Source organism: Neofelis nebulosa, chromosome 6, assembly GCF_028018385.1.
Source record: "Neofelis nebulosa isolate mNeoNeb1 chromosome 6, mNeoNeb1.pri, whole genome shotgun sequence".
NCBI classification, from domain to species: domain Eukaryota; kingdom Metazoa; phylum Chordata; class Mammalia; order Carnivora; family Felidae; genus Neofelis; species Neofelis nebulosa.
The window spans coordinates 27844209-27963001 of record NC_080787.1 but is presented as its reverse complement, the minus strand read 5'-3'; the positions used below and the strand labels follow the sequence as shown (position 1 = coordinate 27963001).

Sequence of the window (118793 nt, the reverse complement as noted above, 5' to 3'; positions counted from 1 at the left end):
ATTCTGTGTCTCCCTCTCTCTCTCTGCTCCTAGCTCACTCACATTCTGTCTCTGTCTCTCTCAAAAATAAATAAACATTAAAAAAATATTTTTTAAATAAAAAAAATAAAGGTTTCTTGTAGGTAGAATATAGTTAGTTTTTAAATTTAGATCCAATCTGACAATCTTTGTTTTTTTTAATGGTGTATTTAAATCATTTACAGTTAATGTGATAACCAATATGGTTGAATTAGGCCTACCATTTTGTTATTTTTCTATTTGTCTCCTGGTTTTTTTGTTCTTCTGTTACCTCTTCCTGCCTTCCTTTGCATATTTTTTGATGTTCCATTTTAAATTATCTGCTAGCTTTTGGCTGTATCTGCTTGTATTATTTTTCAGCAGTTGCTATAGGGATTATGCTATACATGACTAAGTTTTCAGTCTACTTAGAGATGATGTTTTGTAGCTTGAGATAAAATGCAGGGCTTGTAACCATATAGATCACTTTACTGCCCCCTTTATCTTATAGTTGTCATATGTATCACATTTACACCTTCCCAGACAATCTTGAATTTTTGCTTTCAACACTTATACGTATTTTAGAGAACTTAAAATAGAAAAATATCATTTAATCAGACATTTATCATTTCTATTGTTTTTGTTTTTTTCATTCCAGGTTTCCCTTTGGGAACATTTTCCTTCAGCCTTAATTCCTTTAGCAATTTCTCTTACAGTGGATATCATTGGCAATGAATTCTCTGTTTTTCTTCATCAAGAATAACCTTATGTTACTTTAATTCCTGGAGGGTATTATCCCTGATTATAGAATTTTTAGTTGACATTTCTTTTAGCACTTTAAAGATTTTGCTCCACGGCCTTTATAATTTCTGATGAGGAACTTTAGTATTCTCTAGTAACTGTACTATTTGAATTGTTGTTCCCCTTTATGTAATGTATCATTTTGTTGTGGCTGCTTTCAAGACTTTTCTTTATCTTTGTTCTTCTTTATCTTTGTTCTTTAGCAGTTTGGTTTTGATGTGTATAAGCATGGTGTTCTTTGAGTTTATTTTGTTTGGGGCTGACCAGACTTTTTAAATTTATAAATATATGTCTTTATTTTTAGTCCTTATTTCTTCAGATATTTTGTCTGTGACAATATCTTCCTCCTCTTCTTTAGGGACTCCAGTGAGATTGATATTGTCCCATAGGTCTCTGTGACTGTTTATGTTTTAATCCTTTTTCTGTCTATTCTTCAGATTGGATCATTTCTATTAATCTATTTTCAAATTAACTGATTCTTCTCTCTGTCATCTACATGGTTATTGAGGCTTTTTCTGTCTATTCTTCAGATTGGATCATTTCTATTAATCTATTTTCAAATTAACTGATTCTTCTCTCTGTCATCTACATGGTTATTGAGGCTACCTAGTAGATTTTTTTCTTTTAGACATTCTATTTTTTTTTTCTTTCTCAAATTTCTATTTGACTTGTTTTATGAGTTTCTCTTTGCTGGCAACACTTATCTTTATTTTCATTCCAGAAGTATTCACTTTTACCTGAAGGAAGATTATAATGAAGGCTTTAAGTTATTGGTTCCTGTTGGCTTTGTTTCACACTGCCTCATGGGTTTGTTCTTTTGCATTTGACCACTTGGATTTTCTGTCTCTGATGCTTTGGCCCTCCGACTTGTCTGATGGGCAACCCCACTTTCATTGCCCAGTCCTACGCTGGGCAGTCCTGCATTTGACAGTTCCAGTGTCAAAGGTATGTCTTGGGCCCTCAGCTAGGCTATTTTAGGTCTTTGAAGATTTGATTAGGACCATTAATTCCTTTTCTCTCTCCTCCTTCAACAGCGTCTTCAATTTGCTGGACAATTTGAATTAAGTTGAGCTAAGTGGATTCATTGATAGAAAATTCACAGGTCCAGTCTAGCCAATGTAATACATCATTACAAGGCGACTGTTATCTTTGAATAATGCTCTTCATTCCAAGCTTCTGTGGAATTTCATGGACCAGAAATGTAGTGCGTATTTCATACTTCTCAACATTTTCAGCCTGATTATAATTGCAGGCAACCCTCATAAATCAAATTCTCTATTTTACAGAGACTTCATAGGTACCCAGGCCAGATGGAATTCATGTCTTAGAGTGTTACTGTCAATCACAGGAAGTTGAGACAAAGCATTTATTAGCATGATTGATATAAAATGAATGATCTGCCATTCATCTGCCTTGCTCACCTCCTTCATAAAGATATTGGCAGCATTTAGCAAGGCTGGAAAATTGATTGATTGATTGATTGATTGATTTATTCATTCATTCATTCTTCAATCATTCCTCAGCAGATATTTATTGATAATTTATTATGTGTGAGGCAGTAGCAGACAACTCTGTTGGAGTGAGGTTGAGGTTTTCATGTAGAACCCTGGGTCCCTATGGAGTGACAAATTTGTTGAGGAGAAGTTATGCAATGGTGGGAATCTTTTTGGGAATGAAGGGACCATAAAAGCCCTTTGGACCAGTCTCTGACCACTAATATCCTGTGATTTCCATCTCTTTTAAATGAAAAAAAGAAAAAAAAAAAAACTTTGGTCTGAGAGGAGAGACCACGTCCTTGTTCTACAGGTCTTAGGAGAGTTGAAGAATTTTGTTCTTAAGAAGATGATCAAGGTCAGCATTAATCCACATGGCACATTTTTTTTTTTTTTTAAAGTAGGCTTCATGCCTGGGGTAGAGCCCAATGCAGGGCTTAAACTCACAACCCCAAGATGAAGACCTGAGATGAAATCAAGAGTAGGACACTTAACTGACTGAGACACCCGTACACCCCACATGGTACATTTTTACTTGAATTAGAAAGTAACTCAGTTGTACATATGCAGCCCCATGAACACATGGTTTAGGAAGCACCTAATTGGCAAATTGAGCTGGATGAACTTCAGCCCCTATTTGTCCTTTTGCCTAGGCAATACAGATAATAAACATTCTTGCACAACTGTGCTTGTTCCAAGCTTTTTCTGATGACCCCATTGCGAGACTGAATAAATGTTTGTTTACCCAAAGTGCTTGTTATATTTGGCTCAGCAAGTGGTAAGGAACAATTTTGAACCAGCCGAGTCAGGAGAGTTGGAGGTGGGAGCTGCCACTGTGGATGGGTGTGTTCAGGGGAGGCCTTCGGAATGTGGAAAGAATGTGGATACATGGAAACTGGGAAAAGATGCTCTATGGTCAGAAGATTTTTATCAACTTTCATTTAGGAGCCAAAGCCCATACTACATGGCAAATAGGCTTTTAGATCAGTAATATGCACTGTTGTAGGATATACATTATGGTATGTACTGTTGATCTTCTTTAAGAACTCCATACAAGGTAGAGAGTTCTAAAGTTATGCATCTTTCAGGGAATTCTACTATATAACATATATAAAGGGAACAAGGATTCAGTAAAAGGGTATATTTTTTAAAGAGAAATAGAAGATACGAGATGATCCCTGGGCTGTTTCACCTTTTCTGTTGCTAATGCTGTGTGTTTAATGGCAATAAATTCCTTCTTAACTGGAATGTCTTAATGGCAGATAGACCAAAAGCCACAAATCTTTTTAATTGTACCTGGGGTTAATTTGCTTAATTGCGGCTTTCAAGGCAATGATTCTTTTTTTTTTTTTTAATTTTTTTTTCAACGTTTTTTATTTATTTTTGGGACAGAGAGAGACAAGAGCATGAACGGGGGAGGGGCAGAGAGAGAGGGAGACACAGAATCGGAAACAGGCTCCAGGCTCCGAGCCATCAGCCCAGAGCCTGACGCGGGGCTCGAACCCACAGACTGCGAGATAGTGACCTGGCTGAAGTCGGACGCTTAACCAACTGCGCCACCCAGGCGCCCCTCAAGGCAATGATTCTTAAACTTCATACTCACCTTTATTGATTTTCAGAAGCCAGGATCAACTTGTCTCTTGCTACTGTGCTTTTTTGAATTCATATTAAGTTCTAACTGCTGATCTCAAGCCCATTTAAAAACATATATTCTGGATATATTCTGATATTCTGGATAACTTCATTCCTTTTCATTGAAAATTTCCACAGAAATATGTGAACTTTTTTTGATAAATTACAGATATTTAAAATTGGAGTTCATTCCTTTATGTCTTCAAGAGATGCTTATTAAAGAGTTATCATGTACCAGGCCTATCCTAAGATCCAGGGAGATGGTGGTAAACCAGCCAGAAAGGGTCTTGCTTTCATGAAGCTCATATTCTTTTTTTTTTTTTTAATTTTTTAAATGTTTTTATTTACTTTTGAGAGAGAGAGAACAAATGGGGGAGGCACAGAGAGAGAGGGAGACAGAATCTGAAGCAGGCTCCAGGCTCTGAGCTGTCAGCACAGAGCCCGACATGGGGCTGGAACCCATGAACACAGATCATGACCTGAGCTGAAGTTGGACGCTTAACTGACTGAGTCACCCAGGCACCCCAATAGAGCTCATATTCTAATGGAGGGAAGCAAAAGACAACAGGAAGACAAAACAATTTCAGGTATTTAAACATTGTATAGGAAATAAAACAGGGTACTATTATTTTTTAAAGTAATTTCTACTTAAATCTCTACTTAAATCTCACCCAATGTGGGTGAGACAGAGAGTTACATGTTCTATTGACTGAGCCAGCCAGGTGCCTCAAATAGGGTACTGATTTTAAAAAGTGCTAGGAGGGAGGTTGCCAAAAAAGACTTCTCAGAGGAGGGCAGGTTTGAGTTGAAATCCTGACAAGAAGAAGCTGCACATGTGAATATCTGAGAGACGAATGTCCCAAGCAGAGGAAACAAGTGCCAAGGCCCTGGGGCAGGAAGAAACTTGGTAAATTCAAGGAATAGAAGAAAGACTAATGTATCATGAATCCATCGAGTGGTTGGAGAATGGACAAAGTCAAGGAGGAAGAGTAGGAAATGACCAGATCACTTAGGACCTTGTAGCTTATGTTCAGAGTTTGGAATTTATCCTAAAATTAAAGAGAAGTCACTGGAAGATTTTAAGTAGGAAGAGGTCTCATAAAGACCAATCTGGCTACAGTGTTGGAAAATGGGTTGAAGAGGGAAAGAGTAGTTAGGGGGTCAGTGTAGTAGTTCAGATAAGAGATGAACAGGAACCAGATGGAGCAGTGAAGATGAAGAGAAATAGTTTGATTTGGTATGTATTTTGGAGGGAGAAGTCTACAAGGACTTAGGATGAATGGATGGATATAGGATATGAAGGAAAGATAAGCATTATGGATAAATTCTAGGCATTTGGCTTGATATGGTGGTACTGTTTAGATAAAACTAAATCCTAGGACAGAAGCAGTCTAATGCAATGGAAATTAAGAGCCTGTTTTGTCATGGATAGTGTAGTAATTACATAAAAATATAATGTGATGCCACTGTCATAAAAAAATGCATGCTAGATTTCCAAATGGAGGTGTTAAGTTGCAGTTAAGACAATTCAGTCAGCCACAGTTCTTGAGCACCCATTCGTGCATCGTACTAAGAGAGACCAAAGAGAACAACACAGTACCTCTGCCCTCAGCAGCTTCCTGTCTACTGTGAGATTCAGATAACTAGGTAAGTTGACTTGGGAAGTTACATGGTATATTCATGGATTTAACTACTGGTAAGCAGCCCTGAAATCCTCATGTCTTATAGGAATGGACCAGAGAGGAAACATTTCCTTTCCAGGGCTGCTTTATAGCCATGGCTGACTTTGGGTCCCAGGACTGCAGGCCTGAGCTGCAGTAGGGAGTCCCTCATGTTGGCTTTGCCAAGGAGCCACCTGCTTCAGATCTCATCCATATCTTGGCAGTGTTTCTGGTTTTAAGGTTTCCACTGAGCTCAGATGGATTTCTATCTAAGGTCCAGGCAGTTATTTGTATTATCCCTGTGGTGCAATCAAGGAGAAGCAGGAAAGAAACAATGCCCTTGAAACTGACAAAGAAGTTCTGAGAAGCTCAGAGAGCAGAGCAGAGTTGAGCAGATTTTCACAGGTGGAGATGGTAAGGCACCATCGTGGTGGAGGTAAATGCTCAACCAAACTCCAGCTGAAGGAGAGTAGGATGTATTGCGGTGATTGTATAATCTTTGTCAAATTAGAAGAAAACATTATTACTACAAATATAATCCGAGGGCAAAACTGTTAGACTTAAAAAACCCTTGTTTGATTCAGCTCTTTGCAAAATATTAAAGTGACTTTTAAAATTATCCTTGTATCAGAGAAGAGAGAATTGGTGAGACCTGACATAATCAAGATGGAGGTCTTCGGGAAGGACATTGGCAGTCTGTCACTTACACTGCAGAGTTCAAGGCCTATGGTTTTGGAAAGCCCAGAAACAACTGCAGTTGTTTGTTTTCGAATACCCTAGTCAACTTGCTCAAGGACGGATTACTAAAACTATTTGTTATTTTCTAACTAATCAATTTATTTGGAAAGTGTAAAGTATGATTCATCTTGTCCACTGCAGTTACCTTCTGTCCTGTCTCTCCCCTCTCCTATAAATCTTGTCTTTGCCTTTGTCTGATGACCACAGACTATGGATGGTGTTTCCCTCGTATGAATGAATTGCATGCAGATAACTACGTCTCTAAATTTTTTCTTGGCACATGTCAGGTGCCTAGGGTTGCAGGAGACTGGAATCCAATGCATGTTTGTCTAGTGAGGGGTAGTGTGGTGGCAAGAATAGTCTCAATATTTCGGGTATTCTAGAAAGCACCCAAATAAGATTGAACGTATTTTCTCTGAAAAAAAAAAAAGATAGCTTTTGACCTATTTAAAAATGGTACAACTTCCTGTGTCTTCATTTATTATTATTAATAAATGAAAACAACCTGATTCACTTCGTGTGTTACAAAGATCACTTTGTTGTAAAGGATGGATTGGAGAGATAGAAAGAGTAGGGGCACCTGGGTGGCTCAGTTGGTTAAGCGGCCAACTTCGGCTCAGGTCATGATCTATCTCGTGGTTCATGGGTTCAAACCCTGTGTCCGGCTCTGTACTGACAGCTCAGAGCCTGGAGCCTGCCTTGGATTCCGTGTCTCCTTCTCTGCCCCTTTCCTGCTTGTGCTCTCTCTCTTTTTCTCAAAAATAAATAAATAAAAAACTTAAAAAAAAGAGTAGAGGTGGAGAGCCAGTGTGGCCACCATTTTGGTGTTCATGGAGATGGTGGAGATGGTGGAGCCATTTGGATGGTTCATGGATGATGGTAGTAGAATAGTTGGTGGGGGGGGGGGGGAGAGAAGTGGGCAGATTTGCAGTGTATTTGGGGAGTAAAATGTTCCTGATGGGCTATTGGGGGAATTTAAGAAAGGGGAAGAATTAAGGATGGCTTTGAGAGTTTCTGGGCCGAGGTGGGGAGCATTCTGAGAGAACAGAAAACATGTATGTTGCATTATAAATCAAAAGTTTAGTTTTGCATGTATTAAGTGTGAAATGATTGTAAGAAATACAGATTGCTATATTAAGTAGGCAGTTGGTAAAATGGGTTTGGAGTTCAAAAGTCAGACATGAATTAGAATTGTTTTCTGGGGCGCCTGGGTGGCGCAGTCGGTTAAGCGTCCGACTTCAGCCAGGTCACGATCTCGCGGTCCGTGAGTTCGAGCCCCGCGTCGGGCTCTGGTCTGATGGCTCGGAGCCTGGAGCCTGTTTCTGATTCTGTGTCTCCCTCTCTCTCTGCCCCTCCCCTGTTCGTGCTCTGTCTCTCTCTGTCCCAAAAATAAATAAAAAACGTTGAAAAAAAAATTTTAAAGAATTGTTTTCTGATTTTTGCTGATATTTAGGAAAGGCACCAATATTTACACATAATGACTCCCATTTTAATATTTATTATGTATTTCCAAGAACATTACAAATATCATAAATTGTGTTATAAAACAATATTTCAGGGGCGCCTGGGTGGCGCAGTCGGTTAAGCGTCCGACTTCAGCCAGGTCACGATCTCGCGGTCCGTGAGTTCGAGCCCCACGTCGGGCTCTGGGCTGATGGCTCGGAGCCTGGAGCCTGTTTCCGATTCTGTGTCTCCCTCTCTCTCTGACCCTCCCCCATTCATGCTCTGTCTCTCTCTGTCCCAAAAAATAAATGAAAAACGTTGAAAAAAAATTTAAAAAAAAAAACCAAAAAACAAACAAAAAAACCCCAATATTTCAGTGAGAAAAATATCAGAGCAGAAAGTTTTTGACATGTAATAGCATTTTTTTTTTTTCTGGTAGCCATCTCTATGAAATTTGTACTTGCAAATTGTATTCCCTAATGGTAAATCACATGCCATTAAAAACTCAAACACAAAAGTCTCATTTATCTTGCATCCAGATACATTTTTAATATTTAAAAAAAATAATAGTTCTTACTCTTCTGTTGCTGAAAACTTCTATCTTAAAGCCACTAGGCTGATAGAGCAAGGTCAGTGTCTATATAGAGGGGTGGTGGAGGCTTTCACAGTTATATTGTTTTTATGTTAGAAAATGTCCTTGCTTAGAAAAAATATTTGCCAGAGTATTCAGGGGTGGGGATTATCATAATAACAACTGTTCTCAAATAGCTTTAGCTTACAAAAGAAACTTACAAAAAAAACTTACAAAAAGCTTTTTTTGTACTATGGTCTCAACCTTTTTGTAAGTTTGATATTATTTCAAAATTTAAAAAATGGTTTTCAGCAATTAAACTTTCTAGGTGCAAAAATTAAAACATTTTCTGATGCAAATAACAGAAATAAGAACTTGAATTAACATAAACAAAAGGGAAATTTATTATAAGGTTTAAAAAATGCTTCATGGAGTCTAAGAACATGAAAGAGTCTCAGGTATGCACTGGAACCAGGGGCTGAATGTGATCAGGATACTGTTTTCCATGTCTTGTCTGCACTTCTCTCTGTATATCCTCTTTGTCCTTCTCTCTGCATACCATTCTTTCCTGCTTCTCAGTAAAGCATGGCTACCAACTACTCCAAGGGTTCACTAACACAGTTTAGGTATTCAGAGAAAGATGAAGGCAGGGTCAAGTCCAAATAGCTAGGGAAGGGGCTTTGCTTAGCCCAGCTCAGGCTAAGAGTTTGCCTCCATCAGTCAGCTATTGTCAGAGGGTAGAGTCCTATTGTACTAACCTGAACACTCTTTTAATGACCACTGGGACAAAATGGTAGAGCACAGGGTCATTTTCCAGAAAAAAGGGAGAAGTTTCCAAAAATGAAGGGAACTCTATAGACTCTAAAATAAACTGTTAGATAACTAGGGATATCACTATATTGTCCACAAATATAATGTGGGCATAATATTTATGTGTCCATAAATATAATATAATGACATGTTTTCTTTTCCCTACTATTAATATAATTCTTATTTCTGTTTCATCTTTCTTTTTGTATTTGTTACAATTTTCAAATATTATAAAATGGTAATGGTTGTAGAGAACATCCTCTAGCATTTTATGTATGATGTTGGCTTTTGATTTAGGGGAGGAAATCTTTCTCATATTAATGAATTATCATTCTGGTTCTAGTTTCTGAAGAATTCTCAACAGGAATGGATGATGGATTTCATTGGATACATTCATGGTCTTAAAGAATTCTCTTTTTTGCTGATGCCTTGCATAAAACGAACATATTTCTTAATATTCAACCATTCTTGAATTAATAGGCCAAATAGGGATTGGCAAACTGTAGGTCCTGGGCCAATCCAGTGGGCCTGTTTTTGTACTGCCCTTTAGCTAATAATGGTTTTACACATTTTTAAAAGGTTGTTTAAAAAAGAAAGAAAGATGGGGCCGCCTGGGTGGCTCAGTCGGTTGGGCGTCCAACTTTGGCCTAGGTCATGATCTTGCGATTTGTGAGTTCGAGCCTCACATCAGGCTCTGTGCTGACAGCTCAGAGTCTGGAGCCTGCTTCAGATTCTGTGTCTCTCTCTATCTCTGCTCCTCCCCTGCTCATGCTCTGTCTCTCAAAAATAAATAAATGTTTAAAAAATTCAAAAAAAAAGAAAGAAGAAAAATATACAACAGAAACTTATATCCTTCTTCACATTTCCCCCTCATTTTAGCTTTTTGTTTATTTTCCTCTTACAACACGAATCACTAGGACATATTTGGATATATGTTGTTAATTCTACAAACACTGTTTTCTAATTCATTAACTTCAGTTTTGGCCTTTTTTTTTTCTTGTGGTTTTCTAGAAGATCCTCTTTGTTTTCTTTTGTGTTTCTTGCCTTTTTGAGTTATTATTTATTTACTTTCTTTTAAACTAATGAAAGTGTTTAAGTGTAAGAGTTCCCTTTTGAGTACAGTTTTGATCAGGTTCCATATGTTTTTAATGTAGTTTGTAAATAGTAACTTTAAATTCCCTTTTGTCCCAAGAGGAGAGTTCTTTTAATCTTCATGTGATTGTTTTGGGGTGTGTGTGTGTGTGTGTGTGTGTGTGTGTGTGTGTGTGTGTGTAAACTCGGCCTTTCTTATTTCCTTTGTTCTCTTTTTTTCTGGTCTCCCCCTGCTTTCCTCCTTCTCTTTTGAATGCACACTATATTTTGTGGGGGGGTTTTTTTTTTTCATCTTGTGTGGTGATTTCAATAATAGACATTTATTTTTGCTTGTTAAATATATACTTAAACATGCATTTCTTGATTTATAAAGTCAACAATAAAATCACCCTTTAAACTCATTCCTATGTATAGGAACACATCTATCATGCTTTTATTTGTCTAATCCTTTTGTTTTCAATTTCTAGTCTTATTATTCAGGAACTGGTTTCTCTTTCTGTCTGGATGTATGTTTTTTTAAAAAAGCATTTTTGAGGGGGTGAAATATACCATAATTATAGAAAAGTACATAAAATATATGTACAACCTGTTAAATAATTATTACCAGGTTTTTTTATTAAAAATTTTTTTAAGAACAGTTTTGTCTTTTGTGGTCACTTTAGTATCCTCTCTATGATGACTATTTTAACTTAATGTTACATCTAAATTAGTTTTAATGCTCAATGTAATTATTTTTATATTAAGCCAGTAATTTTCAATCCATGTGGAGTAGTAGAATGAGAACCTAAAAAGATCGTAAAGGCTATGATACATCTTCCAAGTACAATGCATGCATTCACATGTACATGGTTTGCATGCACTTTTCATGGGATTTAAGCATACCATTCAGCAGAGGTAGGAAATAGGGACTTTGGTATCTTTTGTTTATTTCATTCCTATTTTTTTAATTTATCTTGCAGTCTGTTGGAATACAACTTAAGCCATGTAAAGCTATATTCATGGTGAAATCCAAGGTCTTGGATCCTTGTGTATTAGCACAAAGTTAGTCCAGAAAAAAAAGCTTGATGATTTGGCTGGGACTTTTGTTCACTTTTTTTTTTCCTTTTTTGCTTGGATTAGGGAGAAAAATTTGAATGCTTTATTTCTTATTGTGTGTGTGTGTGTGTGTGTGTGTGTGTGTGTGTGTGTAAATAAATATATGACTTCCTTGGTGAGATCATTCTTGTTAGATAAATTCTAGTTACCAGTGTACTTTCAGTAAATAAGTTTGCAGCATAGGCTAGGACAGATCATTGATACTCCTGCTAATTTTAATTGGCAAGATGTTGTGACCAGCACAACAAACACCGAGATCAGGGTCCTGAGGGTAGGGGAATGTGAGGAAAAAAAAGAGAAGAGAAGACAGTTTGGGAACAGGAGAGTCCCCTGGGCTGATGGCCCAAGTGATGGCTTTATGTTGCTGTACACAATCTTTTATAATATAAGACTCTTATGGATCAGGTAATTCTAAGAATAAACAGGTTTCACATGATCACTGCCAGCCAAAACATTTAGTTCTGTGTACCTTGTGAACTTTCTAAACGGGTCACAGCAAGACCTTGTTGATAGATTGCTAGCAAAACACAGTTCCCATGTTTGTTTCTATTTGACCCGGGGTAGAAAAGGGGGATAACATTACTGCCAACACCCACAGACCACAGGCTTCAGGAATTAACTTTCTCAGCCTTGACAAGGCTTTCGTATGCCTTTGCCAGTGGGGGAATGGGAGGGGGAACCACCGGGTTGGCTGAGTCAACAGGGAGCCGTTGCTCGACCCGGTCTCAGCCTGGCACTGGGGTCCGGCCTCCCACAGCAAGAAAGGAGCCTATACATTTACAGAGAGATGCTCAGGAGGCAGAAAGATAGTAAGAGAGAAAGGTACACAATGCAGGCAATGAAAAATAAGCTATTATATATTTTTTTTCTCTTAAAAGGGTGTGTGCACAAATTATAGTAGGGAGATTAATTTAGGGAGAAAAAATTTAATGTTCTGAAGAATGAGCCTGAATGAGGTAAATTTTTAACTGAAATATGATTGACTTTCATGTTAGATAGAACAGAACATGGGGAAAACACAAAGGTTGAATATGGAGAGATGATTTATAAATGTGACAAGAATAGGGATAAGTAGCTGTAAATTATAAGGAGAACAAAAACTGGTAATTCGTGTGAAATTGATCATTTTCATGCATCAGTTGCACAGGCTGACTTGGCAAAGTGGTCCAGCCCTCCTCCTTACCTTCAGCCTCCTGCTACCCCTCCCCTCTACCTTCTCTTCCCTGTTAGTGCATCCTTACATTTGGTTACCAGAGTATTCCCCAACAGGTGGTAACGGCTTGTTTTTAAAGGATTTTTTTTCTTAAATTTTTAAAAATATTTTATTCTTGAGAGAGAGAGAGAGAAAGAGAGAGACAGAGCATGAGCAAGGGAGGGGCCGAGAGAGAGAGGGACACAGAATCTGAAGCAGACTCCAGGCTCTGAGCTGTCAACACAGGCCTGACATGGGGCTTGAACTCACAAGTGGAGGATGGTGACTGGAGCCAAAGTCAGATGCTCAACCTACTGAGCCATCCAGGTGCCGCCCCTCTTTTCTTTTTTATGTTTATTTATTTTGAGAGTGAGCCGAGAGCATGAATGTAAGTGGGGGAGGAGCAGAGAGAGAGAGGGAGAGAGAGAATCCCCAGCAGGCTCCACGCTGTCAGTGCAGAGCCCGATGCAGGGCTCAATCTCATGAACACTGAAATCATGACCTGAGCCAAGATCAAAAGTCTGGCACTTAACCAATTGAGCTACCCAGGTTCCCTAACAGGGTTTTTAAATGACGACATATGGTAGGAAATATCTAGTAAATCTAATAAAAGAGCTGATAATGTTGTGAGATTAAGATATTTTACATTGCTGTAGTTACATTATGTATGACTTAATAACATAGGCTATTGGTCAATATGTGGCAATTTAAAAAGTTAGCTAAAATCAGCGTGGACCCTCAAAATTATTGATTAGCTAAGTTATTGAAGGTCTGTGCTGGAATTTTAATACATATAAAAACTGTATTTAAGGTGAATACATAAAAGATGTATATGAAAGATATGTATATTCAAGGTGAATACATAAAAGATGTATGTGAAAGATATATATATCATAAAAGATATATATGAAAGCAAACCCTATGTGGGTGACCTATCATTGAAAGTTGCTAGCTTGCTGGTGCCACCCTTGTAGCAAGAATTCCACAAAGGGAATCTATTTCACAAAATATTCACGAGAAATGTATGTTATACTGATCTTTTTTTTTTTTTTTTTGGAGTGGTAGATGAGGTTTACCTTAACATTATAAAGCAGGCAAACAAAAATCCTCAGAACTTTTTAAATGTTAAGTTTTCGTTAAAGTGTTACATGCGTAGGCTTTCAGGCACCAGATTATAAGATTTGTCAAGGCAAAGAACAGTCTTTAACATATCTCCCCCACCATGTGAACTCTCTTAGCTGATTTCAGGACTGCCTTCAGGACTGTTTCCATATTTCTAAGTAGTATACTTTATTTTTGTTTTTTAATTTTTGAGTTTTAGGTATTTGCCTGGTGACTTCCCACTCTTAAAGATGAGGTAATTTATCTCACTTCCTTCCCCACTGCCTTCCCCTCCATCCAACTTTTCCTGTCCTTTCATCCTAATATAGTCATGCTGTAATTCTAATTAGATTAATATTCAGAGTTTCATTATTCTTACTCTTTTTACTATTAAGTAATTGTAATTACTTTTCTTTCTTGTACAGTTTCTGTTTTTCCTGGAGATTATGAGGTTCTTTTTCACTTGATAAGTTTTCCACGTACTTATTACTAAACCCTAAAGTCTTCACCATTTGTCTAAATCTCCTCTCAATATATTTGTTTGAATGAGGTAGTTTACCCAAAAGCAGTCTCTCCTTATTCTTTTACCTGTTTTAGTCTTGAATTGTTCCTTCTGTTGGTGCCACTTGATATCCAAATTCTCCCTTCACCCTTAAGGTAGGTATTCCTTGTACCTCTCTCCAGTATTGGGAATCTTGTTTCCTGTGTTATATGTCATTCTCCTTCTTGATTTACTTACTTTGTTTTAGTAGAATGTATCTTCCAGTGGATTTCTAAACATTGTGTATAAATAGTAAGTTTTTCAGATGGTGTGCATGTCAGTTATCTTCTGGCTATTAAGAAAGCAAGAATATTCTTATAACTGACCTTTTCAAATGAGACCTGTTTGCTTTGTCTTGTTTTTCCCTCTATGTCCAGTGTTCTGAAACTTAACAATGAATCATCACCATTATGCTGGGTAAATCTTCACTATTATGTTGGGCCTCAATAAAGGACACCCGTGGTGGACCAACTGAACACTTTCCCCAGTCCAGATTTTCCTTAGAAAACAGTTCTGGGCCCATCTAACATGAGGCCCTGAAGATCAATTTCATGCATAATAGAACATGCATAATAGAACATGCATAATGCAACCTATCCCAAAACTTTAGTCATGAATGTCTGCTACCAGCTATGTATAACATATAAAGGGACGTTTCTCTAAACTCAGGGACTCAAAGGAAAATGAGAACAGCAGCTTGCGTGTATATTGGCACAATTGAATATTTGCAAAATTGAGTCCCATGAAGTAATTATGATACTGCAGTGGTTCTTAAATTTTGCTATGCATTGGAATCACCTGGGGGTATTTATTTATCTATCTATATATTTATTTATTATTTATTTAATATAATTTATTGTCAAATTGGCTTCCATACAAGACCCAGTGCTCATCCCAACAGGTGTCCTCAATGCTCATCACCCACTTTCCCCTTTCCCCCACCCGACATCAACCCTCAGTTTGTTCTCTGTATTGAGGAGTCTCTTATGGTTTGCCTCCCTCCCTCTCTGTTTGTAACTTTTTCTTCCCCTTCCCCTCCCCCATGGTATTCTGTTAAGTTTCTCAAGATTCACATATGAGTGAAAACGTATGGTATCTTTCTCTGACTTATTTCACTTAGCATAATACCCTCCAGTTCCATCCACATTGCTACAAATGGCCAGATTTCATTCTTTCTCATTGCCACGTAGTATTCCATTGTGTATATAAACCACAACTTCTTTATCCATTTGTCAGTTGATGGACATTTAGGCTCTTTCCATAATTTGGCTATTGTTGAGAGTGCTGCCATAAACATTGGGGTACAAGTGCCCCTATGCATCAGCACTCCTGTATCCCTTGGGTAAATTCCTAGCAGTGCTATTGCTGGGTAGTTCTATTTTTAATTTTTTGAGGAACCTCAATATTGTTTTCCAGAGAGGCTCCACCAGTTTTCATGCCCACCAACAGTGCAAGAGGGTTCTGTTTCTCCACATCCTTGCCAATGTGTATAGTGTCCTGATTTGTTCATTTTAGCCACTCTGACTGGCATGAGGTGGTATCTCAGTGTGGCTTTGGTTTGTATTTCCCTGATGATGAGTGATGTTGAGCAGCATTTCATGTGTCTGTTGGCCATCTGGGTGTCTTCTTTGGAAAAGTGTCTATTCATGCCTTCTGCCTATTTCTTCACTGGATTATTTGTTTTTTGGGTATGCAGTTTGGTGAATCTTTATAGATTTTGGATACTAGCCCTTTATCCAATATGTCATTTGCAAATATCTTTTCCCATTCCATCGGTTGCCTTTTAGTTTTGTTGATTGTTTCCTTTGCAGTGCAGAAGTTTTTATCTTTATGAGGTCCTAATAGTTCATTTTTGCTTTTAATTCCCTTGCCTTTGGAGATGTGTTGAGTAGGAAATTGCTGTTGCTGAGGTGAAAGAGGTTGTTTCCTGCTTTCTCCTCTAGGGTTTTGATGGTTTCCTGTCTCACATTCAGGTCTTTTATCCATTTTGAGTTTATTTTTGTATATGGTGCAATAAAGTGGTCTAATTTCATTCTTCTGTATGTTGCTGTCCAGTTCTCCCAGCACCATTTGTTAAAGAGACTGTCTTTTTTCCATTGGATACTGCTTCCTACTTGTCAAAGATTAGTTGGCCACACATTTGTGGATCCAATTCTGGGTTCTCTATTCTATTCCATTGGTCTCTGTGTCTGTTTTTGTGCCAATACCATACTGTCTTGTTGATTATAGCTTTGTAGTAGAGGCTAAAGTCTGGGATTGTGATGCCTCCTGCTTTGGTTTTCTTCTTCAATGTTACTTTGGCTATTCAGGGTCTTTTGTGGTTCCATACAAATTTTAGGATTGTTTGCTCTAGCTTTGAGAAGAGTGCTGGTGCAATTTTGATTGGGATTGCATTGAATGTGTAGATTGCTTTGGATAGGATTGACATTTTAACAATATTTATTCTTCCAATCCCTGAGCATGGAATGGTTTTCCATTTCTTTGTGTCTTCATCAATTTCCTTCATAAGCTTTCTATAGTTTTATTTTACATCTTTGGTTGGGTTTATTCCTAGGTGTTTTATGGTTCTTGGTGCAATTGTGAATGGGGTCAATTTCTTTATTTCTCTTTCTGTTGCTTCATTATTGGTGTATAAAACTGCAACCAATTTCTGTACATTGATTTTGTACCCTGCAACTTTGCTGAATTCATGTATCAGTTCTAGCAGACTTTTGGTGGAGTCTGTCAGGTTTTCCACGTAGAGTATCATGTTGTCTGCGAAATGTGTAAGTTTGACTTTCTTCTTTGCTAATTTTGATGCATTTAATTTCATTTTGTTGTCTGATTGCTGATGCTAGGACTTCCAACACTATGATAAACAATAGTGGTGAGAGTGGACATCCCTGTCATGTTCCTGATCTCAGGGAGAAAGCTCTCAGTTTTTCCCCATTGAGGATGATATTAGCTATGGGATTTTCATAAATGGCTTTTATGATGTTTAATTACATTCTTTCTATCCCAACTTTCTTAAGGGTTTTTATTAAGAAAGGATGCTGTATTTTGTCAAATGCTCTTTCTTCATCGATTGACAGGATTATATGGTTCTTATCCTTTCTTTTATTAATGTGATGTATTACATTGATTGATTTGCGAATATTGAACCAGTCCTGCAGCCCAGGAATGAATCCCACTTGATCATGGTGAATAATTCTTTTTATATGCTGTTGAATTTGATTTGCTACTATCTTGCTGAGAATTTTTGCATCCATATTCATCAGCAATATTGGCCTGTAGTTCTCTTTTTTTATTAGATCTCTGTCTGGTTTGGGAATCAAAGTAATGCTGGCTTCATAGAATAAGTCTGGAAGTTTTCCTTCCTTTTCTATTTTTTGGAACAGCTTGAGAAGGATAGGTATTAACTCTGCTTTAAATGTCTGGTAGAATTCCCCAGGGAAGCCATCTGGTCCTGGACTCTTATTTTTTGGGAGATTTTTGATAACTGATTAATTTCTTCACTAGTTATGGGTCTGTTCAAATTTTCTATTTCTTCCCATTTGAGTTTTGGTAGTGTATGGGTGTTTAGGAATTTGTCCATTTCTTCCAGGTTGTCCAGTTTGTTGGCATATAACTTTTCATAGTGTTCCCTGATGATTGCTTGTATTTCTGAAGGATTGGTTGTAATCCATTTTCATTCGTGATTTTATCTATTTGGGTCCTCTCTCTTTTCTTTTTGAGAAGCCTGGCTAGAGGTTTATCAATTTTGTTTATTTTTTCAAAAAACCAACTCTTAATTTCATTGATATGTTCACTGTTTTTGTTTTGATTCTATATTATTTATATCTGCTCTGATCTTTATTATTTCTCTTCTTCTGCTGGTTTTGGGGTGTCTTTGTTGTTCTGCTTCTGGTTCCTTTAGGTGTGCTTTTAGATTTTGTATTTGGGATTTTTCTTGTTTCTTGAGGTAGGCCTGGATTGCAATGTATTTTCCTCTTAGGACTGCCTTTGCTGCATCCCCAAGGGTTTGGATTGTTGTGTTTTTGTTTTCATTTGTTTCCTTGTTTTTTGTTTTTTAATTTCCTCTAATTATCTGGTTGACCCATTTGTTCTTTATTAGGATGTTCTTTAATCTCCAGGCTTTTGGAGGTTTACAGACTTTTTCCTGTGGTTAATTTCAAGTTTCATAGCATTGTGATCTGAAAGTGTGCATGGTATGATTTCAATTATTTTATATTTATTGAGGGCTGTTTTTTGACCCAGTATGTGATCTTGGAGAATGTTCCATGTGCACTCAAGAAGAAAGTATATTCTGCTGCTTTAGGATGTAGAGTTCTAAATATATCTTCAAGTCCATCTGGTCCAATGTATCATTCAGGGCCATTGTTTCTTTACTGATTTTCTGTCTAGATGATCTGTCCATTGTTGTACGTGGAGTATTAAAGTCCCCTGCAATTACTACATTCTTATCAATAAGATTACTTATGTTTGTGATTGTTTTATATATTTGGGTGCCTCCGAATTTGGTGCATTGACCTTTATAATTGTTAACTCTTCCTGATGGATAGACCCTGTAATTAGTATATAATGCCCTTCTCCATCTCTTGTTACAATCTTTAATTTAAAGTCTAGTTTGTCTGATATAAGTATGGCTGTTCCAGCTTTCTTTTGACTTCCAGTAGCATGATAGATAGTTCTCTATTTCCTCACTTTCAATCTGAAGGTGTCCTCAGGTCTAAAATGGGTCTCTCATAGACAGCAAATAGATGGATCTTTTTTTTTTTTTTAAATCTATTCTGATACCCTATGTCTTTTGATTGGAGCATTTAGTCCATTTACATTCAATGTTATTATTGAAAGATATGGGTTTAGAGTCATTGTGTTATCTGTAGGTTTCATGGTTGTAGTGATGTCTCTGGTACTTTGTGGTCCTCGCAACATTTCACTCACAGAGTCCCCCTTAGAATCTCTTGTAGGACTGGTTTAGTGGTGGTTAATGCCTTCAGTTTTTGTTTGTTTGGGAAAACCTTTATCTCTCCTTATATTCTGAATGACAGGCTTGCTGGATAAAGGATTCTTGGCTGCATATTTTTCCTGTTCATCACATTGAAGATTTCCTGCCATTCCTCTATGGCCTGCCAAGTTTCAGTAGATAGGTCTGCTACTACCCTTATGTGTCTACCTTTGTATGTTAAGGCCCAATTATCCCTAGCTGCTTTCAGAATTCTCTCTTTATCCTTGTATTTTGCCAGTTTCACTACGATATGTCATGCAGATCAATTCAAGTTACATCTGAAGGGAATTCTCTGTGCTTCCTGGCTTTCAGAATCTGTTTCCTTCCCCACACTGGGGAAGTTCTCAGCTATGATTTGTTCAAGTACACCTTCAGCCCCTTTCTCTCTCTCTTCTGGAATTCCTATGATATGGCTGTTGTTCCATTTGATTGCATCACTTAGTTCTCTAATTCTCCCCTGTGATCCTGGATTTTTTTATCTTTTTTTCAGCTTCCTCTTTTTCCATAATTTTATCTTCTAATTCACCTATTCTCCCCTCTGCCTCTTCAGTCCATGCTGTGGCTGCCTCTGTTTTATTTTGCACCTCATTTATAGCATTTTTCAACTCATCAGGACTATTTTTCACTTCCTTGATCTCTGCAGCAGTATATTCTCTGCTGTCTTTTATGCTTTTTTCCAGCCCAGTGATTAATCTTATGACTATTATTCTAAATTGTTGTTCAGTTATATTGCTTATATCTGTTTTGATCAATTCTTTAGCTCTCACTTCTTCCTGTAATTTCTTTTGAGGATAATTCTTCTGTTTCTTCATTTTGGCTAGTTTTCTGTCCCTTATGAGTTAAAAGCTTGTTATGTGCTCTGTACCTGTAAGCACTGCTATATTAAAGGGTGGGTCATACACTGTCCACTGCCTGGCCCTTCAGGAGGTGTTTTTTGGAGAGTGTTACTTGCTCTTTATTGGTGTGACTTTGGTTATTTTATTTCCCTACTTGTAGTGATGTTCTGCACCCTCTACCAGGTGTACTTTGATTTGTTCCTTGAAGTAGCCTTGGAAAGGAAAACAAACAGACAAACAGAAAACAAAAACACACAAACACACAAACAAAACAAACACACAAATGAACAAGCAAACAAAAAAACAATCCAAAGGCGAAAAAAAACCCAGAAACACCAGCTACAAGTAAAGAACAGGGTGCAGGCAGTGCTGATGGAAGAGCACATACAAAGACAGAAACGACAGGGGCAGGGGTAGAAAAAGAAAAAAATAAACATTGACCAGGCGGAGAGACTAAACACCTTAATCCAGAGAGAGAGAGAGAAAGGAAAACAAAGAAGGAGACAGGGAAAAAGAAATGAATATAAAGTTACCCAGACAGAGAAACTATAAGGCTTGATTATTCCAGAGAGAAAGGAAAGTAAAGAAGAAGGTGTAGAACATGTATCAAGAGAATGGATTAAATATGTCTGCTTAAACAAACCAACAACCAGAGTAACCAGCATAGAGGAGGGAAGAGATAAGAAGGAGAAAAGTAAGAAAGAATATATCTAAATAACAAGAATTGTCCTAGAATTAATCCAGGTAATGCAGCCATCCTGGTCTGGAAGAGGGCGCTGTCTGGTTCCTCAGTGTCTATCCTGCTCTAGTAGATACCCAGTTACCAGGCCCAGAGAGGAGTGGTTTGGTGTAGGCTGGTCCCTCCTCCACTGTGGACCCCGTATAGGTCGGGGGGAGGGGAAATGGCGACCCCCAGTCTCTTCTCCACGACCCGGTGTCCCAAGTCACTCTGTTCGAGCTATCCTCACTGTGTTGGGCACGCAGACAAGGCAGTCTGTCTCGCTCTGCTGACTCCTGTGCCCAGGCGTTTGGCTGGGATTCAAACTCCCACTCTGTGTGCCCCGGCACTTGGGAGGCATCTCTCTATGTGGCCTGATATGTGGTCCCGGCTGGTTTTGTTCTGTGCAGAAGCACTCCAGGGAGGGAGGGGACCACTTTCTCCTACTATGGACTCCACCCCTGACCTACCACCGAACCCAGGAGTGGCTCCCCGCCTCCCCAGGTTCACGAACAGGGCAGCCAGCCCCAGTACAGAGAAAGCCCCTCAGTTAGAGATGGGATCCCTCTCTGTCCCAGTCCGAGGTTTTTCTCTTGTCCAGATATAGTCCTATGCTTCTCCAGCTGCTCCTTCTCTTCCCTTTGTCTCTCCTCAGAAGGGGATCCCTCCCCTCTGTACCTACACAGCCCGTTTTATCTCCCCCAGTTCATAATCTCCCACCTATGGTCCATCAGGTTGTCCCAGTATCTCCCTGGTAGACTCAGTCTCTTTTCCTCCCAGACTCTTGCGGTTCAAAGTCTGCTGGCTTCAACCCTTCTTTGTCTGAGAGACACGGGAAGTACAAATACCCCTGCTTCTCCACCATGGTGGCCCCTCCTCCCCTGGGGATCTTTAAAATGTACCAATGCTTAACCTTTTGGGATGAGCACTGGGTGTTGTATGGAAACCAAGTTGACAATAAATTTCACATTTATAAAAAAAATAGTTCTTCAAAAAAAAAAATGTACCAATGCCTAGCTCCCACCCCCAACATCCTTATTTAATTGGTGAAGTGTGAAATCTGGGCATTGGGATCATTTAAAACTCTAATGTACAGCAAAGTTTGGAAGCCTATAAATGTACAGCAAAGTTTGTGATTCTAATGTACAGCAAAGTTTGGAAGCCTATAAAGGGAATGGCCAACTGGGAATCCTGGAGTGTGGTCCATATAGTTGTAGGGGCAAACATAGCTAACTCAAGGTAGAGTTGAGGGAGGGTAATTAAAGGTAAGTGCTTCAGAAGAATGCAAAAGATCATACTTGAAGTACAGCAAGTGATGTAATGAAAGTGAGCTTCACTGCTAGACCAAACACCACTTTTAATTAGCTTTTTTGACATGAAATTTTGTGTTTCTGCAGATATCTATTAGGTAATGATTCTGCAAATAATGGCTTTCAGTGATATTTTGTTGACACCTAGCAAAATACTTCTAAAGCCTCAGAAACTATCAGTGACTTCAGTAGTTCTCAGACACCTACCAATTGTAATATATCATGGACAAAACTGGTGCTCTCCCCGCCACCTTACATAGTTCACAGTGGAGACAAGGGCCAGAGGATTTCTGGGAGCAGAGCTGTTGTTGATTGCTGTGACACTGAGAAAACTTTTCAGTTAGGGAAGCATTATTGAAAAAGAACTCTTCCCAAGTTTCATTGTACAAAGTGGTGTGATCAGCCAAGACTGGGTAGTTTTCTTTTTTTTTTTAATTTTTATTTCCTTTACCTAAAATATTTATATTTTTTATTAAACTAATACTTAGGCACAGTTTAGAAAGTCAATAGTAAATACTAAAAAAATTATAAGGAAAACTAGCTGTCCCCTGATAGATCTCTCATCATACCTAAGGCTAGTTTCCCAAAGGTCCTGCTTTTAGCAACTTTAGCTGTTAACTCATTTATTTCTCTTTTTTTTTTTTTTTTTTTTTTTTTTTAAACGTTTATTTATTTTTGAGACAGAGAGAGACACAGCATGAACGGGGGAGGGGCAGAGAGAGAGGGAGACACAGAATCGGAAACAGGCTCCAGGCTCCGAGCCATCGGCCCAGAGCCCGACGCGGGGCTCGAACTCACGGACCGCGAGATCGCGACCTGGCTGAAGTCGGACGCTCAACCGACTGCGCCACCCAGGCGCCCCTCATTTATTTCTAAATAATACTCTTATTTTTAATTTTCTTGATATCTGCATTTTAGTGGTTAGTGATTTATTTTGTTCTGGCAGAACCTTTTCTCTCCTTTCCCTTCATTTTCCCTTTTTTCCATCCTCCCAATGGAATTCTATCACATTTTTAGTTAAGTAATATTCAGCCACAGTTGTAATTATGTAAAAATTATTCAAAGCTGAACGACCCTATGTACTATGATGATATTTCTGTGTCTTTTCAATATGTGAGCAATTAGGTAGGGAAAGAAAGGCCCTGACTTCCCATCACTGCAAACAAGGATGCCTTTTGTGATTGGTTCAAATGCAGGTATGAGTGAGAAAAAAATCTCTTGTGATGAAAAAGACTTTAAGTTCCTTAACCTCCTTTTAAGGCATACTCTTCCTGAAGTTTTGTTTTAACATTACTTTAGGGGAAAACCATCTTTAAATTGTAATTAAAGTGGGATCTGAAAATTTTTCATTGGGGTCTAAAAATCTTCACCTGTGCCAATTTTTGACTCAGCTAAACAAGTTCTGATTTAGTTCAGGAATTGAAGTATCACCCCACCACGACCACCAGCAAAACAGAAGAACAGAGCCTATAGTGAGTAATTTCATGTTGAGTCATTTAAACTTTTAAATAATTTGTGCTCATCACTGTACTGGGCACTAGAGAGATTGAAATCTCAAGCTTAATTTCTGTTCCTGATGGTATTATTGCTGTAATTTCTTTCAATCCTAAGTACCTAGTGTTCCTGTAGTATCCTATAGCATACTTATGTTGCCATAACACTAATTGCATCATTTTAAATTTTCTTAATTACCTGATTACACCCATTACCTCATAAGCAGCCAGAGGTCAGAGGCTGTGGGCCTGTTCAGTTTGAATTCTCAGTGCCTAGTACAGGGCTCACTCAGCACATGGGAAATGGTCAGTACGTTTTTGTTAAATAAATAACACAAAGACAGATCCCTGAACAATGGGATTTTTGGTTTTGCTCTCACACAAGACACCAGTGTTTTTAGCCCTGGACATGAACACCGATTTCTGCTTATGGCCGTGGCCCTATGAAGAATAAAGCGATAAAAACACCTTTGCTCTTATTCCTGATAAAGCTACTTGTGGTCAGGACCACTAGTCGGTTTTATTTTAGGTTAATATTTGGTAGTAACAGCTCTGTTGAAAAGAGATAAAACGAGAAACACAGACTACCTTTCTGAATGTGATGTCTCCAGCAGGAGGCCACCCTTGACAGGAAACTGCTCTCCTTCCTTCAAAAAGCACACACTTCCTTGGGGGTGAACACAAATGGAGTGTGAGGGCCGAGTGGGCCTCTGTACTTTTAGCCAGATTAGCTGCTTCTCAGTGATTAATAAGATATTGAATATTGATGACAACTACTTTCCCAGGTACTTTGGGGAAATATACTGATTTAAAGAAGGTACAAGTTATCAATTACTGTTACACTTTTAAAATGGGAGTAGAAGTATATCATTTAGTTTCCAAATATTTGAGGATTTTTTTTTCAAATATCTTTCCACTGTTGATTTTTAATTGTGGTCAGAGAGTGTACTTTGCATGACTTAAATCCTTTAAAATGTGTTGAGACCTGTTTTATGTGCCCAGGATATGGTATGTTTGGTACGTACACTTAAAAAAAAATGTGTATTTTACCATTGTGGCATGAAGTTTTCTACAAATGAATTCAGTTAGGTCGATTTGGCTGATAGTATTGTTCAGCTCTTCCATAGCCTTACTGATTTTATGTTTATTTGTTCTGTCACTTATGGAGAGAAGGATACTGAAATCTCTCACTATTGCTGGCAATTTTCTACTTCTATTTGTAGTTCTGTCAGCTGTTGCTTCTGTACTTGGAAGCTCCAGTATTACATGCATAAATATTCAAGATTCTTATATTCTCTTAATCATTATCTTGACCCCTTTATCATTATAAAGTAATGCTCTTTATCTCCAATAATATTGTTCTGAAATCTACCTTCTCTGATGTAAATCTAGGCACTCCAGCTTTCTTTTGATTAGTATTAGCATGCTATATCTTCTTTCCATCCTTTTAACTTACTTGTATCTTTTTACTTACAGTGAGTTTCTTGAAGGCAGCATATAGTTGGGTATTATTTATCTTTAATCCAACCTCTGCCATTTAATGTGATTATTGAAATCTGTGGGTATAAATCTACCACCTAGATATTTTTTGCCTCTTTTAAAAATCTGTTATTGTCCATTTGTTACCTTCTTACTCTTTTTTTCTTCATTTTTGGGTTATGACTGTATTTTATCTCATCTTTTGCTACATTTTATCCCTTTAATTGGATTATTGGCTTTTATTAGCTATAACTTTTTGTTGCATTATTTTAGTGGTTGCTTTAGAGTTGATCGTATGCCTCTTTACCTTCTATCACTGTCTGCATTCAAATGATATTGTACCACTTCACATAAACCATCAGAACCTTGCGACCATAACCTTCCATTTCTCTTCACCCCTCTGACTTTTGTGCTATTGTCCTATCTTCTACTTCTACATGTGTTATAAAGTCCACAATATGTAGTTATTGTTAATTATCCCTTAAAAAGATATAAATAATAGGAAAGGAGTCGTTATATTTACTCATATAGTTACCATTTGTGGTGCATTTAGCTCCTTTGTTGAGCCCCAGGTGTCCATGTGGCATCATTTGCCTTCTGGCTGAAGGTCTTCCTTGAAAACATCTTGTAGTGCAGGTCTGCTGGGGATGTATTCTTTCAGCTCCCGTATGTTTGAAAAGTCTTCATTTCACTTGAATTTTTAAATTTTAGAATACTTTTACATTTGCAGAAAAGTGATAAAAATAGTAGAGAGAGCTCCTTTATGCCACTTGACAGTTTCCCCTGATGTTCATATATTACATCGTCAGGGTACACTTGTCAAATTAATGGACTAACATTGATGCATTACTAATAACTAGACTCTAGATTTTATCCCGACTTCACTTGTTTTCCACTGACAGTTTTTTCCTATTCCAGGATCCCATCCAGGATACCATATAGCAGTTAGTCCTTATGTATCCTTAGTCTCCTCTGGTCTGAGACAATTTCTCAGTCTGTCTTTGTTTTTTTATGACCTTAATAGTTTTGAGGAGTACTGGTTAGGTATTTCATAGAATGTCGCTCAGTTTGAGATTGTCTGATTTTTTTTTCTTCACAATTAGACTGGAGTTATGAGTTTCTGGGAAGAATACCACACAGAGGAAGTACCCTTCTTGACATGATATTGGGTGCATTCTACCATCATACATTCTCACTAGTGATATTAACTCTCATCGCTTTGTTAAAGTAGTGTTTGTTGCCAGGTTTCTGGACTATGAAGTTACTGTTTTTTCCTTTTCATACTGTACCCTTTGAAGCAAGTCACTAAGTTCAGCCCTTACTCAAGAAAGTAGGAGGTTATGCTCCACATCCTGGAGAAAGAGCATCTACTTAGATTACTTAAAATTCTACTATAAAGATTTGTCTCTTCTCCTCAATTTAAAAATTTATGCTATTATTTATTTATATCAGTGTGTAGGCTGAAAGCAGCCTCCCAAAGATGTCCATGTCCTAACCCCTAAAGCCTATAACTATGTTACTTTATATGGCAAAAGCGATTTTGCAAATATGACTTGGGGACCTTGAAATGAAAGATTATCCCCAGATTATCTGGGTAGGTCCAATGTGATCATAAGAGATCACTCAATGTGATCTAAAGAGATCTCTCTTTAAGAGAGAGGCAGGAGGGTCAGAGTCAGAGCAAGAGACAAAGGAAGCTGAGACTGGAGTGACATAGGCAGCTTCTAGAAACTGAAAAAGCCAAAGATTTTCCCCTGTCGTCCAGAGGGAACACAGCCCTACCAACACCTTGATTTTAGGCCAGTAAAACTGATTTTAGACTCCCGACATCCAGAACTATATAATAATAACTTTTTGTCATTTTAACCACTAAATGTATGGTAATTGTTACAAAAGCAATAGTAAACTGATACAATTAGTATGGATTCATGCATACTTACTTTATACTTTGGGTCACTATTTTTGAAAAATATTTTTCCTGGGCAAAGAATTCTAGATTGACAATTGTTTTCTTTCACCACCTCAAAGGTATAATTTCACTGTCTTCTAGCCTACATTGTTTCAGGTGAGAAATCTGCCATTACCTCATCTTTGTTCTTCTGTATGTATTGTGTCTTTTTCCCTCTAGCCACTTTTAATATATTGACCTTATCTCTAGTATTAGACAATCTGATTATGATGTCCTATGGTATAATTTTCTCATGCTTGAAGTTTATTGAGCTGCTTGGATGTATACATTTATAGTGTTCAACACATTTTAAAAATTTTCAGTATATTTTTGAAAAACTTTTTCCCTGTCAGTCCCTCTTTTCCCCATTGCAGACTGAAATTTCATAAACATTAATCTCTTGAAGTTGTCCCGCAACCTACTGGTACTCTGTACATTTTTTTCAACCTCTTTCCTCTCTATGTGTTTTATTTTTGGTAGTTTATATAATTTTGTCTTCAATTTTACTTATCTTTTCTTCTGCAGTGTCTAAATTGTTGTTAGTTCCATCCAGTGAATTTTTCATCTTGGACACTGTATTGTTATCTCTAGAAGTTTGATTTGTGTCTTACCATGTTCAGTTTTTTCTCTAGTCCCATAACATATGGCATACAATAATAATTACTGTTTTAATATCTTTGTCTACAAGTTTATTGTATTATTTTTTTTCTGGGTCACTTTGGATGGATTGCTTTTTCTCTTCATAATGAGTTGTATTTTCTTGCCTCTTTGCATGCCTAGTAATTATTAGTGGGATGCTAGACCTTATGAATTTTATCTTGATGGGTGCTAGCTATATCTTTATATTCCATAAATTTTCTTGAGCTTTATTCTGGAATGTGGTTAAGTTATCAAATAAACAGTTTGCTTCTTTTAGATCTTGTTTCCAGGCTTTGTTGGAGATGACCAGAATAGGGCTTAGTCTAGTGTTGATTTTCCCCACTATTAAGGCAAAACTGTTCTGAGTACTATACTTATTTCCTGTGAATTATAATGTTCTTCACTCTGACTAGTGACAGCAGGCACTAATCCTGACCAAGTGTGATCTCTGATGATGGTTTCTTCTAATCCTTTTAGGTAGTTGTCTCCTTGCCCTTGGGCAATCTTCTTATGATCAGTTACCTTGGCAGGACCATCTGCGAGTTCCTGCAATTGTCCCATTGTTCAGCTCTCTCTTCTAATATTCAGCCCTGTGAATGTTAGCTGCCTTGACCTCCCTGGACTCCCACCTCTGTCTCCCCAACTCAGAGAGATCAATGAGCTCTGACCGAGCTCCTCCTTTCTGTGCCATGGCCTGGAATATGTCTCAAGGGAGTAAGTTGGAGGTGACTGTAGGCATCACTTTATTTGTTTTCCTTTTTTCTGAGATGACTAGCTTGTGCTGTTATCCACTGTCTGAAAACCATTGTTTCATGTATGTTGTCTGTTTTTTCCACTTGTTTCAGATGAGAGAGTAAATCTGGTCTCCTTTACGTCATCTTGTCTGAAAGTAGAAGACTTCTTATTCTTCCCACAAATCATTTTTTATTTGGATGGCTGAACTGTAATTTATTTAAGAAGGCTTTGTTGCTTATTTGTAATTGCTAAATAATATTTTATTATATTGATGTGCTATCACCAATAAGCAACCTATTATTTGACATTTGGGCTGAGATTTAGCTTTTCTTTTTATAAACAGCTACATATTTGTGACTTGCATCTTTATTTAACTACAATATATTTCTAGATATGGATGACTGGCTGCATGGTAAGGGCCAGATGGCTGGTTTGTACAAGCATACCCTGAATGCCCCTATTAATCATTATCTTGAGAGTGTATAGCTCCTGTCTTTCTTCTGTCACTTCCCACAAGCAAGATATGTGGAAATGTTGTTCAGCATTCCAAGTCAGAGGTTCCAGGGTGGCCAACTCAGGCCATCTCCTTGGTAATGCAGGATGTCCAGGCTCTGATCTCCTTGGAACATTGGCCACCCAAGGAAGGGCAAAGCTATGGAGAACTGTGAGGCTAGTTGCTACACTACAAAAGCTTGTTGCATGTAGATCCCAGCAGTGGGTACTTTGTCCAGTATGCTGCTCCTAGAATCCCTGTGCATCAGTTCCCCCAATAAGACATAGGCTGGCTCTATGATTGCTGGCTCTGGGTTGTTTCTTGAGTCTCACAAAGTCATCACCCACCCTTGGCTTAGAGTCTGCCTGGATGTGGCGACCTTATATTAGTCATTATGTATTGCCAAGTTGTGCTCCAGAGAGATGGAGCCAACTGACATGTTGCCTACATGTAACTTTTTGGATGTTGAATCTTCCTCAAAATCAGCTATTCTCTTGACTCATTTATGTCATCTTCTTTGGTATATATTGCCTAATTTTGATGAGAAGCTCTGTCATTCCAAGTTCCAGAATTTATCAGCACATCTGACACTCTGAGAAGATTAATATTTAGGCCATTCTGTGGGCCAATCTAGTCTTGATTAATATTGTCTTCTTCCAGCTTTAAAAACATTCCTCATACTATTTAATGTAATAACATTCTTCTCCTTCAATTAATTTGGTTTATATGCACTCATTTTCTCACACCAAAAATATTAATTTTTCTACTGAAACCCACAAAGCTTTGCATTAATCTTACATATAGTAATCATAGCACTCAGAAATCACCTTTAGCTCAGTTCTACCATGGGTAAGCCCAGAGAAAGATCTAGCAATAGACAAAACAGTATACTTGATTAATGAGGCATTGTTATTGGAATAAGATTTTAGAACTCTCCTCTTCCTTTAGGATGAGTTATTTCTCTCAGTCTCCTCAGCCTGTATGGACCTGTTTCACCAATACTAGGGATTCCTTTTCAGTAGAAATAAGCCAAGCTGGGACTCATGACTACACATACAGCATAATCTTTCATAAGAGGAAACCCCTTGTATTCAGTGTTATCTATACATAAGTCTAGCATAAAGGGTCACAATTAATGAGGCAGAAGGACTTTTTATTTATGTGCTTTTAGCTATGGAGACTCCAGATTTGATATAAAATTTTCAGAACAGTGAAAATTGTTTTAGGAAGTTTCATTTTTTATTTTTCACTCATAAGTTTATCTCTAGAGGCACACACACAGTATAAATAATCAGGTAGGAAGTCCAAAAGCATCAAGAGTCGGATGTGGTAGAGTCAGAGCCCTATCACAGGCCTTTTGACTTTTGACATTATATTTCCATATGAACTGGTTAGCCTGTTCAGAACAATTAATGATAGCTCTAATGTCCAATGTTGTTATAAGTCATTCTTTCTAAAATGCTTATTACCTTTGCCTTGAATAAGTTCTTTGCTCATTGCACATGTTGAAGAACATTAAATCATCATGGTGATAGAAGAAATCTAAGTAAGCACTTAATTCTTTTAAACATGAGAAATTTAGAGCCAGAAGAGGAGGAAAGGCCTTGCCCAGGGACACACAGCAGGAACTCATCAAGTAGACAGACCGCTCAGCCAATGACTTATTTCCTCAATTAAATAAAAAAAAAAAAAAAAAAGGAACAAAACTTCTAGGCAGCTGAGGCTGTGGCTTTGGCATTGGACAAGTGGAGAAATTGTGTTGTTGACCTTGTTTTGGGGTTTAGGTGGCAGTACTATGCTGTTTCCTATAACAAAGATATCATGTGTAAACTTTGCAGGACTCAATACTAAACTAGTGACAAAAACAGCAGACTGCCTTTCTAGGCAGTACCAAGTACTACTGCTCATCACCAGTAATGTTACTTTCATCTAGCAAAGATTGTGGAGAATTCAATTTTCCTTGAAGAAATTTTTCAGGGTCAAAATCTGTCTCCTAATCAATTCCAGTCATCGGTCTGAGTTTGACCCATGTGGCAGGTAGTCCTCCCAGTATTTAATGATAGCTTCATTTGTCTAAAACTTGCTTTTCTAGCCATTTCCTCAATTAGCAGTTTTTGAATATCATCAGAATCTTGGCTGCTCTCAGGTTTTGCCTCTGTGGTCAGACAGAGCTCTTAAGCCCTTAGAGCTATTAACCATATTGGTTAAATTTGTAACCAACCATATTGGTTAAATTGGTTTCTAAATTTGTAAGATGGCATTAAGATAATGTAATGTAAGGTAAGGCAATAGAAGATAATGGCATAAGTGCTTAAGAGAGTGCCTAGCACATGGTAAATGGTAGCTACTACTATAATCATTACAACGGTTATTTTTACTTGTGTTTGTCACTCCAGATGTGACCCTACAGCTCGAAATAAAGACGAACTATTAGTTCCATTATCTTGTTCTGTGCAGGGTGCTTCTATTAATGCAGTCTACCTGGGTGTGTACTAAGAAGACTCACATTTCATAATCTTTAAATATCAACTTAAATTCAACTAAAATTCCATTCAAAGCTCCCAACCTGCCTAGTGCAAAGTTTTAACACTATCTCCCTCTCTAGGGTGACAAGCTTCTGTGATAGTGAGAAGATGATAGTGGATCCCCTGATCCACAAGATAACACGATTTCTGCTGGCAGCTGTATTAATTGAGCCTACATGATGTCCAAGGTCCTTAGTTGTTATTGCAGGGGTGGGACCATCTCTCAGTGCCTTGGAGATCTGCCATCTTCCCAGAGATACCACCAAGGAATATAGTCTGGCTATCCTTGGATCCAAAGTCTCCTGTTTCCATTTAGCCTAAGGGAAGATATCTTTTGCATGTTTCCAGCCACCCCCAAACTTTGTCTTCAATTCTTCCTCTTACTCATCAACACTTGAAATGGCCATTGCAAATTTCTTGGACTTTTACAGAGGACTTTAACTTTAAGCCTCAAACTTAAATATGAGGTAAGAGAGACAAAGCCAGTCTCTCTGATATGGGAGAGTGGAAACAGAAACATATGGAGAAAACCAACAGCTCAGGACCATAGTGCAATGTTGGCAGTCAAACCATATATCTAAGCTGGTTCTCATCATGTACTCTTACTAAGAAGGGCTTCTATATATTTTTTAATTCTTATTTTTTTTTATTGAGGTGAAATTTGCAAAATATAAAACTAGCCATTTTAAAGTATACAGTTCAGTGGCATTTGGTGTGTTCACAATGTTGTGCAACCATCACCACTATCTAGTTCTAAAACATCTGATTACCTTGAAAGAAAACCCTATTAGGCAACTACCAATTTGCTTTTGATCTCTATGGATTTACATATTCTGAGTATTTCATGTAACTGTGAACATAGTGGCTTCCTTCACTTAGCATATGTTTTCAAGGTTTATCCACATTGTAGCAGATATCAATATTTGCTTCCTCTTACGGCTGAATAATATTCCATTTATGTATATACCACAATTTGTTTATCCATTCATTTGATGATAGGCATTTGAGTTGTTTCTACCTTTTGGTTATTGTGAATAGTGCTTCTTTGTACATTCATGTGTAAGTATTTGTTTGAGAATTAGTCTCTTTTTAACTCAACTAGGGACATTATATTTGCCATGATTATTTCCTACACTGTAGATTTGGCTCAACTATTTTGCTCAGAGGTTCTCAATCCTGTATGCACATCATATGGGGATCTTTTTAAAAAACATGCTGGGGCGCCTGGGTGGCTCAGTCGGTTAAGCGGCTGACTTCGGCCCAGGTCATGATCTCACGTTTCGTGAGTTCGAGCCCCGCGTCGGGCTCTGTGCTGACCGCCCGGAGCCTGTTTCGGATTCAGTGTCTCCCTCTCTCTCTGACCCTCCCCCGTTCATGCATTGTCTCTGTCTCAAAAATAAATAAATGTTAAAAAAAAATTTAAAAACAAAAAACACATGCTGATTATCAACAATACCCAAACTATGGAAAAAACCCAAATGTCTATACACACACACACACACACACACACACGGACGCATGCGCCTGCGTGCAATGGAATGCTACTCAACCATCAAAAAGAATGAAATCTTGCCATTTGCAACAACATGGATGGAGCTAGAGTGTATTTTGCTAAGTGAAATAAGTCAGTAAGAGAAAGACAAATATCATATGATTTCACTCATCTGTGGAATTTATGAAATAAACAGATGAACATATGGGAAGAAGGAGAAAAAGAGAGAGGGAAACAAACCATAAGAGACTCTTAACGATAGAGAACAATCTGAGGGTTGACAGAGGGAGGTGAGTAGGGGATGGGCTAAATGAGTGATGGGTATTAAGGACAGGCACTTGTTATGATGAGCACTGGGTGTTGTATGTAAGTGATGAATCACTAAATTCTACCCCTGAAACCAATATTACACTATGTTAACTAGCTAGAATTTAAATAAAAATTTAAAAAAAGGAAAATATAAAAACAAATAAATAAAATGGGGTAAATAAAAATACATGCTGAGATCCCTCCCCAGAGCAATTAAATTGTTTAAAGCTCCCCAAGTGACATACTGTTCAGCCAGAGTGGAAAAGCACTGGCTTCCTGCCCGGGTTCTCAGATTTTACCATGCATCAGATGCACTCAGACATCTTGTTAAAACACAGATTCCTGAGTTTCTGTCTCAGTTTGTTGGAGGTGAGGCATGCACATTTGTGTTTCCAGTAAGTTACCAGGTGATGCTGATGCATTGGGGCCACACTTTGAAAATCACGGACCTCTCACCCACAAGAATGGGGCATCAGAATCACCTGGGAAGGCCTATCAAATCATACCCATCTCCTTATGTTGTGCCCTGGTTGGAGGAGATAGCGTCTGTAGTTTAGAAAACTTCCCAGCTCATTTTACTCACACTCCTCTTCTCCCACTTGCAACTGAGAAATACTGTTTTAGCTTCCGTGTCCTTCTGGGTACAGCTTCTGCCACTCAACCTGTTTCCTATCTCTACAAGCCTTCATCCTTGTACTCACATCATTTCTCACATCTAAAATGTCTTTCTCCATATGCTGCCAAAGCCCCAGCCATCTTTCACTAACTAAACCCTCATATTTTCTCTGATGTGGTCTCCAATCTTTTAATCTATCCTCTCTCTGAATTCTCATTGTATCTACAAAGATGTAAGGAACTAGGGTATAGAACATAGTGCCTAATGATGTACTGTTTTTAATTATTCACGGATTGTTTTATCTAAGTTATGAGTAGCCAAGTTTGTGTTTCTTTCATATTTTTCTTGGAGACTTTTGTTGTGCTATATTTTGATTAGGAGCTCAGTAAGAACAATCATAAAATGTTAGAGTATTTATCTAGGAGAGCATTTGCCCCAGTCAGCCTATTGTACAGACAAAGATTGCTGAGTCAAGGATCTTGAAATTTACCCAAGGGAAATTCCACAGCAGAAGGCCTAGCAGGCAGTGATTTTGTGATGGTAGGCTATGGTACTTGGTCTGCTTTTCTTCCTTTCTTTCTTTTTTAAATTTTATTATTATTTTTTAATTTACATCCATATTGGTTAGCATATAGTGCAACAATGATTTCAGGAATAGATTCCTTAATGCCCCTTACCCACTTAGCCCATCCCCCCTCCCACAAGTCCTCCAGTAACCCTCTGTTTGTTCTCCGTATTTAAGAGTCTCTTATGTTTTATCCCCCTCCCTGTTTCTATATTATTTTTGTTTCCCTTCCCTTATGTTCATTTGTTTTGTCTCTTAAAAGTCCTCATCTGAGTGAAGTCATATGATATTTGGCTTTCTCTGACTGACTAATTTCACTTAGCATAATACCCTCCAGTTCCATCCACGTAGTTGCAAATGGCAAGATTTCATTCTTTTTGATTGCTGAGTAATACTCCATTGAATATATATACCACATCTTTATCCATTCATCCATCGATGGACATTTGGGCTCTTTCCATACTTTGGCTATTGTTGATAGTGCTGTTATAAACATTGAGGTGCATATGTCCCTTTGAAACAGCACACCTATATCCCTTGGATAAATACCTAGTAGTGCAATTGCTGGCTCATAGGGTAGTTCTATTCTTAATTTTTTGATGAACCTCCATACTGTTTTCCAGATTGGCTGCACCAGCTTGCATTCCCACCAGCAACGCAAAAGAATTCCTCTTTCTCCACATCCTCGCCAACATTTGTTGTTGCCTGAGTTGTTAATGTTAGCCATTCTGACAGGTGTGAGGTGGTATCTCATTGTGGTTTTGATTTGTATTTCCCTGATGATGAGTGATGTTGAGCATTTTTTCATGTGTCGGTTGGCCATCTGGATGTCTTCTTTGGAGAAGGAGAAGTGTCTATTCATGTCTTTTGCCCATTTCTTCGCTGGATTATTTGGTTTTTGGGTGTTCAGTTTGATAAGTTCTTTATAGATTTTGGATACTAACCCTTTATCTGATATGTCATTTGCAAATATCTTCTCCCATTCTGTCGGTTGCCTTTTAGTTTTGCTGGGTCTGCTTTTCTATGCACAAACGGTTCTCATTACTAATTAGAAAATGAAACAGCTTAGAATTATTATTTTCCATGCAAACCATACAATGTCTCCTCAAGTAAAATTAGGAGAAAAAATTTGTTTTACCTAGAAGGAAATTATACAGAATAGAGTGAGGTATCAGGTGTCATGATACCCAAAGCCTTGAACTTGTTCTGATTTGTGTTTTAGTCCACTTGCTGGGCCTTTCATTCTCATTTCTAGTTTTACATTATGCATAATTAATGATGCTCACAAGGGATACCATGAAATAAGCTAGATCAGAGGTTGGCAAACTATGGTGCCTGGGTCAAATCTGGCTTCCACCATTTTTGTAAAGGCAGTTTTATTGGAGCACAGTAACATCCATTTGTTTGTGTGGTGGCTTTCACTCTGCCATGGCAGAATTGAGTAGTTGCAGTGAGACTGTGCATTAGTCTAGTAGACCAAGCAGGGCTGCCATAACAAAGACCACAGACTGGGTGGATTAACAGTAGAAATGTATTTTCTCACAGTTTTGGAGGCTGGAAGTCCAAGATCAAGATGTCAGCAGGGCTGGTTTCCACTGAGACCTCTTTCCTTGGCTTGCAGATAGTGGTCTTCTGCTTGTGTCTTCATGTGGCTTCCCTTTGGTCTATGTCTGCCTGTGTCCTAATCTCTTCTTATAAGGACACCACTCAGATTGGATTAGGGTCCATCTGAATGACCTTATTTTAACTGAATCGCCTCTTTTAAGACCCTGTCACCAAATACAGTCACACTCTCAGAGGTTCAGGACTTCTACATGTGAATTTGGTAGTGGTAGGGGCGGGGGAGAGGTGGATTTCAACTCATAATAAACCAAATGGCCACAAAGCCTAAAATACAGACTATCTTGTTCTTTATAAAAAAAATCTTGTTGACCTCTGTTATATACTGTAGTTTCTCCTATAAGATAGAACAAAATACAACTCCAAAATGGAACCACCAAAGTTTTACTCCTCTCTCTATGAGCAGCTTTCACCCTGGCTGGAGCTCTCATTTCAGGAGGGTCACACTTCCAAGCAGGACTTTTCGTGGGTCCATTCCCTTCAGAAACCACAGCCACGACCATTCCATAAGTAACTAAAACTTCTACTTTCTGGAAGAATCACTATTTTCTCACACCTATACCCTCTTTTTTTCAACTTCCATCACCAGTGTAAGCACCTGGCCCTCTTTTGAGGCTGTTTGGATCAAGGAAGCAAACTTTTTATCACTTTGTGATGGTTGCTGAGTATGTTAAGGGAAGCAGGGAAACCAAACCACCACTTCCTATGGAGGCAGAGGCAGGCTGGCCCATTCACTGGCCAACTGGCTTGCTTTGTAGCAGCTGCTACTCAAATGGGGCCCAGAAAAACTGCCCATGGTTCCATGTTGTGTAGACCTTTGGGAGTGCTTGAGAAAATTCAAAATGCAAATGGGAAATTAAAAAATGACAAGGGTCCACTTGATTGTTATCATTTGGAGAAGTAATTCAACTCATGGTCAACATATGTCCATGAGACTCAGTCATGGCATTTTATTTATTTATTATTATTTTTTAATTTTATTTTTTTAAAGTTTATTTATTTTTGAAAGAGAGAGAGAGAGAGCAAGAGACAGAGCATGAGTGAGAAGGGGCAGAGAAAGAGGGAGACACAGAATCTGAAGCAGATGCCAAGCTCTGAGCTGTCAGCACAGAGCCAGACGTGGGGCTTGAATCCACAAACCGCAAGATCATGACCTGAGACGAAGTTGGACACTTAACTGACTAAGCCACCCTGGCGCCTCCTCAGCCATGGCATTTTAAGGAGAACTTTAAGAATCCAGGCAAAAGCCCTTATGATTTGGAGATTGAGATATATCTACTAAAGTAGGTCTCTAACTGGTATTTCTAAAAATGAGCTCAGCAAGTAACTCATCTGGAATGGGGATGTCCTCAGAGCATATGGCCTTGGCATAATTGGAGATTTACAGGAGTAGTAGATATACTATCTGTCCAAACCTTCTCTGTTTCCTGTCAAGGAAACTAAAGCCAACAAATGAAGAAGGAACCAGTTGAAGGTCATGTTAGGTCATGTCCTAACTCTGAGCTGGTATCCTCCCCTCTGCACTTGTCCAGTGTTCTAGTAAATGTTTTCCATCTTGTTGTCCCCTGGAGCTCTAAGGGTAAATGCAGTTCCTCAGGGAAAAGTACCCACTTCAGGAATTTGGGAGTATTAGTTGAATGGCAGTGCTGTGGTGGATTTTGATAAAAGACGGAGAGGTTTGTGTTTATTGCAGACATAAAGATTCCCCTCCTGAATGCAGGTGGCAGTCTGGGGCACTGCAGTCACAGTGTGGTGGAGCAGGCCCAAGGGAAGTCTTTTGTTCTGACGGGTCAAAAAGTCTGAACTTGCTCAAAGGAAGTTTGCTCAAGGAGATTATGGCCACTGCAGAGATCCCAGAAAGCTGGGACCCCAGCTCACTGAACTGAGAAATGGGCACAAACAAATGACTTTCACTTGCAGATGGCTTTCACCCATGAAAAGTGATGAGGCCAAGATGGACATTCATGTGGTCATTCATTGAACCATTGAGCTCTTACTGTATGCAAAATCCTGGGGATATAATGCTGAGCACAGCCAGACCTGGTCTCAGCCCTTTGTAGCTTTCAGGAAAGGGAAGGAGGCAGATATTATGAAATACACAAATAAACATAAAATTATGGCAGTGATAAAGGCATTGGAGGAAGGGTGGGTACACGGAGAAATGGGCCTGCTGAAGCAGCAACTCTAGTCTAAGGCGAGTGGTATAAACTGTAGTTACTGCTTGGCCTGAGCCTTCCCTAAGGGCGTGTATCCCCAGGAAACACTGTGGTGAGGCACTAGAGGGGCACTGGTTCTTACCATTGCCAAGTGTTTGTATGAATTATGGACTGCTAGACTTATCCTCCTCCACCCTGGACTTATCTCTACAGCATCCCTACTGGGGGGTTATCCAGTCACCTGAAGGTCTAGGGAACAGAATGCTGTGTTGCTGTTCTTTTAGTAAGACTTCTTGGGACACAGGTCAGGAAATTGGACACAATATACTTGGCCGTACAAAGGCAGTCTCAGAAGAAAGAAGCAGATACTCTTGAACCTAGGGGCACCAGGGACAATGAGCTATGGAAAATGCCACCTTCAGAAAACCAACAGCTCTACAACTGGGATGTCACTACTATTCAAGAATGCCAAGGAAATGCCACATGAGTGAGACAAAGTGCATGTGGGATCGATTACCCTGCTCCCCACCCCAACCCCAGCCCACGTATTAAATTGATAATGCTGGATTCAAATCAGTTCTACACCGTGGGGGTACTTGTTTCTGATATAAATAGACACTATGGTGGTTTGGCATTTTTGATGCCAACAGGAAAAGACCACAATCACCTACACCAATACAAAGGTCTATGATTCCTTTCACTTCCTCTTCTCTTGTAAGTGAATGGATAGAAGCCTCTCTGCTGCCACCTACTGACAACAGTGAGTACAACTACATATTTGTACAGTGTCCTCTGGGAACAAAAAGTTTTCAACCACAGTTACCTCTCCAAAATGAAGCCTGCATTCCCTCCTAATGTTATATTTTGACTAAAATTAAAAATATATTTTTTTAAGTTCAAAAAGTCTTATACATGTTTAAAAAAATCTGCACCATAAGGGATTAATCCTCACTTTCAAGAACCTAAAATTTTTGTCAGCAATTCAGGGAATAGACAAAGATGCATTTAACAGCAGTCTCTAAATATACTGCTAGGGCACCTGGGTGGCTCCATTAGTTGAGAATCCAACTTCTGCTCAGATCATGATCTCACAGCTTGTGGGTTCTAGCCCAACATGGGACTTTACATTGACAGTGTGGAGCCTGCTTCAGATTCTCTGTCTCCCTCTCTGTCTGACCTACTCTCTCTCTCTCTCGAAAATAAACTTTAAATTAAAAAAAAATACACTTCTATATTTATCTAAAAATAAGTGCCTCTGGTTCTTCAACACTTAAATTCCTTTATATCCTGAGTATAGTCACCTGAAGTCTATGGGATGTCAAAATGTGGTCCCCAGTTGGTGATCTATGGCTTTTCCTTCTATAGCTTCTTTAAGTGGTTTCTGAAAGGATTAAAAAGATAGTTGTAATTCTGATGTCTGGATAATTTTTTCTGTTATGGGAAAAAATAAAAGGAACAGGATATGAGATCCGGTCCCCTGGGGGACAGGCTGTGTTTTATTACTGTTTGTGTCCCTTGTTCCAACACCATCTGGGTAACAGTAGGGCTCAATAAATGTCGTAAATGTGGAAGGGGCCAAGGGGATGATGCATTCATTGGCCCCTTAGAAATGGCCTGGGATGGACTGGAACTTTTTGGTAGGGTCCCTTCCTGCCACTGTCATATGAAATTCAGCATGGCTGGAAGCCCTCGATTCTCAGAGGTGCATTGAGATGGGCACTGAGGCTACAAAAAGTCACAGAATGCCTGAGAGAGGGGCTTGCTATTGCCACCTGACTGCTTCCCACCTTTCCTTCTGCTCCACAAAATGGCAGGTTCCAGAAACCATGTGGGATTTAGGGCAGTAGGCACTGACTGTCAGTTCTGGGGGGCCAAGTGTCCAGACAACACTGCTGAAGAGAAGCCAAGTGTATTAGTCAGGGTTCTCTAGAGAAATAGAACCAACAGGGTGTGTGTGTGTGTGTGTGTGTGTGTGTGTGTGTCTAAGAGAGAGAGAGAGAGAGAGAGATTTTGAAGAATTGGCTCATGTGATTATAGAGGCTTGGTTAAATCTAATATATATAGGGAGAACCAGAAGTAGGTGCCCTAGGGAAGAGTTGCAGTCCAAATCCAAAGGCGTTCTGTGGGAAGAATTCCTTTGGGAGAGATTAATCTTTGTTCTATTAAGGCCCTCAACTGATTGGATGAGGCCCACCCACATTATGGAGAATAATCTGTTTTACCTCAGAATCTATGATTTACATGTTAATCTCATTTGAAAAACCCCTTCACAGAAACATCCAGAATAATGTTTGACCAAACATCTGGGCACCATGGCCCAGACAAGTTTACCTAAAATTAGCCATGATAGTAAGGCACCTGGGAAACGTTTAACAGTTGTGTTTAGTGGCCACCGGTTGGATGCCAGTTAGACAGTTGTGTGCCTCCTGTTAGAGAGCAGCAAGCTGCCAACCAAAAGCATTTACAGTTCCTGAATCCAGGGCACCTAGAAAGGTTTTTGCCTCACCTCTGCTTTCTACTCTTCACGACACACCTCCTATTTTAAAAGACACTTTCAGAGTACAATTTTCAGGATGAGTTTGGCACGTTTTGAAAATGGGTGACTGAGGAGATCTGTGTGTCTATGAAGAGGCAATAAATTATCCTCTGGGTCCAGGATTGGACATAGCAAGGGGCAAGAGTTTCCAGATTTCCTGTTTAGAAACATACTCCCAGGGCTGCTCTGGTGTCAGGGCATACGGTGGTTGTGGGAGTGACTGGGGTTCATTTCACAGCTTGGCTTTCTACCAAGTTATGTTTTCATCAATTTGTTGTTTATTGTAGCCGTTTGCAAACTCCCTTCAGTTACTGTGTGTTCAGCAATGTGATACATGGTCATGTGTGAAAATAAATATACCTCTTTAATTAAAAAAAAACAAGCTAGAATATATTATGGAGGAATTTTTATTTTTTGGTAATTTTATGTTTTAGTGTGAAAATGGAAGACCTTTGGAGAGTTGAAAATATAAACTTTGGGGATCACAAGGAAATGACATCAGGAATATATCACAAATCATCTCTAATCTTTCTTCCATTTAGGTCTGGCTTTAGGCCAAATTGTAATAGTAAATGAGGAAATTTACTATAGTTCTCTTACTCTACTTAAATAATAACACATTATCTCACTATGTTGTATTCCTTTGTTGCTCATCTCTAGTAGATGGTGAGTCCTTAAAGATAGGGGTTAAGTGCCATATTCCAAACACCTGCACATTGCAAGTGGTCAGTAAGTGTTTGATGAAGTAATGAAGGAATATTGTTGCCATTCTGGCTTTTGTTTATTTATACTTGGATAGATTTGTGGTTTTAAGACCCTGGGAAGCCTCATAAGAACCTCAGACTGCTAAGGGGATGAGTAGCTGCTACTCTACTCCATCTCTGTGGTTCTCCTGAGAGCTGCCATTATTCATGGAGTACTCTACCCTACCTCCCCCTCCCCTCAGTTAATTGGTATTATGGGTGAGCTAAGTGGACCCCTCACATCCCTTTGACCAGAAGTGATTGCTCAGTTGGGCACTGCCTCACTGAGTCTTTGAGAGTCCTCCCCCAGAATGCTTTGAATTGTCAGTGAAACACAGAGTCTTTGTGGAGGTAAGAGCAGCAAGATATGGGACTCAGGAATTGGCCTTTTGTTTCTCACCCCGTGGAGAGAGCTATTGAAGGGTGGAGGCAACTGAAAGGAGGCACAGAAACAAATAAAGAGTCCTGGGAAATCCAGACTCTGACCCTAATTATTCCGGAGGCCCAAATACATCCCCACTTTACTTGTGGCTTGCTGATTGACACTTCCCTAGATCCCATGATGTATTCTAGTACCTTCCAATAAGTTCTTAATTATTTAATAAATAATTTATGATAAATAACTAAATTGCCAAGGAAAAGCTTTACTGAAAAAAGTTCTGGGATAAAAATTTTTTTTAAAGTTCTGAAAAATGCAATGTCCCAATCTTTGGGGCCTTCAGTATCCACGAGTCAGTAAGAACTATAACACAAACTCTCTTGTTTAGAAAACTGGTCTGCATTATGGAGGAATGGATTCATGTGCATAGTAGGTATTGTCCCTCAACAGTGCCTGATGTTTCTAAGCAGATGGCTTTATAAATCTGACTTATTGGAACCATGTTGGAGGCTTCAGTCACATACAGGCTAGGTTACTCAGAGACCAGGAGGGACTGCAGATGCTTAGTTCAGAGGCCTGTGCCTTTTGTACAGGTGCAAACCCCCCTTTCCTTCTCTGCCTCTTCTTGAGGCTGTTACTTGTTCTTGGCCTTAATGATCACATCATGCAGATTAGAGCTGTCTGCTATTAACTCAGTCTTTCATGGCAATCCATCTCTTTAGAGCATAGCCTTTGATGTTGTACTTATTGTTTTTGTTTGTTTGTTTGTTTGTTTGTTTGTTTGTTTGTTTGTTTTAGCTTATGACCACTCTCTGAGTCTGTTCTTGGTTTTGGCTTTTTATGTCCAAGCTGAAAACTTGAATCAGCAAGGGGCCCAACCTATGCAGTGTCTGCTCAAAGGCCAGCCAGATGTTAATTGGCTAAAAAAGATCCATAATAATTTAAGGCAATCCTTCTTGAAATTTAGGAAGAGAACAGCACAAGGGATTATAAAGAAACCTCTGAGAAGAGAAAAGCAAAAATAGTTAAAAGGAGAAACATCTGGGGTCTACAGGGAGAGGGTGGGGAGGATAACTAGGGGAGTGAGGGTAGCTACTAGTCCCTAGTGGGACTGTCATCCAAGTCCTTGATTATCCCAAAACCTGTGTGGTCTGGGGAAAATTGAACTTACATTAATCCTTATTTTGAGATTTTCCCAGGCATCTCTGGAGGAGAATTTATTCCCAAATTCAGGAGCTCAGCCCTGAGTCTCAGCTGTTGACATAGAAGTTCCACAAAGGCATTGACTTCACTCCTTGTGGTGGGAATGAAGTTCAGTCTAATTTTCAATACCAATATTGATTCTGTTTGTCTTTGAATTTTGCTCTGCCACTCCACATCCCTCTGAGACTCTAAGAAGATCAGAAAACAGCAGGTCTTTGGAGATACTTACATCTCAAAGCAGCAAGTTGAATAGGTTTTCCATGGTCAAATTCACCTAGACAGAAGTACTGCCACCATGGACAAGCTTTTTTAGGCCCTCATCCTAAGATATAAAGAGTTTTCTTACTGCTCCGGAAAGGTACCTTAGTGGAGAAAGTGAGGAATGACAGACTGATCCAACAACATGCCCTCCATCACAGGCACTCTTACCTGATTCCAGGACACCACCATGGTCATCGACTTCCTGCCATACATGGGATATTTGGAGGACAGATCAGATACGAGATAGTTTGATGAAACAGCTTTTAAATATAGAGTCAGCTCTTCTTTCTCTGAAGTGAGGGGAGGGTGGTGGTAACAGGGACAGCTGCATGGCCTCAATGCAGGTGACAGCCTTCAGGGGCACTGGGTGGAGGGAGACAGCCGCCATGAAGAACAGGAGGGAAGCAGAGCACCTTGGGAAGTTCGCAAACTGAATAAAATAATAAAGCATTGGTATTAGGTAAGTTGTAAAATGTCTGGGGAAATGCTGAATAATGAACGACCCGCCATGAAAGAAGTCTATAAAACAGGTGCTAAAAGTCTCCACAGAAGCTCGGAGAGGCTGGCACAGGCAGTGTGAGCTGCCCTCACCAGTGGGCTGACACCTGCACCAGGTCACGTGGAATCCACCTCCCCACAGCTCAGATGGCAGGAAGCCTTAGCTTTGCATTTGTCAAATCCAGCTAGGGTGGCTCCCAGCGACAAACCCCTTCTAAGTTCTGAAGGAAAGGACAGCGTTCTAAGCAGGCCATGAGAAAATCTGCAGAATCTATTTCCCATGCAAGTAAAAGCATATTTCAAAAATATTTAAGTTATCTACAGGCTTATCTCTTGCAATGTTCAGATTAGGTAAAGGAGAGGAAAGTGGAGGATAGTAGCAATATGGGGATGAGATATCCAGCCAAGGGGAACCCTAATCAGGGGGCACATCTCCAGGGCTAGAGTCTGAGAGAACGATAGCGGAAACCTAGGATCCCCAAATCCTTGGACTCACAGCCAACGGTGCCTGCAGGCTTTGGGAACAGCTGTGAAAGGCAGATGAAGGGACATCAAGCAAAATCTGTTACTCCACAGCTCTGGCTCCTGGCCCAGGGGAGAAACCCCCAGCCTGGATCGTTGGGCCCCAATCAATAATTTGTGAGCCTCAATCAATAACTCAGTAGATTGGCTTTTGGTGAAGCAGCCCTTTAGCAAATTTGGTCATTTGGTGAATTGGTTTTTTGAAGAATTGATTTTTGGAGAAATGAACGAGAACCCTCCAGGGCCTGTCTCACAGTCTGGTAGAGACACAGTTAGGTCAGGAGGTTTAAATAGAAGAGTTCAGCTCAGCTTCTAGGTTGAGTTGGAACTTAAAAGGGATATGTTTGTTGCAGGTGGGGCAGAATTATCCAGGAGTCTCTGTGCCTCCAGTCCTCTAGATCTGGGCTTCTATGGCACTAGGTGCTGCAGAATTGGCAGGTAAAACATGCAGGGGAGAATTATCTCTGGGAAATGACATGAAATGAGGGTTTGGGGAACAAGAAGAAAGGAAAGGACGGCTTTGAACCACTGTTGTGGGTGGCAGGGATCAGACAGAACATTCTGTGTCTTGGCTGTGGTGGTAGGTATGTGGGTGTAGCTTGCTCATTTCCATGCACCTGCTGTCTTCTGCTTATCAAGAACATCATTATCAGAGACGGTGTGGCTGCCCAAACCTCCCCCCGAAAGCTAAGGCTCCTTTGGTCAGGCGGGCCTGTCAGGTGTCCCCGGCTCCCACGGCTGCCTGCGCCCATCAGCCGCCTCTCGTTGGCCTCCGTATGGAGTCTGCTCACAGCCTGTCAGGCTGCTATTTCTTCATTCCCCCTTCCCAGACATCTCTGCTCTGCCCTGCCAGTTCCATTCTATTTGCTCTGGGTTTTGTGCTGTTATTTCTTCCCAAAGGGACGCCTCTCCACTCTTGAGATGCCTACACTTTTCTATTCACCCCTTTTGCCATTAAATGAAGTTCAGAGACTTCCAGTTAAAATTCTTGCATTTACACAGCTGTTGAGTGGGCTCAGAGGCTTGCCTCCACACCCCAACCTGTCCCACCACACCTGGGGGTGTGTGGCAGGGAGAGAGAAGATGGCTTTCTCCTTTTCTTGACCTTCTCTTCTGTAAAATGATGGGGATGGATTTAAATATCTTTATTTTTTTTTCAAAATTTATTTATTTGAGAGGGAGAGAGAGGAAGAGAGAGTGAGCACATGCCAGAGAGAGGGAGAGGGCCAGAGAGAGGGAGAGAGAGAATCCCAAGCAGGCTCCACACTGTCAGCATGGAGCCTAATGCGGGGCTTGATCTCACGAACCACAAAATCCTGACCTGAACTGAAATCAAGAGTCAAATGCTTAACTGACTGAGCCACCCAGGTGCCCCTAAATATCTTAATATTCTCCCTCTTTTTGTTTTTAAACACCTTTATTGAGGTAAATTGGACGGTTAACCATATTAACCTTGAGTAATATGGGGAGACCAGATGCAGATCAAGAGAAAGAAATCAGAAAGCTTTACTGTTTTGTTGCATCACAGCTCCCTGGGGAGAACACACCACACCATGCAGGCCCACACAGGAAGCACTGGGGTCACTCAGGAGAAGAGGGGGAGGGGAAACCATGAGCAAGAGTCTTTTTTTAAATTTTAGAGAGAGAGAGCAGGGGAGAGGGGCAGAGAGAGAGAGAGTGAGAGAGAGAGAGAGAGAAGGAGAAGGAGAGAGAGAGAGAGAGAGAGAGAGAATCTTAAGCAGGCTTCATGCCAAGTGTGGGTGGGTAAGTCTTTATTGTGGCTTCTGCAGGAAGGAACAGGTAAGGCAGGGTAAGCAGGCTTAGGAGTGGCCAGTCTGGATAATTCAGTGGTCTCTGGGGTACAGGGGCCGCCCCTAGTTGTCTGGTACCTGGCACTGGGCTGATAAGGCACACAGATGTGGCTTGGAGTGTGAGAGACTGATAAGGGAGGAGGTGGTCGTCATGAGCTCAATCAGCTGCTCACTAAGGAACCCACCAGCCTCTAGTCAGGATCTCTACTGGGTCAAGACAGCATTTAAGTAAATATATATTATGTTGACATAAAATAAATTGCACATACTTAAAGTATACAGTTGGATGATTTTGGATATCTGTAAACATCAGTGAAACCATCACCACAATCAACGTAGTGAATGTATCCATTCCGCCCCCCATAGATTTCCCTCTGACCTTTGGGAATCTTCTCTCCCCAAGCAACCATTGATCTTTCTGTCTCTAGATGAATTTGCATTTTCTAGAATATTACATAAATGGAATCATACAGTATGTACCCTCTCATCTGATTTTTTCACCCAGCATTATCATTTTGAGATTCAGCCATATTTTTGCATGTGTCAATAGTTTATTCCTTTTATTGGTGGGTGGTATTCGTTGTATGAATGTACCATTCATCTGTTAGTGAACATTTGGGTTATTTTTGGTTTGGGCTATTATTACAAATAAAGCTGCTATGTTTGTGCACATACATTTGTAATGTATATATAGTTTCATTTCTCCTAAGTACCTAGGAGTTCAATGGCTGGGTTGTATGGTACATGTATACTTGGTCTTTTAAGATAAAGCTGTTTTCCAAAGTGGCTGTACCATTTTACATTCTCTCCAACAGGGTACAAGATCTCCAGCTGCAGGGTGCCTGGGTGGCTCAGTTGGTTACACTCCCGACTCTTGGCTTCAGCTCAGGTCATGATATCATGGTTCATGACATTGAGCCCTGCATTGGGCTCTGCACTGACAGTGTGAAGCCTGCCTGGGATTTTCTTTCTCCTTCTCTCTTTGCCCCTTCCTGACTCATGCACATGCACAGGTGTACATGCACATGCTCTCTCTCTCACAAAATAAAAAAATAAATAAAAAAAACCCCAACAACAGTTCTGGTAACACCACATGGTATGCCAGCAGGTGGTATGGTCAGTGTTTTACATTTATTCATTGTAGGGGGAGTGTGGTAGTATCTTATTGTGGTTCTGATATGCGTTTGTCCAATGACTTTTGATGGCAAGCATCTTTGCCTATGCTTATTTGGCTGTCAGTGTATCTTCTCTTGTAAACTGTGTGTTCAGGTCTCATGGGTATTGTTATAATTGGTTTCATTGAATTCTTATTGTTGAGTGGTAAGAGTTCTTTATATAATGTCTATATGAGTCTTTGGTTGCATGTAAGTTTTGTATATTTTCTCACAATCCATGTCTTACCTTTTATTTTTATATTCATTTCCTTTTGAAAGGCAAAATTTAGATTTTGAAAATGTTAAATTTATTTATATATTTTTTCTTTTAAAGCATGTGCTTTTTCTTTTTTTAAAAAAAAATTTTTTTAATGTTTATTCATTTTTGAGACAGAGAGAGACAGAGCATGAATGGGGGAGGGGCAGAGAGAGAGGGAGACACAGAATCGGAAGCAGGCTCCAGGCTCTGAGCCATCAGCCCAGAGCCTGACGGGGGGCTCGAACTCACAAACCGCGAGATCGTGACCTGAGGTGAAGTCAGACGCTCAGCCGACTGAGCCACCCAGGCCCCCCAAGCATGTGCTTTTTCAATTTGTATTTAAGAAACCTTTCCAAAATAAAAGTCAGTAAGATTTTCTTTTCTGTTTTTTTTTTTTTCCTGGAAATTTTATAGTTTCGACTCTTACATTTAGGTTTATATCCATTTCAGTTATTTTTGTATATGGTGTCAACTAAGGGTTCAGGTTGATTCTTTTGCATACAGATACCTTCTTGTTCTAGGATCATTTGTTGAAAAGATCATGTTTTCCCCATTGAGTTGCCTTGGTACTGTTGTCAAAAATCAACTGACCATATAAATGTGGCTCCATTTTGGAGCTCTTCTGTCCCATTCATCAGTTTGTCTACCTTCACACTAAAGCTGCAGGATTTTGTTTATTGCAGATTTATAATAAGTCTTGAAATCAGGTAGAGTTAGTCCTCGAACTTTGTTCTTCCTTTTTAGGGTTGTTGTTTTGGCCATTCTGTATCATGTTCCTTTGGCCGATATGCACTGTTTGAATTACTGAGGGGGCGTGATATGTCCTGATGTTTATCTGGGCTAGTTCCTTCTAAGGGTGTGTTCTTAACCACTCAGAATCAGATGCAGAGCCTTAGGGGCAGATCCCCTGCCCCCACCTCTGTCTCCCTGCTCACAAATTCTCCTGCCTCCTAGGAGGATCTTAGCAGAGCAGCCTTTAGTATAGAGTAGAGCCTGTGGTAAAGGGGAGGACAAAAGCAGCCTGCCCTTCGCTCATGGGGAGTTTTTGACCAAAGGGTGGCTGCTGTGGAGTGGAGGAGTCCACTTCCAAATGGACAGATACGGTCAGATTCTGCCTAGAGTTCTCAAGGTCTGAATAGTTCAGACATAAAGACACATTTGTTTTGAGAATTATGGTGAATCACAGGGAGAAAGGATGGGAGAAGTTCCCATGGCTTTTCTTTTAAATTCTTTCACAGCAGGCTGACAGGATTTGTACAGAGAGAGAGAGTATTTTGGCAAGTTCTGAAGGAGAGAGAGAGATGAGGTTGTTGTTTCGGGCTGCCAATGACCTTACATGTATGTGGTGCCTTTTCTCCAAGGATTACAAAAATGCTTTACAGACATTAAATTGCCAGACAGTCATTAATCCTCCTAGCACTCCCAAGAAGTGAAGAATACAGTTGAATAGTTGAGATGAATGCCAATGACCTCCCACCTGTGGTCACCCATCCCCAAACTGAACGATGACCAATGGAGGAACCCCTTCTTATGTACCAGTGGGGTGTTGATGGGGGCCCCCAGAGTTCCTACCTAAGGAACATCCACTATTTACATTATCCTGAACGCTACTTACCCAAGAGGCCCTTGCTAAAAACCAAACAGATGGTTTCTCTGACGAACTTACTCATCTTTTGAGTAAGAAACCCTGTAATCTTGCTAGGCAATCCTTATTCAGATAGAAATAGGTATTCTTTTTTCTATAAAATCTTTACATTTTATGTACAAATAGGCACATATATGTAAATTTACACATTTACAAACTGTTCTTCAAGAGACAGGAAGAGTGAATGAATCTTTTTCTTTATAGAAACCATAGAATTTTAGGATATGTAAGGACGTTTTAAATCATCTCATTGTTTTTGTTTTATGGGTGAGGCCATTGATACACAGAAAGCTGAGGGACACCTGCAGCCCATGGAGCAGAACCAAGCCTAGAACCCAGCTCTCTGGACTCCCTGTTTAGTGCTTTTTCCACTGGGTGGAATATAACACAGCACATACACAGCACATGTGCCCTAACTCCCCACTCCCAAGCCCATGGCAGACATTGACAGTCAATTGCCAGTATGATCCCCACTGAACCTCACCATCTTCTTGGACCCAAGACCCAGGCAGGGGGTGATAAAGGTGAGCACAAACTTTAGAGTCGGGCAGACCAAGAATGAATCCTGTGTCATTTCATTAATTGCTGAGAGCTTAGACAATATGAGTTAATCTTTCTGAGCCTTGGTTTCCTTATTTATAAAATGGGGAGAACAGTCACATCTACCCCATTGGTCCGAGTTGAGGATTAACTGTGTGAAGTCCTGTAAAACAGCACACTTCTGTAAGAGCTCAGTGCTTGTTGGCTGTGATTTTTCATGATATGACCACAATAGTGATGGTAATGATGACTTCTTTCTATCATCCTGCTGGGCCATATTTCTCATGTCACATCTGAAATCAAATGGGTAAGGCCATTCCCTCATCCATCCTCATATGTGCATCAAAGAGAGGTGTGGCTCTGCTCTTTCATCTTGCCTCAGATCCTTGACATTGGATCCACTCATGTGCTCTGCTGCTGGTTGAGGCTGAATCCAGACCCTACCATCCATGTCAACCTGGGGCTGTGTAGTGGGTCGCATGGTGTCTTCCCTGTCCCAAATTCATATGTTGGAGTCCTAAGTTCCATGACCTCAGAATGTGGCCTTATTTAGAAGCTGACTCCTTGAAAATGTAATTGGTTATGATGAGATTATACTGGAGTAGAGTGGGTCCCAAAACCAATATGACTGGTGTCTGTATAAAAAGACCAAATGCCATGTGAAGATTGAAATTATGCTTTCAACACCAAGGACCACCAGAGCCAGGAGAGAGGCCTGGAACAGGTCCTTCTGCAGCACCTTCAGTAGGAACTTGACCCTGCTGATACCATGTTGTTGGACTTCTGGCCTCCAGAACTGTGAGACAAAAATCTCTGTGGCCTAAGCTACTCAATTTGTGGCACATTGTTATGGTAGCCTGAGGACACTAACACGGGATGTAAATAAATTTACTCCCTCTTAGAGGCTCAGTCACAATGATTCGGTACCCTGAGCTGCCCCCAAGTGTCTCCCACTGTCAGGGAGTCAGGGTTTGGAGACTGGGGAAAGCCCTCAGCTCTCCATGTTGGCTTTTTCTGAACTCATTGAGTATAGAATGCTTGCTTGCCTAATTCTCTAGGTTTCCCTTTTAAGATTGAGGCCTCACCTATTCCTAGCTTAGCTGACTCCCCCTAAAACACAGATCCTACTTGGGGATCTGAAGTTCAGAAGACAGGTTGTTGGACTTCTGCTCTCTCCTGGCTAGTGGTATCACCTCTGCCAGGCCTCAACTGGCCTCCTGAGCTCTGATTCTATTGCCAAGCAACCTGTATTGGCTCCCTTGGGAGTTTCTGGAGGTAGGACAATTATGACCTCTGATAAATCAAATATTCTGCCTGAGAATTCATTGTATCTTTTTATGGTTAAAAATGTCCATTGTCAAAAAATGAAAGGAACAAAAAGAAAAAATAACCTAGAAGCACAAGACTTAAAGATTCACACTATTAATATTTGGGTTTATGTTCTTTGGGACTTTTTTTTATTATTTCACTTTATCTTTGTTTAATTACTCAATTTCTATTTTATCAAAGGTATATGAGCACAGAAGTCTGAAAGAATCAAATAGTTCTAAAAGGTTTATAAAAATTCACTGAGTGCCTGTCTCCTCCCAGATCCTTGATCCAGAGATGATCACTTTGGATTTCTTCATCTGTGTCTTCTGCTCCTTGCACATCTTAATTACTTCCAGATTTAGACCTGATCTCTTTAGTACCTACTGTGGCAACTAAGGGTTTATCTTTCTTACCATGCCATTATCTCTGAATTCCTCTTTCTTATGCCCATATGGTCACTCCAATTTTGTGAAAACAATATTCAGAATATTAACATATGTGTTCAGATAATGTTCACAGCTGAAAATTGTCATGTGCCACCATCATTTCCTTTTTTTTCCCCCCTGAAAGTAACAGTGACCTGTGTCTTATTTGCTCAGTGTTCTTTGTCTTCATTGCTAATTCTTTGCATACATCTCATCATCTCACAGCCTCCCCGTACATTTTTTCTCAGGGTGATTAACATCAAATAATCCATAGGTTCCATTTTTCCTCCCAAAGACTCCCTGCTCTGGAGACTTCCCTTTTCCTTCTCCTCTGCTGGTTGCCTCCTGGGCCTATTGTGTGATGTTACCCTGGAATTTTTCTTTGTGTCACTCTTGGGATTCCCTTTATCTTTTTCCTGCACCATATTCCTGCTTTCCTTCATGTCATGCCTTTCTCCTTCTCGTTGTACAAGTAACGCTGTTGTGCACACTAATGTGTTTGGTCTACGTTTGTGTGCAATTCCTTTAGGAAGATATGTAAGAATGGGATTAGAGAATTTTTTTTGTTTTTTCAGCTTTCCTGGATACTGCCAGTTCTCCACAATAAACGCACCAACTTACACCCTCACTAACAATTTCAGTTCCACATACCAGTACTGGATGTGGTCAGTTTTAAGATTGGAGCAATTTTGATATTTCATTGTGATTTTAACCTGCATATGCTTCATGACTAACATAATGATGTTCAACATCTTTGGGTCATTTACATATTTTCTTTCACTGAATGCCTATTTGAGTTTTTGCCCATTTTTCTGTGGGGTTATCTGCCTTTTTCTCATTGATTTGTAATAGTTCATTTTATTCCAGATGTGAATCTTGTATCAGATATATGGTTGCAAATATTTTCTGTCTTTTTATGACTTACTTTAACTTTTCTAATTCATCAATACTCTCCTTTTAGGGTTGATTTTGAGAGAGAGAGAAAGAGAGAGAGACAGAGACAGAGACAGAGAGAGAGAGTGATCAGGGGAGAGGAGCAGAGGGAGAGAGATAAAATCTTGTAGGGCTCAATCCCATGATCCTGGGATCATGACGTGACCCCAAATTAAGAGTTCAGATGCTTAAACAACTGTGCCACCCAGGTGCCCCTAAAATGTACTATTTAAGAAATCTCTGCCTACTCAAGAGTTATGAAGTTACTTTCCTATTTTGTTTTTAAGAAGTTTTATTATGTTACCTTTTACATTTATTGAGATTTCTAAGAAATCCTCCTCGACCAGATTTTTGCATATAGTGTGAAGTAGGGGTCAAGATTTATTTTTTCCATAAAAATAGCCAAATGTCCCAGAACCATTTATTGAAAAGACCATTCTTTCTCTGTTGCAATATATACGTGTGGGTCTATTCCTGAACTCTCTATACTATCCCATTGGCCTATTTGTCTAGCCTTCCCTCAATAGCATGTGATTTTAATTATTGTAATAGGCCTTGATATATATTGGTACATGTCTTCTGTTTTTAAGATTGTCTTGGGAATTATAGGTGCTGACATTTCCATATATATTTAGAATCAGTTTAAATCTTTACGTACTAAACCAAACCAAACCCCAAACAAAACAAAACAACAACATTCTGCTGGGATTTTGATTTGGATCTCATTGAATCTATAGTTCAATTTGGTGAGAATGACATATTTGCAATATTTTTCTTTTAGTCTGTGAACATGAAAATTCTATTTCTTCAGGCTTTTACAATTTTATCTCTATAGTTTTTATTTGATCTTATAAATCTTGTTAGATTTACTTACATATTAATTTTTTTCTAATGCTATTTATATGGTATTTCTAAAATGTCATTTTTTATTGAGGTATAATGGGTATATAACATTATACTAGTTTCAGGTGTACAACCTAACAATTCGATATTTGTATATATTGTGAAAAGATCACCACAATAAATGTGCTTAACATATGTCCTTATACATAGTTACAAAAAATGTGATAAGAACTTTGAAGATCTGTTTTCTTAGAAACTTTTAAATATGCAATACAGTATTATTTAGTCACTATGTATTTAGTCACATTACATCCCCATGACTTAATTATTTTATAACTGGAAGTTTGTACTTTTTGACCCTCTTCAGCCATTTCTCCTACTTCCATACCCCCCTGTCTCTGGAAACCACCAGTCTGTTCTCTGTATCTATGGGCTCATTGTTTTTTGTTTTATTTTCGTTTTTAGATCACACATATAAGTGAGATAATATGGTATTTGTCTTTTTCTCTCTGACTTATTTCACTTAGCAAAATGCTCTCAAGGTCCATCCATGTTGTCTCAAATGGAAAGATTTCTTTCTTTTTTATGACTGAATAATGTTCCATGATCTATCTGTCTGTTGCTATCTATTGATCCCCCTGTGAATTGATAGATATTATTGTCTTTATTCATTGATCTATGGACATGTAAATTGCTGCCATATCTTGGCTATTGTAAATAATGCCACGATGAACATGGAGGTGCAGATATCTTTTCAAGTTAATGTTTTTGTTTTCTTCAGACAGATACCCAGAAGTGGAAATACTGGCTCATGTGCCATTTCTATTTTTACTTTTTGAGGAAACTCCATGCTGTGTTCCACAGTGGCTGCACCAATTTACATTCTTACCAACAATGCACAAGGGTCCCTTTCTCTCCAAATCATCACTAACACTTGTTGTTACTTGTCGTTTTGATGATGGCCATTCTGACAGATGTGAGTTGATATCTCACTTTGATTTGCATTTCCCCGATGATGAATGATGTTGAGCATCTTTTCATGTACCTATTGGCTATTTGGATGTCTTCTTTGAAAAAAATGTCTATTCAGATTAAAATGTCATTTTCCACTATTTGACTAGTAGTATGTAGAAATTAAGTTAATTTTTGCATATTGACCTTATAGTCTACAGCATTTACTTCTTTTTAATAATAAATTTTAAAATAGTCACTTAGTAATATCAATAGTAAATAAAAATTGTAATTTTTTTTTCTTTTTGGCTTTTATATATATCCAAATTTGTTGGCAAATAATAATAGCTTTACCTCTTCCATTTCAACCTTACACCCTCCACCCCCACCTTCTTGCCTATTGCAAGACCTTCTTGCAAGCCAAGACCTCTAGCACAGTGTTGAACAACAGTGATAAGAGCAGACATCTGCCAAATGTTGATAGCATCAAGGTTGAGCAACCCTGATCACTCCCCAGCCTTTGCAGTTAAGTGCCGTGTTAGACATGACATCTCTAAAACTTGGGGGCTTGGTTTCTGCGGCATCTTATCTCACTAACTTTGAAATCCCTGAGGCATTATTCACAGAACACCAACAGCCTGCTGTCATTTTCATCATATGTTAAAGCAAGGTCCAGCTTGGATATCTGTCTAACTGCAGGGGTACAATGACCAGGAGTGTCTGGAATCCAGGATTTGGTTCTGTCTTTGCCCTCTGGGGTATTGCAGGCACTGAGGGGACATAAGTGGCCCTGGAAGATAATCCAACTGTAGAAACAAGACATAATTAAAGGGTGTAGAGACAGATAAGTGTCCTGAAGGCCTCCCAGGTGGTAGAAGGGCCTTCGAGTTGGATAGGACAGGGCATTTGGGAATCTGGGAGAAGGTGCTAAGCAGAAGTCTGAGGGCATCTCGGAGAGAAACCCGGCACTCCCCACAGCTTGAGTCTAGCAATGGTAACACTGAGTGTGCCCTTCAGTAGCAGGCAATGTGCTAATATGCACTTTTCATGTCTTATCTATTTGCTTCTCACAATAGCTCTATGAAATAACTATTGTTGTCATCTCTATCCCTGAATGAGGAAACAGGCCCGCAAAAGTGAAATAACCTGTTAGAAGCCACAGAACTCATATGTAGGAAGAGGAGCTGAGAGTAAATAAAACCTAGAGTGTTTCTCTCCCAAGCCTGGGTCTGTGACATCCAGTGGGACCTATGACTTGGGGACCCCCAACTGCAGGAGGGTGGCCTCAGGTACCAGGAAGGTGTTCCAGCACAAAAAAGACAGATTTTAGGTTTGGAGTATGAAGGTAGGGTCATGGAAACATCAACGCGGACTTGATGTTGATACCATGGTGTTCGGCCAGTTGGGGGTGAGAATTGTCTCAGAGTGTGGAGGAGTCCTGAGCTGTTAGGGGAACAAAAATGGGGCAACATAGGGAAAGGAGGGAATATTAGGGCACAATGTGACTTTCCTCATCTTGAGAGTTGGGACAACTCTAACTCCTAGGCAAGAGCAGCCCCGTTTGATTGCCATCTGCTTTATAGAGGATGCTGCCTACTGGAAAGACACCGATTGACACCCATGATACTCCCAACTGAGACTGGGACACCCCTCTGTGATCTCTTCATCTTTCTTTCAAGGATTCTTTTATTTCCTCTCCAGTACACAATGCCCAAATAAAACACATAAAGTGATAAAAACTTAGGGTCTTAGGTTGGAACTTTGAGCTTCTCTGCAAATGCTCTTTCCTATAGAGAAAATGGAAATCTGGCTTCAGAGAAAGACAGGCTTCAGTCTACAGTGCAGCTCTGCTCCCAAGTACTCATGAGAACCTAACTCACAGACTGTGAGACCATGACCTGAGCCAAAGTCAGACGCTCAGCTGACTGAGCCACCCAGGCGCCCCTCATTTGGTTATTTGTTAATGAAATAAGATTATAAGCCTGAGTTTAGCAAATCAATCTGATTCCAACTGATGACTTTTTGGGGAAAAAGAATGCTCTGTGGTGAAGGGTGGGAGATGCAGATCGGGGACTCTTGCAGATGATAGTGATGTTCTGGAGAGTAATGACTAACTGAGTGTAGGAAGATCCTGGGAGGTGGGGTGCTCTAGTGTGACTGCAGCTTCTTCTGACTTAGTAATATTTTCACATTTTAAATTAGGAAATATTTCCAACCTCCCCCAAAGTACAAAAGTCATAACAAGGACTTCTATACCCTCCACTGATGTTAATGTAAGCTAAGATTTTGCCATATCTGCTTAGATCATTTTAAGAAGCATGAAAACATGCCTTCCTCCTTGGAACCTCCCCCCCACCAACCCCTTTCCAGAGGTCACTGACATTCCATCACATGGTTTGGCTCTTTTGTATCCAGAAACAATTACACCACTTTTTGTTTGAAAACTTTACATAGGTGGTATCATGGTATAATTTAAGTATTCTTTTCAAATTCCCTCCCGCCACCTACCAACAGTATGCTTTTTGAGACTTAACCGTGTTCAAATGCATGTACTTACCTCAGTCATTTTAACTGCTGAACAGTATTTCATATACAACTTAACATGGTTCATATATATACATTCCTCCTACTCAGGAACATTTAGATCCTTCCTTCTGCCCTCCTTCCCTCCCTTTCTTTCTTCTTTCCTTTTTCTATTTTTTGTTACAAATAGCAGCACACACCCTTTTGGATGTGTCCTGGGTTGTGTGTGGGAGAGTTTTTCTAGGGTGCATCCTTAGAGGTGGAATTATTCATCTGTGGAACTTACGCATCCTTCCCTCACTATTGCAAATTGCTGTCTCTCTCCTGCCAGCGATATATGGAAGTTCCTGCTTCTCCGCATCCTTGCTAATACGTAGTATTACCAGACAGGAATTTCTGATGTGTTTTCATTTGCATTTCCCTGAGTTTTATTGAGATTGAAAATTTTTTTCATATGATTATTAGACACTAGTTTCCTTCTCTGTGAATCCTGTTTATAGCTTTTGTTCATTTATCAACTAGGGCTGCCTTTTCCTTATCAGTGGAAAGGATAACTTTGTATATTGTAGATATTAATTGTTTATCAGGTTTGTTGTCTGACAATAAGTTCTTTAAATCTTTAAATTCCTTTTTTGTGTTGTTTGTGGTTCTTTTGTTTTTTTTTTAATTTTGTTAATGTTTGTTTATTTTTGAGAGAGAGAGACAGAGTGCAAGCAGGGGAGGGGCAGAGAGAGAGGGAGACACAGAATCTGAAGCAGGCTCCAGGCTCAGAGCTGTCAGCACAGAGCCTGACGTGGGGCTCGAACCCACAAACCATGAGATCATGACCTGAGCCGAAGTCTGGCGCTTAACCAACTGAGCCACCCAGGTGCCCCTGTGGTTCTTTTGTGATACAGATGTTTTAGTTTTAAGAAAGTAATATATATATACACACACACATATACTTAATAATTCATGATTTTCACATCTTAACGAATCTTTCCATTCCTGGATGTCATAAAGATATTTGCCCATGATTTTTTTACATATTTTTTTCTTTTTTTAACATCTAGGTCTTTAATCCATCTGGACTTTATTTTTGTGTATAGCCTGAGATAGGGAACTAACTTTATCTGTGCCATATGGATAGTCATTAGTCCCAACGTCATTTATTGAACAGTCCATTTTTTTTCCCCTCACTCACATGTATAGTTACTTCTTTGATGTACCAAATGTATCACCTATGTTTGGACTTTTACAAAACCACAGAGGCCTGAAAGTGCTGGGGAATTAACATCCTGTGGAAGCGGTTCACAACCAGAGTCTGAAAGGACTTATCTCAGTTCCCTCCCTCACTCTTAAGGTGGAATAATCCTGAGACATGTTTTAGACCTTTTCCCAGAGTTTTTCCAGGGAAATAGTTCCATAACCCACTGTTGTATCTGGCTTAGCTCCCCCTGTAGAGACTGCCTCTCTCCCTATCTCACTGTTCCATGCCTCCCAAATAAACATCGTGCACTCAAATTCTTGTCTCAGAGCTTGCTTCTAGAGGAGCTAACCTGACACACGTGGCACGTGGACATACTTTCAGGCTCTCTGTTTTGTCCCACTTTCTGTTTATCTGTCATTGCCCCACAACTTCTTAAGACTGTTAAACACACCCCCAGGTCACACAGCATGTGGAAATAAGAATAGGTCTCCAAAATCCTCCTGTTGGCCTTGGCAGTCTGCATTGATTTTGTTTCTCCTGGCTGTTGCTCTGTGACTTACCCTACCTGGCTCCTTACCCTGTTAACTCAGCACAGTGCTATTTCTCTGCTGTGACTTTAGACTTGCTTCACTGAAAATGATTTAGATTTTCCTTCAGGCGATGGTCTTTGACTTAGGTAAATATTCCACGGCCTTTCATGAAAAAATAAAACAAAGCTAGAGAAAGAGAAGGGTGCAGATAATTGGTAGTTAGAAATATGTTGCCCCTTGGGGTTCTTCTTGGGTCTTTATATTCTATATGGAAGAAAAAAGTTACAACTTCACTGCACAAGAATGAGTAGAATCATGTGCCAAATTCACAATTTACTTTGTTAATCTTATGCATTTTTAGTTTTTCTATCAGACTTTGAAAGATTATTTGTACTTTTCCCCTTCCACTCCTGTACCTCACTGAAGCAGTGTGGCCTAGAATTTCTCATCATTGTCAACATGCTTCAAATTAGAGCACTTAGGAGCAATGTGGTGTATGGAGAAGAAGGCTCAGTCTAATTACCTCCAGTTTCCTTGAGGAATTAAGAGATTGATTTCAGAAGGCACTGTGTATCCTTTATAATCATATGTCATGATTGGAACATAATTCTTAGCATGCAGTGAGTGTAGTCATTCACAACTAATGTTTTAGTTGTCTGCTTAGTCTTGAGTTTTTTTTTTTAAAGCAGCACTGCTATAATTATTATATGTGAATATCTAGATCCTACAGACCCTACCCCAACAATAATATTTAAAAATCTAAAGTAGGGTGCCTAGGTGGCTCAGGCAGTGAGGATCTGACTCGGTTTAGGCTCAGGTCATGATCTCATGGTTCATGAAATCGAGTCCCGTATCAGGCTCTGTGCCGACAGCGTGGAGTCTGCTTGGGATTTTCTCTCTCCCTCTCTCTCTGCTCCTCCCTGGCTCCTGTTCTCTTTCTCTCTCAAAATAAATATATGTATAAAATAATCTAAGGTCCAAGGTGAGCAAAATCAGGAAGAGAGCCCCCACATAGAGTTCTTTTTATTTCTGTCAGGGGAAGCTGCACATCACTGCAAATAGGTGAAAAATCTAAAAAAAGGAGTGGCCATACAATGATAGGAAGCAGTACTAATATCAGGGAAAGGGCTTAGTATAGTGAAGTGAGAAAAATTAAAGGTTAAGTAGAGCCACCTAATATATTTCTTAGGTTTTGAGAGTGCTGGAAAGTGCTAATCCTTTAAGAACTGCAACTCTATACTTAATTTCCCTTTTCAGCTACCCGCCCCCTCCAAACTAGCATGTGATCCTTTTCAGCCCTGAGTACAGTTTAGTTAAGCTACAGAAAGTACCAGAAGTATAAGCTATGAATCCAGATTGTGTGGTAAATCTTACACAATTAGTTTCAGGCTCTTCTGCTGTGACCATGTTGTTGATCTATAATAAATATTATTCTTATGACACTGTCAGGGGAGTTTTACTGATTTTACATATATGTTTCCAAAGTTAGCTTCAGACAGTGCCTTCTTTCCTTTTTTGTAAATTTTGCTGGAGTTACTGTTCCCTTTAGTCCATCTTCCCACAGTTATTTCCAGATTTTCAGATAAATGATTTTCATTAACTTCTGCTTTGAGGCTTAGTACAGTGTTTGAAGTGTTATTTACAGAGAAACAGCAAACTGTTCAGCATCCTCCTCTTTGCCAATTCACTCCTAGTTTCCTGTGTGTGGAGCTGGTGGCATCTGGACTAGACTTCTGGGCCTGAGTGCACAGTGGTCAGCTTCAGAGGGGCGCAGCCATGGCCCAGCCCGGATGCAAGCGTTTGTCCTAGCTCCCTTTCCTAGTCCTCCTCCTTAAAGTTTCACTTTTATCCCAAGGAAGGGTACCTGCTTCCAACTACATGATATACTTATTTCTGAAATCCCCATAGATTATAAAAAACTGTAATTAAGGAGCAAAAGATTCCTTTGCAGATAATTGAAAGGTGGTGGCAGAGACCCAGGAGTTAAATACTTTTTAGATAACATTTACCTACACGTTTTCCTCTTTAAATTTATGTTCCTTGCCTGTGAACACTTCTTTTCTGGATGACCAAAGGCAATTTCACTAAATGTTTGAAGCAACTGGTTTGGACCCACCCAAGGGTCTCTGCATCCTCTTGATCAATCCTACGGTGTCCCCTGGGCACCTGCTGCATCTGGGGCTACACCCAGCCACCGGGAGCAATTGCTATCAATTGCAAAGTTTGTTCCTTTCTTGCTATCTTTTCCCTGAGGACAAGAAAGAAACTTCTCTTCTCTGTGCTCCCACAGGACCTTGTTCCTGCCTCTATTAATAGCACTCACTGCATTGTATTATAATTACCTAGAAGTCTCCAATTTCCCTCAGTCACTCTGGCACCATCCAGAATAAAAGCGGCACCAGCTCAGTGGAGATACTCCTTCTCCAAACCCTTTTTCATCCTTCCTTTGACTCTCAGTTCTGATTAGGCTCTACCTCTACAGGCTTCAAAATGTTCTTGCTGTACTGTCATTGGCTTTCTGCTTCCTTCCATCCCCACCAGCCCCAGGTGACAGTTCTACCACCCTCAGTACCTATGTGGTGCCAGGAGTTTAAGAGACCTGCAACAAATAGGATTGATTAAGTGAAAGAGTTCTGGTATTGTCTTTGCTACTTTCCCCTCCTTTTTTGCTCCAGTTATGACCACTGGGGTGATTGGGTGGAGGGCAGACTTTCACCCCAAATTAATCAGTGCAACTCTGATTAGCTAATCTTAGCTAATCACAACATTGGTCAAGAAGAGTTCCCCCAAAGTAGTCTAGTCTTTCATTTATGCAGCCTATAGTGAATTCCTATAGGATGAGTTTGGGTAGGACATTTTAGTCACATCACCGAAGGACACTCGTGGGACTATCCCTTCATGCCAATCTCAAGGTTTTTGACTCGAAGCCCTTGTGAATATGTTATATAGACAGGTTCATGACCATGAGGGCTTCCCTCACCCCCAACATCATTAAGTTTTCATCTCTAGTAGATTCAACTTTCTTCACCCATAAAACACACAGATGCAGAAGTAGAAGAGGGATACCCAACCACTCTTTGGACTTATTGCATCCTAGAGATGGATGGACTGGCCCTAGATGGCCTGCTAAGAGCCTGAGAGTTTATTGTATTCGAATCTCCATGCAGGTGTGCTTTAGCATTACCATGGAAACATCTCAACAGTCAAATAACAAGATGGTAATTAAAGATAGGATAGAATAAAACGGTCAGAGTTTCTACTGGAATAGAAGGGCAGAAGAGGCAGAGGAAGGAGACAGCAAGAAGAGGGGGTCAAAAAGAGGCAGAGTCACTCATATTAAAGTCTAGTATCAGGACCTAGAGTTTGAGTGTTACACGTTTTCAACCTAGTTGATGCTTATCCAGTCAATTACTATGATGCCTCCTAAACTGAGTTCTGATTTCTACATTTTAGCTTCTTGACTTGCTGCAGTGTTAAGATGTCAACTAGTACCTGGGGCTCAAACAGTGAGGCTTAACTGATTGGGTTTCTGCTGGCTCTAAGTCTGAATTCACTGGTCTGACTGCCGGAATACTATTGAAAGAACAATAACAACTGGGGGGGAGGTGGGGGGAGTCAACATAAACCCTCGTGTCTGAGTGAGGCCTACAAATCCTCACTTCACTTAAAGGCAAGTGTGTTTTCCTCCTAGGATTACTTACCCCAAGCAAGGGCATCTCTTCTTGCCCCTAATTTGAGAATAAATCCTATCTAATGCTGAAAATACCCAATATTCAATAGCTAAGTAGTCTCACAACTATCAACATCTTTGGTTACAAAACTATCTACACACCTAGATCCTGAGTTCCTGGAAAGGAGGTCCCCAATGTTATTTATCTTTGATTCCTGAGCAATTGCACATTGCATATGTATAGTTAGGTAGAAGTTTGTAAGTATTTATTAAACGATTAAATCAGAGGAGACAGGGAGAATATCTCTTTGTGGTTGAAGTGGTTTATTGTAAAGTTTGCCAGTTTGTCCGAAGCAACTAGGAGGCCTCAGAGAAGACATTTCTACCTGGAGTCTGGGGTGATTTCTGAGAATTCTGAAATGTAGTTGGGCACATACTTTTACCCCCACCTCCTCCAACAGTTTATTTCCAAATGTTCCTGACTGGTTGGTTGGAAAAAAAAAAGTTATTAGGTTCAAGAGTTGTTTTAAGGGTGGGGTATTTAAAAACCCAGATGAAAGCATTTGAAAATTAAGACAGCTATTGCAATATCTCTAACAGTCAATGTTCCTATTAGTAATGAATTTGAAACACATCTTTGGTGCCATATCTTAAACTGTGGGTCCTGAATGGTAAGTGTATTCTAGGTGGACTGGGAGGGGCTCTGTTTACATGACCTCTGTCCCTGCTGCTGTGTTTTCCTTTTCAATGTACCAACATTCCTGGATTTTGTGAGATTCTTCTTGCTTCTTTGAAGACTACTAGCTAGTTATTAGACAGTTACCTTTTTTTCTCAAGATGAAGAATAACCTTATGCAGAATCACTGTGACACCTTGTGGGCATGGCTGGGGATTGCATCCCAGCCTTCATTTGTTCTAAATGATAGCCCTGGACCCTTCCTGTCACTGTCCCCTTCCACTTTCTCTTAATGTCATTCCCTGAAGAGCAAACATTCTAGGATAGAAGTATCTGAAACTGGTATTGTTAAAAACAAGACAACGGGCCACAAATTAAGTCATGTTAAGCTCTATGTCGCCAAAGCCAGACCCAATACTTAATTACAGTTTTGTTTTCTCCCCAGAATGGAATCTTGAATCAGTCAATCACGAGCTACCTGGTCAGCACTAGTGAAGTTAATTTGCCTGATAAACCCGCGCTTGATGGAATGATTTTCTTGTCTTGCTCCTTTATGCCTACAAAAGTGTTTCATTTTGTACGGCTCCTTGGAGCTCCTTTCTATCTGTTGGATAGGACGCTGCTCCATTTGTGAATCACTGAATAAAGTCAGTAAGATCTTTAGAGTTTATTCAGTTGGATTTTGTTTTTTAAATAGTATTCTTGATTCTGTGTGACAAAGCAACTATTAACTTACTTTTGCCTTTTTAAAATTTTTTTTTAACATTTATTCATTTTTTTTTTTTAACGTTTTTTTTTTTTTTTTTTTTTTTTTATTTATTTTTGGGACAGAGAGAGACAGAGCATGAACGGGGGAGGGGCAGAGAGAGAGGGAGACACAGAATCGGAAACAGGCTCCAGGCTCCGAGCCATCAGCCCAGAGCCTGACGCGGGGCTCGAACTCACGGACCGCGAGATCGTGACCTGGCTGAAGTCGGACGCTTAACCGACTGCGCCACCCAGGCGCCCCATTTATTCATTTTTTTGAGGGACAGAGAGTGAGTGAGCAGGAGAGGGGCAGAGAGAGACAGACAGACAGACAGACAGACTCCGAAGCAAGCTCCAGACTCCGAGCCGTCAGCACAAAGCCCAACACAGGGCTTGAACCCACAAATCACGATATCATGACCTGAGCAGAAGTTGGCTGCTTAACAGACTGAGCAACCCAGGCACCCCAATTTGCTTCTGTCTTGAGTTGAGCTTAAAAAAAAAATCTCCACCCTGTGGACCCAGATGGAAATGGCACGAAGAGGATTGGCTTCCCACTGGTGTTGGTGCCAACTCCTTGTGAGCTCTCTCTCCACTCCTGTGGTGACACTACACCAGGAGGCAACTGGCGGTTATGGTTCTTCTACAGCAAATACACTTTTTTCCCCCAGAGATAGATTTCCATGGAAACCAAACCCAGAGAGAACATTCTGGAGAGGCAGGGTGTGGCAAAAACCACAAGAGGGGTGAGAGGAGAAGGCACTTATGTCAGGATTACATTAGAAATATGTGTAAAAATATAGTCAGAGGCAGCTGAAAGCATGTAAAGTTTTAAAATATTTTTAAATGTTTCTATTTAAAGGGAGCTGAAGACCCTAGAAAAATCAGAAGCCCATACGTAGAACACCTATTGTATGCAAGGTATGATGCAGAGTGGTGGGAAGGATCAGGTGTCCGCCCTTAGGGAATTTGCAGCCTCAATGCACACAGATAATCACACCAAACAATAGCACCATTCAATAGCCAGATGAATGGGACCCACAGAAGTGGGCAAGAGGCAGGAATGACTCTTACTCTAGGCCAATCCTGATTACTTTTCAAGGTCAGTCTCTTAAAATAAGCAGTGAGAAGGGGCACCTGGGTGGCTCAGTCTGTTGAGCATCTGACTTTTGATATCAGCTCAGATCATTGATCCCAGAGTTGTGGGATCAAGCCTCGCGTCAGGTTTTGTGCTGAGAATGGAGCCTACTTAAGATTCTCTCCCCCCCCCCACTACCCCTCTCTCTGCCCCTCTTCCCTGCATGTATGTGCTCTCCTTCTCTAAAATAAAAACATCAATAAAAATAACAAACAGTGAGAGGAACAAAGCCATACAAGGGTGAATGTCAGGGAACTCAATCTGCAGTCCTGGTTCTCAACAATGGTCAAAGGAGGGGTTTTCAAACATAGGGCATGAGTTTACAGTACTGGTGAGTGTCCAAGAGAAAGACACAGTTCGATGACTTGTGGGAGAGGACAGAATTTACAATGTTGGCTACCCATGCGAATCACCTGGGGAGTTTTAAAAAATACTGATGCCTGCCTCACCTGGGAGATTCTGATGAACTTGGTTTGGGAAGGAGAGAAGAGCCTATGCACTGGGAATTTAAACATTTTTCTCAAATGATTCTAAGGTGCAGCCAAGTTTTAGAAGCACTGGAAGATCCTATTCTTAGTACTTGTGTCCTCCAGATACTGCTACACAAATGCTCAGGAGCACACACAGGCATGTGCCCATGCTTACTCCTGCTCTTATAATTTGCAGCTTTGCAGAAAATGAATTCAGTATTAAATGCAACGGGATAGAGACTTCAGAATACCCAAATTCAGCAGGCACATGATTACCTGCTTACTGTGCTAATGAGGTGGGATGTGGTCTGGGGTCTGGATGCAATGGATCAGGAGAAGGGCTTATGGCAAGTGATTGCTCTAATATGTGCCTCTGACCCTTGACATCCTTTCCTTCAGCCAGCTGTGATCCTGACCCCATGCCAGTATTAATTAGCAAGTGATGTATCTATGCCTAGGGTTGGAACAATATACCGTGTTTTTCAGTGTCAGTTATAACACAGTACATGCCCCTGACACCCCCTTTCTCTGTCAGTGTCCCTGTGGCTTCTTCTCTGTGCATGCTGTTTATACCTAGGCTTTTCCTTCCAAATCTCTGTTAAAAAGAAAAATCAAGAGTGTAACAGAACAAGAAGTGGTTTTATTTTCTGGTAACAGTAAACTATTGCCTACATAGGAGTATTGTACTTATTTCACATTTTCCAGTGGTAAAACACCTGCCACCACACATAACACACTACTAGGTTTCCTGTATTTGAATGATAGTTTGTTGTCGTTGGTGAGGAATTCCTTATTTGGTATAATTTTAGAAATGTTAAGAAAATCCTTCTTTCCCCTTACAAATCAAAGTTAACTATTCTGGAAGAGCAGCCTGGTGGTAGGCAGAATGGAATGGACGAGAAAGTTGTTGCAATAAGACTGCAGCAGGGATAGAGGATGGGGTGGGGTGGGGGAGGGGAGGGCATTGATTAAAAGATCCTATGCTGGAGAAGCAGCAGAAGAAATAGACTTTGGTTGTTGGTTCATGAGACATTCTGAGGGAAGACTTTATGGGATAGGGCACTTTTAGAAAAGAAGGTGAGGGAAAAGCCTGGATGATCAAGGATTTCAAATTCATGTGGAAGAAAGAATGGCGACCTTGTTTATAGACTCTGGGGAGGCAGGAGGAGACGGTGGTTGGGAGCTGACTGATTTGGTTTCATAGATACTGGACTTTGAGTGTTGGTGGGAGTCCTCATGGGAATGTTCAACAAGCAGTTGGAGCTAAAGAGAAAGTTGAGAACCAGAGACGCAGATTTACTGCCTTAGATGTGCTAGTAAAGTAACGGGAGTGTTAGAAATTGGAACAGAATGGTTAAAAAGGAAAAAGGAAATAATGCCAGAATGTTGGAAGAATTCTATTATTTATGGTATCTGAACCGGAAAATGCCCCATTGAAGATCCAGGCACAGGATGAGAATGGAAACCAGAACATGGCCCAAGTCAGGGAAGGAGAGCTTCTCAAGCTGTTCATGGTCAATCCTGAGAGATGCCACAGTGAGGTGAAGTAGGATAGCAATGGCTTTCAGGATAACAACCCTTATTTCTCTTGCTCTCTACATCTCTCATCTTCTTTCATCTTCTTTTCCTTTAGGTTCTAGACCACTTTTCTCTGGTTTTCTTCTAGATCTTTGTCCACTCCTTTTCCATCCCCTGGTTTCCTTTCCTTCTTGCACTCTTGCCCTAAGTATTGATTCTCTTGCCACGGTTCCATTGCCAGCCCTCTTCTTTCTCAAGCCACACACTCTTCTCTATGACAGTAACCACTGTAACCACCATCCAGGTCAAGGAATGGGACCTTGGCAGCCACATTTTCCTGATAAGCCTCAAAACTCTCACTATAAGTAACCACTCTCTGATCTTTACATTTCCACTTACTTTTCTTTATAATTTTATCACCCGCGTACTATCACTCTACACTATAGTTTAGGTCTGCCTGTTTATTTCAGAATGTGTCTCCTAAGTCTATTTTAATTCCTGGATGTCCCCATAGTTGGTTTGGATCTTCACTGAGGGGCATATAGTGTCTAAGGTCTCTCTGTGTTGTTAACAGCCACCAATAATCAATGCCCAGATTCTTTGCTTCTTTCGATATTGCAAAATGGTGATAGTTCAATCCATCATTTCTTCTTTATTTATTAGCTGGAATGCTTGTAAAAAGAGAAACTTTCCCTCATTTGCTAGTTGATTACCCAGTGGTAGAATTTTCAAGAAAAAATTGGGGGGGGCAAAATGATAGCTTGAAATCTTCCCTTTATTTACTGATTTTTAAAATTGTCAGTTCTGTAGCCTCCTCCAGAGGCAACTGATTAGGGTTAGGGTACTTTGGGGGGGGGGTGGTTACAATTTATAAACTCAGGTATCAAATGATATTTGGTGTCTTTTGGTGTGTTTTAACTGACAACAACAATTATCTTTATTGATGGTCAAATTTTTCTATCTTTGGTCAGTGGGAGTCTTTTTAAGTCGGTTCCTGCATTCTTTACCCAACCCTAAGGGTCTTCCGTAGCTTTCTTGCTATATGTCGTGATTTTGCAGGCTCATCTTGTGCATTTGCTGCACCATGCTCGGAAGCAGCCATTCCTCCAAGACCACAAGGTGGAAACAAGATGATGCTCATTGCTACCGGTTACGTCATCATTTCAGGGCTTTTCAATGGACAGAACTAGGGTATTTGAAGATTAAAAAAATACCTCATGAGTTTATGACATTACTTCCTTTTCAAATTCAGGAGTACAGGATGATTAACCTCTTCCATTTAACATTTATATCCATTCGTTCCCAAACCAAGAATCCTGGTTCTCAGGGACACACTGATGATAGAATTAGATATTACAAGGTCATTAATTTGCTTTTGCCAAAACATTTTCAGAATAACAATCCCAACACTTTACCAAGGTGGTAAAGGCTTACCAAGAAAGCAAGAAAAATTAAACATTTTTTGACATATGCCTTCCTCCTTTTTCACAGTCATATTACAATCTGCATTATCAGAGCACAGAGATCTTTTATACTTTAGCTCTCTTATCTTTCATTTAAATATATTGTACATTTAAAGCTTTTAAAAAAATATTTATTTTAGGTAATCTCTACACTCAATGTGGGGTTTAAACCCACAACTCTGAGACCAAGAGTCACACACTTCACTGAGTGAGCCAGTCAGGCACCCCTAAATATATTGTACATTTAAACTATACATTCAAATATATGTTTATTGTACATTTAAATATATATTTAGTACTCAATATATATTTAAGTATATATTTAATGCTCACTGCCAGCATTTAAGCTGATGTCTCTCCAAGGCATTTTGGTTGATTAAAGTTCTTTCTCTAGTAAATTCTAAAGAAGGACTCCTGAGAACAATATTCTCTTAGTTCCTGCGTGCTGGTGACAATTTGCTGCCTTTTTACCTGAAAATAAGCTTTACCTGGATGTAAAGTCCATGGCTCACATTTTCTTCCTTCAGGTACTTTAAATATGTTACTTCATTTTCTTCTAGAAAAAAGTATTGCTATCAAAAAGTCTGATGGTAATCACATTTTCATTCCCTTTTATGTAACTTATTTTTACCTAGATAACAAAAAAAATTTTTCTTTTTCTTTAAAGTTTAATAATACATAGTTTTTAGTATTTGTTCTGTTTTCTTGCTTTAATTTTCTTTTGCTGAGGCTCCTACTATTCATTTATTGCATTTTCTTTGCCTGTCTTCTGTATTGTCACTTCCCACCTAATCCAATTTATCTTTACCTTCATTATTTTTAATGTTCTATTTCCATATCTGTTGTTTTGTGTGCTCTTGTATTCTTTCTAATTTAGTTTTCACTTCTGAAATGATTTTCCTTTTTTTTAAAAAAATGTTTATTTATCTTGAGAGAGAGAGAGAGAGAGAGAGAGAGAATGGGGTTGGGAGGAGGCAGAGAGAGAGAGGGAGAGAGAGAGTCCCAAGTAGGTTCTGTGCTGTCAGCACAGGTCCCAGTCCAGGGCTCAATCCCATGAACCATGAGACCATCACCTGAGCTGAAGTCAAGAGTCAGATGCTTAACCAACTGAGCCACCCAGGTGCCCCTGAAATAATTATTCTATATCTCTAATTCTTTGAAAGTTCCATCACTTTCTGAGATTTCTAGTTCATATATGTATTTTCCTTCCATATAATTTACTGTTTTTGATGACTTTTTTGCTTAATTTTGAAATATTATGTTATATTTTTCTTCTGTCTTTGTGGGATTCTTTCTGCTTCTTGTGGGATGTTATTCTGCTTCTTTATCTCTTTGATCTCAATCTTTTCTATTGAACATGTTAACGTGAAATTAGTTTTCCTGAACTTTTAGAATAAGCTGGGTTCAAGAGAGATTTCCTGAATTCACAGACCTCCCTTTCTTATTGATTTACATTGTGTTAAAAAATATGGCAATTTGCTTCCTTATATTTCCTGGTCCCATATGCATTTTCTTCTTCCTTTGTGTCAGTTGCCCTGCTCAATTTGGAGTCTGTTTTCAACAGTTCCTCCTCAGTGTGGGACACTTGGAAGGGAGTTTTGGCTATTTTGTTTTGAGGAGAGTTCATAGTCCATTTCAGCCCTTGCCCACCTTCCTCAGGACCCTTCCAACTCATATGTTATTGGGATGTGCAAACCCCTTACAGTTTCACCTGCTGTTCTCCACTTTGGCTTGCTGAGCTTTTCTAAGTGGCCACTGATGGTTATTTTGGAGTTCCTGGGGCCATCAGATGCCCTATTGCTTCCTTCAACTTCCTCTGGTATAGATGCTAATGCCATGCAGATCTTGTAGCTGCCAGGATTTGTGTGCACCTTTTGGATTTAGAAATCTCTGGAACATCTTGTCAACCAACTTATATTGTAGATATTGGCAATGGGCCTTTGTTTTGCCATCCTAGTTTCTCTTATTACTTTTATGGAGGAGTCTGAGGAAGTTAAAAATATGCTACCACCACTGCCATCTTTCACATCCCCATTTCCTAAATGGTAACTTCCCTCAGACCTCAGTCTTTGATCATCTATTGCTTTTATATGCATATTTTTAAGTAAACTCATTACAGCCTTTGTTTTTACCTTTATGCTCTCAACTTCTAGACCCACATCTCTGGTCTCAATCTTTCCCTTGTGCTTCAGTCCTTTATTTTCTGCTGCCACTTGGCACCCTTACTTGGATGTCCCATGACACCTTAAACATTCATCCTTTTTATTGTATTTCCTCCATATTCTCATACCTGTTTCTCTTTGCTTGGGAAAAATATTTTGTGGAAAGGATTTACTTTCTGACCAATTCAATGTTGTTGGCAAGAGATTCTCTCATTGTCCTCAGATCTCTGGAACAGAAATTACTTGTGATATTGGTCTGGAGAACACAAATAAGCATCATTGAAGTAGGATGCTTTCAAAGAAGTTGCTTAATTTGCCTTCCTTTCTTTTGTCAATGTAATATTTAAAAGTTTTATGACATTTTTTATTTTGTGGGCTTTATATATTTATATATTTTTTATTATCAAAATAATACAGGTTTATTATAGAAAATTTGAAAAAAAATAGAGAAGGCTCACAATCCCACCACCCAAAGATAATCACTATTAACATTCTGGATTTTTACCTTATTTTTCTGTTGGATATGTATTCATTACTTACAGTTTTTGGCGAGTGTTTTTCTATGTCATTTAGTAATCTTTGAAAGCATAAATTTTTAATGATAGTGTTAGTATTCCATTATATGGATGCACTACCATTTATTTATATTGTAACTGGCATTTAAGCTGTTTTTCAGCCATTTTGCTATTATAATAAATAGCACTGTGATAAACATGATTGCATATTAAATTTCATGTATCTCTGATTATTGTCCTTGAGGATTAATTTCTAGAAGTGAAACTGTTGAACCAAAATACATACTACTACATTTTTCTCTAAGAATTGAACACCAATTTAGTATCCTACTATCAGTGCATAAAATTAAAAATTTCTTCATGTCGCTATTAAAAAGTCTTTGCCAATCTAATAGACCACAAAAGGATTTCATTGTTATTTTAATTTGAATTTGCTAGATTACTAGGATGGTTCAATATCTTGTCATATCCATAATAGCCATATGTATTTCTTTTGGTATTACCTCTCTGCACATGATTATAATGGGTGGGAAGAGCCTATTCTAAGTGTCCACATATTACAATCCTTGAAGGACTTCTTCATCTGCAGTCCCTATGTCACCATCAAAATGATTTATTGAAACACTATTATGAATGAGAATACACTTTGCTAATTATTTATACACACACACACACACACACACACACACACACACACATATATAATCTCCAGTAGGATTTTAATATGGGTGTTTAACATGTTCCTTTTAAATAACAAGATTATTTAAAATATTGTTAAATAACCAATAACCACCAATGGAGAATACCAGGTCTCCCTCACACCTGCTGATAATAGTAATAACCATTGCTTATTCTACACTTGCTAAGCACTTTACAAACAGTGCCTCATTTAACACAGCTTCATAAAGTAGGCATTTGTTTCTGTGTTTTACATGACTAAGTGAGCCTTAGACATCCCAGGCACATTGGCCAAAGTCACATAGCTATTGGGTGATAAAATTGGAACTGCAGCTCACTTCAAAGCTGGTTTTAAAGTCCACCTTCTGAACCATTAAGCTCTGGGACTTTTCCCCACTCAGTGGTTTGTAACCCTGCTGCACATTAAGATCACTGGAGAACTTTTAGAAAGTACTGGTGCCACATCACATAATACAAACAAATTGCATCAGAATCTCTGGGGGTGGTGCCCAATCATTTGTATGTTATAAAGGCTTCCTAAGTAATTGTAATGTGAAGCCAGGGTTGAGAGCCACTGCTAGTAATTATTAACCAGTGTAGCTAAGGGAATAGTCTTAATTTGTCAAGTTCTAATTCTCAATGTTCCATGCTATTCATATCCCAACTGTATGTTGGAACAAATCCCTTTCTCTCAACTCAATTCAGTGTTCTTTAACTCCCCCCCCCTTTCCACACACACACACACACACACACACACACAAACACACAGGCACACACATGCTCTAGCTCAGAATCTGTGTTCATACAAATGGTATTAGGGATGCCAGACCCAAATTGGAGTATATTCTCTAGACATTAAGGTCAAACAAAGGTAGAACATCACTTGACAAAACACTGCAATGGATGAAGCCAGGAAAAATTATTTGAAAGGGAAATCCTAGGAGAGGCTGAATCAAAAGTTTGGCAGAGAGTTTTCCATCCAAAGAAGCAAGTCAGAAAGAGATAATCTGGGGATGAGGCATCCAGGGAAGGAGATCAGATGCTTTGAAAGAGGGATTTTTATAGAGCACTGGTAATATTGGATATGAGAAGAAAGGCAGCCACCAACTCAGAGGTCACAGAGTGGTGGCTCACAGATGTGCTTTGTTTGACTTTCACTGACATTTAAAAAAAAATGGCGTCAAAGTCAACGCTAGGAGGTTGCCCATATGAATTGAGAGTCTAGCTTTAAAACCATCTGAAGACTTGGCAACTTGAGGCCATTGTTCTCACATGGCAGCAATGAGTGGCCCTGGGACGCCCCTGCCCACCTTCAGTGGAATAAGGAGTGTCATTCCCCAGCCCCAACAGGGCTCATGGACACTTACGTAGACAATGTGACTGCCAATACCGACATGTTAGCATTTGTGGCTTCTGATTTAAAGTTCCAAACCAACCTGGACACCAAGCAGTCACTGAACATTTTAGGTAGCCTCTGCTCCCCTCTAAATAGCTCTATAAGATGTTATGGCTCCCTGTTTCATTAGTTAATGGGACTGGCTGTACGGTGCTGCGACTCCTTATCTCTCTGATTCATTTAAGTGCTGCCTTCTGCCCTGGTGTGTTCTCTCCTGCTTGTGATCTCCTTCCATCCGTCTGTGGTCCCTTCCTGTTGGAGTCTGAGCAGGGGATCTGTCCCTCGTGTGCCACATCCTGAAACTTCCCGCGTCGCTGCCCCCTCCCTCTTGTAGCAACAAAGACTGAAGCATGCTCACACCCCCAGGGCTACCCCAGCATCTCTTTTGCATTTTCTTAACTGCTTTTCCTAGTACTTTTAGATAGGTGAATTCCTACAGAAAGTCCAATGAACTTATTCCTTTCAAGAATTAGCTTTGTATTTTTTTTTCTTTTTCTTACTTCCTCTTTCTTTCTTTCTTTCTTTCTTTCTTTCTTTCTTTCTTTCTTTCTTTTCTTTTCTTTTCTTTTCTTTTCTTTTCTTTCCTTCTCTTTTCTTTTCTTTTCTTTTCTTTTCTTTTCTTTTCTTTTCTTTTCTTTTCTTTTCTTTTCTTTTCTTTCTTCTGAGTTGGCCTGATCTCTTTTCCTGAAGGTTTGTTTCTGTATTTTTTTTTTTTTAAGGACATAATAATCAAGTTCTTTTAATTTGGCTGTCCAGTTTAGGGAGAGGTCTGAATGTTCTGAACTTTGTACTCCTGGCAAGCTCTGTCCTCCCTAAATGGCAATGGAAAGAAGATCAGATATTTTCATGAAATAGAGTGTTTCCTCCGGGGAGAGCAGGATAGCCTCGGAGTCTCCGCTTGCTGCAAAAATAAATATGCGATCAAAGAAATAAACACACCAATAAAAACATAAATCCCAGTGAAACTTGTTGCCATTTATAGGTTGAAAAGGCTACATTCTTACAACCATGTGCTTAAGGTTTATTTTATTCAGTTATGAATTCTAAGTGTTGAGGAAAAAATACCCCAAACTTGGATAGAAAATAAAAGGATGACCATGTCCCTTTGTCGTCATACTCAAGGGGAGTGGGACCTTCGTTTCACTTACTATTTACAATCGCTGAGGGCTCAGATTCTGTGAAATCAGATGTTAGCCTGTAGATTTATAAGGTGGAAGTGATTTTTGTCCAGTAGAGATGCACATGATTTTTCTCGTTTAGAAAAGATAGTGACAAACATTATGGTTTTATTGCCCTAGTAACCTGTTTTATATCTAACTTAACAATCTGATTACAGCATTATTTCCTTCAATGCCTGTATTCATTTGTTCAATGTCTCGGATTCACTTTCTACCAGCTTTACAATTCTGCTAGTTGCTTCATAAATCAGTAAAGCAAATTTTTGAAGTGTGTTCATTCAATACTTGTATGAGAATCATGTTTTTAACTTAAAAAAATTATACTTTGACTCTAGCCTCATCCTAGAAAAATTTTTAGATGGCCCCAACCTCCTGTTCACATATGGAGCTTCTAGCTTCTTTCCTTCACTGCTGCTGTGGGCTGCGGGCTGGCTGCATCAGGCAAAACTTTGGAAGTGCTTTTGCAGTTAATGTAGAAGATTAACACTTTATTGAGGGAGAGATAACTGAGCAATTAGCTTCAGTTTAGGGGAAGAAAAACCAGACGAGGTGATTCACTGATAAAGCAAATGCCATTTAATGATGCCTCTGCTCATCACAAACATGACCTCCATTGCTGTCATGGTGACCATGTCTGCCCTGGTGAGCGGGATATTTGCTGTATCTCTCTTTTGGCACAGAGGTCTTTCTGAGCTTGTCTTTACTCTATTCCATTTCCACACACCATAGACCCTGAGAGGAGGAAACTCAGAAGACCATCTGGCCTATGCCACTAGAGGGTATCCCCAAGGCTCTCTAATAAAGATGTTCCTGAAAGATTGGGTATAAATTCAATTTAACAAAAAGCTTATTTCAAATGACCTGAGATGTTTGCTTTATTGTAGACAGAATGAATTATTTAATAATTGTAAGTAAATCACCGTGTAGCTGTATTTGAAAATGGTGTTAGGTTCTGTTTAAATATCATTAAATGTATTATTTAAGAAAAAAAAAATTGTCTCTTCTAAATATGGGGATAGGTTTGGAAAGTGAAACAGTAATGAATTACCTTGTAGATAATATAGTAAAACGTGAAAATGCTTTACAAGCCATGTCATGTTATATTTTCACACATGTTATTTATTATATCGATACTGTCATTAAGCATAACCTGAAGGTCCTCAATTTTACAAATAACAGAGGGAGTCACCATTTTTTGGTATCCAAACAAAATAACTTAAATCTATAGCCCATATTTGGCTCTAGTAAGTCTAGCCTCCTCCTAAACATTTCTGAGTATTCCCAGAGAGTGTGGATCAACTGCCAACCCCAGTTATCAGCTTGTTCTAGACCACTTCTGGCTGTTGAACTGGCTTTCTCCCTGGTTTCCTCCCTATACCTCTTTATTGCCTTCTGTCTTTCTGTGGCCTAGCTGAACTGCCTGCATGATCACACCTTCCTTTATTTCCCAAGAAAATGCTAAAATAAATCTGACTAATTTAGTAGTTACTAAAGGTTGGCTGAAACCATTGGAGGAGAATGGAGCATAAATAAACTACAGAATTGGAAATAACTCAGAATACTCTCCCCTCAGGCCCTGTGTCTCACCATATATGTGGAGTCTACTTTTCCCAGCCAGGGTCATTTCTATTATGTTTTTTTCCCCCTTTTCCAAAGAGAGCTGAAAACCAATTAAAAGTAGATCTTACTCCACCTCACCGGAACTAGCCTTTTATATTACCATAAAGAAAACTTTAGTTCATTTTACTGGGCCTCCCCATTTTAGCCAATACCTTGAGTCTTACCTTTAATACCCAACAGCCCTCTGAAGATTTGTTCCCCTAACCAAAAGACTGCTCCCACTTTTGGGAGCACTCCTCCCCCTCCTGCAAGGAATATGGAAGTTGCTGTAGCCATTTTTTCTGCCATTTATGCTAAGAAGATCACCTGAATAGAGAAAATACATTGCCAAGAGTAGGAAGACTTTAAGCCAACTTTTAGAATATACGACAGTACTTCCTAAATTATTTGATTTTTGTATATTAATCATGTGTCTAATAACCTTGCTAAATTCACCCATTATTGTGAGTGTGTAGATTATTTTGAATATTTTATGTAGACAAACAAGATTTTCAAATGAGAGTTTTACATTTTTATCTGGAAACTTTCTATCTATAATTTATTTTTCTAGCCACATTACAGAGACTAGCCACGAGGACAAAGTTGACAGAAGTGACAATTGTGAACAACCTTGTCTGGTTCAGTCTGAAAGTCAGGGGCAAGTGTTTGATATTTTGACTTCATGTATATTGTTTGCAGAAGGTTTTTGGGTCATCCCTTTATCATATTAAGGAAGTGCCCTTCTAGTTCTAGTCCACTGAGGGTTTTTTTTTTTAAATTATGAATGAGTATGGAACTTTATCAAATACTTTTATTGAATCTACAAAGTTTATTATATATCTATCCTTTATTCTGTTAATGTGGTGAATCGTATGGGTTGATTTTGAATGCTATAAATCAATCTTATGTTCCTGGGATAAACCACACTTGCTGGATTTGATTTGTTGTTTTGTTTTGAATTTTTACACCTTATTCTGACAGAAATCAGCCTATAATTTTCTTTCTTGTAATATCTTTGACAGATCATGTTCCAAGGGCCTCATGAAACAAGTTGGAAAGTGGTGCTTCATCCCCTGTTCTCTGTAGAGTGTGTATAAGAGAGGTATGATATCTTCCTTAAACATGTGGAAGAATTTACCAGTGATACCATCTGAGACTAGAGTTTTCTTTGTGGATAGGTGTTAAACTATAGATTCAATTACTTTGACATATATAGGACCACTTAAATTTTCTTTTGTGTATGTGTGTGTGGCTGTTTCAGTAAGTTGTGCTTTTCAGGGAATCTGTCCATTTCATGTAAGTGGTCAAATGTATTGGCATAAAGTTTTTCATAATACCCTTTTATTAAATTTTTAGTATATATTGAATTTTGATACTCACAGTTTATATTCTCTTTATCTTTTTCTCTTTTTCTCGATAAGTCTTGCTAGGAGCCATCAATTTTATTAAATTTTTCCAAAGAACTTACTTTTGACTTTGTGAATTTTCTCCCTTGCTCATCTGCTTTCTATTTCATTGCTTCTTGCTCTTATCTTTATCATTTCTTCCCTTTATTTTATTTGTGTTTACTTTCCAATATTCTTCTAGCATCTTTTATGGACATTTGCATGCTTGATTTTCAATCTTTCTTCTTTTCCATAAGCTGTGGCACACATGGAGGTTGTGACTTGGATAACCCTTCAACAAAGAACATGCCCAGTCGCTCTGAGTATGGTCCTCAGATAGCTGCCAGCTGTTATCTCCCTCAGGGTCTACTTTGGTTTTTAAGCCAAGGTCATGGTCTTCTTGGAGAAACCTCCTGGCCAATGTCTGAGCAAAGCAGTGGTAACAGTACATGCTATTCTTAGGGTAGTTCTCAGCCAGTGATTAAAATAGATGGTGGGATAAGGCCCTAACCATTTATACCTAATACAGAACTCTTCTGACATTTTTGTTTTTCCTCTGGTGCTTCATTTGGAGTGCAGAGACTTGGGGTTGAACTGCCATTGTGGTCTGATGCAGGATCACCTCCTGACCTACAGGAAGTTATGGAGATGCTAACAAAACATGGAACAAAATAGCTGGTACCCAACAAAGATATATGTATTATGATCTCTTGTCATTTCTGGGTATTTTCTAATGACCTTTAAAAAAACTTCATTTCTACTTAAATTTCATATTTTGTGTGGTTTTAATCCTTTGAAATTTGTTAAGACTTGCTTTATGGCCTGGCATGCAGTCCATCTTGATCAATGCCTCATGTGCTCTTGAAAAGAATCCATAGTCTATAGTTGTTGAATTTTGTGTACCACATGAGTCAATTTGATCAACTTGGTTAATTGTATTGTTTAAATTTACTATATTCTTGCTGACATTTTTACTCATTTGGTCTATCAGGCACTAACAGTATTAAAATCCCTAATTATTCTACCCAAATACCTGCACATTGATGTTTATAGCACCTTTATTTAAAATTTACAAAACTTTGAAGCAATAAAGATGTCCTTTAGTATGTGAATGAATAAATTGTGGTACATCTAGACAACAGAATATTATTCAGTGCTAAAAAGAAATGAGCTATTGAGCCATGAAAAAACATGAAGGAAACTTAAATGTGTATTACTAAGTGAAAGAAACCAATCTGAAAAGGCTGTATACTATATGATCTCAAATATATGACATTCTGGGAAAGGCAAAACAATGGAGATAGTAAAAACAAACAAAAACAAACAATGGAGCAGTGGTTTCTAGGAGTTAGAGGGGAGGGAGGGATAAATGGATGCAGCAAAGAGGATTTTGGGGACCGTGAAACTCTCCTGTATGATACTATAATGGTAGATGCATGCCATTATACATTTGTCCAAACATGCAGAATGTGAACCAAGAGTGAATTCTTAGTTAAGTTAATTATGGGCTTTAGGTGATAATGATGCATTAATTAAGGTTTATTGACTGTAACAAATGTATCACTCTGTGGAGGGGAGGAGGATTTTGATAATGAATGTGTTATGAATGTGTGGGGCAAGGGGGTCTGTTGGAAATCTCTGTACCTTCCCTTCAATTTTGCTGTGAATCTAAAACTTCTCTGAGAAATAATGTCTATTAAAAAAAGTCAAGGGAGGGAGTGTTGGCTGGGAGGGGGTTTTATGGGAGCTTCTGTGGTATAATGTTCTTTTTGTTCAAGTGGGTGTGTTCTGTGTGTAAATCCATTAAACTGTATACTCATGAAAACAATTCTCAATTATGATTGGAAAAGAAAATCTATTTTTCTTTTTATCTCTGTCTTTGCTTTTTATATTTTGAAGCTAAATGTTAGATGTATATTACTTTATGATTTCTGTGTTGTCCCATTGAATTTATCTTTTTATCATTATGAAATGTCCCTCTTTATCTAGTAATTCTTCTTGCCCTAAGTATTACTTTTTCTAATATCAACGTAACCTCTCCAGCTTCCCTTTGGTTAGTGTTTTCATGGTATATATTTTTTATCCTTTTGTTTCCAGTTTTGTAAATAGCATGTAATTGTGTCTAGTTTATATCATTCATTTATAATTTAAGTACATTATGGTCATCAAATTTGGGCTGTATGATACAATCCTTTTTTATTTAACTTTTTTTAGTTTATTTATTTATTTTGGGGGAGAGGGAGAGGGAGAGAGAGAGAGAGAGAGGGAGACAGACAGACAGGGAGACAGGGGAGGGCCAGAGGGAGAGAATCCCAAGAAGGCTCTGCACTGTCAGGGCAAACCCTGATGTGGGTTTTGAGCTCACAAATAGTGAGATCATGACCTGAGCTAAAATCAAGAGTTGGACGTTTAACCCACTGAGCTACCCAGATGCCCCTGATACCAATTCTTTAAAATGCATTGAAGTCAAACATGTGATAAACTTTCATACATGGTTCATGTGTATTTGAATATTATGTGTTGTCCATTTGAACAATGGACATTATTTATTGTGCTGTTCCAGTATTGTAAAGCTTTTCTGACTGTATTGTTTGTTTCCTTAATTTACCAAGTACTAAGAGAAAAGTAAAATTTCCAACTATAAATGTGGACTTGTCAGTTTCTCTTTGTAAATCGATCATTTTCTACTTCATATACTTTGAGGCTGGTTGTGTTATTAACAGCATATTAACAGCATACAAATTTAGAATTATGGTTAATTGTCATTTTCAAATGACATTCTGTGTTGCTAGTAATGTCTTTTGCCTGAAAGTGTGTATTTTGTTATATTGATATAATCACTCAGATTTTTTGTTTGTGTTTATTTGATTTATTGTTTTCCATACTTGACTTTCAAGTATTTGTATTTGTACATTATTTACCCTTCTTTTCAATAATATAGTGATCTTGAAATGCATTAATCCTAATCACCTCCATACCAAATCTTATACTAGTTTTCCAGTATTTTACTTTTAGCCTATTTTCCAACTTTTTATAATTATTGTGTGACAGTCAATGTTTGTTTGAATTTACCTACATGTTCACAAGAATCTTTACTCACGATTCCTCCCTGGATTTTATTTTTATTTTTATTTTTTTTTAATTTTTTTTAACGTTTATTTATTTTTGAGACAGAGAGAGACAGAGCATGAACGGGGGAGGGTCAGAGAGAAGGAGACACAGAATCTGAAACAGGCTCCAGGCTCTGAGCTGTCAGCACAGAGCCCGACGCGGGGCTCGAACTCACGGACTGCGAGATCGTGACCTGAGCCAAAGTCGGCAGCCTAACCGACTGAGCCACCCAGGCGCCCCTCCTCCCTGGATTTTAGACCTTCTATCTGTAATCACATTTATTCTACCTGAAGTACATCCTTTAGAATTTAATTTACTGAGAATGTTTGTGTGACAAACCTTTAATTTTTGTTTGTTGCAATAATTTGTTTTCCCTCTTCTTTGAAAGTTAGTCTTTCTGGTTATAGAATTCTTTATTGGTAATTATTTTCTTTCAGCTTATTGAAAATATTTATTCTATTATTTTCTAATTTCCATTGTGACTATGAGAGGTGAGCAGTCAGTCAAATTGTTATTTATTTGTTGACATCTTTGACTTCCTTTTAAGATCTCCTTTTTAAAAAAATTTTTAATGTTTATTTATTTTTGTGGGAGACAGACAGAGTGTGAGCAGGGGAGAGTCAGAGAGAGAGGGAGACACAGAATCCAAAGCAGGCTCCAGGCTCTGAGCTGTCAGTACAGAGCCTGACACAGGGTTTGAACCCACGAACCGTGAGATCAAAACCTGAGCTGAGACCAAGAGTCAGATGTTTAAGCAACTGAGCCACCCAGGCACCCCAGAACTGTTCATTTTTATTAGAAATTTGTCTGTGGAGATTCTTTGAGGCCTGGGTCGAAGTTGAAGCCTTGGATTTTTCTTGCCAATCACCATTGAACAATACCAACCAATGACCACCTCAGGTTAACTTTTCTTTTTGAGGTTTTTCAGACTGCATAGGTAACAGAAACCCAAATCCACATGAAGCCCCATTTGTGGTTATGAATTCCCAGGGGGTTACTTTAATTTTTCTCCTTCTAACCCTAGGATTGAGAGTCAGTTTCCCTGCTGTGCCTTCTGCACAGGGAGGCTTTCACTGTGAGTCTAAGCTTTTTATGAGAATCTCCATTTCAGTCTCTATCTGGGGTGTGCTCTAGACTTTACCTTCTGCCCCCTGTATCTGGTGTAGTCCTTAAACCACGAGCTCAAAAATTCCAGGTTTTGCCAAAACTTTCCAGGCTTTGGCACTCCGAGTTCCTGGTTTCACTTGACTTTGGAGACTGGCATGTACTTTACACATGCTTCCTGTTCAAAAAGGATTTTTAAAAGATTTCTTACCCACTATATGAGTTATTTTATTTGGGTGAGTTATTCAGGGTATCCAGTCTGCCATACTGCTGGAAAAAGAGATTTCTCACAATATATGATTTTCTGTTACAAACTCTTATCTTTTTAGCATATATCTCTTTGCTGAATATGTTGCAGTCATAAATATTTAATCATTAAACTTTATCATTACTGGGGGATTTTTTTCTGAATACTTTAAAATTTCTACTTTTAATTTACTGTCAGCTTTCTTTCTCCATCTTAACCCTATAATATAAAACAGGCAATTGAAAAATGACTCTCTGAAAAACTGTGCAGTCAGCCTGGTATGATTAGATGTCAGGACAGTGAAGTGGCTTAATTTTTTTGCTGCATAATCATCTTGAGTTCTTTGCCTCTGAATTGAGAACTTGGAGGTCAGAGGTGATTTATTTTCTTATTTACACTATAAAGTGAAGGAGAAAACCATTCTATACTTTGATGGGAATGTTTGTGAGAGATATAGTCTGTCAAAAATCAACTAGGTATGTGGGAATTAGAAATGAGTCTGGAATGGCTATAGACAGGTTATTTCAGCCAGTTTAATAGAATCCAAGAAAGTATGTTCAAGCGGAAGAAGGTTGCCTTTCTCCAGATCTACTGAGCATTATTCTGGGATCAGTCTCAGGTGATGGCTCAGGAAGACACACACATATTCATGGGCACACATGCACATACACACACCCACATGCCTACACAGGCATACACACTAGAAACACACACATGTAATTAAGTAGTTATATAAGTGGGAGGATTCTGGAAAGTGAATCATTGGATTTTGTTTTTTATTTTATCCTTTTGCCCTAATTCTCAAAGTAGTGTTTGTAAGGAAAGTATTGGAAGGTCCAGAAGAATAACCCATAATGCTATTGCTTTTTTTTTTGATATGAAATTTATTGTCATATTGGTTTCCATACAACACCCAGTGCTTATCCCAACAGGTGCCCTCCTCAATGCCCATCACTCACTTTCCCCTCCCTCCCACCCCCCATCAACCCTCAGTTTATTCTCAGTCTTTAGGAGTCTCTTATGGTTTGGCTACCTCCCTCTCTAACTTTTTTCCCCTTCTCCTCCCCCATGGTCTTCTGTCAAGTTTCTCAAGATTCACATAGGAGTGAAAACATATGGTATCTGTCTTTCTCTGTATGACTTATTTCACTTAGCAGAACACTCTCCAGTTCCATCCACGTTGCTACAAAAGGCCATATTTCTTTCTTTCTCATTGCCAAGTAGTATTCCATTGTATATATAAACCATAACTTCTTTATCCATTCATCAGTTGATGGAAATTTAGTCTCTTTCCATAATTTGGCTATTGTTGAAAGTGCTGCTATAAACATTGGGGTACAAGTGCCCCTATGCATTAGCACTCCTGTATCCCTTGCATAAATAGCAGTGCTATTACTGGGTCATAGGGTAGATCTATTTTTAATTTTTTAAAATATTAAATAAATTTTAATAAATTTATTTATTTAAATTTATATATAATATATAATATTATTTATTTATATATTAATAATATATAATATATATAATATATAATATATAAATTATTTATTTATTTATTAATATTTAATAAATAAATATTAATATTAAAATATTAAATAAAACCTCCACACTGTTTCCCAGAGCGGCTGCACCTGTTTGCATTCCCACCAACAGTGCAAGAGGGTTCCCATTTCTCCACATCCACTCCAGCATCTATAGTCTCCTGATTTGTTCATTTTAGCCACACTGACTGGCGTGAGGTGATATCTGAGTGTGGTTTTGATTTGTATTTTCCTGATGAGGAGTGACATTGAACATCTTTTCATGTGCCTATTGGCCATCTGGATGTCTTCTTTTTTTTTTTAACTTTATTTTTTATTTTTAAAAATTTACATCCAAATTAGTTAGCATATAGTGAAGCAATTATTTCAGGAGTAGATTCCTTAATGCCCCTTACCCATTTAGCCCATCCCCCCCTTCCCACAACCCCTCCAGCAACCCTCAGTTTGTTCTCCATATTTATGAGTCTCTTCTGTTTTGTCCTCCTCCCAGTTTTTATATTATTTTTGTTTCCTTTTCCTTATGTTCATCTGTTTTGTGTCTTAAAGTCCTCATATGAGTGAAGTCATATGATTTTTGTCTTTCTCTGACTGACTAATTTTGTTTAGCAAAATACCCTCAAGTTCCATCCACATAGTTGCAAATGGCAAGATTTCATTCTTTTTGATTGCCGAGTAATACTCCATTGTGTATATATACCACATCTTCTTTATTCATTCATCTGTCGATGGACATTTGGGCTTTTTCCATACTTTGGCTATCATTGATAGCATTGCTATAAACATTAGGGTGCATGTGCCCTTTCAAAACAATACACCTGAATCCTTCGGGTAAATACCTAGTAGTGCAATTGCTGGGTTGTAGGGTAATTCTATGTTTAATTTTTTGAGAAACCTCCATACTGTTTTCCAGAGTGGCTGCATCAGTTTGCATTCCCACCAGCAGTGCAAAAGGTTCCTCTTTCTCTGCATCCTCACCAAGATCTGCCGTTGCATCAATTGTTAACTTTAGCCATTCTGACAGGTGTGAGATGGTATCTCAGTTTGTTTTTGATTTGTATTTCCCTGATGATGAGTGATGTTGAGCATTTTCTCATGTGTTGGTTGGCCATCTGGATGTCTTCTTTGGAGAAGTGTCTATTCCATGTCTTTTGCCTATTTTTTCACTGGATTATTTGTTTTTTGGGTGTTGAGTTTGATAAGTACTTTGTAGATTTTGGATACTAACCCTTTATCTGATATGTCATTTGCAAATATCTTCTCCCATTCTGTTGGTTGCCTTCTATTTTTCCTGATGGTTTCCTTCACTGTGCAGAAGCTTTTTATTTTGATGAGGTCTCAGTAGTTCATTTTTGCTTTTGTTTCCTTTGCCTCCAGAGATGTGTTGAGTAAGAAGTTGCTGTGGCCAAGATCAAAGATGTTTTTGCCTGCTTTCTCCTCGAGGATTTTGATGGCTTCCTGTCTTCCATTTAGGTCTTTCATCCATTTTGAGTTTATTTTTGTGTATGGTGTAAGAAAGTGGTCCAGGTTCATTCTTCTGCATGTCAGTGTCCACTTTTCCCAGCACCACTTGCTGAAGAAACTGTCTTTATTCCATTGGATATTCTTTCCTGCTTTGTCAAGGATTAGTTGGCCATACGTTTGTGGACCCATTTCTGGATTCTCTATTCTGTTCCATTCATCTGAGTGTTCTTGTGCCAGTACCATACTGTCTTGATGATTACAGCTTTATAGTATAGCTTGAAGTCTGGGACTGTGGTGCCTCCTGCTTTGGTTTTCTTTTTCAAGATTGCTTTGGCTATTCAGGGTCTTTTCTGGTTCCATACAAATTTTAGGATTATTTGTTCTAGCTTTGTGAAGAATGCTGGTATTACTTTGATAGGGATTGCGTTGAATATGTAGATTGCTTTGGGTAGTATCAACATTTTAACAATATTTCTTCTTCCTATCCAGGAGCATGGAATCTTTTTCCATTTCTTTGTGTCTTCTTCTATTTCTTTCATAAGCTTTCTATAGTTTTCAGTATATAGATTTTTCACCTCTTTGGTTAGATTTATTCCTAGGTACTTTATAGTTTTTTGTGCAACTGTAAATGGAATTGATTCTTTGATTTCTCTTTCTGTCGCTTCATTGTTGGTGTATAGGAATGCAACCGATTTCTGTGCATTGATTTTATATCCTGCAACTTTGCTGAATTCATGAATCAGTTCTAGCAGTTTTTTGGTGGAATATTTTGGGTTTTTCATATGGAGTGTCATGTCATCTTCGAAGAGTGAAAGTTTGACCTCCTCCTGGCCAATTTGGATGCCTTTTATTTCTTTGTGTTGTCTGATTGCAGAGGCTAAGACTTCCAATACTATGTTGAATAACAGGGCGAGAGTGGACATCCCTGTCTTGTTCCTGACCTTAGGGAGAAAGCTCTCAGTTTTTCCCCATTGAGGATGATATTGGTGTTGGGTCGTTCATATATGGCTTTTATGATCTCAAGGTATGATCCTTTTATCCCTACTTTCTTGAGGTTTTTTTTTTTTCTGTATTTTGTCAAATGCTTTCTCTGCATCTATTGAGAGGATCATATGGTTCTTGCCCTTTCTTTTATTGATGTGATGAATCCTGTTAATTGTTTTGTGGATACTGAACCAGCCCTGCATCCCAGGTATAAATTCCACTTGTTCATGGGGAATAATTTTTTTTAAGTATTGTTGGATCCAGTTGGCTAATATCTTGTTGAGGATTTTTGCATCCATGTTCATTAGGGAAATTGGTCGATAGTTCTCCTTTTTAGTGGGGTCTCTGTCTGGTTTTGCAATCAAGGTAATGCTGGCTTCATAGAAAGAGTTTGGAAGTTTTCTTTCCATTTCTATTTTTTGGAACAGTTTCAAGAGAATAGGTGTTAACTCTTCCTTAAATGTTTGGTAGAATTCCCCTGGAAAGCCATCTGGACCTGGACTCTTATTTTTCGGCAGAGTTTTGATTACTAATTCGATTACCTTACTGATTATGGGTCTGTTTAAATTTTCTATTTCTTCCTGTTTCAGTTTTGGTAGTGTACATGTTTCTAGGAGTTTGTTCATTTTTTCCAGATTGCCCACTTTATTGGCATATAATTGCTCATAATATTCTCTTATTATTGTTTTTATTTCTGTTGTGTTGGTTGTGATGTTTCCTCTTTCATTCTTGATTTTACTTATTTGTGTCTTTTCCTTTTTCTTCTTGATCAAACTGGCTGGTGGTTTATCAATTTCATCAATTCTTTCAAAGAACCAGCTTCTGGTTTCATTGATCTGTTCTACTGTTTTTTTTTTTGGTTTTGACAGCATTAATTTCTGCTCTAATCTTTATTATTTCTTGTCTTCTGCTGGTTTTGAGTTTTATTTGCTGTTCTTTTTCCAGATCCTTAAGGTGTAAGGTTAGGTTCTGTATCTGAGATCTTTCTTCCTTCTTTAGGAAGGCCCGGATTGCTGTATACTTTCCTCTTATGACTGCCTTTGCTGCATCCCAGAGGTTTTGGGTTGTGGTGCTATCAATTTCATTGACTTCCATATACTTTTTAATTTTGTCTTTAACTGCTTGGTTAGCCCATTCATTCTTTAGTAGGATGTTCTTCAGTCTCCAAGTGTTTGTTACCTTTCCAAATTTTTTCTTGTGGTTGATTTTGAGTTTCATAGCGTTGTGGTCTGAAAATATGCACAGTATGATCTCAATCTTTTTGTACTTACTTAGGGCTGATTTGTGTCCCAGTATATGGTCTATTCTGGAGAACGTTCCATGTGCACTGGAGAAGAATGTATATTCTGCTGCTTTAGAATGAAATGTTCTGAATATATCTGTTAAGTCCATCTGGTCCAATGTGTCATTCAAAGCCTTTGTTTCCTTGTTGATTTTTTGATCAGATGATCTGTCCATTGCTGTGAGTGGGGTGTTGAAGTCTCCTACTATTATGGTATTACTATTGATGAGTTTATGTTTGTGATTAATTGATTTATATGTTTGGGTTCTTCCACATTTGGAGCATAAATGTTTACAGTTGTTAGGTCTTCTTGGTCTATAGACGCCTTGATTATGATATAATGCCCTTCTTTATCTCTTGATACAGTCTTTATTTTAAAGTCTAGATTGTCTGATATAAGTATGGCTACTCCGGCTTCCTTTTGTTGACCATTAGCATGATAGATGGTTCTCCATCCCCTTATTTTCAATCTGTAGGTGTCTTTAGGTCTAAAGTGGGTCTCTTGTAAACAGCATATAGATGGGTCTTGTTTTCTTATCTATTCTGTTACCCTATGTCTTTTGATTGGAGCATTAAGTCCATTGACGTTTAGAGTGAGTGCTGAAAGATATGAATTTATTGCCATTATGATGCTTGTAGAGTTGGAGTTTCAGGTGTTCTCTGGTCCTTTCTAATATTTTGTTGCTTTTGGTATATATATATATATATTTTTTTTTTTCAGATATATATATATACACTTTCATCTTTTCTCCCCTCAGAGAGTACCCCTTAAAATTTCTTGCAGGGCTGGTTTAGTGGTCACAAACTCCTTTAACTTTTGTTTGTCTGGGAAACTTTTTATCTCTCCTTCTATTTTGAATGACAGCCTTGCTGGATAAAGAATTCTTGGCTGCATATTTTTCTGATTCAGCACACTGAATATATCCCACCACTCTTTTCTGGGTGCCAGGTTTCTGTAGATAGGTCTGCTGCAAACCAGATCTGTCTTCCCTTGTAGGTTAGGGACTTTTTTCCCCTTGCTGCTTTCATGATTCTCTCCTTGCCTGAGTATTTTGTGAATTTGACTATGATATGCCTTGTTGATGATCGGCTTTTGTTGAATCTAATGGGGTTCCTCTGTGCTTTCTGGATTTTGATGTCTGTGTCTTTCCCCAGGTTAGGAAAATTTTCCACTATGATTTGCTCACATAACCCTTCTACCCCTATTTCTCTCTCTTCCTCCTCTGAGACCCCTATGATTCTGATGTTGTTCCTTTTTAATGAGTCACTGATTTCTATAATGCTTAAATCGTGCTCTTTTGCCTTAATCTCCCTCTTTTTTTCTGCTTCGTTATTCTCTATAAGTTTGTCCTCTATATCACTGATTTTCTGTTCTGCCTCATCCATCCTTGCCGCCATTGCATCCATCCATGATTGCAGATCAGTTATAGCATTTTTAATTTCATTCTGGCTATTTTTTACTTCTTTTATCTCTTCAGAAAAGGATTCTAATCTATTTTTGATTCCAGCTAGTATTCTTATTATCGTGATTGTAAATTCTGGTTCAGCCATTTTGCTTGTATCTGTGTTGGTTAAATCCCTGGCTGTCGTTTCTTCATCCTCTTTCTTTTGGGGTGAATTCCTTCATTTTGTCATTTTGAAGGGAGAAAAGGAATTAATGAGGTAGAAAAATCGAAATTAAAAAAATATTAAAAAATTTAAAATATTAAAATTAAAAATTAAACACACACACACAAATTGAATAGATGATGCTAGATCGTAGGTGTGTTTTGGTCTGGGTGTTGAAAGTGGTTTGAGAGATTAGAGAAACAAAAAAAAAAGAGGGGGGAAGGAAATCATTTGAGAATTTTAAAAAAGTGAATACACTGAAGTAGACTAAAATGAGAAAATGTGGGTAAAATAGAATTTGAAAAAATATACACAAAAATATAGTAGAAAAAATTAAAGAAAAATATTTTTAATAAAAATGAAAAAAATTTGAATTTTTTCATTTTCTGTATTTAAGAAAAAAGAAAATAAATGAAAAAGAGAACAAAAGATAAAAAAAGAAAAAAGAAAAGAAAACAAAGAAATCGTTTGAATATTTGAAAAAGTGAATACATTGTAGTAGACTGAAATAAAATGATGGGAGTAAGGTAGAATTTGAAAAAAATTACATAAAAGGAAAAATATAGTAATAAAAATTAAATAAAAATATTTTAAATAGAAATTGAAAGTAAAAATGAAGTTTTTCTTTTTCTGCATTCAAGAAGTAAAAAAGAAAAAGAAAGAAAAAAAGGAAATTGAAAATTTGAAAAGGTGAGTACAATGAAGTAGACTAAAATAAAATGTGGAAGTAAAGTAGAATTTGAGAAAATTAACACAAAAGTAAAAAATATAGTAATAAACATTAAAGACAGGTATTTTTAATAAAAACTGAAAATAAAAATGAGTTTTTTCTCTTTCTGTATTCGAGAAAAAGAAAAGAATTGTAAAAGAGTAAAAGGGAAAGGAGAAAAAAAAATTGAATAGATGAACCTGCTAACAGATTGAAGTAGGACTGAAATTGCTTCGTTTTCCCCTAGAGGTCAGTTCATGTAGCTCTTTATAGTCCATAAATTAAACCGGCGGTGAGGTTTGCGTTCTTGAAGAGCAAAGTTGGCCCAGTTGGGCGGGGCTTGGTGTAACAGTTCCGCTCTCCACTAGATGGCATTGCTAGCCTACTGGGGTGGATTGTTGCAGTGCTTGAGCTGCACATGCGCATGTGTGGGAGCGGTGAAAAATGGCGCCACCCAGCTACCCAGTCTGTTCTCCTGGATCAGCAATTGTGCACCGTCCTCCATCTTCAGCTCTCGTCCACTTCCTACTTTTCCACTCCCTGTGGCCAGGCCCCAGGCAGTACCTGTCAACCAAGTTTTGTCTCAGATGTGGCTGTTTTCCCGGCCCCTTACTTCTGAAGGACTGAGGCTTTGACCCGTTCCGCCCCTCTGCATGAGGGTCTCACCGAGCAATGGCCGAATGTTGGCTGTGCCCAGGAACACCCGTTGGACCTTGCTGTTGCCGGTGCCCCAAGACTGTGGCCAGGTGCCAGGCCACCCCAAAAAAAGATTGTGAGAGTGTAGCATCAGCATTTCAGGGATTATGGAAAATCGCAACACACATCTGGCACCAGGCTTCACCCTCAACAACCTTGCCCCAGCACCAGTGAATGTGGCTGCCTTCTGGGGTCTGCTGGGACCAGGTGGCTTCAACAGTCTCTACAAAATGTCCTTCCAGCAGTGGAACCGCTTTTCACCATGTGGCCCGAGAACCTCCCAGACCCCACTCTGTTCCTGGGGATTCACCTTACCCACCAGAGCACTGGCAAGTATTGAGCTGTAGAGTTGCAGATTTTGAGCTCCCCTTGTTTACAGTCTTAATGGAATTTAAACCCTCTCCTTTCTCCTTTCTCCCTTTTTAGTTTAGTCCCTGTAGCTGTTTCCAATTTAACACTTTCTCTCCAGCTGCTTTTGGGGAGGGGTGCTTTTCCCGTATGCTCCCCCCCCCCCAGTCTCCGTCCTCTGACCGCAAAAGGGGTTCCCTACCTTTCGTGGCTTCTTGCTCCCCAAGTTCAGTTGTTTGTGTCACGTACCTGGTGAATTCTGTGGTTCAGGTTGTGCAGATTGTTGTGTTAATCTTCCAATCAGTTTTCTAAGTGTGTAGGATGGTTTAGTGTTGGTCTGGCTGTATTTCATGGATGCGAGACACACAAAAAGCTTCCATGCTCTTCCGCCATCTTGGCTTCTCCTCTGGATGTCTTCTTTAGAGAAGTGTCTATTCATGTCTTCTGCCCATTTCTTCACTGGATTATTTGTTTTTCCGATGTGGAGTTTGGTGTGTTCTTTTTTTTTTTTTTTAATTTTTTTTTTCAACGTTTTTTATTTATTTTTGGGACAGAGAGAGACAGAGCATGAACGGGGGACGGGCAGAGAGAGAGGGAGACACAGAATCGGAAACAGGCTCCAGGCTTCGAGCCATCAGTCCAGAGCCTGACGCGGGGCTCGAACTCACGGACCGCGAGATCGTGACCTGGCTGAAGTCGGACGCTTAACCGACTGCGCCACCCAGGCGCCCCATGGTGTGTTCTTTATAGATTTTGGATACTAGCCCTTTGTCTGATATGTCATTTGCAAATATTTTTTCCCATTCCGTCAGCTGCCTTTTACTTTTGTTGATTGCAGTGCAGAATGCTATTTCTTTAAAAAAATTTTTTTTAATGTTTATTTTTTTTGAGAGAGAGACAGAGCATAAGCAGGAGAGGTGCAGAGAGAGGAAGACATAGAACCCCAAGCAGGATCCAGGCTCTGAGCTGTCAACACAGAGCCTTACATGGAGCTTGAACTCATGAGCTGCAAGATCATGACCTGAGCTGAAGTCTGATGCTTAATAGACTGAGCCACCCAGGCACCCTGTTATATTGCTATTTCTTAGTAAAAACAATGGCAATATGTTTGTGCATTTCTTTTCTTTGCATTTATTAACTATAGGTGAGCTTGTATAAGCAACTACACTTGAATCTGCTTTTCTCTCCCTAATAACAATTTTATATTAGGTACATCCCCATGTTTTCATCATAGTAAAATATTCTTTCACATAGATTCACAGTTTCCTCCCATTAGACATTAAAGTTATTACAATTTCTCCAGTAGTAAAATGAGTCACTGTTGTTATATCTCCCTGTGTCCTCTGCCTTGGTCCTAGAAAAATAGTTAAAGGTTGCTCTCAGTTTCAAGTGTCAGTGAACCTCTCTCAGAGGTTCAAGTTCAGCTGTCAGTCTATGTGTTGCCCTGACATCCTCCATGGGGGTTTCCCGCTTCCATCCCCTACCCTCATGCTGGCCACAGCAGACTTTTCAAAGTATTTCTCTCAACCACATGTGGTATGTGTTCCCCTTGGGGGGAGTTTCATAAACGTAAAAAAATTCCCCATCTCATTATATTTCAAATGCTATTTTAGCTCCCTGTTTTATAACGTGATACATTAGTGCCTGGGCACCAACTGATGACCTGTGAAAGTCTTGAATTATCCTAGGCTCCCCCTGTGGATGAGTGCTTGAAATGTGGCTAGTTAAAACTAAGATATCTGGTAAGTGTAAAATAAACAATGAATTTTGAATGCTTAGCAAGATAAAAAGGAACACGTATTATTTTATGGATGGTACTATTTGTATTGATTACAGGTTAAATGATAATATTTTGGATACATTGAATTTAATGAAATATTTTATTAAAATTAATTTAATCCTTGTTATGCATCTTTAAAGTGGCCACAGGAAAATTTAAAACTACATATGTGGCTTGTGTTGTATTTCTTTTTGAGAGACCAAGTTAGAGCCAAGAGTCAGAGCCTGGGACACCATACTAATGTTCCCTCTTGGGAAAGCACCTCATCCCCCTGCTCTCTGCTCAAGCTTCCAGAATCTTGGGTAAGGGGGGAAAATGTCAGCAGAGTTCTTCTTCACTCCCTCTCTCCCAACATCCAACCCCACCATGAAGCTTGTAGAAACAGGGTTAGGTAGTGGATAAGAGAACTAACTTGGTTGGTTTGTTATGCTATTTTATTAATTTTAAGGACCATATTGCATTAAGTTGGATGAGTGACAGATACTGCCATGTGGAATAGATCTAGCTGTAAAGTGCTTACCAAATGCTCTGTGTCTCTGGGCTTTGGCTGTAGCTTTGAGTCATTTTGTTCTTCTCTACCTGACTTCAATCACTCCTTTTGCAAAAGCACTAAAGCTCCCTTGTGCCTACTTTTAGGGAGTCAGAGCTGGGACTTCACATACTTTTTTGCCATTTCAGCTGCCAGGCAGATAAAAAATGGTGTATAGCAGAGATCCCTGCTCTAAGCAGCTCGTGAGGAGGAGGCTGAAACTGGAACATTTGGATTCAGGAGAAGCCTGAGATAATTGAGCCTGTTTCTTGAGATCCAACAGTTTCCTAGGCCTGCCAAGACACTTCAGCATCTCAGACAGCTCAAGGACTTAGACAGGAAAAGTTGAGTTAATGAGTGATGGTTGACACACAATTCTGAATCCTGCAGCAGCAATGTGTGTGTGCTCAGGCCTTCATCAGGCAATGGCCCAGGGACAGCACAGAAGTCCTTGGCTGGGAGCCACCCCTGGCTGTGGCTTCATGTGGCTCCTGGTTTCTGCACTGTTAAGACTATGACTTCAAGGGCAGCTGAGGTCACTAGTTACCCTAACCCATTTATAAAGCTGGTCAAGCTCCCATCCAAACAAATGTCCTTCCTGCTTTCAATTATTTTTGTAGGGAACCTCTGTTTGCACACAGAGTCATGTTTCTTGCCATATTTGTTTAGTTTCTTTTTCCGTTAACCTCTTTCCTTCAGACTGGTAGAGGCAGTCTTTCCTGTGGCTTGATGCCAGTTGAGTCTCTTCCAACTATGGCTGGGAGGGGCCTGGCAGATTCTCCTCTGAAGCAGGAACTTTCAGGCTGCTTAATTCCTAGGAACTGAAGTCTGGGAGAAGAGACAGACATTGGGTATTCCCTATTCATGCCTAAAACAAATATGTGGGTACCATCTTCTGTGAGCTAAGCACCAGGTTGGCCTCTGAGAACTCAGAAGAATCAGGTGTAAATCCACCCTTGTAGACTTTTATAGCCTATGACAAATGATGAGTGACACTACACAGCTACCCACAGGGGAAGTGGGAATTCAGCAGGACAGCAGATAGCTTTGAGCAAACAGGAATGGAAGAAGGAATTGTGGGAATTTCATGAAGGAGAAATTTGAGCTGTCATTGAAGGGTGGGTATAACTTGACCCTATCTATAGCAGTGTTTCTTATCCTCAACACTATTGACATTTTGGACCAGGTAATTTTCTACTATGGAGGCTTTCCTGTACCTTGTAAGATTGTTTAACAGCATCCCAGGCTTCTACCAGTGAGGTACCAGTAGGACCCCAATCTGTTGTGACAAATAAAATATCTGCAGATATTGCCAAAAGTCCCCTACAGGAAAAAAAATCACCTGGTTGAGAATCACAGTTATAAAGGAATAAGCAAAAGAATATTCCAGAAAGAGAGAAAAAAAAAGAGCAAAGGACAAGCCCTGCACAGACAGCAGGTGAATCCGTTTGCCTGGAATGAAGGATATGTGAAGAGAATTCTCAAAACAGTGGAAAAACAGAATGTAAACTCCAAAGAGTGGGTGTTTGGGGTGTGTGTGTGTGTGTGTGTGTGTGTGTGTGTGTGTCTGTTTTGTTTCATAATGGACCTCAAACACCTAGAATAGAGTCTGGGACATACTTGAAACTCCATAGTGTTTGTAGCGTAGAAGAGAGCGTAGGGTCACTTTATAGAGTGTTGAGCACTGGGTTGGGGTATTGGTTTTATTCCGTAAGTAACATGGAGACATTTGAATGTTTTGGAATAAAAGGTAGAGGTGACCCATTCTAGACATTGAGAATCAGACAGCCATATGTCAGGAAGATTAGAGAATAGGCTGACCCTGGGGATAAAGAGATAGCCAAAAGACTGTTGCAGGAGTCCAGACAAGAGATAATAGGAGTTTGTCCACAAATAGCATGTGGAGGGAGATGAAGAGAAACAATACATGACAGCAAAGATTGGATGATGGGAATGGGGTGGAGAAATAATGGCAATGTGTAAAAGTAGGAAACACAGGTCGATACTACCCAAAGCAATCTACATATTCAATGCAATCCCTATCAAAATAACACCAGCATTCCTCGCAAAGCTAGAAAAAACAATCCTAAAATTTGTATGGAACCAGAAAAGACTCTGAATAGCCAAAGCAATCTTGAAAAAGAAAGCCAAAGCAGGAGGCATCACAATTCTGGACTTCAAGCTGTATTACAAAGCTGTAATCATTAAGATGGTATGGTTCTGGCACAGAAACAGACACTCAGATCAATGGAACAGAATAGAGAACCCAGAAGTGGACCCACAGATGTATGGGAAACTAATCTTTGACAAAGCAAGAAAGAATATCCAGTGGAATAAAGACCATCTCTTCAGCAAATGGTGTTGGGAAAACTGGAGAGCGACATGCAGAAGAATGAACCTGGACCACTTTCTTACACCGTACACACACACAAAAAACTCAAAGTGGATGAAAGACCTAAACGTAAGACAGGAAGCCATCAAAATCCTCGAGGAGAAAGCAGGCAAAAACATCTTTGATCTCGGCTGCAGCAACTTCTTACTCAACATGTCTCTGGAGGCAAGGGAAACAAAAGCAAAAATGAACTACTGGGACCTCATCAAGATAAAAAGCTTCTGCACAGCAAAAGAAACAATCAGCAAAGCTAAAAGGCAACCAACAGAATGGGAGAAGATATTTGCAAATGACATATCAGATAAAGGGTTAGTATCCAAAATCTACAAAGAACTTATCAAACTCAACATCCAAAAAACAAATAATCCAGTGAAGAAATAGGCAAAAGACATGAATAGACACTTCTCCAAAGAAGACATCCAGATGGCCAGCTGACACATGAAACAATGCTCAATATCACTCATCATCAGGGAAATACAAATCAAAAAAAACCTGAGACACCACCTCACACCTGTCAGAATGGCTAAAGTTAACGATGCAAAGACAGATCTTGGTGAGGATGCAGAGAAAGAGGAACCTTTTGCACTGCTGGTAGGAATGCAAACTGATACAGCCACTCTGGAAAACAGTATGGAGGTTTCTCAAAAAATTAAACATAGAATTACCCTACAACCCAGCAATTGCACTACTAGGTATTTATCCAAAGGATACAGGTGTATTGTTTTGAAAGGGCACATGCACCCCAATGTTTATAGCAATGCTATCGATGATAGCCAAAGTATGGAAAGAGCCCAGATGTCCATCGACAGATGAATGAATAAAGAAGATGTGATATATATACACACACACACACACACACACACACACACACACACAATGGAGTATTACTCAGTGATCAAAAAGAATGAAATATAGCTGTTTGCAACAACATGGATGGAACTAGAGTATATTATACTAAGCAAAATTAGTCAGGGAAAGACCAATTCATATGACTTCACTCATATGTGGAATTTATGATACAAAACAGATGAGCATAAGGTAAGGGAAACAAAAATAATATAAAAACTGGGAGGAGGACAAAACAAAAGAGACTTGTAACTATAGAAAACAAACTGAGGGTTGCTGGAGGGAGTTGGGTGGGGTGGATGGACTAAAAAGGCAAGGGGCATTAAGGAAGACACTTGTTGGGTGAGCACTGGGTGTCATATGTAGGGGATAAATCACTGGATTCTACTCCTGAAATCATTATTGCACTATATGCTGACTAACTTGGATGTAAATTAAAAAGTAAATAATAAAAAAAAGTAGGAAACACACACAGGAAAACAAAGAGGGAATGTGGAAAATAATTTAATTATTTACATTTTGCCTTTAAAAAGAATCCACATTAATCCTTCTCAAACTCTTCCCAAAAGTTGAAGAGAAGGGAATACTTCCAAAATCAATTTATGAGGGCAGAATTATCCTGATACTAAAGCCAGACAAGGCCACTATAAGAAAATTACAAGCCAATATTCTTCATGTGCATACATGCAAAAATCTTCAACAAAGTATCAGCAAAATTCAACAGCACGTTAAGAGTATCATACACCACGATCAATTAGGACTTATTCGGGGATGCAAGGATGGTTCAATATATGTAAATTAATAATTGTGATAGAGGGGCACTGGGTGGCTCCGTTGGTTGAGTATCTGACTCTTGATCTCAGCTCAGGTGTTAGTCTCAGGGTTGTGAGTTGAAGTCCCATATTGAGCTCCATGTTGGCATGGAATCTACTTAAAAATAATAAATAAATAAGTAAATAAATAAATAAATACATAAATAAGATACATCACATAAACAGAATTTTTTTAACAGAATTAAAAAATCATGTGATCATCTCAATAGATGCAAAAAAAGCATTTGACAAAAATTCAACAATTTTTCATCATAAAAATTCTCAACAATGAGGTATAGAAGGAATATACATAATAAAGTCCATATATGACAAGCCCACGGCCAAAATCCTATTCAATTGTGTAAAGCTGAAAGCTTTTCCTCTATGATGAAGAACATGACAAGAATGTCTACTTTTGTATTTATATTCAACATAGTACTAGCATCCTGGTCAGAGCAACTAGGCAAGAAAAACAAATACAGGCATACCTCAGAGGTACTGTGGGTTTGTTTCCAGACCATCACAATAAAGTGAATATTGCAATAAAGCAAGTCAAATCAATTTTTCCAGTGCAAATAAAAGTTATTTTTATTGTAGTCTATTAAGTGTACAACATCAATGAGCCTAAAAAAATCCATGTACATGCCTTAATTAAAAATACTTTATCGGTAAAAAAAAATGCTAATTTTCCTCTGAGCTTTCAGTAAGTTATAATCTTTTTGCTGGTGGAGGGTCTATGCTGATGGCTACTGACTGATCAGTGTGGTGGTTGCTGGAAATGGGCGGCTGTGGCAATTTCTTAAAATAAGACAACAATGAAGTTTGCTACATCCAGCTGACTCTTCATTTCATGAATGATTTCACTATAGCATGTAATATTGTTTGATAGCCTTTTACCCACAGCACATCTTTCAGAATCAGAGTCAAGCCTATCAAACCTTGTCACTGCTTTATCAACTGAGTTTGTGTAATATTGTAAATCCTTTGTTGTCATTTCAACAGTCTTCACAGCATCATCACCAGGAGCAGATTTTATCTCAAGAAACCTCTTTCTTTGCCCATCCATAAGAGCAATTGTTCTTTCACTGAAGTTTTATCGTGAGATTTCAATAATTCAGTCACATCTTTAGGGTCCAGTTCTAATTCTAGTTCTCTTGCTATTTCCACTACATCTGCAGTTACTTCCTCCACTGAAGTCCTGAACCCCTCAGAATCATCCATGAGGGTTGTAATCAACTTCTTCCAAACTCCCATTAACATTGATATTTTGACTTCTTCCCCTGAATCACAAATGTTCTTAATGGCATCAAGAATGGCAAAATCCTTTCCAGAAGGTTTTCAATTTATTTTCTCCAGATCTGTCAAAGGAATCACTATCTATGGGAGCTGTAGCCTTACAAAATGTATTACTTAAGTAATAAGACTTAAAAGTCAAAACTACTCTTGATCTCTGGGCTGCAGAATGGATGTTGTGTTAGCAGGCATTGAAAAAACATTAATCTCATTGTCCATTTCCATCAGAGTTCTTGCATGACCACATGCAGGAATACTTTGGAATAATTTTTTTTTCTTTTGCCTGAGCTGTAGATTTCAACAGTAGCCTTAAAGTATTCAGTAAACCATGTTGTAAATGGATGCGCTCTCATCCAAGCTTTCTTCCATTTATAGAGCACAGGTAGAGTAGACTTAGCATAACTCTTAAGGGCCCTAGAATTTTTAGAATAATAAATGAGCATTGGCTTCAGCTTCAAGTCACCAACTGCATTAGACACTAATGAGAGAATCAGCCCATCCTTTGAAGCTTTGAAGGCAGGCATTGACTTCTCCTCTCTAGCTATGAAAATCCTAGATGGCATCTTCTTCCAACAGAAGACTATCTCATCTACATTCAAAATCTATTGTTTGATGTAGCCACCTTTATTAATTATCATAGCTAAATCTTCTGGATAATTTGCTACAGCTTCTACATCAGCCCTTGCTGCTTCACCCTGAACTTTGGTGTTACGGAGATGGCTTCTTTCCTTACACTTCATGAACCAAACTCTGCTAGTTTCAGACTTTTCTTCTGCAGCTTCCTCACCTCTGTCAGCCTTCACAGAATTGACGAGAGTCAGGACCTTGGTCTGGATTAGGCTTTGGCTTAAAGGGATGTTGTGGCCTATTTGATCTTTTATCCAGACCACTAAAACTTTCCCTATATCCGCAATCTCTCTTTTATTATTCACATATTCACTGGATTAGCACTTTTAATTTCCTTCAAGAACTCTTTCTTTGCATTCACAGCTTGGCTAACTGCTTAGCACAAGAGGCCCAGCTTTTGGCCTCTTTCAGTTTTCAACACTCATTCCTCACTAAGCTTAATCACTTCTAGCTTTTGATTTACAGTAACAGATGTGTGACCCTTCCTTTCACTTAAACACTTAGAGGAAGAGTCATTAATTGGCCTAATTTCAATATTGTTGTGTTTCAGGGAATAGGAAGACCTGAGAAGGAGGAGCAAGCTGGGGGAACAGCAGGTTGGTGGAGCATCAGAACACATACAACATTTATTGATTAAGTTTGCTATCTTACATGGCACCCCAAAACAATTATGGTCATAGTATCAAAGATCACCGATCATATATCATCATAAAAAATATAATAATCATGAAAAAATTTAAAATATTGTGAGAATTACCAAAATATGACATCGAGATATGAAGTGAGTAAATGGTGGAAAATGGTGGTGAAGTGGAAAATGGTGCCAATAGACCTGCTGGATCCAGGGTTACTACAAACCTTTAATTTGTAAAAAAAAAAAAAAATGCATTTTCTATGAAGTGTAATAAAGTGAAGTGCAATAAAATGAGGTCTGCCTGTAAAAGGCACCCAAATAAGAAAGAGAGAAGTAAAATTGTCTCTGCAGATGACATGATCTTATGAAAAATCCTAATGACTCCACCCCCCCTCCCCCCACCCATCCTGGTAGAACTAGTAAACAAATTCACTAAAGTTGCAGGATACAAAGTTAGGATACAAAAATAATTTGCATTTCTATACAAACTACCTGAAAAAAATTAAGAAAAAAAAATCTCATTTACAGTAGCATCAAAAACAATGAGACTTAGAAATAAATTTAATCAAAACCCATGAGATATTGAGGGAAAAAAGCTGAAGAAAGCACAAATAAATGAAAAGATAATTTGTGTTCTTGATTTGGAAGAGTTAATATTGTTAAAATATCCATGTTACCCAAAGCAATCTATACATTTAACACACATTTCCAAAGGCATCAAAATTCCAAAGGCATTTTCACAGAAATAGAAAAAAACAATCCTAAAATTCACGTGGAACAACAAAAGACTGAATAGTCAAAGCAATTTTGAGAAAGAACAGCAAAGCTGATTTCAAACGATATTACAAAATCACAGTAATCAAAACAGTATACAGTACTGACATAAAAACAGGCATATATACTAATGGTACAGAATAGAGAACCCAGAATAAAATCCACACATATATGGTCAACTAATCTTTGACAAGGGCACCAAGAACACAAAATAGGGTAAGGGTTGTCTCCTCAATAAATGGTGTTGGGGCAACTGGATATCTATATGAAAAAAAATGACACTGAACCCCTATCTTACACCACTTATAAACACTCACTTGAAATGGGTTAAAGACTTAAATGTAAGACCTGAAGCCATAAAATCTCTAGAAAAAAATATAGGCAAAAGCTCCTTGACATTGGTCTTGGCAATGATTTTTTGGGGCATGACACCAAAAGCATAGGCAACAAAAGCAAAAATAAGTGGGACTATATTAAAGTAAAAAGCTACTGAACAGCAAAGGAAACTATCAACAAAATGAAAAGGCAACTATGGGATAAAAGAAAATATTTGCAAGCCATATATTTAATGAGGGATAATATCCAAAATATAAAAGGAACTTATATAGCTCACTGACAAAAACCCAAACCCAAAAAACCCAATGAGAAAATGGGCAGAGGATCTGAATAGACATTTCTCCAAAGGTGACATACAAATGGGCAACAGGAATATAAAAACGTGCTCCTTATCACTAATCATCAACAACATGCAAATCAAAGCTACCAAGAGATATTAGCTTGCATCTGTTAGAATGGCTATTATCAAAAAGATAAGAAATAAATGTTGATGAGGATGTGGAAGACAGGAAGTCCTTGTACACTGTTGGGGAGAATACAAATTGGTATAGCCACTCTAGAAAATTGTATGGAATTTCCTCCAAAAATTAAGAATAGAACTACCCTATGATCCAGCAATCCCACTTCTGGATATGTATCTAAAGGAAATAAAACCAGTATCTTGGAAAGCTATTTGCCTTCCATGTTCATTGCAGCATTATTCACAGTAGCCAAGATAATACAAACAACTTAACTGTCCATCAATGGATGAATGGATAAAGAAAATGTGAGACACAAATACACACACACATATACAATAGAATATTATTTAGCCATAAAAAGGAAAGAAATCCTACCATTTGCAACAACACAGATAAGCCTTGAGGACATTTGCTCAATAATGAAATAAACAGACACAGAGAGAAAAATACTGTGTGGTATCACTTATATGTAGAATTAAAAAAAATTTTTTTTGAACTGGCAAGTGTGGGGCTATAAGGAGAGAGGACCAAGTCAGAATCTCTCGTGGTGAGGACATCTATGGTATGCACAGAGACCAGGGGTTGTCCACTATTATCTATTTTCACCTTCTTCCCAAGAAGAAGAACAGAACCCACATTTTTAGTTGGGTGCAGGATTATTTACTATTATATTATTTATTGTTTATTATTATAAAGACCGTATATCCCAGCTTCCCTTGTCACTAGGTATTGCCACATGACTACGTTTTGTCTAAGAGATTTGAGAATAGTAGTCATGTAATTGCTTCCAGAAGCCTGTCCTAATAGACATTTGGCATGTCTCTATTGTCTTATTTTTTTGTCCCATGTTCCATCCTGCTTTCTGGAAGTCTGATGTGAAAGGCTGGAGTTAAAGTAGCCTCCTTGGACCATGAGTATGGGTGCCACACTCTAAGGATGAAACAGTAGAGACTAGCATGGGACCAGGTCTCTAAATGACTTTGTGAATCCACCATACCAGCCCTGAACTGCTGATCCCCAGGCTTTGACATGAAGGAGAGTTGAATTTCTATCTTATTTAAGCCCGTCATTATGTGTCTCTGTTGCTTGCAGCCAAACCTAATTCCAAATGACACAGTGCAAGGAACAGCAAATAGGAAAGAACTGGCCAGAGAGTTTGAATAAGAGTAATTCAGTGTCATGGAAACCAAGGAAGGCAGAATTTCAGAACAGTGACCCACAGTGTGGAAGAGGATGAGGCCTGAGGACAAAGACACTATATTTGACAGCTTAAAGGTCACTGGTAGTTTTAAGTAAACACTGTCCAAGGTTAACTGCAAACCAAACCATATGAAAAGCCTCATCATGGCATCTGCAAACACTCAGAACCTGCCAACTGACCTACGTCTTGGGATCTGGAAGATGCTTATGCATTGTGAAGAGAAAAATATTTGCAGACTCACCTTATCTGCATAGACTGTATCAGTCTTAAGGAAATTAGTTAGAGACCATAGTCATTGTGAGAAAAAGCTGTCATTTAAAGGAGTGTTTCCAGCAGCGAGGGTGGAGAATGGATGAAGGACAAGGGTCTTCTCCATGGCACCCTCTTGTCAGTTGGCTAATACTCTCTGGTCCTTTATATCTCAACCTAGAGCCCCTCCCTCAGACTGACAGTCCCCTGACTCCACTGTTGTAGGCTCTTATAGCTCCCTAAACTTGTCCTCTATATCTCTCCTTGTTTAATATCTGCCTTCCTCAATAGGACCCTGTCTGGTTCGTTCACTGCTGTGTCCTCAGGGCCTAGCTGAGCATCTGGTAAAGAACAGATGCTCAATGGGGTGCATGACGTTTCTCCTTGCAGTGCTGGCACCAAACTCTTGGTGTTTTGCTTAGTTTGTTTCTTGTGCTTGAGGAAACACTTTGTGAAATTGTTTCTTCTCTTGGCTTCTCATTGTTTTCATCCTGAGAACTGATGAAGAGAGAGGGGAACGTGGAATTCCTAGTTGATGTCTACCTATGTTAGGGATGGTTGGTATCTTACTTACTTTCCTATTCCCTCACTGAAGGCACCAGGGAGCCATTTAGTATACTAAGACTATGTGGTACCCAAGGGTGTCTCAGAAGCTGAAGGAGTGAAGGAGGCTTCTGAAGTTCCCCCCAGAGTACCTTCCAGGGTGGAGTCATGCTATAAAGTACTCTAGATCAGTGCCTATTAGAACATTACTTCAGATCCAGAGAAAGAGAGGTATTCCAATTCCTCACATTCTGGCTTTTACCTCCCCTCAAGCCCTATCTCCTTATCCCCTCTGTCCCCAGTGTTACCCATTCTCAAGACTCATATTAAATGCCACCCTCTCTGGGGATCCTTCCCTGGTCACCCAGTCCAGGCACACATCTTTGTCCCCCAAGCTCCAACAACACCTGCTGTCTGATGTTCCTTTGAAAATTAGCACATTCCGTCTAGTGGTGTTCACCTGATTTTCAGATGGGTATTCAGCTTCCTGAAAGGGTGCTGCCTTGAACTTCTGCATAGCCCGTGAGTATAGCCTTATACAAAATAGATATCAGGAAATAGCTACTGGTTGACTGACCATTTCTTAGCTCTGCTCTTCATTTGCTGAAGCGAAGAAAACACACATGCATGACAACAGCAAACCTTGCCTGCCCCTGTTTCATGGCTTCTCATCTTGGACTGTCAGACATACTACAAGTTGCAGGGACCTTAATTTATTTTTCTATTTCAAAAAAAAAATCACCCACAACCTCCTGTGGCTAGTAACTTCTAAACCGTAGTAGCTGATTATAAGTAAGATGTATGTAATTGTTTATCAGCAAGCTTTAAATAAACACATAAATTTCAGTGTCTCTTCTTATTGGATTTTCTGACATGTTGGAATTGATCTGAGATCTCATTGAAATGTAAACTATAAACTAGCATCTGAGGCTCTTAAATCAGAGGTGGGAATAGAGATAACAGAGTGGTTAGCACCTTTGAGAAGCATATCTATTTGGTAGAATGGTTAGCTGGTTATAATTTGTCAGCCAAAAAAAAAAATGACAGCTTCATTTGCATAGGGCTGCAGTGATTGATTCTCATCCCAGCTGCTCTTCCTTTGTCTCCTTTCCAAAGTAGAGGCTTTGGGCTAAGAACAGAGGGGATAGGCCACAGTCAGAAGTAACCTCTTCTTGTGACATAACTAAGATTCTCATCATCAAACGCTCCTTTTGGAACCATTCCTCATAATGACTGTATTAGGATTCCCCAGAGAAACAGAACAAAGAGAAGATTTATAAGAATCGGCTCACATGACTATGGGGGCTGAGAAGTCCCACAGTCTGCTGTTTGCAAGGTGGACTGCCAGGAAAACCCATGGTATTAGTCCAAGTCCAAAGTACTGAGAACTGATGGTATAACTCCCAGTCCTGGGGCAAAGTCCTGAGAACCATGGGCCTGTTGGTGTAAGTTCCTATGTCCAAAGGCCCAGAAGCTCCAAGATAGAAGATGAACATCCCATCCCAAGAAGAAGGAGTGAATTTACCTTTCCTTTGCCTTTTTGTTCCACTGGGGCCCCCAGTGGATTGGAACATGCCTACCCACATTGGTGAGGATGGATCTCTTAGTCCTTGAATTAAATGCTTCCAGAAACACCCTTCCAGAGACACCCAGAAATACTACCTTATCAGCTATCTGGGCATCCCTTAGCTCAGTCAAGTTGATACATAAAATTAACCATCACAGTGACAATCCCAATATCTCATTTTAATTGCATTAGGGCTCATTTTAAGCAACTTCACCAAGTCAGAAACATGACCCTTTATGTAAAACCCCAAGTCATTCAGAGGTTGGACAGATGCACATTTAATGATGGCAGAGGTAACACAGGCACAGGTGGCTATAATTAAGGTCTTGGGACACACCTCACAATGATGTCAGTGCACTAACTTGCATTTGCACACCAGCCATGATTCCTCAAGTAGTGTCTAAAAGGCAGCCCTCTTCTCTCTAGGTTGCAAGCTTGAACTTGGACTGTGCTAAACCTCTTCTATATTTTAAACTGTTATGTTTGTTTTAAGGGATTATGTTTGCTATAATGGATTATGGATTGATAATCTCATACTGTTATTGAAAGCTTTCTTGGGGCACCTGGGTGGCTCAGTCGGCTAAGCGTCCGACTTCGGCTCAGGTCATGATTTCGTGGTCCATGGGTTCGAGCCCCATGTCGGGCTCTGTGCTGACAGCTCAGAGCCTGGAGCCTGTTTCAGATTCTGTGTCTCCCTCTCTCTGACCCTCCCCCGTTCATGCTCTGTCACTCTCTGTCTCAAAAATAAATAAACGTTAAAAAAAAATTTAAAAAAAAAAAGAAAGCTTTCTTGCTGAACCAAGTTGAGTCAGAAATTACTGATGATTACTTAGGGACAGATATTAGAACCAGTCTAAACCACAATCTCACAGGACAAATTGCCCAGATTAAAAGAAAATGAAATAACTCCCTTCTGACAGGAAGAATAATCCTAACACAGAAATCACTGTATTTCCTGATAGCACATATCCAAATAGATAGTGAATTTGTGTTTCCCTTTTTATCTGCATATAGAAAAAAAAAGAATTTCAAAAGCACTTGGTTGTCAAAGAGATGATGGAAAATCCTGAGAAGGCAACCCAATGCCCTTTACTGAGAAAAACTCGGGAGACCTTGCTTGTTAAAAAAAAGTTCCAAGACTGACAGAAAGCTCTTTACAAGGGTTTTTGCCACGGAAAGTCCCAAACAGGTCCAAAATGAAGAAAAATTTGACATGATTTAAATAGTTGCATCCTCCTCACATCAACAAGAGATAAATTAAGCCACAATTGATAGTGGTTAACTGTTTTCTTTTTCTTTTTTTAAGGTGTGCAACGTGATGATTTGTATGTATATGTTGTGAAACAATTACCTCAATCAAGTTAATTAACACATCCATCACTTCACATAGTCACCTTTTTTGGGTAGTGAGAACACTTATGGTCTACTCTCTCAGCAAATTTCAAGTATAATGTACAGTATTGTTAACTGTAGTCACCCTGTGGTACATTAGATCCACAGAAGTTATTCATCTTGTAACGAAAAGTTCATACTCTTTGACCTACGTCTCTCATTTCCCCCACCGTCCCAGTCCTTGCCAACCACTATTCAACTCTGGTTTTATGAATTCAGCTTTTTTCTTTTTGATTCCACAAATGTCAGTGATGCCATATAGCATTTGTCTTTCTGTGTCTGGCTTATTTTACTTACAGGGGTAAGGAAGAAAATACAGTCTCAAGGGAGTAATAGGTTGAATAAAAATGTAAGGTTTTCTTTCCCTAGATGAGTGGACCTAAAATTCTTTTGATTGCTTGCCCCCCGGGGGTGGGGGGGAGGGGTTGAGAAACCAGGTACCTGCTCTAACATCTCTAAATTAACACTTAAAAATTTTCCTTCAATTCAGGTAGTAGCAAAGAATGTAATTTCTAGTATATTATAAATATTTATATTTTCAAATAAAATGGTTACATGTCTGACTTAAATGTGTCCCATCTAAATGCCACACTGCCACCAGCATAGCTGTTCTCTAACAAAGGGTTTTTTCAACATTCCTTTTATTCCTTTTCATATTTTTATCCCACTCTCCCTAAAGAATTTTATTCCATTGTAGATTCTTGTGTTTGAAAGTCTTTTATTGCTGACCCTATCATAGTTACCCATAACAAAGTATTACACAAACTGAAATAAGATGTTAAAATATTTCCTGTGAATGTGAAGCTGGGAAAAGTCACCCTTTTTCCTGGATTACACTAGTGCACCATTGGTTGAACCACATGCACCCCCATGCCTTTCCTGGGTAATGTGCAGGGAAGGACACCTGTCAGAAATGAGGTGGAAATAAGAGCTGGTGTGATCAGGGCCATTCATTCTGAAGGAGACATATTTAGAAAGGAGTACTATGGTAGGTGGATCAGTCCTACTTTTCTATAACATCGTGCAACCATACCTTCACCCTGGCCTCCTGGTGGCTGGAGTATGCTTCCCACTCATGGCCTCCAGCATGGTTTACTGACTTGCTTCAGTGGATAAATGTGAGCAAAAGTTTGAAAAGTGCTTGTGCAGTTTGGCTTGGGTTCTAGTGCTTCTGCAGTTGCAGTGAGAAGACAATGCTCCGGGTAGCTGCTGCCCTCCACTGGGCCCCAAATAAGATACGGAATTAAGCTGATGCAGCCAGGGCCCATCACTTAATGGTAGGGCCCACTGCAAAATGAAAATGTGGGGCATCAGGATTCAATCCCTCTTGTTCCTGGCTTACCACCTCCATCCATGGTGGATGGCAACACCCAATGGGTAGAAATCTCCATGCAGGGGTGCACTTGGTACCTGGATTGGGAGTGAACAAGAAATCCCTGCCCATTGCCCGCCAAATGTGCCATGACACAGCCAGTGTGAATAGCCACCACCTTGTCCCACCTTAAGACACTGCAGAACATGTGCCTGAATGGTCCTCCCTGTGGTCATGTTCACAACCCCATGGGGACAGAGGGCAGCAGTGGTCACTGGGCATGCATGGAGAGCTGATGGCTGAGTACCTATCCAGGAGGGCGGGGAGATAGGAGAAGGCAGCACCATGTGCGAATTGAGGCTTAAAGCCCCTGGAGCGTGCAGCGAGTATTGTACTGAATACCTTCAGACTTCACTCACAAAGCATGAATGTCTTGGGTCCATCCCAGAGTATTAAAGCACAAGTGCAAGGTCCTATTAAGTGTAGGGCTCTGTAAAATTGCATTGCTCACACAACCTGGAGCCAGCCCTAGCCCAACAAACTGCAGACCTGCAGCCTGAATAGGGGCATCCCACCTGACCCACAGCTGCCCTAAGGATGGACGATTGTTGTTTTGAGTCACATTGTGTTGGGGTGGTTTGTTCTGCAGCATCATTGTGGCAATGGCTGAATGACACAAGTTCTCATGGAAATTCAGGTTCTAAAATTTAGTTTCACTAAAACCACCCATGCCTATTTGCCCCTTGGGAAGTCTCCGTGTGCTTGTAAGGATACAAGTTGTCCAATTTGAGGTCTTTGGCCCAGAGATCAAAGGTTGGGTGGAGTGTGAGAGAGTGTGTGAGACAGCTAAAAAGGAAGAGGGTTGTGGTCAGCAAGTGGGATTCTGCAGCTGGTGAAGTCAGGGGAAGAGCAAGTCGGGGGATGGCCTTGCTGGAGGACGGAGGCCATGACCTGAGGAGGTAGGGTGCAGAGATGCTGTGGAGCCAGTGGTGCTGTGGGTCCCAGTGGACTCTATGTCACCCATTAGCGGCAGTGTCACTGAGTGGTGATGCACATGGGCTTGTAGTCAGACAGGCAACCTGCATCTGCTAGTCCCTCCCCTTGTGCTTACCTGTGTGACAGCAGGCATTCACTTATCTCCTGAGGGCTTTCCTTTCCTTATCTGTCCTGTGCTACAGTGTAATTCTATGAATTTCACACATAATCCATGAAAAGTCTTCAGCACAATACCTAGCACTTTGTAGGCACTCAGGAAATGTTAGGTGTTTATTATTTTGCAAGATGATGGGAGTTAGGTAATCTGTATTAGTCTCCTGTGGTTGTTGCAACAAATTAGCACAAACTGGGTGGCTTGAAACAACAGAAATGTGTTCTTTCACAGTTCTGGAGGCTGGAGATCCACAGTTAAGTTGTCGTCAGGGCTGTGCTTCCTCCACATGCTTGAGGGGAGATTCCACTCCTTGCTTCTTCCTCCCTCTGGTGGCTGCAGAATTCCTTCCTTTACTTGGGGCTCCTCTCTCTAGCCTCTGCCTCCTTTGTCACATTCCCTCCTCCTCTTCCATCTTTCCATCTCTCTGTGTGCTTCTGATGATGACCCTTGTTATTAGATTTTAGGCCCACCTGGATAATCCAGGATGCTCTCCTCCTCTCAAGATCCTTAACTTCATTACATCTGAGAAAAAACCCTTTTCCCAAAGAAGTTCATATCCACAGGTTCCAAGGATTAGGATACAGACATACCTTTTTGTGGGGACCTATGCAGCACATGACAGTGCCCTTGTCTCTAATGAAAGTGTTGGCAGCACTAGCTGGCAAGAAAAGGCAGAGAGTGGCAATTCTCCCCTTCCCAGATATACAGGGTATAGATAGATAGTCTACATCTTCAGGCATAGGGCTTCATGGGAGGCACCGCTCATGGAAAACATTAGGCTTCACCAGGGTCAGAAGGAGGGGTATGTAACCAAAGTAGTAACCCTCAAATATAGCAGATTCCTGATGGAACACAGTGTATGCCATGTTTAGAAGATGGACTAGTGCAGGGGAGCAGAAGAGACTCAGGAAGATGGAATGAGAAAATGCCAGGGAATGAGTATTAAGGCTGGGAGGCTGGAAGGCCGTCAAGGCCAAAGCTGGTGAACCAACTGCTGATACTCACCCCCCACCATCCTTAGCAGAGCCCCCTCCCACTTTCCATTTACCCCACCACTCAGACCCCTCACCCTGAGCTCTACAAACAAAAGCTCTATATGCCTTTGAGTCACCATAGGCAGTGGGGTTGGCTTGCTTTGGTGTGTAGAGAGTGAGTGGTTGAACTTCTACAAATTTTATGTTTTCATCTGGAATATCACTATGCAATCCTTACAGGAAGATAATGGTTTTCTTTTCATAATAGATACCATATCCGTATCAATGTAGTTCTTCCCACTCTTTATCCCATGGGAAGCATTGTACTAATGAAAGGTTTCAAATCAACCCTGAAGGGAATGATTAAGGTTTACAGATCATTGTTCTCTCAGTTGGGATAAGTTATCACATATTATCTGCATATATAAAGGCCACCCTAGGAATACTCTGGCTTCTCACTTTTTGAATTAATATTTGGAGGGAGGGAACAATTAAATTCATCTAGAAAGAGTGATCTGGAAAGCCTATAGTTGGCTTTAAGTTCTGAAGAGAAATTATGAAACGTAGGTAGGTCAAGAGAGTGGAGAGGAGATTTGGTGAAAGAAAAGCAGTGTATAAAATTAATTTTTAACTTTTTTGGGGGAGGATGTCACTGACTTCTTTGAGGATCTGTTGGAAACTATGGATTCTTTCCCTAGACAGACTCACATAAGCATATACATACAAAATCCCACATGCAGTACTCAGTTGCTGAAAGCCCAACCACGGGGCTCTAGGGATGGATCCCTGGGGCCCAGTTAAGGCCATCTGGAGCATAATAGGCTCTAAGAGTAACAGAAACACCAGCTCCACTGGAAGTGATAGTTAACATGGGAGAAGAGAAGAGGTTGGAAAACTAGGTAGGGAATCTTGCTCAAATGGCAAGATTCAGGAAACATAACTGCATTCTGGGGTGGGCATGTTAAATATTTTGGACAGGATGCACACCAAAAATCAGGGATCCCAGGTGGTAGACCAGTCAACTTCTTGGCTTTAATGGCCTCATGGGTAAAATGGGAATGTTCTCAGGGTCAGCATGAAAACAAAGCGAGATAATATAGTGAAAGTGTTTTGTAAACCTTTTAGTTTACAAAGTATCAAATGGAGGTTCAGGAAGATTAACCTGGTTGTGACCTGATGGGTATATGTCTTCATAGTCCTCAATGAGGGATCAGGAAACATGTAGTGTGGCTTCAGACTATTAGTCGGGGCAAGAGAATGAGAACATTCATGGACATATTACAAAGTAAACCAGGTGGAATGAACTTACCATTTTTGAAATAAGGGGTAATATGCCAAGTAGATTATCACTTTTTAGTGTGAATGAAAAGGTCTTGAGTGAGATCAGGAAGAAGATAAGAAATGTTAATCCTGAAAGCCCCTGCATTTTTCCAGAGGTCTTCCTTCCAAAACCAGATGGTACATGAATTAGATTTTCTGTGAATTATAGAATATTAAATTTTATAACCAAACCAAATTGATGTCTTATGCCTGGAACCAGTGAACTATTGAATCTATTGGGAACAGCTTAGATTATCTTAACTATTGATTCATGAAAAAGGTTTTGGCAAATGGTCTCAGACAAGGAATCAAGCCAGAAACAGCATTTGTCATACCAGATGGGTTGACTCACCCTTTGGACTGAAAAATTCACCTGTCTTTTTGTGCAAACTGCCTGTTGGTCTATTAGTTGGAGCAGAGACATTTGTTATATCATATATCAATGGGTGAGTCTTGATTATTCAATGTATATGAATTTCTGGGATGCTTCAGTTTGGTGCTAAATGTTATCAGTAAAGCTGGTCTTTAAGAGAAACAATAAAAACCCATTTGGACGTCCAAAGGTCAGCTCTTTGGAAGAAGCGATGGAAAATTGGTCCATAGCCACTTTGTGAGAAAGAAGTCACATTAGAGGTTGAGAGTCGACTACCACATGGAAGAGACAAGTGAGATCATTTATACTACCGGATAGTAAATAAGACATTGTCCCTTCTCTGGGGGTCACAGTGGGACCTTCGTGTCTTAATGCCAAAAGATAACTCCCTAAAAAGTCATTTGGATTCAAAGTTGTAAAGGTTACTCTTCCTTCAACTTTCCCCTGGTTGTCTGATGTTCATCATTTAAAGTTCAGCCCAAATGTCACCTCCTACCTGGGTAGCTCCCTACCTTCCCCACCCCCGTCCTGCCACCTGGACGCTGTGTCATATTACTAACTCCCATTACCTGTTTAGGATCTGCCTTCCTCTCATACAGGATCTTGTCTGTCTTGCTCCCTAGCACACAGCTGACCCATATTTGTCAAATAGATGAATTTGTGAAGCTTTTGGAACCTTGAAAGAAACCCTGATTTGCTTACCAGTTCTTAGAGTCCCAGTCCTTTTGTATTACATATTCTGACAAGTCTTTTGGGTTCTATACCTGTAAGATATCTCCCTGTTTCTGCTGCTGCTGCCCTAAATTCAGAATTTCCTTACGTCTGGACCACTGCAATGACCTCTGAAGGGTTCTGCCTGCCTTTGCTCTCTCCATCTACTCCAGCTCACTCTGTAAACCCTGTGCTGGATCAATTTTTGATTTCCTATTTGAAAAATTAAGCCATCAGTCTGACTTTCATGTACCCCCCAAATCTGCCCTGTTTCCCATCTTTTTCTTTTTGTACCCTTTGACTCAGTTAAGTCAAAATACTCCTCTGTTTCCATACACAGCCTGGATCTTCCTGCCTCTGAGTCTCGGCTCAAGTTGTTCTGTTTACTTGCCCAAATATTAGCCAAATTTAAGACCGAACTCAAGCTCCTCCAAGGAGCTCTCCCAGATTTCACTAACCTGAAAGTGACCTTGCTCCTTTCAACTTTTCTAACACTGTATTTGTTCCTCTTTTAAAGTATGCAGCACTTTATATAAATGCCTGGCCTTCTCCACTAGACCATGAAGTAGTCAGGGGTAGGACTACATCTTATCTCTAGTGCACTAAGCACAGAGCCTCCCACATAGGAGCTACTCTACAAGCGTCACAGAACACGGGACCATGTCTGCATTCTTGTTTGCGTTCAGTTTTATTTTAAGCACAGGAAAATGCAAAACATCCTGGAATATATTACTTACAATTATTGCCAAGGGGAAGAAATCTGTCTCCTATATGAAGAGCTGTCTGGCCATAGATTGTGGTTGGGATAGTAAAAACAATCACATAGAACTTTACAGTTTGCAACAGGCTCTGCTTCATTTGATCCCACAAGCTCGTGAGGTGAGTTGGTGTATTATAGGTGTTCCGGTTCATAGCTAAGGAACTGGAGACTCTGGCAGGAGAAATTACATGAGGTGCAAGAACCAGTAGGTGGTGGGGCTAGAACTCAGGTCTTGTGATTTCTCACCCTTGTCCACTGCTGTCCTCCAGCCCTCGTCATGAGGTGGGTGGAGACTTTGATAAATTCTTACTGCATTTTAGACAGATGGCCCCTGAAACTCCAGTATTTCTAGATAGGCATTCATCCTGGGCAAGAAAGAAGGTAAATGAGTTAAGCTTTCAATTCCAGATGCTGGAATAAAGAACAGTTTAAAAAAGTGTTAGAGTTTGAGTAGAATGTGAGTGAGACATTTTATAAGTTAAACGGAAAAGATGTTTACCTGTGAACTAAAAGCTGGTCAAGCATAGGTATCTTTGTGCTGGACTCCCTGTGTTTCCTAGAATATAAAAAGTAGCAAGTGGTAAGAGAAAGTGTTCAGCATCAGACCTACAGAAGCCTGGGCTCAAGCCCCAGCCTTACCACTTCTGACTGGCTGGCTTTGACAAAATGGCTGTCTGAACCTACCTTTCCTTGTCTGTAAATGAAACAGTCATCATAATCATGTCTCAGCGCTATGAATCCATCATCCCATTCAGTTCTCCCCACATGCTGAAAGTAGGTATTTTACTTACTGTTTGTTTGTTTGTTACTATTGTTTTTACTCCTTTCTCATTCTATAGATAAGGAAATGCCGAAGCAAGAAGATGAACCACAGTACATGTATTCACTAACCCATGTGCCTGCTTCCATCTATAGAACCTGGGATCCGAGGGAGACCCATCCCAGCAGGGTTCATGTGAAGGTTAGATAAGAAAATGTGTTTGAAGTGTCAAGATGATATTAATTAGATCCCTTCTCATGTTTTAAAATAAATGGTTGTGAATATCTCCAGGTATCTGTATTTCTTTAAATCATGTTTGAATTATAAGCCCTTTGTTTAATGATAATGATTAGTCAATCAAGCTTATGTTTATACTCAGCTTTTTTTTTTCCTCATGGGGTGGGGGGGAAGTTCATCATCAGAACCTGAGGCAGAGCCAAGCACCGCCCCCCACCAGCCACAGTGGAGTAGTGGCTGAGAAAGGCCCTAGGAAGCAGAAAAGAGCCTTTGAAGTTCTGCTTTTGCAAAACAAACCTATAAAAGGTGGCATATATCAAAAGCACAGTAATGAATTGCCTTGAAACTGGTGTCTGCTTTGCTTTAGTGTTTTGCTTTTTTTTTTTTAAAGATATCAGTGCCTGTCTTTTTCTTGTTTTCTTTTTGTTTTTTAAGTTTTATTTTAATTCCAGTTAGTTAACATGCAATGTTACATTAGTTTCAGGTGTACAATATAGCTATTCCACAATGCCACACATCAGCTTCATGTGAATGTTTAATGGGGAGTTACAGAAGTTAATTAAGGGAAGAAAATATTGTACAGGAATTGTTGATGGGTCTAGAAAGGCTTAAAACTGTGTTTAACATAAATGTTTTCATCAGACTTTCTTACTCTCCCTAACGATCATTCTAGCATCCAGGGACTAGAGAACATTCCAGAGGGGACCTGGAAGAAGGCAGAACTACAAGATGAACAGGACCAAGACTGATTCCAAATCTTTGCTCTAGTTCGCATTAGCTGTGTAATCTTCAACCAATGCCCATACGCTCTTGCAACCCTGTGGCAGAGATTGTGTTTCTCAAACCATTTCCTTTTCTCTGGGCAAACAGAAGTCAGCAGTGGTCCCGGGACTGATTCTGGCCAATGGGATGTACGTGGTACGTGCAAGGCTGTGTTAAAATTCTTCGTTTTGCCACCTGGAATTCTCCCCCACTCCCAAATAATTATGTTTTTCTAACACAAAAACTATGACATACTTACTGTGGAAAATTTGAAAAGAAAATTTAGAATGAAAATATCTACCGCCTAAAATGATCACTATTAATATCATGGCATATTTCTTAAGGTAAGTGTATTCTTACCATAGTTGAGAACACAATGCTCATACGATTCTCTATCCATTATATTTTTCTGCTTGCCATGATCATAAGCATATCTTTATGTCACTAAAAATTATTTATTAGGCCTTATTTTCAGGAGTTCCATAATATTCCATTATAAGGATGTACCATAATTTCTCTAACCAATTCCTTATTGTTTGATAGTTAGATCGTTTCCAGTTTTTCAGTTGTACGACACGCTGCAATGGCTGTTCTGTAAATTTTGGATTGCTTCCTTTGCAGTCTGAATTCTTTAAGGGGATTCAGGTTTTAGACTTGGGTAGTGTGTGGAAAACCATTACTATATCAGAAACAACATGATTTCTGAAATGTAACAGCATTAGGAGGTCAACTGTGGGAACTGGGCTGTAGAGGCCTTGGAGAAGGTGGTTGAGATTCTTGAAAAAGACTGAAGGAAATTCTTTCCTGCACCAGCTCTAGGTAGAGGGGCACAGCTGTCTGAGCATGAGGGACAATGGAGGGTCCTCCCTCCAGTTTTCTTTGAGGGTCAGGCAAGCCCTTTGTTGGTAGAGTCTAGCCTCATGTTTCATGAGCTGGTGGCAATTCTGCCTTACCATACTTCTTGAGGTTTATCCCTTTTCACTCGTTTATTTTTTTTTGACCCACACCTGAGTTTTTTTTAATTGAGCTATGATTAACATGCCCTAACATTCACTCTTTTAAAGTATATAATTCAATGGTTTTAATATAATCACAAGGTTGTGCAACAATCACCATTATCTAACTCCAGAACATTCTCATCACCCCAAAAAGAATGCATACCAATCAGCAGCTCTTCTCTTACTGTCCAAACCCTTAACTCCTCACAACAACTAATTGACTTTCCTGTCTCTATGGATTTGCTTATTCTAAACTTCATAGACATGGAGTCTATAATAGGTGGCCTTTTATGTCTGGCTTCTTTCACTTAGCACAGTGTTTTTAAGGATCATCCATGTTGTAACATGTATCCATACTTGAATTTTTAAGGCTAAACAATATTCCATTTTATAGATACACCACATTTGTTTATCCATTCAACAGTTCATGGACATGTGGGTTGTTTCCTTGTTTGGGCTATTATGAATAAGGCTGCTATGAACATTTAATTCTAACTTAACTTATGTACAAGTTATTAGGTTATTATGTGGATACATAGTTTCAATTCTCATATACCTAGGACTGGAATTCTTGTTTAACTCCCCTTTTAACTTATTGCAGAACTGCCAAACTATTTCTGGAAAGGAAAGCACATTTCTCATGCCGTCCACAATGTATAAGAGTTCCAGTGTCTCTGAAGAAAAATGAACCTGGACCACTTTCTTACACCATACACAAAAATAAACTCAAAATGGATGAAAGACCAAAACGTAAGACAGGAAGCCATCAAAATCCTTGAGGAGAAAGCAGGCAAAAGCCTCTTTGACCTTGGCCACAGCAACTGCTTACTCAACACATCTCCAGATGCAAGGAAAACAGAAGCAAAAATGAACTATTGGGACCTCATCAAGATAAAAAGCTTCTGCACAGAGAAGGAAACAATCAGTAAAATTAAAAGGCAACTAATGGAATGGGAGAAGATATTTGCAAGCGACATATCAGATAAATGGTTAGTATCCAAAATCTATAAAGAACTTATCAAACTCAACATCCAAAAACCAAATAATCCAGTGAAGAAATGGGCAAAAAACATGAATAGACACTTCTCCAAAGAAGACATCCAGATGGCTAGCTGACACATGAAAAAATGCTCAACATCATTCATCATCCGGTAAATAAAAATCAAAACCACAATGAGATACCACCTCACACCTGTCAGAATGGCTAACATTAACAACTCAGGCAACAACAGATGCCCACAAGGATGTGGAGAAAGAGGATCTTTTTTGCACTGCTGGTAGAAATGTAAGCTGGTATAGCCACTCTGGAAAACAGTATGGAGGTTCCGCAAAAAATTAAAAATAGAACTACCCTATGACCTAGCATTTGCACTACTAGGTATTTATCCAAGGGATACAGCTATGCTGTTTATACAGGCACATGCACCCCAATGTTTATAGCAACACTGTCAACAATAGCCAAAGTACAGGAAGAGCCCAAATGTCCATCGATGGATGAATGGATATAGAAGAAATAAAGAAGATACACAGTGGAGTATTACTCGGCAATCAAAAAGAATGAAATCTTGCCATTTGCAACTATGTGGATGGAACTAGAGGGCAATATGCTAAGCGAAGTTAGAGGAAGACAAATATCATATGACTTCACTCATATGAAGACTTTAAGATAAAAAACAGATGAACATAAGGGAAGGGAAGGAAAAATAATATAAAAACAGGGAGGGGGACAAAACCTAACAGGGTCTTAACTATGGAGAACAAACAGAGGGTTACTGGAGGGATTGTGGGAGGGGGATGGGCTAAACGGGTAAGAGGGCATTAAAGAATCTACTCCTGAAATCATTGTTGCACCATATGCTAACTTGGATGTAAATTAAAAAAAAAAAATTAAATAAAAATTGAAAAAAAAGTTCCAATGTCTCCATGTCCTCACCAACACTTATTATTTGTCCATCTTTTTCATTCTAACCATCCTAGTAGGTGTGAAGTGGTATCTCACTGTGGCTTGGTTTGCATTTTTTTTAATGGTTAGTGATGATAAACATTCCTTTATCTGCTTATTGGCTATTAGTACATCTTCTTTAGAGAAATGTGTATTCAAGTCCTTTGCCGTTTTAATATTTGGTTATTTATCCTTTTATTATATTCTGGATATAGATATTTATATATAATATATCATATTTGCAAATTGTTTTTCTTATTGTATGGGCTGTCTTTTTCACTTTCTTGGTGGTGTTCTTTGAAACACAAACATTTTTACTTTCAACGAAGTTTGATTTATCTATTTTTTCTTTTGTTGGGCTTCTGGTGTCGTGTCTAACCCAAGGTCACAGAGATTTATTCCTGTTTTCTTCTAAGAGTTTCATAGTTTTAGCGCTTCCATTTAGGTCTTTCTTTCTTTCTTTCTTTCTTTCTTTCTTTCTTTCTTTCTTTCTTTCTTTCTTTCTCTTTCTTTCACTGCCTATGTGGACAGGCAGTTATCCTGACACCATTTGTTGAAAAGATCATTCTTTCCCACTAGATTGTCTTGGCACCCTTGTTGAAAATCAATGATCTATAAATATATGAGTTTATTTGTGGACTTTCAATATATGTCTATCTTCATGCCAGTACCACATTGTCTTGATTAGTGTAGGTTTGTCATAGGTTTTGAAATTGGAAAGTCTGTGTCTTCTACCTTTTATCTTTTTCAAGATTCTTTTTGGCTACTTTGGGCCCCTTGCATTTCTTTTTTTTTTTTTTTTAATTGTTTGATGTTTATTTACTTTTGAGAGAGATAGAGAGACAGAGCTTAAGCAGGGGAAGGGCAGAGAGAGAGGGAGACACAGAATCCAAAGCAGGCTCCAGGCTCTGAGCTGTTAGCACAGAGCCCAACGTGGGGCTCGAACCCACGGACCATGAGATCATGACCTGAGCCTAAGTTGGACGCTCAACCGACCGAGTCACCCAGGCACCCCAGGTCCTTTGCATTTCTATATGAATTTAGGATTAATTTGTCAATTTATGCAAAAAAAAAAGCAGCAAAAAAGTAGACCAATTTGGGGAATATTGCCATCTTAACATTACTTAGTCTTCCCCAGCGCTATTCTTAAAAAATAAAACAAACCACAAACCTCAACAGTTACTTAACTCACATAACCACAATTATTGTTTTTCTGCAGTGCGGATAGCTCCTATTTCCTCTGGCTCCCTTTTAAAATGGAATGCTTTGCCTTCTAAATGAATTATTTTTTACCAGACAAACTCAACTCTGTATATATTTTCGTATTAGACTATAATGATTCTAGTGGGTTATTGGGAGTAAATACTATATGTATTTCACTAAAAGATGGAAATACCAAGGCAAAAAAACAAACATTCCAGTGATTGACCAATATGCCAGCAAACAGGTGGATCTGTGATGAAGAGGAAAGGTTCCTGTTTCTTGTACTACGATGGTCTCCTAGAGGATTAGCAAGAGCTGATTTTGAACCCTGACCACTCTGTTCCTCTCCATTGCATACCATTCTTTGATGTGCAGTTTTTAAAAAAGTACTTAATTTCTCTGAATATGTTTCTTTTCTTTATAATAGTGATGTCATCCAGGTATTCAGGTGTCTGTAATATGTCACACTATTTTTTTTGAGATTTTATTTTTTAATAATCTCTACACCCAACATGGGGCTCGAACCCACAACCTCAAGACCAAGAGTCACAGGCTTCACCGACTGAGCTAGCCAGGCACCCCTAAATCACACTTCATTTTAATGACAAATTATAGTTGCCTGTGTCCCCTTCCCCCCCCCCCCCCCCCCCCCGCCCTGCCGTCTGGCTGCCAGAAACTAACCCCTTCACAGTGTCTGGCACTTGTCTCTATGAATCCTTAGAGGGTGCCTCACATGCCCAGAGTCTGCTCATCATATGTGCCCCCAGTTGCCTCTTCTGCACTTGGCCCCACCCCCACCCCACCTCAGTTCTGCTAGGCCTCCCA

The 118793-nt window shown here is 39.3% G+C and overlaps 1 long non-coding RNA gene across 4 annotated transcripts; it reads left to right on the top strand.

The window, feature by feature from the left end:
• Positions 1-6508: 6508 nt before the first annotated feature.
• Positions 6509-116612, top strand: LOC131513845 (uncharacterized). Of its 4 annotated transcripts, XR_009262830.1 has the most exons (8): positions 6526-6604; positions 44584-44668; positions 76577-76656; positions 98860-98905; positions 112906-113027; positions 113238-113369; positions 113737-113981; positions 115425-116612. It is a non-coding gene; the product is annotated as an uncharacterized LOC131513845 (long non-coding RNA). The 4 variants fall into 4 exon arrangements; XR_009262827.1 differs by lacking the exon at positions 44584-44668 and having other exon boundaries at positions 6509-6604; XR_009262828.1 differs by lacking the exon at positions 44584-44668 and having other exon boundaries at positions 6509-6604; positions 112906-113117.
• Positions 116613-118793: the final 2181 nt, after the last annotated feature.